Below are 144,179 nucleotides of genomic sequence, written 5' to 3'. Positions count from 1 at the left end.
AAGTGATAGAGGTGCCTGCGTTTGACTGAGAAATAACAGCTTTTTCTTGGTCAGAAAAGTCAACATCATCGGTTAAACTCAAAAATGGCCTGAAGAAAAGCCCAGATGTGTGCTAACATGCTGCCGTCCAGGTAACAATCTCAGTCTTTGAGTAAAAAGTGGTGAAGGAAGTAAAAAAGAGCAGGACGGTGTTTGAGAGCATCCCTCGGCAGCAACAACAGCCTGAATCTGACACCAGAAGAAGTTTTTACATTTCATCACCTCATACCTGTCCTCAGGTGTGTTTCCAGCCAACAATAAAAAGACGTGGCTGAAGTGCAGATTGTGAAACTGCCGGTTTGAATCTCTCCGAGATCCCCTGCAGTCATTCTGAACCACAACACAGGAATGCCAGCCAGCTCATTAGCATCGCCTGGGTCTATGTTTCACTGTAATATGCATTAAGCAGCTCTTCTGTAACAACAGACGTGCTGTGTCATGGTTTTGTTAGTCAGGAGAGGTGACTAAGTTCAAACTCATTGAGCAGCTCCCAATGTGACCCTTCAGATGTTTCATGTTTAAGGCTACACAGATTTAAAGGAACTGGCAGGTTAGCAGAGGCTAATGCAGCAGTTAAACGAGGCATTTAAGAGCACTTGGATATCTGTGTTCTCCTTGTGAGGAAGCCTTAACCTTACGTGACCTCTCGCCGATTCGGCTCTGAAGAGGCAGGATGTTCACCACTAACAGAAGCTTTTACCTCACCGCTCTCATTTAACTGTTTTGCTGCTCCATCAACAGCGGCTCGAAGCTTTTTTATTTTGGCGTGTGACTCATTTCCCATCTCTGCCCATTCATCAGCCATTAAACACACTAAATGGCTGCACAGCACATTTCCCCTGCCGCCGTAATGCGCTCGGCTTTGCGGGAGATGTGACATTGTCCCTCCTGACGGCCACATTGTCTCGCAACATTACACACAAACACATACAAGTAAATGAAACCGACTAAGAGACGGATCCTGTGATCGCTTCACTTCCTTGTGTGATAAACGCTCTCCTCCTCCTCTTCCTCGCTTTCCCGCTCTTTCATTTCCAAATCATTTGTTTCCAAAGGCACGGCGCGGCTGCAGGAGCAGCGGCGTCTGCGGGTAATTGGGTTCAAAAATGACATCTCGCTTTCAGGAGTGACAGACTCGGAGCAATTTGTTCTGCCTTTGGTGAGGGTGACATCATGGATGTGCGCTGGACAGATGAGGGAGCTGGAAACACAGCCGACGGAGGAGCCCCCATATGAACTAATGAGGAGAGCCATTAGTATATCACAGGAAATGTCAAGGAAGAAAGTTCACAGGGGACGGGAAGGAACAGTGGGAATAGAGGCTGTCTTTGTAGTTTCTGAGAACCGTTGAATATAAAGACATGCTTTACTCCTCGCTGTGTGAGAAAGAAAAACTATCAGCACTGTAAACATACAGAAACAACACAAGCTCTGAAAAACCATATTCATGGCAGTCACGGCCTTTAAGTGAACCGTTAGCAGGCTGGCTTGGCTGTGATGAAGCCACAAGTGTCAGATAAATCACGTGTAGATGGGCCATGCGACAGCTGCAGGACATTTTCTGTCCCACCCTTGGATTTGAAAATAATCCATGCACAGAATGCTAAAGGAGATATTTTTTGTGTAAATATCACAGACGCTGAGACAAAATGTAAAGCTGGCTGTTAAAAAAGTGCCTAAATATTATTTAAAGTACAGAATGACTCATGGGAACCCCACAAAAATGGCATTTTTCACTGCTTTATAACGACATCGCATGTTAAATGTAACAAGAAAGCTAAAATTAATAAAAAATAATCCAAAAACACAGATGCACTTTTGATGTGAGCATTAGCTTCAGATCCTTTAGCATGTTTAACGACTTTAGCCATTTCTTCATCCCCAGGAATCAAATACTGATATTTTGTCATTTTATATTCATGGTTATAGTGAAACTGATCGGTCACCCAAAGCTTCTCACAGATGGATGCTTGCGAAGGACCTGTTAGCATGATCTTTAAACCCACTGGATAGGCTTAATATTTTGCCATGCATGGTTAAAAATGTGATGGGATGTATTTTAACTTAACTTTAACCTCAAACTTTTCATGCATGTAAACACCTAGTTTTTGTGCATAAACCCCCCTTAAAATGAAAGAAAACACAATAAAACTATAATAACAAGAACAAAGCCCAGATAGGACATGAACATCCTGCTTCCCTGTCTGATAACCTTCTTCAACGTCCCCCTTTCAGCTCCTGAATCTAGACCTTAACTCGCTCTTTTAAAGAGGACTGCTATTATCAAATGTATGCAACACAAACCTAAAAGGTCTCGAAACTACTTTTAGTTTTTTAATCCTTCTGTATAACTGTTCTGAAATAAAACACAGAGTATAAAGAGGAAGAGGATTGTCCTCACACAATGCTGTTTCTCATCACTGAAGCCCCCCGCATGCAGCACTTTCTCTGTTCAGAGGGAACAAAGCTCGGTAGATTGCTTTATCTTCTGTGTGGGCTGTCCTTTCTATTCTTTGGTGCAGTTTTATTGTGACCAGAAACCAGTTATGACTCTTACTTTGAATGTGCTTTCAAACAAAGGGATTCCCCTTAGTGTGCAGTAACAAAAGTGTTTGATTCACCACAGTCACATCCATCCATTTTCTTTTTATCTGTATTATAATTTATATAAAATTCATATAAAGTCCTGGTCGTGCTGTTCCTATATTGTATTGCTCATTATAACATTTCCCTCACACAGTTCGGAGAAGACAGGACATGGAAAGAATGATATTAGTTTGGGAGCACAAATACAGCTTCCGCTTTCTATTTCTCCGCTGAAAGCTGTCCACTCACTGGGTAAAAAATCTTTATATGGGAGATCCAGTTCAGCTCCCAAATAGAGAACATTTCCTACATGTCATTTTCCTACTCTTTCTACTACAGACAATATATAAAGATGGCCATCTGAGATCTTTTGGGGTCACCATCTGAGTGTTTGGAAACCATACATCTGGATCTGACTATGGAACTGAAAACACTGCGTACCCTGGATAATCCTCCTTCCTGCCTGTAATAATGGCCATAATCTACAAATAATGTTTCATGGCTTCTTAAAAACCCAAAGACTTCTCGCAACCACAGGTAGGACAACTCCTCCCCTGCAGGCCGTTAATAAATGGATACTTCTGCATTGGACTGTCTTTTCAGACCCATCTTTTATACTCAGTGTTTTTGAATGAGACCTGGTTTGAAACATAATTTTTCTGTTATTTATGCCCATGAAAAGTTTTGGTATAACCAGTCCGCAGTCTTAGTAACATTAATGGCCAACACTCCTTTTTAAAGGAACAGTCCAATCAAAAATGGAGGTTTTGTAAACCATATATACCATACATAGTTCATGTCCTCTTTGGGAGCTGATGTACCTATTCATAAGATTGACCATGTATGTTGAAGCATGTCTGTAAAGGGAACACAGACTTGGTGGACAGTGATGTTTTATTGCGTCTCGAGCTAGTTTAATGTTGTCCGAGGATGAAAACGGCACCTGTGGAATGCTAGGACAATGGAAAGGGCCGAACACTTTCATTCTTCATCTCTGTTTTCATGGGTTTGATTGGGTAGTTCTGTGAATGTTGCACATGTTGAATGTGTGGGATGGTTTCTTTGACGTGTCTGTGTTCAGTGAAGATAGTGGTCGTCCAGGTAGAGAATCTAATAACGGTGACTTTAAACTTCTTTAGGATTTTTTTGCTAGTTCTCTGATCTCAGCGAAGGGGTTGGTGGTGCTTTAGTAGACTTTCGTCATGGTTTCTAGAGGACTTTGAAAACTTAAATAAAAGGGTTTTTTTTACAGTTTGGTTGAAAGATTCAGTCATGGTTGATGCAGATCAACAGTGATGTTAAGATATTAACATGCAACATCAATAGTTCCTGAACAAGCTGACAGTTTAGGACTTCCTGCCGCTGCCAGAGAAAGGCTTATACCTGCACTAAACCACATGTGGGCAAAATGCGCCTCAATAACCATCTCAATCCAGCCTTTAACAGAAAAACAGATCAACCCCACACATGGTGGAATATTTTCTGCATGTATCGTTGCACTGTAACCTCAGATTACACCGACTGATAAAGCCGCACCACCATTCCTCTTGTGAATGTGTGGCCCGGCTCTCACAGTGTTTTAGTTATGTCAGTTCCCTGCTCTAAACCATCATACTTTTCTCAAAGGGTGATCCAGCCGGTACATGCCACGATAAGTGCCGTGTCCCCCGAGGCATCTGACAATCCCAGTCTTTGTACATTTACATGAGAACTGAGTGTTTGTGAGGAGAGGAGGAAGAGGACGGTGAGAGAGAAGCCCTCTGATCAGAAGTCTTTGAAGAAGAAAGGCTCTTTTCTGTGTATTAGTCTCCAGCGCCTCGCATCACTCTCGCAAACACACTTCCAGCCCCGGAGCCATTCCTGTGATATCACACCAATCTAGCTCACCTGCCTGTCCTTGCTTCTCTCTCCCTGGAAGCGCTCTTTATGTGTCCTAGTTAAGATGTGCTTCACTCCTGTTCGACTCCAAAAACTGACACTCCACTACAAACCGATAAAACGCCGTCCCTGATGGGCTGAGAGCTCTCCTCTCTCCTTCCTCCGTCACAAGAGCTTGTGTGCAAATGTGTGATTTATGAAAAACAGATCTGCATTTAAAGGTGAAGATTAGCATCAATGCAGGTGGTATGGAAAGACATGCTTCATCAGATTGCTGTCACACAGGGGCTTACTGTCATTCCCAGACAGCTTAAGGTGAAGAAAGATGGAGTTTGTGGAACGACTTCATCGCTGAGCTCAGAATCAATACGTCTTCCTCGCTGCAGGGAGAGCACAGGCTGTGAAATAGACCCTATTCACACAACACTGCCAGCCGGGATTTGTCGATATCTCCATATTGCTTCCAATTGTCCAGATGAGCCTGTGTCACTGAAGTTGTCTTGGATTATTTCAGCAGAATCTGGTCGGGAAAATATTATTTAGATATTAAAGTACTTTAACCATACAGTCCTTAAAAGCAGGTGGATACAAAAAAAACAGAAAAAACTGATCAGCACTGAGCTGTGATGAGGCAGGACCTGCATTTAGTCTGGATTTGGCCCAAACGCTGACATCCAGCACACCCCAGAGTAGGGATGGGTATCGAAACCCGGTTCTTGTTGAGAACCGGTTCCGACTGTTTCAATTCCTTGGAATTGTTTGCAATTTTTGCAAACGATTCCCTTATCGATTCCAGTCGCCCCGAATGACGTCACCACGTTGCGGCGCGTCATTTACCTGGCAGGAAACATGGCGCCTAAGCGGCTCAAACGCTCAAAAGTTTGGTTATACTTTACGAGAACGGATAACAACAGGGCAACTTGCAATACTTGAAAAGTAGATATTTCATGTAAGGGAGGAAACACTACGAATATGCAAAAGCATTTGCTCACAAAACACACGATAACCTTAAATGAATGTCGTGTTTTTAATTCCGCTCCAGACTCGTGAATCTCAACCCAGCAGCAGCGGTGACGTTTGTGGCAGGTAAATAATCAACTAACAGTGCATATTATGTTAGCGCGATCTGCCTTATTACAAAACCTTCCATTACTGTGCGCTTAGGTGACCATGATGAGAGAGACAGACAGAGTCTGGCTGGCTCAGATGCTGCCAGTTCTCACTGCAGTCTACCGTTAGCGTCTCCTTTCAGGCCAGGATAGACGAGTTTGTGGTAAAAGGCTTGCACCCATTTGCCACAGCAGATGCCCCCGATTTTCGGTAAGTGAATGTGTTTAATTGTAGGCAGGGACATTACTGGATATTCTTGTGTAATTGCTACAGAATAATTTATGTTATACTTTGTTATTGCTACAGAAGAATATTTATTTTATTATTTGACATTTACAATTTTTTTCCCTGGGGACCCTGTGACACCCCATTAAAGAGCCGTAGGCTGTGGATCTCTTAAGCTCTCACTGCTGGGTTTGTAAGGCCATGTTACTCCTAAATTTCTATCTTGTTCAAAGAGAAGATATAAAACAAAGTTCTAAGCTAATCGACCTTAGTGTTCTCCTTTTTTAAAAAGAATCGATAAGAGAATCGATAAAGAATCGAATCGTTAAACAGAATCGAAAATGGAATCGGAATCGTGAAAATCTTATCAATACCCATCCCTACCCCAGAGACCTGCAGCAGTTATGAAGAAGAAGGGACCACACTGTAAATACAGATTCTTTGTCTTTACCAAGAGCAAACACAAGCATTTGATCAGTTTCAAAGTTAGAGTCCCTTAGTGTTTCAGCCCATAGAACTAAATCAACAGATAAAATACTTGCACACAAAACAAAAACTACAAAACTAACCTTATCATTTTAAATAAAATTAGTTACAATAATCTTTAATAAGATATTTAGTCGACTAAAACTAAAAGAATTTAGATTTCTAAGCTATGATTAAAACTACAATAAATCAAAATTTGCCTCAGAGTTCATCAGCTGGGACAACAGCCTCTCGTCCCAACAGTATTCCACGTACCTGCAGCTTATTTCCAAGTTTTTAAGTAAATCTGAATTTAGTTAAACTGTAAAACAGGGAATGCAAACTCAGTGAAAAATGTCCCAGCTGTGTCGTAGATCATATCTAATGATTCAGTCTTGCTGCGTTAATGTTCCCGGATGACATTTTGATTCATCTCTTTGCTGCAGGAGATGTTTCCAGACCGCAACCAGGATTTAAACAAGAGCAGGAGTTATGGACTCGGAGTGGGGACTAGATTTTTGCTCTCTCCGGAGCTGAATCATGTCACTTCAGGCATGTTACTTTGCGTCACGTTGCCCTCCAGATTATCTCAGCTACGGATCCACTCCCACGCCCTCTCTCTCGATGGCAGTAAATCATCTCTGAGTAATTATCTGCAGAAGAAATTATTCGAATGTTTTCTGCGATCGTCTGGAATTCCTGCGACGGGTTCTACGGTTTCCATCGGACCGCTCCCACGCTGTGAAAACTATCTTTTGAAGGCTGCAGACGGATAGATACACAAACAGGCGATGAGCAGAGCGGTGGGCTGACCACGAGAAAAGCTGCTCATCCGGCCTACATCAGCTGTGTATGTGTGTGTGTTTTTTTTCTACTTCCTCCTCGGTCCTCGTTGTTCCCCAGGGAAGATGAGTGACCTTTGACATACAGCGTGGGACTGCTGTGTTGGGTCTTCCTGCGAGCACGAGCAGTGTGCCGCCTGCAACGATGTGACTATATCTGTGTGTGAAGGGCAAGAGACGCCGAGGAAGGCAGCCCGTCACCTTTCACCTTTACGGTGGGCTTGCAGACGAAAATGCCACAGCTGATTGTGCAAATACGAGAAGCGAGGCTATGTTTTTCTGCATCACCGTCTCACTCTCTCTTTGTTCCTCAAGCTTTGTGACAAGCTTCATTTATTCTTTCTGACTGAACTGGATGAACAGCTGGCCCCAAATAGACAGATGTATATGCTGCAGGCCCAGGAGATGCAGCCCTGCCACCCCTGCCTTGCTCCGAGGGTCCGGCTGTGGGTTTAGGCCTGCTTCTGTGTAAAATACAAAATGTTTGCACAGAGTTTAGATGCTCAAGTATCTTAACTAAGAAACCGAGAGTAACTTCCACAGTTTCCTGTATTTCACAATTTCAAACACTAAAGTTGACTTTATTTTAAGTGAGTGTCCCAGCACTAAATTAGGCTAACGCTGGTTTATGTCAAAGAAAAGCAAAGGACAGGTAATGTAGCTTCAATTGTAGATAAAACATGACTGTAGCCATGTGGTGACATCAGTTATTGGATTCTGGACATTTTTGATCACCACCATTTTGGCTTTTTGGAGCTAGAAGATTTCCTGGTTGGAACATGGACACAGATATCTGGTAATCAGCTGAAGGATGGTAAAGATGGAGCTGCTACGGAGAAGCTTCATGGATGTAGTGACATGCAGAAAGATATAGGATGTGATGTAGGTAGATCCTCCAGTGTGGTGGCACCTAAAGAGCACAGAATTCTTGAACACCTGGATGCACAGCAGCCATGTTATCGGTCATATGATTGCACTAAAAATGATCAAAAAAAGCTCCAACAGTACAGACACGGTCTAGAGTTCCAGTTTAGGGATTCCAATTAGCTGTAATGACACCTGACAGACAGCTAACAGCTACAACCTGTCAGTCAAAAAGGCCACGCCCCTAATAATGCAATATTTAAGCCTTACACAATTTAAAGAGTGGAGTTATACATCAGTTTTCACCTGTACAGTTGTTATAAACAAAGAAATATAAATAGAGACCAGACCTGTTTGTTGTATCAGACTATAAATTTGGTAATTTTAACATGCGAGTCTGTGGGTACTGATTCACTGCTGGAGCTGAAAGTTGACATGCAGGGCTCGCTACTTAGATTTTGACTTCATTTCTTAATTTTAGCCTGTTTAGAGCACCAACTAGAAAATCTTTTAGCAGGTAAACCAATAAAAAAATAAGACTTGTTCTAGAAGATAACTTAGTAAGATTTTCCATGCAGTTCAAACAAGACCAAACCAAGGATCTGAGTCAAGAGAAGGAGGATGGACCTTTTATGATAAGTACATTTTCCTTTACATTCCTTGTGTTGTTTCTTATGTGATCTTTTATTCCTTTTCTTCCGTCCTGTTTTTAGATCCAGTAGACTGGAGGAAATTCAACAGTCTGCTTTCTGCAGAAAAAAGATATCAGTTTCAAGGAATTAAAGTATTAAAGAAGTAATAAATGACATTCTGACATTTAGAAAATTCCCCTTATATTGCCTTTCTTCCCTGGATAAATGATAAAATCCCCCTTCTCTCACTCCCAAACACTTCCTGAAGTTGTGGGACCTGTGGGATCTATTCAGAGTTAACTGCTTTTTTTTTAACGTGACCTCTGTGGACCAGCTAAGTTGGTCCAAACACGCAGAAAATAAAAAGTATTTGCAAACACAGAGTAACCTGGAGCTGAAATGTGACACCAGAAGGTGAAACAATGGCGTTATTAACGGAAAAAAAGGGAAAAAATGCTGTTCACACGTCCCGAGTCGTTCTGCGAGTTTCACACATTCCAACGGCCTCAGTGTGAGCTCATATCTGTGAAAACCATCAGCGTGTCCCATTATCCAACGACACAGGAGCCTCTCTGTGGGATTCAACTACAGACCTGTGTGTCAAAGAGCTGTCGCCACATTCCTGACATTTCTTTTAACCTGCTTAGGCGCACAAACCATTGCTCTACAACGCTGATCACACAACATCAGCTGTCAAATGGGTCACTCCATAAATCCCACTCCCACTTGACCCCTATGGAGAATTAGCTCATATCTTTAATGTAGAGTAAATCTGAATATATTCAGTGAAGCCATGCAAAGTTTTACCAAAACTGGGATAAATTATGGACCTATCAATGTAGATAAGATTGGGTCAACATTTGGTGCTTTTTAAGGATGTTTGAGCCCTCGTAACATTATCTTGGGATTCAATTCAGTTCAGTTTTAATTATACAGCAACAGATCACAACAACAGGCGCCTCATATTCTAAGGTACAGACCCTAAAAAAAATACAGACAAAGCACTTGGTGACAGTGGAAGGAAAAACTCCCTTTTAACAGGAAGTAACAGAACCAGGCTCAGGGACGGGCAGCCATCAGAAACCAGCACTGGTACCCTGGATGTTTGATCTGTTTTTTGATAATTCATCGGATAAGTTAATTGGTTAAGTAGTAAAACACAGCGAGCTGTGAGAGGTACTTTAAGTTGGTGAATTTACTTGAAGTTTAACCTCATAACTTTCTAAAACAAGGCTGTAAGTTCCTAGAATAAACTCCAAGCGGAGGCCTGAATATATAATTGATTAAAAGTGAAATGTGGTAACCAACGTAGCCACCTGTTAGATTCAGCTAAAAACGAAATATAAATAATTGCATAGCAGCTTTAAGATGATTTGATTATCGGCGCTGAAAACACAATGATTCAAAGTTTCCACGGAGTGGGAATGTAAAATCACTGTGGATCATTTGTACTCGGTCAGGATTTTTCACTCATGCTATCTCTAAATTTTTATATTGTTGGTAGTTTGTTCTTACTGAAGAAACTGTCAGGCTCATATCACGGTGTGACGTGGTATAGGTTGCTGCTCAGAACAAGTCAGCATATCAAATTTTACTTGCTGTCGGACACCAGACTCACTTTCAAGGGTCAAGGTAGTTTTTAATATAGTAAGATATTGGTAAATGGCCTGCATTTGTATAGCGCTTTACTCAGTCCCTAAGGACCCCAAAGCGCTTTACACTACATTCAGTCATTCACACACAGGCAAGCTACGTTGTAGCCACAGCTGCCCTGGGGCGCACTGACAGAGGCGAGGCTGCCGGACACTGGCGCCACCGGGCCCTCTGACCACCACCAGTAGGCAAACATGGGGTTAGTATCTTGCCCAAGGATATTTGGCATGCAGCCAGGAGGCAACCTGGGATCGAACCACCGATCTTCTGATTAGTGGCTGACCTGCTCTGCCACCTGAGCTACAGCCACCCTTAGAGTAGATATTCTACTCTAAGTTAAGAGGGCTCAAAAACAACAACCACTGTGCAACTCTGAAAATACTCACAAATATGAAGTTTTGTGAAATAAACTAAGGACATTGTAGAAGACAACCCATCTGACTGTGGGTGGTCAGGTTCATTGAATTCATCGAATGAGTGCATAATGAAGTACAGTAACTTGACGTATGGACCACCCTTCATCAGCTAAAATCAACACGCTGCAGCAGCAGGAACATTGATCTCTCTTCCTGATACTTTACTTGGACAGTCAATAACGATCGCTGGCATATAGAGACAAACATCCAAAGTCGACCAATGACACAACTCATCAGCACAGCCAGCAGTGGGAGGTGAACTAATGATCAATTCAGAACTCATTGAACCTTGTTTGTGTTCTGATTGGGACTTAATTGTTTGAGCAGAGCTGGCAGTAACACAAAGGTCAGATGGTTAGTTTAGCAGGAATTTATTTAAACCTGCAGGAATTTGCAGAGGTGGAGTTCAAGTTACAGAGCAGACATATATATAAGTTTTAAAACTGATATATTTTTATTTCATTTTACTGAAAAAGAATTAAAAAACTTTACAAGGAGTAACATTGTCTAAATTGCCTGAATAAATGTCATTTTACAAAGCTGTTAACCCTTGTTTTACCATTGGCCTGGTGGTGGAACCACTGTACAAGCGCTTTTTAAATGACCATAACTCCAATAGTGTTTGTCCTAGAGGCAACATTCTAACAATTTCGGGAAGAAGAGAAGACGAGCTTTGCTGAGATATTTGGTAATCAAAGGTAATTATGGTATTCACAAGGTACTGCTGTCTGAGCACGAAGATGAACTAGCTGGGCCTAGATTTAACCATGTGCACGTCGCATTATTGTAACATTATTGCTGGGCTTGAAAGAAATTTCAAACACTTCCTGAAAGACGAAAATTATTTTGGAATGTTACAGCCAATATTATAAAATAAGGCCAGGCAGTCTGTATGACACTTGGTGATAAAGAGTAAAATAGCAGAGAATCGCTGTGTGGAATTAACTTTATTTGTCAGCAATAAGAAGCACGTATGGAGGTATGTAAGTGCTGACTGTGGATGGTTAAAGCGCTGCTCTAACTGTGTGTAAGAGGTTATTATAGAGACTGAAATATGAGAAAGAATCAGTGTTAGGCTGTTTATGAACATGTTTGTGGTTTTAACAGCACGATAAAATTTCCATAAATGATTCCACTCAGTCATTTTATTCACCTAAAAACTCTTAATATGCCTTAGTATGCTAATGAATGGTTGAGCTGTTGCTTGTTTCTCAGTCTGTATTGCTGCAGCGGTTATATAGTGGGAGCTTAGAGTGCTTAACTAGACTAAATCTGTCACAAATATGTTTAAAACTAAAAGTTATATTGTTTTTCATTAGGTTTGAACTTCTCTGAGGAGTCAGAAATGTATCAAACAAAGCATTAAACCACTGAAAGCACTGTTTGTGTTCATGATTTGAAACATTTTTGCAAAACAGTACATTTGAAAATTCATGGTAGTAACAATTCGACTTTAGCAGTAGCAGATTTGTCATCATTGTAGGTGATTGTCAGATGATCCGGTCACATGACACGGTCATCAGGTAAACAGGAAGTGATAAAGGCCCTCCAGTTTTAGCAGGAAGCTTTTGGATCTTGCTGAAGGCTGTGTTGGATTCTCTGTGTCAGTCAGGAGGAGGAAACTCTTACAGCAGGTAACACCACAGTGGCTATGGCTACTCTTTGGTTTGTGCTGGCTGTGTATGGACGACATTTGCTGTGTTACGATTAACTTGGCTAAAATTTGATAAACAGTGAAGCTATTTTCAAGTAGGCAGAGACACAAAATAAAGGCCAATGCTTGTGTTTAGCTGTGTGATGGTACCAAATGTAAACAATAAGCTTCAACGTGGAAGCCTATGGGAGGCAGAGTCCTTCAGCCCGGCCCAGGTGGCTATGACCGCTCTGAGGTAATTGGTCCTGTGAGACGCACCGCTTTAGAGGCTCTTTTTTAAGAAAAGCAGGAAGTAACGTTTTCTCGTCTGCTGTGTAACACGCACTGATGCTAACACACCTGATGACAGACATGATGACAGACGTGCTGACAGACGCTTTGCAGCCAACATACAGCGTCTGACTCAGTGCGCTGATGTTACAGTCCACGTGATGAAGACATTTGTGTTTTGTCAATAATACACTCTGCTCACACACACACACACACACACACACACTGCCATTACTGCTGTCATACCTGTTGTCCATCATCTTCTTTCATTTAAAAATGAACATCAAACTCTTCTGTCTTCAATCTCTCTCTCACACACACACACAGCTCAGAGGTTAATGTCCCCCCGAGGGGCCACAGCAGCCTGACCCCTGACCTTTCCCAGGATTCTCCTCTGCTCCTGGCCTCTGGTCTACATTTTATACACCATAAACATGCGATCAGACATTTTAACGCTGCAGAGTCAGGTCTGAAAATGGATTCCCCAATGAGAGCTCAAAATCGTAGCGCGAGACTCTGTCACTCAGGCGGCAGTTGTTGTGCAGAAGAGCGGTGTGACGGCTGTGTACACGTGAGCGTGCTGCTGTTTCTCGTGCATGTGATGGACATTCGCGTGAACACATTTGACTCAAGTGGTTTTTATCTCAGTGGGGAGCTGCAGCAGAGGCACTAAAAGCACGTACCCATTGTTAAAGCACATAAAGATGGTACAGCAAGCTGCCAGCTCAAACTAATACAGCACGCTTTAGAAGAATAACATTGCTTACAGGTTTTTACTGGGTTGTATTTTAAGTAGTTTTTTTTTTTTTTGAAAAATTAAATTTTCCAGTGGCACTCAGAGCTCAATTTATCGTTTCTTTCTGTGATTTTTTTTATTTTTTTATTTTGTACTTTTTTGTAATTGTAACTCTAAAAATGAACTAAAACTCTTCCTTTTCTGCCTTTATGTTCATGACTAGTTAATGTAGTTAACTAGTTAACTGAAGTAGTTAACGTTTTCATGAACTGTTAACAACTATTCTGTACTTTGATTAATTGACTATAAATCCAGATATAATAGAAATCTGGTGTTAAAATTTAGTTAGCTTAGTTGCTAAGTTGCACCTAGCTGACTAACTGGCCTGATATTGAATGATGCAGTAAAAAGCAAATGTTAGTGACATATTTTTAGCTTTGTGTCCTTACACAATTTCCCGAGTAATAGAATTATTCCTGTTTGATATTATACACAAGTTAGTATTGTTGCTCCCATCAGCTGAACTTATTTTGTTAGCTGGCGAACTAGCATGCACACTTGTTTATTAGTTAGAAATACATTTACCAAGAAAGACACAGTTAGCTAGCTGTATATTAGCTACGCTGCATTAATCTGGTTATAGCAAATTTGTAGTTTTAGCAGATTTTACTTAAAAGAAAATGTTTCCTGCGTGGAGTTTGTATTAATCAGTCAGCCTTATCCATTCAATATAATATTTTTATTATAACAAATAAAAATAACAAATCTTGTTTGTTAGCAGGCACGTTAGCAGGCACGCTAGCACTAGCCAGCACTGGCCAAAAGATCAACAGCTCATGATTAGATTTAACTGCACAAACCAACCAATCTCCTCTTAAACTTAAGGCTTTTTAACCTTTTGTAGTTTTCTACTGATGGTCAAATTTTCATTTGGACAGATTCATTAACTTTTTTCTGACTAAGCTTATAGTAATTTAGCTGCTGATGCACAAATAATGTATTTATAATTGGTGTAAAGTATTCTTCCTAGCTAGTTAACTGGGGGTGGGAGACTTCATTTTGCATTATTTTGGAAATTGTGAGTTCTGGTAAATAGCAAAACATAGTAGCATGAAACTCATTATTGTCAAAGGATATCTTTTTAAATGTATATTATTGCTGATCAGTTGATTGCTAGCCTTTATTTCTGTCTGTATAACATTAACAGCCTCTTTCCAGGCGCTGGGCCCAGGCACTTAGGGTAATATTGTTCATTGTATCTGCTAGATAAACCAAGTCAAACAGTATATGAATAATGTGTGTTTCAGTACTGGCTGATCTGCCAGACCCTGGAGCTCTCTGTGATCCTCATTAAGGCCCTCAACAAACCTTAGCCTCTTGGCAGTCTTACCCATCATCATTATCGATAAACACAAACGACTGAGTTCCTTGCTATTTGGGCTTCTCGTGTGCCATCGTGTGCATGTTCCATGAAAATTGTCTGCCATTTTGGAAGTAATACAACCAAAATTGAATGTGTATGTGTATTCCCTGATTCGTTAGCGCATGCTTCCTGGAGGCTCGCAAAGGTTGCTAGGCCCAAAAACCTTCTTATGATTGCTTGGGTTGCTGCAGATTGCTACAGTTGCCCATTGTTTCCATGGAGGACATTGACTTCACTGCTAACTACTCACTACTAGTAGTGAAAACATTGCACCGCAAACCCAAAACAAAGGACATTTTCCTTCAAAGTAAATATCATGCCTCTCTGATGCCGCTAACATGTTACAAAACGTGCCTCAGCACTACTGAAAACGCAAAACAAAAAGCGCATCTTTTACTGTTATTTGAAGGCAAACTGTTGTATTTTTCACAGTTTTACTACTGTTTGGGGAGTGTTTGCAGACAAGTCAGCATCTTCCATGTAACTGCAGCAATCTGTTATGGACCAAAACAATCAAAAAATGTACCAATTTCACCTCCAGCAACCACTTACGGGTAGTTAGGTAGTGTTTGAGGAGTCTGGTGGTTGTTACAGTCTCCAACTGGTCTCCAGCCCTGTCACTTGACATTACAGTCACATGTCCAAAATGGCAGACAAGTTGACACATGACTGCAAAGCTGAATTCAAATAAATGTTAATGTGATGGTCTTAACATGTGTCTGACCATCTGTTGTCATCTGCAGCGTTTCATGATGTGTTGATATGATGATAAAGGGAGCAAAGCAGGTATTTCCAGTTCTGCTGACTCAAGATCAGAGGGGAGTATTTTTAATGGGTATAAAATGAGAAGATGTGTGTGCTGGTGTGTGTGTTCGCATCTATGCGTGGTATTGTGTGCCTTCCAGTGTCCCAGCCAAGCTGCTAATGATCCGCTAGTCATGAGGCCTTTAAGGCAAACCCAGGAGGCCCACCAGGCAGCCCACAGAGCAGAAAATATAACCACACAGCCCAATAAAAACATCACATCTCCATAAAGTTAACTATTGAAAAAGTACTTCTGCTTTTATAGATATGAAATTATACTTTTCCAATGGGATTCTTGGACCTTATTCTGGTCGTGTAAAGGTAAAGGACAGGTCAGGCTTTCAGCTGGGCTTTAATGTATTAACATAGCAGAATAACCGAAGCAACTGAGAGAGCGAGAGAGAGGAAAGCTGGACTGATGTGCAGTTCTTTCATCAAGGGAGCAGAATAATATAGAAATATTCCTACAGCAGATGTAAGCTGGCCGAAAGGGTTCTGCGTTAACATCAAACAGAATCATATTCCAGTGAATATCACAGTGAGGGCTCACAGACTAATCCTTTACATAGGAATGAAATTCGAAGGATTTTGTTAAATCACAATAATTTACATAATTAACTGTGTCTTCACATGATGTAGGATGTTTACAGATTTAGTCACAGCCGTCAGACTCTTCAGATTTATTCAAAAACTGTGGACAGTTTACAGAAAAAGCTCTGGGCTGTGGTCTGATTATTACGCTGTTTGCGTGTCTGAGTCACTTGCGCTCAGCTGCAGACACAATTAAGAGGCCACCACCCTACAGACACAGTCATTGCTGCAGAGGTGTAGCCGCTGCTCAGAAGGTTTTGGACAGATGACTTGATGGAGAGTGCAGATCTGCTTCGATGTTAGGTGCCAATAACATGCCACTTGCAGGAAGAGTTTAAAGACCTCTTTGTGAGAACGTGATAGTATGTGGATGGAGGTTATGTGATTGGTTCAGATAGGCCAGGCACCCTAAATAGAAAGTAAAGTAAATGGACTGATACTTTCTACTCAATTTTGAGATCTCAAATTACAATCTACTGTAAGTCTCACAGAGTAGACTGCCTTTAAGCACTGCTGTTATACCTATATTTAACATTAACACACTTAAATGCATCAGGGGTCAGTATCTTCACCAAGGATACTTTATACGTGGACTGCAGGAGCCGGAATCGATCCAACAACTGTTTATGAGTAGACGCTCTACCACCTGAGCAACAGTTCTGCTTCTTTTAAAGTTGATTGGTTGCTTGTAATATGTGCACTAAAAACATTTTGTGAAATGTCAAACGTAAACAATCAGCTGACCCCAGGAAGTCAACGGTCACCTACTTCCTGTCTGACCAGTTCTGACATCACTCTCTGTTGCCAGCTTCTGAAAAGTCTCTCGATTCACCTTCCTTCACCTCCCACGGATCATTATCTACTATTTGTCTCATTCCCACATGGGGATGTGATGTGGGTTGTTTATGTCTAATTCCTGGAAAGAGTACCTTCTGACTGGAAACTCATTGATGTTTCCATCAAGAAGACACTTAATTCTGAAAAGTGACCTTCTCCGGAGAAGAACAGAAAGGATGTACCTTCACTAATAGTGAAGCTTTTCTACACTGCGGCTCAGTTTACTGACTCATTTCACTTGTGATGGATGGATCCTCGTATTATGACTATAGAGCCCATCACCATGTGGCGTCAAATGCTTTTACATTAGAGGTTCCTGCTTGCTTCCCTTGCGGCAGAAGCTATTGAGCTCCCGGTGAAGTGTAGCAAAGGAGTCGTTTAAAGAAAAGGAAAATAAGGTAGAGAAAAGAAATTCATAAAGTGGAGACAAAAAAAGGGAGGCAGGCAGATAGGACGAGATGTCAAGAAACACTAAGCACATGTAGAGAAAAGAGAGTGTAAGGGACGGTAAAAAAGAAAAAAAATCCTTTCTCGCCGACCAATTTTCGTCTGCTCTGAGTGGCTGTCCACACCATACACCTCCTCTGGCTAACTACCTGACAAAACAAAGTACCACAGAGCCAAGACGGCCTGTTAGCGGCGAGACATCAAAAAGCCGACCCGGTGAATCACTGTTCTCCTCTGAGTCACGGCACCGGGCCTGTCAAGTGGCACCGCCGAAGAGAAACCTTGAAAACGAGAAGAGAGTTCAGGAGGGAAGACATGGGAAACAAATGGCGGAGGCGGCTTGTGTGGGTGTGTGTGTGAAGAATTACAGTATGAGTGGACTTCAGCAGGGAGACAGTGAAAGCCTTCAGAGGGACTAAAGTCTGCTAACAAATACAAAAGTGAAGTACACACTGACGTGGACGTTGTTCTCAGAAAACACTGAATATTTAAAGCTGGTTCTTTGCTTTCAGTGACTGACTTGTAGTTTGTACCTGCTGCATTTTACATTTCTATAACAAACCCTGCCACCATGAGACCACACGTTCAGCTTGGCATACAGCCACCATGATGCTACCATCTCTTTTGAAGACATTATTTTATCTCCATCGTTGCTGCCAACATAGAACAGACTTCCTGGATGATCTACAATTAACCACAAAGCAGCCAAATTATTGATCAGATAATTGCATTAGAAATTCTCCCAAAGGCAACAACTGCACAAATATGGTCAGGAGGTCCAGTTCAGTGACTCGAGTTAGCTGAGGTGAACCTTTCAGTCAAGAGGACACGGTCCTAATAATGCAAACTTTAAGCCTTGATAAAAACTTAAACAGATGAGTTATAAAATGATTCTCCTGCCCTAAACTTGTTATGAAGAGGAAGCTAGCTATAGAGACCAAACAGGTTTTTGTATCAGACTGTAAACATGTTTATTTCTGCTGTAAAGTTGGACCTTGGGAGTCTATAGGTATGTCCCAAAACCTAGGCCGTATCCTTAGGAGGCCGCATTTGAAGGCCAGTTACGTCACAGCCAGGCGACGAAGGCTGTCCCAATTCGAAGGCTGCTCTAAATTCAGCCGACAAATGCGTCCTTCATTTCCCCGGATTTGAAGGATGGGTCGGCTGTATCCTTCGTGGGCCACCATATCCTAGAATTCATAGCGTGGCCAATTCCAGTTTCCAAAAATGGCGGCAGCTGCTTAGTTTTAATAGTACTGTTTCTGGATCACAAAATAAACTTTGAAGATATTTTCGGGCGAGAATGTAGCTGTGTAAACTTCAAATATCTGCTCGGGTTATCAAGACATCATATTTGCAAAAGTGCTCCAACATTTTCAGAGACATCTGTTACCCACCAGCTCGATAGCTAGCTGGGGTTCAAGGCTCACTAGAGCCGGCGAGAACAGCAAACACCCAGCACATCGTTTTCAGACCTCCTGTGGTCTTTCGCTACTCAGGTTAAAAATGATATGTAAGTCATTTAGATAACTTAAAAATGTAATTGTTTGGCTTTTTTCAGTGTTTTATTTGTTCCTGAGTAAATCAGTTTGGCTGAGATTACAGCTGAATAAATGTCAAACAGAAAGCTGATTAAACAGAAGTGTGAGATGGTAGAGAATTTACTTCAACGTCCCGTTTTATTTTAGCGAGCAAGGAGCTGACGGCTGAGTTTATTAAACTCCACCGAGACAGCTGGTGACGCAAATCTGAAGGCTAGACCGTCCCATTTCACAGCCTTGCACTTCCGGCCTTCTTGGTCTTCGAAGGACCCGGCCCACATAGACAGCGAAGGCTGGGTCCTCCGAAGGACGTGGTCTAGCTTTTAGGCCACAGCTTATGAGTACTGACTCGCTGCTGAAACCTCTAGTGGGGGTTAGAGGAACTGCAGTTGTTGTTACTTTAACCCTGGAGGTCGCTTGATGATGCAAAAACAGCTAGCTGTAAGCAAAAAAAAAAAAGTTAAATTCATTTTTTAAAAAACCTCCTGACATTGGTCTCCATGATCTGCAAAACTAATGCACCAAAGATTTAAAAGTCTAGACATGCCAATCAGCTGACTGATATTTGCCTGCAGCATGTTAAATACTTGCAGCCAACTGTCGAACTGCACTCCAAGCTGAATCCGCACCCCCTGCTAGCAAAGCCACATGCTGAATGCTTGAACAAATCTGACCTCCTCATTAACCAGTTTGCTTAAGCATGCAGCCTGTTTTTCTTTGTCTTCTTCGTGGTTTTCCTTTGCTCTCATGTCCTGTCCTCTTTCACACGATTGTTTTCTTTTGCAAGTTTAAACCAGACACTTTGAAATGTCTGACTTGATACAGAAACACAACTTATAAATGGATGCCTCGTTGTCCTCATTGTTCTCAGAGAGAGGTTTGTATTAGATCACGAGAGGCTGCAAACCACAGTCGCTCCTCAGCTTTTTGTCTGCTGTGGTTGACAGCAGAGGAATATTACAGTCGCATTGATTTCATTAAGCCGCGATGCTGAGGATGCTGGAAAGGAAAGACTAGATTGCCGATGTCTGTTTCCCTCGGTGTGGTGGTATGTTGTGTTGGAAAGGATAGTGAAGGAATATGGATGGTGCTGATCATGAGGGAAATGCGTTTGTAAGAGCTGCTTTCAACTCGTGCCTGTCAAAGTGCAGCTTTGTGCGATCGTTACCACTGTCAGCACACGCAGCTTCACACCGAGCCTGCATCTATCTGTTTGGAAATCTGTTAGACAACCGTCGGCCTGTTTGTGAGAGCTGTACATGTTCAGATCAGAGTGAACCCTGCCTCTGTCAGCTCAGAGGAAATGTGATGCTTCAGATGGTATAAAAAAAAGACAGTTACATGTTAAACCATGTTAGGTAAGTTGTTTGGGGCTAACAAGGTCAGGCCTCTCAGTGAATAGGGAGGGAGCAACGGGCTGACTTTAAATATTTGACGGAACATAAAAAACAAAAGTGTAAAATCAAAATCTGATTCAAAACTTTAAAAATATTTGGTGACCAGAATAAACCTTCGAAAGCTTGTTTTTTTTTTTCCAGCATATATTTTTTTGTTTCACGGTTCTGCGGTTATAAACCAGATGATGGAGGATTTCTGGGAATAGGCGGAGGACATGAATCCTGCCTGTCATGGTTTTTGTAATGATCTTTGATGCTTATTTTACTCCTCCTTCTGTGTTTTTGATGGGTTTTCCCTTTCATCTGTCTAGTTTATTCTTGCTTTGCTTTTCTTTTAACACCTTTTCCACCATTTCTTCTTCACTCACCTCTTTATGCACCACCTTGCATTTAATCATTATCTTTGGGTCTCTCCTACAGTGTGTTTTATGTCCTCTGTTCCTCCCCAAACCCCAAACCAGTTACAGCAGATGCCTGCCCCTCCATGAGCCTGGTTCTGTTGGAGGTTTCTTCCTTCCCACTGTTGCCAAATGCTTGCTCAAAGGGAGTCATGTGACTGTTGGGATGTCTTTCTAATATGCAGGGTCTTTCCCTTACAATACAAAATGCCTTGAGGAGACTGTTGTGACTTGGCATTACATAAATTGAGCACATGTGGTCTTAAATGATTTTCCCACTGTGACTTTTTTCTGTTGTTAAGAGTCTAAAGTAATAATTTATTGAAAAACAAATGTGACATTGTTTATCCTAAAAATTCCTACATTTACAGATGAATAGCGTAGAAATTCGATACTCTTAAGCTCTCTAACTCAATTTCATGATTTGTGAAGAGGCAGGCAAATATTTCAGACCACAGTCGAGTTCCATCTTTGGGAATTGGCAGCAGTGCGCAGGCCTCTCCCTCTCCAGCCCATCATGTGCAAATTCTCCAACAAGAGGTTTGGTCAGCGAGCAAGCGAGGAATCAAAGGAGCGCTGTGACAAAGCTGCAGAGCTGTGGCTGGATTTTTGATCTGGACTCAATGGCAGAGCGACCAGATGGAAGCCATTGCAGATTTTAAAAAAAGAAAAAGAGAGAGACACATGGCAATACGTCTCTGCTCTGCAAGAAAAGGCGTGTGAAAGGCTTGGTGGTCTGATTAAACAAGATGCTTGAAGCAAAGTGCAAAGAGACACTTTGGGTTGAAACGCCAACAGCAGGAAGTTAAATGCGTCCAAGCTACAAACTTCAGCCTTTTAATTTTCTATAAGCTGTTAGATGTTAGCCTGCTGAAGCGACAGTAAGTTTCAAGGCTTTACAAAGGCAGAAAATGAATTTAGTGATGGGACGGAGACCCAAAGCTTTCAATGAAATCGTTATTGGCAGAGTTTTAGAACAGAAGTGCTTGTGTGGTCCAGCCAAAGCTCAGACTGAGGGCTGTTGTGTGTAATGACTTGGGGAAAAAACTGGCCACAAATATTGGATCAGCGAGATTGCCGAGGAGGTTATGTGATTGGTTCAGTTTATTTGCTTGTTAGAAGGATTACTCGGAAAGTTATGGATGGATCTGCATGAAAAATTTTCTTGGACATAATTAACTTTTGAAGTCGATCTGGAGTGATTTCCAGAAATCTTTGTGAGGATTTTTAACCACTATGAGATGGAGTGGTGCCATCTTTTCACAAACACACCCCTTTTTATTTCAGTTTGAGATCCCAAACTAATCCTGATCCAGATATTTGCCTTTTAGGATCTAGTATGACATTTTTTCAGTATTTTTAACAAATCTGTTAATGTAACATTATGATTCAAACTGAAGTTAAACCATCTGTTCTCGCAGACACGAAGTATTTACTGCAGATAACAAACAGAATGAGTGTTGCAAGCTAAAAACTGCTGCTGTCACTTTCAGTTTAGTCATCTGCTCGACACAAAACGCATCGTGCAGAATCTACGGTGGCCCAGAGGTCCAAAACGTAACAAGAACAAAAACCAAAAACCTGACAACATTTCAGAAAACTTCACCTGATGACAGGTTGGAGTCGTGTTCCTCAATTATTCAACAGTTTATCAAAACAATGATCCTACAGGTCGGCTTTATGCCAGTCAGTGAGATCATTACATAATAACTTAAACAAAAACATTAGTGTGATTTCTGAGTTTAGTACTGCGTTAAAGACAAATGTAATGTGATTACAGTAACACATCACACTGGAGGCTGGCATCATTTCCAGTTTCCAGTCACTCAGTGTGTGAATTTTAATGTGTTTTGAACTTGAGGGCCACCGTAGAGACCTGATCTGGCCTTGCGTCACCTTAACAGTGTCAGTGACATTTGGCGCTCTTATTTTAATCATCGCGGCAGTTCTCATGAAACCCCATCAGCTCAGTCTCACATCAACGTCAGTTTATGGTGACGCTGAAACGCTTGTGTTGGGGTCATGTGACCTGGTGGAAATCAATAATAGAGGAGGTTTTTGGCAGCTCCGTGTTCCCCGTGTGTGTGTGTGCTGTATTTTTAATAGTCTAGTAAGAAGGCTAATTCTTCTCCTCCAGAGGATTAACCACACTGTCAGCCAGGGCAAGAACAGGAGAGGATGATGGGAACTGTGTGTTCGTTCCCCCTCATCTGAACCTTTCTCTGCTACGATGGTCAGACGAGCTGAAATTAAAGAGAAATGCTCAGACACATCTCTGATATTAGAATTAAATTACTGTGTTCAGAACTGCAGTGACACAATGGTGACAGGAGGGCGTGCACAACTATTTTTGCAGTAGTTTTGTTGCTACATGAATCCTAAAAACTAATTTACTGACGTTTGTGGCAAAAATGAGGCGTGTTAATTTACCTGGAATGACCTGGGCAGATGTAACTGGCAGTCAGATGGCTCAAAGTTGTGACCATGATCTCAAAACTTGGGTTCTGTCCTGTAGTTGTTCCCTCAGATGTTATGTCCCATATACGTCTTATCCTCAGTATTGATGTTTGGGGTTTGAGTTTTCTTGACGTACTGATCTTTGTGCAGAAAAATGATTAATAACATGGAGCACTGTAGAGCATGCATAGCCATGTGCACACACAGAGCTCTGCAACATCATAAATCCACGTGTCTCATCTACTGCAGAACATATTTAAACGTGTGTCAGTTGTGTGTAACATTCAGATCTGCCCATGCCCTTTAGGCGGCACTGAACGTAGAGCTTCGGGGCTTTGCAGCAATGGTTTGTTGCCCACAGGTGGCTCTGAGTCAGATTCTTTCCTTTGACTTTTATAAATACCTGCATGCAGCTGTTAGACACAGATTTCGGGTTCATGCAAAAGACTGATGCTAACAAAAGTTAGCATCAGCTGCCTCTCCTTGATCTCAGCTGCCATGAGAAATACTGGTGCAAAGACTGGTTAGTAGATTATCAGTTGAGCTTTTACTGTCTATATTTTAACTACATATAAAGCCTCCTCAGAACCAGAATGATCACGTTTTGAAATTTTCTATTCTTAAAATTCAGTCCACCACAATTTTAAGTATAAACAGCAGTGTCTTCCTCTCCCTCCACCCTTACTGAAGTCTTCCTCGCTCTAGCACACGCTCAGTCTCACTCCCGCCGTTATCCGTCACTCTCTCTTGCTCCTTCACTGTAACTGTCAAATCCCTGGGTCTCATCCTTTTTTCAGCTCAGTTCACTGATCACTCTTTCACACATCCCTTTCTCTGCCTCACATTTCTAATTCATCAATCCACCCACCGACTCGCAGGACTTCCTCTTCATTTTCTTCCAATCATCTGACCCTGCACCCCACTAAGCCCGCTGTCCTCCCTCTAATGCTCTCCTCCTGAGCCCTTGCGTCCCCTATCACCAGGGGAGAGCAGAGCAGATTTGGGTTTAGCTGCTCAGTCGCTGGTGTTCACTGCAGTCTGTAGAAGTGACTGTGGTACCCCACAGTGAGCGTGGGCATTGAAATAGTCCTCTATGTGTGTGTTTGCTTTTCAGATGGGTCGCATTTGGCGGTCCAGAGCATCTTTCCTGTGTGAAGCCAGAGTAGAAGTGGGCCATGTTTCCAGGGTAGAAGTAGCAGTGCTGTAAATACTGGGATTCAGGGTCGAGCTGAACATCTGTACACGCTGATTCCCAGGCTTATGAACCCTAAATACAACAGCAGCAACAACCTAGAAACCTCCTTTAGACCTTTTCACAACATGCCAAGAAGAAGTTTCATATTCTGGGAAATGCATGCATATTTTATGCCACCGGGCCCGCTGCAAACCAGCCGGGCCATCTCCAGATGACAGAACGCTTTTCTTCCAAGCTTAAAGCTAAAATAGTATTCCTCATAGACCACAAGTCACACACAGGATGTCAAATCTTCCACTGGACTGAATAACCTGTATACTGAAGCTCAAACAACAAGCATCTGAAAAAGTTTAGGGGCAATTTTTGAACTTTTATGCTTCTAGCTGAATGATCCCGGGTTCAGATTTCAGTTAAACTGATGTTTGCAGCTAATCAATCGGAAACACGGGAAAGATGTGATACTGCAGAACCAGTTGAGTCTGTACACAGACTGTCAGAGCTGTGAAAATGAGAGAAAAACAGCATTCATCAGGTGGGGACAGAATGTGAGCTAAATACTCAAATTCAAGAATTCAGAGTTGAGGCCCAGTTTCTGAAGTGTTTCGGTCCTTTTGAACCTAGCTTACAATTTGCCTGTGCAAACATTTGTGAAAGAATGGGTCATTCTAGGACACAACTGCTGCAATGAAGCAGTTTGTGAAATTTCTTCCCTCGTACATATTCTGCAATTAACTATAAGAGGTTTATTGGAAAGTGGAAGCGTTCAGGAATCACAGCAACTCAACCATGAGTCAGACCACAAAAAGCTACAGAGTGGGGTCACCAAGTGTGTAAAAGTCACCAAAACTCTGCTGGATCAGTAACCACAGAGCTCCAAACCTCTGCATTAACATCAGGGCAGAAACTGTGCACCAGAAACTTCATGGCCAAGCAGCTTCTGTAGGTGTAATGTGGAGGTGAGCCTGGACTTTGCCCATGTGGTGTATTTAGAGTTAGATAACATTACAGCCTAGTGCTAGTTTAAACCTCATGTTACTACCAAACAAACTGGTCACAGCTGTTCAAGTACACATGTATGTGGCAGGAAGGTCTGATGTAGGCAATAAACTGAAGCCGTGTCTCAATATGCGCACTTATGTGTACTTGCGGTCTCGTGGACTTGTGATACGTCATTCAGAGACGAAGTACTGTTCCAATTCAAAGTACATATCAAGCCGAGAACGTGAAAAAAGTTAACTGTATGAGGCTTATTGGACATTATGAAACAGATGATATGTAAGCGCTGTGTCGCGAATTTTGCCAAAGTGCTTTAGATGCCCTTTTTTTTTAATTGTCTTTTTTTCTTAAAAAATCTACTACATCATGTGTAATATTTTTTCATGTCATGTGTAATTTCCATTGTAAATATTAATCACCCTTAAATTAAGAGGGGACGGCAGTAAAACTCAGGAGCTGTGATGTCATCAAGTACGCTGGTGTTCCAATTGTACATAAATCACGCTGCGTTCTCGGCAAGTCCGGACTCCCGTGCGAACTTACAAAATCCGGACTTGCCAAAGTTCGAGTACAGACTTGCCTACTTGAGACTTGAAAACAAAACAAAACATCACCATAAACAAAGGTAGCTGTTTAACAACCCTAGCTTGGTAACTAGCAATCCGGTTACTGAGGATTTATGCTTCAGTGGGAAATCTGCGCCCTAGCTGCAATGTAACCACAAACTCCTGAAATCCAGTGATGTAACCTTTGGTGCAACCTGATGTGCACCTCCCTGAAAATGTTGACACACCAAGAAATCTTGTGATTGACCTGTTCAGCACCGTTAATTCCTCCTGTGTATTTCTGGCTACTTTTTCACCGCATTTTTTAATTTAACTGTAAGAGAACAACAACTGTTGGCTCGGTATAAAGGACTCACAAATGTCAGCAAATTCCTGGAGGGAGTTTGAAGAAACTATCAGGATGGATGTGAGGCAATGTATAAAGAAATGGAGAAATCTGAGAGACAAATATGTTTACCTTTGAAAAAGAAAGTGACTACAGCAAAGTGTGGAGACTCCGGAGGGGAAAAACTCCCAGCACTTGATTTATTTCTATCGGTTGGTACTGCATATAATGGAGTCGTTTGATTGTTGGGGTCTTTACCTTACAGTATAAACCCTCTGCATGTCCTCCTTCACTACATCCATGAATCTTCGATGTGGTCTTCCTCTTTTCCTCCTACCTCGATAAAGGATGAAGTGCATTAAAATGAAACGGGAGTGTGGGATGGAAAGTTTTTTCTTTTAATTAAAATTAAATGCCTAAAAAGACTATGCAGAATTCCTGCAGGATTCCCAGGGATCTTGCTGAAGCATTAACATTTTAGAGAATTTCCTCCCTCCCAAAAATACCATAACAGAGGCAAGTTTCCCTCGAGCTGCAGCTAAAGACACAGCAACGGCACACAGGGATCTGTTCTTGTCTAAATATCACAGCAGAGGCATTCACACAACACTCATTCATATTTAAAAAGCTCATTGCCTCACGATTCGCTCGCATTCGCTGTGGAACTTCTGCATGTGAAGTTTTTTCTTTAAGTTCAGTAAAAGTACAAAAGTATCTGCAGCGGGTTTGCTCTTAATACTGAGGGCGATATGATGAGTTTATCTAAACACTGCTGAGAAATCATGAAGTATGCCGGAGTGTGTGTGGGATCTATGCATGCTGGCACACTCTCAAAGCATCTTCATGACCCCTCTGCTTCATACATCAAACAGATTATAGCTCTGTCTTTGGAGAAAACACAGCAGCTCCATTTATATTTTAAATCTGACAAACTTGGCCGTTCCAGGCCGTTAGCAGACACAATGCTTTTTAGGGTCGCCTCGAGTGTCGTACAACTTTAAAAGCTTTGTATAATTAAGAGCCACTCCGTGATTCACACGATTGCTCGCTCGACTGCCACTAATTGTGAGCATCTCCAGGTCCTGTGCGTGATGTTTGGAAAAGGGTGAGAGATGGCGTGAAATTTACGTATTGGACGAGAGATGCCGAGAGCAGCGGAAAGCGCCTGAACAAAATCAGACCAGTCACAGATGAGTACGTGGAGAATAGAAGTAATGGAGGGGTTTTTTTTACTGCAAAGCACCTCTCATGAAATCCGCCTAATGCGAGCGTGAGATTATTTGCAGAGAGGTCGGTGGACTCCTTTTGCAAAATGTTTTGGTCACGCTGCACATTAAGCAGGGCTCTGAGTGCTCGGGAGATACTGAGTATCTCCCGGGAGTTAAGTAAGTGCCGTGCGGTTTGCATGAAAAGCGCTGACTTGTGCCATCGGATTAACGTGAGGATGAGTTGAGGAGGAGGAGGAGGAGGATATTAGCGCTTAGAAGAAAAACAATGTTGAGCTTTGGAATGTGGTCAAGTACGAGGTTTAATGCTGTGACTACAGTACTGAGTACAGTACAGGAACCACATTTTAACTGCTTTAACCTCATAACAGCCGCCATGTCACCAGCAAAGCACTCAGGGTTAGGGTAGAAATTCTATTTATCTTTGAAATCAACTTCAGTCTGAGTACGGCCAGTAAGTGAAAGTTCCTCTAAAGGGCTACATCTGATCCTAAAACTAACCTCAGCATAATGGCCCAGAAATTAACTTAAGAAATGTATTACCAACTTTGATTTACCAACTACTGTTTTTTACCTAGATAACATAAAATCTGTATTATTTTCGAATGCACTGGAACTGAACTGTCATTATTCAAACCAGCTCACAGATTGGGGAAGTTTGTGGGAGGATCGAGAGAAAGTAGCATGATGGTGGTTGGGACTCTTTCGCCGCAGGATCCATGTTCACATGTTCTCCACGTGTTTCTCCTGCTGTCAAAAAAACCTGCTAGGCTCACACTCTCCATGTTGCACAAGGAAACTATCCGGTCTTTAAGTGATGATGCAATGAACCCTGCTTCCGGGCCCAAACTACTCTGCGTTTAATAAGGCTGTTGTGTTTTAATCCTTTGTATCTTGTTCTATTTAATCTCAAAAAGCCCCTAAAAACAGTCAGTGATCACTGTCGGCTTCTCTCGGTTTTTATTAACGCTATTCATGTTAAAGCTCAGTTTTTAAACCCGTACTATGTAACTACATGCAGCAGTATATTAATGACTAACCTCGTATTGTGGATTGATTATCTCGGTTGTTCTCCTGACTGAAGTTTGGTCCGTTTACATCATCCTGCCATGCGACTGCATTTGTTCCCTAACCATCGGGAACCCTCACATTAACTTTCATCGAGTGGAAAAAAGTTAGCGTTTATCCTCCAGCTTCACTGTTTATGTTATGCTAACATAGCTGTGTCGCTAGCAACCACGTAGCACATCATTATATACCAGCTAGCCCAACTTCAGTAACCCTACAAACATCACTGCTGTTTAGTTTCCTGTCTTCATTTATGTCGGCAGTGATAGCAGAGCTGTACGTTTTATTTTTTTCAGAAATCTCTCAGTCAGAACATGCTATATCATGTTTAGGTGGAAACTAGCGAGCTAACTTCCTGCTAACTTCTAACTCTGTTAAATTTAATAAATCCTGTTTTCATGGATGCCTGGGTGTTAAACTTGGACCCAGACACTGCTAATGACGTCAGACTTAAAGACCGGATAGATTCATCATGTTAAATGTTTAATTTCAGGTTTAAATGAAGGTAAAATAACAATATATATGATGAAGCTAACCTTCACCAATGACCATTGGTGACGTATCTGGCCTAAAATCCTCCTTCTGATGTAAAAGTCCTGAATGATCAGGCCTCACAGCGGTCTAACATACACACTCACATCTTAAAGACCTCATAGTACCATTAGGGAGTTCTTCTTTCCCACCATCACCAAGTCTTTGGACAGGGGATACTTGTTAAATTATTATCAAGAATAATGACATAACTTGATAACAGATTTAACCACAATAAAGAGACATTTAGATTCTACCTGACTGCATGTGCTGTATTTATTATCTTACAAAACGGATAAATAATTTTTGTGACTTTTGCACCATTACCACGGTGCAGACTACTATTTACTCACACAGTCAGGAGTACAGAGATTACACACTAGTAACGCCTGGAGACATCTGGGTTGAAGGTGAGAGATGGGCAGTTGGGTTTCAAGCTGTTTCAAGTCCTTCTTGAATTAATTCACACTTTTTCTTCTTTTCTTTTCTTTTCTTTTTTTTTTGCTGACTTGCAGATAATTATCCAATTTACCCAAGATGTAAGATGTATGGACTCACTTGGTTTAAATGTGGTGTAAACCAGCTGGCTTGTTTGTTATATCTTTTCTATCACCACTTTTCCACTGATGCTGTATTAGATTACGCATCGATCTGGGGGCCGGGGGCTAATTTAATACCAGTTCCACACATTTCCACCGAAAAATGACTGGTACTGGGGCCAAAGCTGGCAACACACCACCACTGATGTCAGGTTCAAGAAAGGAGACTCTCACAGCCACTGAAAATCATATACTGGTGTTTGTTTATGTCAGAGTGAATGTACAACACCTACTGAAGCTTTTTCCATTTATTCCCCTTCATTTGAATAGATTTATAATTTCATTATAACTCATTTAGCAGCTGCCATTACTTCCACAGGCTGTTTAATCACAAAGGAGCAACAGAGTTTACACATAAGTCAGTGATTAATACTTCTGGACATCTGAAAGTGAGATATGGGCAGCTCTGTTTGAAGCTGTTTCAAGTGCTTCTTGAATTAATTCCCTCTTGGCTCTTTTGATTGCAGATAGTGATCTAATTTGTCCAAGATGTCCAACTCATTTTAATAGCTGTGTGAACCTCCTGGTTTCTTTAAATAACCTCTGATCCACTCATGTGCTGGTTTCAGTGCTATTGTGTGACCTATACCAGATTCAGTAATTTCCACAGCCGCTGGCGTCTGCAAATTGGGTCTGCAGATGACTGTCCTCCCACGGTATTACCTGCAAACATCAAGGCAGAACAGAGTCTGCACTGGTACCAGCAAGCAGTGGATAGAAAAGTAATACAAGGAAAAAACTTTTGAGATTTTTAATGAAGTTTCAGGCCTGCAGAGGCTTGTTGGGTTGGTATAATACAAGAGGGCCCCCATCGAGTGCTTCACTATCCTGAACATCCACCTTTTTTGCCTATTTGGGATACCTAGCTAACCTAACTCTAGACTGGTTACTGATGACCTGGGGAAAGTTGAGACGGTTGGTCTGCATCAGCAGACTGGCCGGGTTTTACACTTAAGTTGCGAAAAGGAAGATGGGAAATTGTCATCATCCCTCTGGGCAGGCAGCCAAGTTTATGAATGTGATAACACGAAAACGAGGTGATTTTCACACAGGTGCATCTACAGGTGAATCCCAAAGACTTTGACCTGAAGGTCAGAGGTCAAGTTTTCTGAAAATCACACAGGATTGGCTAATTTTCTAACATAATGTATTTACAAGGCGGATGAGGCTGGAAGGCGTAGGTATAACAAAATAAGTCGTGATCTTTGTTCAGACTTTTTTTTTATCACAACACAAATCAAACATTGTTGTCATCATTAAACATTTTCTATGTGTGTGTAACAATCCCTGCAGTCTCAGGAGTCATGCTTAATCACATCATTGTAAAAAGAATTATGCCAGCATAATGACACATGCTTGTTTTTCAGAAAATGAGTGGAAATTGGCACAAAGTAAAATTCAGAGATGTGATCTCCCTTTGAACTGGACTCTTAATTCTCATGTTGCATATCGCACATGTGCTGCAGCTCTCTTTGTGGTGGTCTAGTCTGAATAAAAAGCTCCAAAGATCATTAAAACCCACCCATGTCTGCATCACGATGAAGCTGGAACTGCAGTGACTGGATGCTGTAATATTACGTAACCTTAGACGGTCTTACTCAGACCACGAAAACAGCCCAAAGCCAAAGTGCTCACAATGGGTCTCTACATACTCCTCTTGATACAGTCTACTGTGTCATTATAATTAATACATACAGCCTTATCAATAAGGAACTCTTAGTCTTGGCTAATACCATTATCTCATTTGAAGCTGTTAAATAAAATCATTATTCCACAGCTGAGTCTTGCCACATCGAGCAGAACAATCGCAGGCCTTGATTGAAGCAACAGAATAATTAGGCCCTCCTCGGGTGGATTAAAGACGCCGTGCTGTAACCGCCGCCTTCCTCCAGATCAATTACAATGGAATCTCCCCGAACATCAAAGCCCGCGGAGCTGATGGAGCTGGCCTCAGCTGCTTCCCCTGCTCCCTCCCCTCCCCGTTCATCCTATATGCCATATGAATATAGATTACTGAGTGAGAGAAGCAAGGCAGGATGGGTGGAGTCCCCTGTGCTGCATGCAGGGTAATGATTCTGCAGGAGCATTGGTATGGATGCACAGTGGCAGAGCTGCTAAGCAGAGTGGAGCGGGACGGCAAGCGGGACGGCGAGCGGGCCAACGTGGCGTCCGGACTGTGGTCAAGCATGTGATCTCAGTCAGTCAGAGCGCACATGAAACATGCATGACCTGACGAAGCGGTCGAGGGCTGGCACATGCAGAAATGCACACAGAGGTGTAGAGATGCATTTAGATGCACTTTATTAGGCTGGTCTTCAGTTTGATCTCGAGGCGGTGCAGGTACTCAGTTCACTTTTGTATCCATGGCTGAGCACCCAATCCAGGGTTTAAGATTTGGAATAGATTACAACCATTTGATCTTACAGCTCCAATTCCACATAGAAAATTCCTAGTGTCCTGACATTTTGGAAATGTGATGTGGTGCACATTGATGTCAGTCTTAGTGACATTACCTCATGTCTAAGTATCCCAAAAACTGGATAATCATACACAAGTCTGGATCTAAGGATCCTGACATTTTTTTTGTTTAGAAAAACTGTCATGTGCACCAAAAATCCTGGTTTGGACATGAGTCAGCTCGTTGTACATTTGTTTGGTTGTTCAGTGCGTGGCACTTTACTTCCCTTTTCTCACACATGATTTAGACATCTGCTGGGAATCTTTGTAGAGCCTTCAATATAACTTACGTAAGTGGCCGACATGATTGCTGACATTTATTCTTGTCCTGGTGGATTATGTGTTGTAGATTTCCAGCTGAAGCCTAAATCCACAGTTAGTTTGAATCTGTGAGTAAAGCAACCACACATTAAACAAACTGAGGCCATGAACAGGTGCAGGTCTGCACCGACTCTGGTACATCCATCCACAGTGTTCACCAACATGCTGGTTCCCCTGAGGACCTGCATCCTAGACCTGGATGTAAATGTCAACCAAAGCTTCCAATCGCCACTGCACTGCTGTCAGCTGCGTGCATTGGATTGTAGCATTGGATCACTGTGGTGTCATTACAGCAATTACAGCAGAATAAGATAAGTATGCCTTCCTTCACCCCAACCGGTTGCAGCCTCCCTGAGCCTGGTTCTGCTGGAGGTTTCTTCCTGTTAAAAGGCAAGCCAAAGTGCTTGCTCATAGGGGCTCATATGATTGTTTGTTGATCCAGTTTTCTCTGTATGTATCATTTTAGGGTCTACCTTACAATATAAAGTGTAGTTGTGATTTGGCGGTAGTTAATTAAAATTAAAATTGAATTATGTAGAGATTATAATCTGAGTTAGACAGAAACTTAAACTGAGGGGATGACGTACCTTTATCTGGAAGGCAGAAACTTCCCACACAGACAGTGATACGGGCATCAACAGAGACAACAATGCAGCCAAGGGTCAAAGGTCACTAAAAAATGTATTCGCGATGAGGTCATGTCGATGACAGGCAGTCAGCTGTCTTCCTGAATACCTCCCTATGACGACCCGCCTTTGTGTGACCTCAGGGTGACATGCCAGCAGGGTCACGTGACTGTGGGAACGGCAGCATTTGGGAATCAGTTCCACGGTGCTGCACTGTGTCTCGGACGTGAAGACAAAGAAGGAGTTTGCAGGAATACTCACATTAACTTGAAAGTCTCGTAGCCGCCTGGAAATCATCACATGTACGTGACAAGCACGATCACACTGACTCTCCACAGAAACTTAGCTTCTGATTGGACGCTGGCTTAAGTTACGCTGGAAAATATTACCACAGGGTCACCTCTCTGACCCTGAAACTATCATCAAATTGGTAATTAGATCACACCTTTGCTTTGACAGTCAGGAATTTTCTTCACCTCCCAAATTGCAGCAATTAAACCTGTTTTGATTGTGCGGTCTGCACTTTTGCACACTTTTATCTGAGAAGTGAGGCATGTGAAACATCACCAAGGTGGCGCTCGGTCAGAGGATCTGCTGCTCGCACATCTGTATAGTTATTAAAATTTTTGTGGTTTGAAACTGAAGAAAAACTGAGGCGTGAGGGTGTTTCTTACCTCTAGCGTAAACAGTTAAATAAGGGAAGCGTATGAACTGCACAGAGGTGAGTCACTGCTGCTGTTTATGACACCTTATGGAAATATGACATGAATGTGGAGTGAACTTCCCGAATAGATTAAAGTGTTGCTTTTCCCAAAAACTTTTCCCTGACGCAAAACACGCCAGTGGAGTAATTATGGTGTAATTATAAATTTCAACTGAAGAAATCCTGAATTTAAACTTAACTTCTGCTGTATTATAAGAGTACATTAATCTGTTTTTTTTCTAAGTACATTAATTTATCCTCAATATTCTGTCTTGTGTTTTGCCCTTTTCTCTTACAGTAACAAGCAATCCAATTAAAGATGGTATAAAAGGTTAAAAGTTATTTTAAGATGCCAAAATTGATTTTGGCCTCTGGTAACAGACATTTCAATCAGAGAGTAGACAGGATTTTACTGCTGGTCAGCCGAAGAAAACAGCTGCTCTGATGGCCTTCTGAGCCTGAGGTATGTTTCCATCCTGGGGTAAAATGGCAAAGACGGTTTTATCCCGATGACACTGCATTTTCAGTCTGACAGCAGGTCGTGAAAGTCACGTGTACGTGATATTAATATTTTCTACTTTTAAAGGGCAACAAAAGTCAATATTTTGACGTTTTGAGACCCATTTAGGGAGCACACTTCTATTCCTGCACATTACAGATTTTCACTCGTCATCTTTATTAATTTTTATACATAATCAAAATTTTAAAAAATGTTAGGACTGATGATATGGACATATCTCACCTTCCCAAGGAACACTGATGAGATGTGAAGGTGGCTGTAAAATACGCTGCTCTGACAGTTTGAAGATTTGTTTCTGCTGAAGGGTCTGTAAACCAGACGTTAGACATCTGACAGAAATCCTCGTCCAATCAGAGCTGTCGTCCATCACCTCAGAACCCTTCATGCAGCTTTTTTCCTCACTTCCTGTCCTCGCGGTCTCTCAGTAATTTTGATTCTCGGTGAACTCGTGTTCGAGTCGATGCGCTCGGCAAGACAAATGCAGCCTGCTCTGAAGCTGATTTAACCAACTTTAATTCTGCAGCTTGCTGAAATTGGAAGTCCATATCGTCATACTCCTGTGGTCACAGCGCGCCTGTTTGCCATTACTAAGCGCAGCCACATGCAAAAGCATCCCTCAACGTGATAAATGGACTGAAAAGATTTTAGAGCCTGCCAGATGAAATATTTCCAACAAAACCTCCCTTCATGCACATTCAGACATTACTATGAATTAGAAAATTATCATAAGGAGCTCAGACTGGCACTGGTCCTGTTCAGGCTTACGTCACACAGCAGAGCCATAATCCCAAAGACTTTCATTACAAGACATTAAACGTATTTAATGCATCAGGATTTTTGTGGAATCAATTAATACGCGCTCATTATCACAGCATAAATATCTGCTGTATGTTTTATTAATTTCAGAATTTTATCTTCAGTTTAACACCTGCAGCATTAAACTAAATAATCAAGTAAACTGTTTTTTTTTCTATTTCACTGAATTTAGGTTTATATAAAACACCATCATCTGCATATTATCATCTTTCCAACACTGTTATAACCCGCTCTCCTGTCTTCTTTGCAGTTTGCAAAAACATTCAGAACAAAAAATGTTTTTTTAAATACTAAATTTAACAAATTTATTTAAATTAAAATAGACTTAACACAGCGTGGATATTAGAAAAAAATCTAATAAGATTGGATTAATGAATTTGATACCAAACCCAAATAACTGCCTGAAATTCATTGAGTGGAAAAATCACAGCTGCTGGGCATGTGACTGGGCAACTTTTTCATAATAAATCTACTCAATAAGTTACAATGTACCAAAAACCCACCTCAACTCCAACCGGTAACAGCAGATGGCTGCCCCTCCCTGAGCCTTGTTCTGCCTGAGGTTTCTTCCTGTTAAAAGGGAATTTTTTCCTTCCCGCTGTCACCAAAGCCTTTGCTCATAGGGAGGCATCTGATTTGGTTTTTTTTCTGTATTGTTGTATTTTTTCTGCCTTACAATATAAAGCACACTGAGGCAACTATTGTTGTGATCTGGTGCGATATAACTAAAATTGAGTTGAATTGAAGCGTGATGTCAATGATTGAAAAACAAAATTCTTCGTTTCATCAAGATGCTGCTCCTCCACATGGAAAGAAACCAAGGAAGCCTCCCATGTGAGGTGTGTCAGCGTGTCTAACCAATGGCTGGATGATCTGATTCTTTATTTCTTATTGTGCTGTTAGACAATGGTGTTAAGCTTTCACAGTCTTTTATATCTGCTGTTCTATATTTCTAATTTTGTTCTTTTTTAGTATCCTTAAGTAAAAACAAGTTCTTGAGTTCTTTTTCATGTTATCTATGAATTTATCTTTTTGTGGTCTTTTTTTCCTCGTGCCTGGGTGCTTTTATTTAAAGTCTGAGATTGATGGTGAAGCAAATCCAGCAGAGTAACATGCTGTCTTCAGCCTGCACGGTGTTTATGATGTCTAACTTGTGTTTATGCCACTGGTAATGGATTAAAGTGTGTCTTTTTGTGGCCACACTTCACCCAGCCCGACCACACTTTGCCCCTCGGGGCTCAATAAAGGTTTGAGCTCTGACTTGCACTCTGAAGCTGAGTGTAACAGGCTTATTGAGGCCACAACTCCTGAAGGTTACTATTAGATTCAGTGGCTAAATGCTCTTTTAGTGAAACCGGGATAGATATCGACACCCTGGCCGTCTGCGGGAACAGAAACCCTCAGTCCTGTGTGTGTCATTCAGGGAAAAGGAGAGTGAGGTTCAGGTTGCAGCAGAGCCCAACCGACTGGTAACTGTAGCCGGGTCTTCCTCGCAGAACGACAGGTTCCCACACCCTCCCGTCAGCTCGCCCTGGTTCTCACACACTCCCCGTCCTCGCTCTGACACCGAGTCCGCTCACTTACAGCGGTGCGGACGCTTGTGTCGAAACATGGGCGTCGTTTCACCGAGACGACCTATAACCTGTTAACCTCAGGCAACATCATTGTGTGTTTGTTTGTAGAGTTATTCAGTTTAACTTTCTATTTTTTCTTCCTAATTGAAGAAAAACACTGCTTTGATGGACACTTTTGTTACGACTTTTAGAAGTCTGCGTGGTTGTGGCTGTGCTTTACAAAATGCTGCTCGTCATACTGCACTTTAATCTTTTAATTAAAATTAATTAATAATAATCTCACAATAAAACCATAAAGAAACAAAGAAATAAGAATACATTTATTAAATAAATACACTGAATAATTTTATTTATTTACATAAAAATCTGAATAAATAAAATAAATACATTTAACATCCTAAAACCCAAAGTCTTTCTTGGCATGCATTTTTAATTGCAACCTCATGATTGTAAAAACAACGAATTACCTGATTTGTTTGTTTGTTTGTTTGTTTGTTTTTTACCAGATTTTTGTTTCTGAAAAAAATGAGATCCACATACGAGGACATACGTTTTAAATTTCAGTAAAACAGTAGCAGTATAATCGATATCAGCCCCTTTTAGAACAAAATGTTGTATTGTGGTCTAGACAACCCAAAATGTGATGTCCACATACGTGGACGCCAGGTCCTGGGAGGTTAAATTTAGCTTTAAATATCTTCCCCTGGCCGTACTTTCCATTTTTCTGTAACTGGAGCTACTAAAAACTAAACTGGAAATGAATGAATACTCAAACTGAAACTAAAAACTAATCAGAAAATGTGAAAAGAACTCTGATGCACTTTTTGGAGGCAGTCACATCCTTAGTGTCAACAAACATCTCCTTAATAAAAAGGATCCCTCTTCTAGCTGCTGTGTTGTTAAATTTAATAATGACGACTTAAATGAAGACTCTTCCTCAGTGGGTATCTGTGAAATTTTTTTTCTTCCTTTAAACAGCTTCAAATCCCACTGCAAGCATTTCAGAAATGAAGCGTTGAATCCGAAGCACGGTCATATGATGGATATGGAATCAGCCGTTTTCACCATGTTGGCGTTTTGATGTGACGATCTGAAACTATGCACCGTTGATCACAAGTATTGGATAATTGTAAGCAGTAAAATGTTCATTGTCTTTTATTAACCATGAAAGGAGCGAATGAGACCTTGAACTCATCAGGAGATTGATTGAAAAGGTCGTGATGGAGGCTATTTTTGCAGCCACAGAAATCGCCCCCTGCAGGCTTTTAAAATAAAATGCAGGTTTAACACACCTAAATGTTGGCTTCACTTTTCACACCTAGAGTTCAAACTTGATCTTTTATTTTGAAAGTTGATGGGATTCTCTGCAGTTGCTGTTTGTGACTTCCTGCCTTCACCTGCTCTGGGCAGTGTGGTGTGTTTTCTATAGAAATCAAACCCAGCACTGTTTTAAACGACACGCAGGAGGGTTAGGGTTCGGTTAACATTTTCACGTCTTTCAACAGAAAAAAACTGCAGTGGTAAAATGAATGGATGACACTTAATTTGAAAGGTAACATCTTCTGGGCTGCTGGAGACGTGGTGGATGTTTGGAAGTTAAAGTGCAGCTAAAATTAATAGCATCACATTCACACAAACAAACACCCCGTTTATTCTTCCTGCCCTGTCCCAGTTTGCCGTTACTCTTAAGTTACAGGACTCGTTTGCTCCAAAGAATAGCGAGCAACTTGATTACTGCCTGTCCTTGCCAGTGGAGAAAAACGCACACGAACACAATCCTTATTGTTCCCTCGCCGTCACCAAACACCTGGAGCCTGGAGAGAGGAGGAAAAATAGGCCTCCTCACGAAGACAAGCACCTGACAAAACACAGAATAAAACACGCATGTTTGCGACATGTTACACACTGAAACGATCTAACTGTGCAGCATTGTGATATCTGACAGGCATGCAGCCACAGCGGAGGTTTGCGCTCTTTGTTATTGCTCAGCTCATTTGTTAGAGGCGAGGCGTTATGTCAAGAGAAACTGGTAGGCAGACAGAGAGTCGGAGCGCCTGAAGACTATGTCAGCGATCGAGCCCAGATGTGCTGCAATGATTTGGTGTTGAAGCTTTTGGTTCTGTGAGCTGAGAGAGTGTGAAAATCTGCAACTTCGTGTGCGTGAGTGTCAGAAAGAGGGGTTCTGAAATGCAGCCTCTGCAGAAAGCTCCAGGCGGTAATGAAATGGCAGCTTTGGCCCATACTCACATGACTGAGTGGTTTTATTTCATACGTGCAGTCCTGTCCTACCAGCTCAGACTCAAACGTGTCCATTCAGTCCTGTCCTGTTAATACCCCACAAAGACGGGGCTTTTCCCCTCAGGGTTTTCCCTCTGAGATGTGATTACCCTGGCCTGTTCATGCTTACAGTGATCACACCATTCTGTAGATTTCATATATATAGCTGTAAGGATGCCTTGATCCATTGCAAGTATGGCAAGGAGAGTGTTTTTGCTGCCAATTACAGTGACAGCAAAAAAAGTATTATACTTCCTGCCAAGAATAAATAGCTCAACCATCTGGACATAGTAATTCTTCCTTCTTAATGGAACTGCCATCCAAAACACTCTGTGTTCAGGAACAAGGCCGCCTATTCAATCTGCAGGGAAATTTAATGGCGTTATACAGAAAGACGCGGCGGCGCTGCCAGGCCGCCACAACCTGTTGGAAACGGATAGGCATTCCTTCCCGAATCCTGAACTGCTCGGAAAGCTTGACATTTGTTCCTCCTGCTGCGTTTCCTCCTCCGAGGGAATAGTCCACAACCCACGTTCATTCATATTCAAATTCTTATATGCAAAAAGCTGACATTTACCTTTTTTACGCCAAGATGTGAGCATTTCTTCACCCGCTCCTTAAAATAAAGCTCACATTGAAGCCAGCTCTCTAGGAATACACAGGAAGCATTGTAACATGATGATGGTCACGCAGTTGACCTTTTCCCTTTATGGCTGGTGATGGTGGTTGGAGTCACTGAAGAAGCTTCAGGTCAAGCTTCTGAAGTTGGCGTCGCTTTAGGGATCAAATCTCAGGTAAAGAAACGTTTCTGTCTGCTTGTTAAAGTCTCAGCTGCTACTCCACAGGCTCAAATTATACCTGCTGCTTGGACCTGATCCCCTAATCACAAGCTGTGCCGCACACAACTACACCTGGGATTTAGCTGGCCGGCTTACGCCCAGACAACCCGTTGATAAAGCAGCAAGATGATGTATAGCCATAATGATAGCAGGCTAATACTCTATGAATCCTTAATCAAGGCCTTGGATGGACTATTCCACCGAGACGTGGTGGATTAACATGCAAAAGGCTTCGTCCAGCCAAGCTTGATCCCATCTCCTCTTACCTCTTTACACCGCTTCACCCCTGACCACGGCGATGAGCCTGGAACATGCAGATAAGAGATGAAGACGGCAAAATTATCAAGCCAGGCAGCAACCGTGGAGGAGAACATAGCACTTCATTCATTCTTTATCTGATACCAACCTGTTTGGTAGATCTAATCTCTTCAGACCCATCAGGGTCAGAGGTTAGTTAACATCCACCTCTGTTAAAGTTTTTTTTTAAATTGTATAATTGGAACATTTTGATGCACTGGAGATTTTACTCAGAACTCACTGGAGGCCTGTTAATTCAGCTCAGTTCAAATTTTATGGCACTACATTACAACAGCAGTCACCTCAAGACACTTTATATTGCAAGGTAAAGACCCTAAAATAATATGATCCCCTTGAGCAAGGACTTGGCAACAGTGGGAACGAAAAACTACCTTTTAACAAGGAGACCGTCCAGCAAAACCAGCCTCAGGGAGGGGCAGCTATCTGCCATGACCAGTTGGGGGGGGATGATAGCATCTTGGGATCCCTCAGGAGGAACTGGAAAACACTGCTGGTTGGATGTTCATCTGAAGTGCCCCCGCAGGTGTAGTCGGTACCAAAGATGGACCACCTTGGAGTCACAATCTCAACATTAGTACTTTGGCTATCACTGTCCAGCAGCACCAGAATACAACTAGCTGTCCACCAGGTGAGTTGAGCTCCCTTTTACAGAGAGATGTGGCAATCTCCCTTAGACCAACACCAATGACTTCTTGGACGCTCTTTTAGTATAAGTAACTGCACAGCAGCCATATTACAGGTCAGATCATTGTTAGGCTTCACCTCAGCTAACTGGAGTCCTTGAACTGGCGCTGTGTAACTGTAAGGTTACACTGAAGCTAGCGCAGGCTGTCACTCACCGGCGCTTACAGTGGAGCTTAAAAGAAAAAGAATCTGTGGATCTGTCATGCTCTGTGGCTTCATGTTGTAAATATTCCTCAGAAAAGATAAGAAGAAGTGAATTGCAGATGAAGTGCCATGTCTCCCTCTTCCTCCCCTTCTGTCCTTCCCTGCCCCTCCTCTCATCTTTGCTGTATTCGCTGTAGGGGCTAAGGTCCTGTCTGGACTCGCCGAGCAGCTCCGCAACACACACGCACACATTTCATCAGCAGAATCACACATACACATCAAAGAAGAGAGATAAGTACAGACAGCCTGACTGAAAGTGTGAGACACAGGGTAGGAGAGGCCGGGAGGCAGAGCCATTTCTCTGCACTTATTTTTCATGGAAGCGATAGATGGAGATAGGACTGTGTGTGTGTCAGTCTGAGAGGGCGTGGGCATTTTTGTGTCTCCAAAATGACACTTAAGACTTTATGTGTTTACCATATAGTGGGAATGAAGCATGATGGGACTGCTGCAATTAAAGGGTTAAGTGGCATTAACAAATATCAGCATGAACCCTCAATAATAAGGTACAAACAGTAACCTGCTGGCACAGTTTTAGCTTTTAAAAATACCTTAAAAGTCATAATAATAATAATAATACTAACTTTATTCATACAACAGCTGTAAAAACAGAGTTTACAAAGTGCTCTGACAGACGAGTGAAAAGGAATCAAACAGGAGGCCGAGAAAAGAAAGCAGGATTACATTCAGTTTAACAGAGAGCAAAGAAAACATGGCATGAAATAGAAAAAACAAACACAAAGCACTCATTTACGCAGCACATTTCTCTCCAGGTGAAGTACAAGGAGCTGAGCTCCACAAACTATAAAGATAACTGAATACATAAATCATTAGGAACAACAACTGCCAACAAAAATAACCCAAAAAGCAGCGATTGGACTGTGGAGCTTTAAGTTTTATGCATGAAAGAAGTAGAAATCCAGTAAGATCATTAAAAACAACAATGACATGATAAAAATGACAAAAAGATAACAATAGAAGGAGCAGAAATAAAAAGAAATGTTTTAAAATCAGCAGCAGTGTAGAGAAAATGATAAAACGCACAAATTAAAATCGATAAAACAAGCTAAAGATTAAATAAAACAATGATTCAGACGCTGAAAGGCTAAACGGTAGGGGTGCAACGATACACAAAATTCACGGTTCGGTTCGGTTCGATACTTTGGTGTCACGGTTCGATATTTTTTCGATACAAAAAAAAATGTTCATGCCTTCTTAATTTGTCATTTATTAAAATTATAAATATATATTTTAACTCAAAAGTACAGTTTTTAAATTTAACCCTAACCCTTGTGCGTGTTTTTTATTTTGACAGCGAATGCGCACCACTTATGTGCAGCCCTGGTTATATAGCTCATCATATCGCAGCCACAGAAATTATTTTGTCCATGAAACCATAAAGCTGCACTTTCTTTTTGCCTTATAGTGTGATTTGTCATAACTTTTCCGTTTTGTGGTAAGCTTTTCTTTGGCTGTCACTTCTTCACCCTGACCTGTCTTATTTGGCTCAGCAGAACTAAAATATATATCCTGCTGCTTTTACACACGCACTCACATAACGCTCAGCGATTCTCTGCGCGATCAACCTCTCACATGTTTAAGCTGCGGGAGATTTCACTTGTCATGTTTGCGTAGTAAGCTAACGATTGATAAGACGATGTCAGAGGAATTGGTGCGCAAATTATCATCACTCACCAATCAGTGCTGTCGCTCTCTATACACAGTTCGCGCGATTGCAAAGTGAAAGCAAAAAACAAGCGCAAATTCAAACGCGATTTCAATATGTCACATATTGACAGTGGCTCACCGATGCCAATGACATAATTACCCAGCTACATTTCCAAAAGAATGCAAAAGCATTGACATATATTTTTCCTTCCTACGATAGCCCGACGGGCAGGGCAGAGATAGATTTTGGTAGCCCGACTGGAAAAATCGCTAGCCCCAGGACGTCGGGCTAGCAATATTGCGAGCCCTGTATCTGATTGAGGAATCACTCATCTTTGGAAAAAAGAGTTTATTACAGAGAAATGGCTCTTTCCAAAATAAAAGCTATACTATACGCTTCTTCTGGGCTATATTCTCAGCAGCATATTAAACATATCAGGTCCCCATAAGGAGAATCATGTGCTAACGGCTGTCTAAATGACTCGGGTAAAGTTTGTAGCATGCATGCTTGTTGTTTTTGTCTGCTTCCACTTGTCTTTGCACTAGGATGATGTAAATGTGCAGTCATATTCGTTGTGTTCCCACTAGTGCTTTCAGATTAATCTCATTAAAATGACCTTAACGCCACAACACGGCAAATCTCCGTTAACGAGCTACCCCTGATCGCCCCGTGCATGGGGCTAGACGGCCAACACGTTAACGAGCTAACTGCGCTAACACACTAGTTCCCACCCATGTAATTAAGCATTGCGTGGCACATCCAACATACTGTTTTACTTTAGTCCATGACGCGCTTACCTTCAGGGTCATACGTCACATGAAAACTAAAATAATTCCAAACGCCAGATCTGAATGAGGGTGGGGGAGGTTCAATTTGCCATGTTGCAAGGAGAGCTTAACTTCTGTCTCGCTAGCTTGCCCTGCGCTCTTCCTTCTGATGATGCTGTCTGTGTTGAGCGCTCAGTGGATCTGCGCTCGACAGTGCAGCCTAGGCGGAGTAGTCGAACGTAGATTCACTGAGCGCTCAACACAGACAGCATCGTCAGAAGGAAAGTTGATAAAATAAATTACAAATTTTGTATTGTTCGATACATATGCGTACCGAACCGAAAGCACTGTATCGAACGGTTCAATATCGATACGAATATCGTTGCACCCCTACTAAACGGGAATATTTTTTTTAAATGTTGGAGCACCTGATACGATCTGATAGGTTGTTGGAGCATAAAATGTGGAAGCAGCTTCACGGGAACATCCATGTGGACTGTTCCAGATCACTCGAGGGGTCGAGCTGGTTCACGGCTTACGAGAGATCTGCAGCTCACAGACCCTGCAGGGCCCTAAAAGCAAGAATTCAAATGCTGAAATCAACTCTACAACTAACTGGAAGCCAAATGATGCCCACAGTACAGCTGTTATACATTCCTATCTTTTAGCTAAAACTCGCAGCTGGAGTCGCTGAAGCGGACAAAATAAAAGCATGGACGAGTTCCTTACCATCCTCCTGGGATAAAGAAGCTTCTAAGCTTTATAATAAAAATGTAATTTATAATAAAAACTTGTTTTAAGTGTATGATCTTGAATATGTGGGTTTTTACGTGTTTTTGAGACTTCTACGTCATCTAATTTTTGCACGACTGCCAAAAGTAGAAAATATGAAACAAATTAAAACTCATATCTGCAGGCTGATATTTGATTTCTTCTAATTATTTCATGTTTTATGCTTTAGAGGGTTAACTAAGCTGTTGATGTGGCTCTTGAACAAAACTAAAGCCCCAAAATAGGAGCTCAGTATCAAACTCAACGTCTGCTAGCTTCAACTGCAGACTGAGACAGTCTCCCTCTTTCTGCTGGACGTAATTGCTCATGAACCAGGTCTTCACCTGCTGCAGGTTCTCACTCTCCAGCTCACAAAGGAGCTCCACACAGGTGGAGTCTCTCCGAGTGCGAGGCGAGTCTCCAGGGACAACATGCAAATACGAGTCAGGAAGGACCTGGGCTAATCGTTTAGCAGCAAGTGAGGTTTCAAAATAAGAGCATGGTAGCTTGTCCAATGTAAAATTGATTGTGCTGTTGTCTCCGATGGATGGAAAAATGAAGACAAATCACAAAATTGACCCGCAAAAGTATATTCAGGGATGCATGGGCTTGTCTACTAATTGGAAAGTTGATGGTTTGATCCCCTTCTCTTACATGTTAAAGTATCCCTGGACAACATCCTGAGCTGTACTTGAAGAGAAAAGCACTTGTTGGGATGGGAGACTGAGGCTTGTAGTAAGAAAGCTCTTCAAATGCTCTTCAAATGCTCATATTTGGTAGAAAAGCACTATATAAGTAGTGTCCACTTAGATTTGGACTGAGCTTTTCTTCATTCAGGTCTGAACAGTCTTGAATTAAACAGGTAAAAACAGTCAGGTTGTCTTTTCATGAATACAGAGAGTATAGCAGAAAGTTCTTTTTTGTTTTAGGTTTCATTTTAAAATGACCTGTCGTACCTAATTACATTCTTGGGGTTTAACATAGTTCAGCACTTTGTGTTGGTTCAGTCGTTGGATACAGGAAAGAAAGGCCCACACAGTGGAGTAAGCCTGAGATGGTATGTTGCACACCGCTGGTCTATGACAACACCAGCGCTCCTATGACCTCATGAATACTGCTTACAGAACACAAGCACCAAAGTAGTTAAGACAGGAAAAACAAAAGGATGTCCCAATGGGGTAAAACATCCTGTTTCTTCTGTCATTAGCAGCTTCAATTAGAATAAAACACAGAGCAACAATATGATGGTGTGAAATCCCACTGCAGCCCTTCAGCATGTTTATTGCTTTGTTCAGTGTTCATTAGTTTTAGGAACATTGTTTGATACGTCGTCACTGTTAGGTCTTTGAAATGCGGTGAGTGAATCAAAGAAGAAAGCTGATTTAAAATGACTTTGTAAGCAAAGCTTCAGAGCTCAGCTTCACTTCGGGCAGCAGGAAATAGGGACCACATCAAGGGCCACACAGAGACTGCAATATCTTGGATATCGTGGATTTTTCACATTTAAAAGTCTTAAAAAGCAACAAAAATTGGGGAAGATGTACAAAATTTGACAGCAAAAACTGATGGAAGGGTTGGATTTAAATTTAGGAAGGGGCATTCTCATCTGTTGGGATATACAATAATATATACAATAATATTTACCATCAGATCCTTTCTGGTAAGCGTTTTAATAAAGCTACTGTTACTGTGCCACGTGCATAAATATTTTTATTGCTCTCATTTTCCTGCACTTGGACTCGCAGCCATCTGTGGGTGACAAACAGAGTCTCCAAAGTCCCAGATTACATTCAGTGGCATCTGAACAGCATTCTGTGACATTCAGTCCTGTTTGTATTAATCATTTAAATACTCGCTGCCCAAACTTTTCACTTTGAAAGGGAGACTCGTGGAGCTCCTGCTGCGCCTCTTTAGTAAGTCACAACTTTTTGTCACTTTTCAGGCCCTTAGTCTTTATTCTAAGCTAATCTACTCAGCAGCTAGCTTAACTTATTAAAATCATCTTATCAAACTCTCTGCGAGGGAACAAATACCTGCATTTTTCAATTTAAAGTATTTTTTATAGTTAATGACAAATGAAAAACGTTTAGCTTTGTAATCGGATCTGCTTTGACTTTCACTTAGCTGACAGCTTGGATCAGTGATTCCCACTGTTTACTAAAAGGCAAATACTCAGTTTAATTTGAATAAGCTGACTACTTCTTTTGTTCCTGACTATGCAAATGTGAATGTGCGTGAATGATTTTGCATTGCCTGAGGAGCTGTTCACTCCCGTTTCAGCGCTGAATCAGTAGGATTGTTTTCTCTCCTGTCCAATATGAGACCTTCAGCTGTGGATTTATTATTTACATTCATCTTTCCAACTACATTATTGGATCCATTGCACAATTCTACTTTATGGCTTTAGTTAAAGCAGAAAAAAGCAGTGTTTAGTGATCTGTATGAAGTATTTTACAAATTGATCATTTTTATACAATCACACTAACATGTTTTCTCCTGATTTCCTTGTGATTTGGATATATAACCACATCCTGCTCCTTTAATAACAACATATCCGTATCCACAATTTGGAAATCTTTGGAAGATGTTTGAGATGGTGTCGGCATTCGCATTCATTACCGTACGTGAATGTGTGTATTTGAATAAGCCGGTATGAATATAAGAGTTCATGCCAATCAGTTAACATGGCTTTCATTCAGAGTGTATGAAAAAACGATGGAGCCTCCGGGTCTGAAAAGTGACTCACCCCTATTTATTTGCAGGGCCTTTTAGCTTCGTTAAATATACTAAAGTTATGGTATGAAAAGAATCAGCTGATTCTGAGGAGGTCAGGTGGGACCTTTTTTCAGGTTTGGTGGTTTATATGGAAATCCCTGAATGCACCTCCAGTCTGGATTATCTGTAGGCCCCCTCTCTCTTTGTTCAAGAGGTGAATTTCTCTCAATTCGAGGTAGACCCCCAGCAGGGAAGGAGGGGCTGGTACCCCGACCCTCCACAGACCAAGGCCGGTCCCATAGGCAGCTCTATTATCCCAGACTGAGTGAATGTGGAGCACCACTGGGCCTCGTTTTTCTGCTTGTCCACACGGCCCCTGTAAGCCGCCGACCTGGGCCTTTGTGCCTTCCTGACCCCCGGTGACCCACCTGATAATAACTCTGGTAGAGAATCAGGGGGGTATAGCTGTGCAAAAAGAGGCTGCTGGGGCAGAAAAAAGGATAAAGGAAGCAGGTACAGATTACAGTGTTACATTTGCACTATGCCGCTCTTTCATTCATTTATTGGAGGCTTTTTATGGCCAGAGTCCGGACAGATGAGCCCTTCTTTGGCTCTTAATTTCCTCAAACAGCCTGTGGACTGTTCATAGCTGAAAGTCATTGATGCTCCTCCTGAGTGCTAAAAAGACACCATTCCCTGCTTCACCAGTGGGTACCGCCAGCTAACTTTGTTTTAAGCCTCATACACACAGGCCTAGATCCCCATTGTAACCCCCAGGCAACCCTTGGTTACTTTGGAAAAACTCCCTGATTGGTTGGCAAGCAGTTGGTTGCAGTTGTAAAGACGGTGCTACAACCAAAAACCTTCATAAGATCACTTTGGTTACTTGTAGCACATCCAATAAAGGAGGAAGAGTAATGTCTCCTGACAGCAAAAACCTGAACAGCACTTTTGTTCTTGTATTAATGGTGTGAACCTGAGTCATTCTCTTGATATCTGATGGTGTACTTTAAAGTAAAAACACACTGAAGTGTAACAGTGACCGCATCAGTACATATGAAACCGGACAAATGAGAAATCACCTTCAAGGATGTGAAAATAAGGGTGGGAAATGTCCAATAGGTTAAAAAGGTCACTTCAGGATCTGAAGCTCATTCACTTCATGACTGCGTCTTCAAATGTTATATAAAAGATTCAAGCTGTCAGATTTGGCTTATTTCAGCGCTTATATTCAAGCAATTAACGCATTCTGGCATTTGATTTGGAAAACAGCAAAATCCATTAGAGGTCTATGGGGGCTGTAAAAAAAAGGAAAAACTAGCAGAGCGAGCACGAAGTCGCCGGCAGGGCCCGGAGGGAGACCGAGGAAATGCAGAAATGACAGGAAATATGGACGATTGGCAGCTACTGCTGAGATAAGAGGGGTGGCGAGGTAAAAAAGCAGGAATACGGAAAGGAAATGGCTGGAGATTGAGCGGTGGGTTTCCATGGTGACTGAGTTGCCTTAATATTTTTCTTGGCAATATCGAATGTGTGTGTGTGTTGGCTGTGTGCATTTACATATTTGTAGTTTTTCATTTTTTTTGTCTTTAAGGTGCAAAAAAATCCATCTTTCTGTGTGTGTGTGTGTGTGTGTGTGTGTGTGTGTGTGTGTGTGTGTGGGCTGCATAATGTGGAGTGTTTGTGTGTTTTTGGTGTGTTTGCTGTCATCTTTCATCCCCCCTCTTCCCTGAGTAAAGATGGTCTCTGTGTGTGTGGGCGTGGTGCCAATCAGACGCCGGCGCCTTTCACGCTGGCAGGCTTGCCCAGGTCAGGCGTATCCCAAAGACCCCATACGCAATATCACCGCCTCCAAACACCAGCCGTGGGCAACCTGCACCCTCACACACACTCTCATGCACACACACAGTGAATAATTAACTCTCCATCTTAGCACAGAGTCAGACCGTGCAGTAGAAAAAATAAAACCCAGCCCGGCCGCCCCTCCGCGGGTGGTTTTGTGAGGATCCAGCAGACGCTCAGAAACCAGCAGGGTCAGACTGAACAGCATTTGGATCTGGCTGCTGTTCAAAGAGGACGGAGGCTGATGCAATTGTTTGATTTCCAATGAACAAGCAAAATGCAAAACTGAGAGAGGAGAGGCTGATGGGTAATTGGTGTCTCCCTCTCTCTCGCCGCACTTCTCGATGAAACCGGAGATGATGGTGTGTCTTTTTGCTCTTCTATGAGAGTTTAATCTGTCACCTCATGTTTGAAATGAGGTCACGCAGGTAAACGTAGGAGACAAAGGGGTGATGCATGCCAGCGTCAAAGTTCAAGAAGAGTTGCCTCAGTCGCACTGGTGGGACTTCCCGGTGACGGTGCCTGTGGCGATGGTGGTGTTTGGAGTTGATCCTTTATCACAGTTATGAAAATAAGTCACCCGCAGTGCCCTCATATTACAGCAGCTTAGTGACTGCTGTAGCTCAGACTCAAAGAGCTCTTTGACTGAGGTTGGCAAGTGTTAAAAGGTCCTCCTGTAAACACTGATAAGCATCAGAGGTTTTCTTTATGCAGTCCAGTAGTGAGTGCACCTGATTTCTTTTTAAACGGCTGTGGTGAAGATAAGGACGCACTTTAAAGAGGACCTGTTCTGTAGTTTTAAATGGGTCGCAGTTCAAAATAATCGACGTTTAGCTAATACTGGGCCCTCTTTCTGAAACCAGCACCTCCCCCTTTATGATAACTCTTCTGATTGGCTGCAGCAGGAGGTGGAGCTTCTATGACCATTTAAGGGAATACCCCTCTCTTTTAAATCATACGGATCCAAGAGTGGAACAACTGAGAAACTCTGCAATGTTTTTATAGCTCACATGTTTAAATTGTATTAAGACTTAAATTTTGTGTTATTAGGGTTGTGTCTTCTTTCACTGACAGGTGGATGGTGACACAGGTGGCTGTGGCTGCTAGCTGTCTAATTAGAGATTATTAGCAGTATCTGTGGCGATGTGATGTATCTATACATACAATTTTTAAAAAAAAGAACAAAACAACAGCTGTGAAGCTGAAGCTGAGGCTTCATAAGTGAAGGAACTAACTAATTGGTGGCTGCATCTATTTTTTCTATCTGCCGATAATTGAGACATTAGCTCATTCGTAAAACAGCTTAGAACCAATATAGCAGCTAGCTGGCTAACCTTAGCTTCCTTTCTTACTAACTTTCTCACCAACAGAATTCTTTCTGGAGCCACGTTAGTGTTTGTTTTGGTCATTTAGTGATTTTTACTGATTGTCGGACACCATTTCTTTAAGTTAACACTAGCTAGTGTTGCACACTGTTGATACAGCAGCTAGCAAAGTCACTGTGCCCCCTTAGCTGAATTGTAACTGCAAGTTAAACTAATTTTCTGCGATATGGGTGTAATGAAGTGTTTCATTACCAAATTGCATAAAGTTATTGCACTGCAAGTGCTTCTACGGGAATCGTGGTAAGCAGCAACACTTAGGAGGACACTGAGCGTATGGGCATGTAAAGGTCAGACTCTGGGAAGTACCCCTCATGTCTCTTTGGCACTAAAAAGAGGTCATGCATCCGCTGTGCAGCTAGTTTTAAAGCATGACCCTACTGAAAAATTCAAAACAAATGAAAATGTGTTCAGATTTTTTTTTTAGTCTGCTGTCCTGATGTGTGGCGACTTCTTTCATCCAATTCCGTACCCAGAGATAATGTCCCTCCTAATCTGTGTGAGTCCAAACAGTTAGGTGCCATTTCAGTTCATACACCGTGTCACCGACCGTGGATTTTTATGGAAATTTTGACCTGTGTAAAAATTACCCGGCAAGGTGATCAGAAATTTTTAGGACTTGTTTAAAGATAGTCATAGAAAGATGCAAATGTGAGTTAATTTTTTACTTATAAAACATGAGTACGTAGCCTGTCATAACATTTGAAGTGAATCAGAGTAGTAACTGGCAGAACGAATCCAAACACCTACACAGAGGAAGCGTTTAGAGTCAGAGGTCGGCTGACTAAAGACATCGTGGAGAGCGACTGTGAGAGCTCAGCATGTGTGTACAGTGGAGAACTCTGCGAAGGAGACAGGAGCGAAAATGAGCTCTGTGGTGGGACTTCCTCAGAAATGAGAACAAACAAATTACAGCCTTGTTCTCACCGTGTTAAAGAATATCAGAGGAAGCAAGTAATCTAAATGCAATTTGTGCTGGCTGCAGGCAGATTACTGCGAGGAGCCGCTCGGGCCTACGTACAAACATCTCTGTGCGAAATCATCGTGAATGCTAATCGGTTCATTTTCTGCCGCAGTCCGACCTCTGCAGACAGCGAGGACGAATCATGTGGGGTCAACTGGATGCGGCAATGTCAACTGCGGTGATGCGAGTATCTGTGAGCTGTCGGTAAACACAAACAGGTGCTGAGCGTCTGCTCGCGGTGACTCAGTCACAGAGCCGTGTTTACGCTAATTTGGGGTTGAACACATTGCAGCACAAGTCTTCGTCTGGAGACGACTCTGTTGTATTTGGGGGGTGGCGAGGCATCGGGAGCTCTGCGGCAAGCTGTTTGAGGCAAAATAAGAAAGGAAAAGCCACTGTATCTCCCCTTGCTGTTACCATCGATTGAATTAACAGGCGGCGAGCAGCCCATCGATCGAGCGAGGAGCACGCGGGCAGCCACTCCAGCCTCCATTAATATCACCCTCTGCACAGCGCCGCTGTAATCGTAGTGTTCATTTAACAACAGACATTCATCCTAATGCACCCATAATGCACTGATGCACCACAGCGGGGAGTGGGGGGCGTCCATTTGTGCAGCCGTGGGAAGGAGAGGAGGAAGAGGAGGGACGGGGATGTGAAAATAAACCGAAAAAGAAAAGATGGTGAAAGAGAAGATGTATGGCGGGAGTGTGGACGGATGGAAGATAAAGAAGAGGACATGATGGAGTAATGGATGCTAAGAAAATATTTGCATCCACACACACAGTATCCATATGGAGGAGAGCTGGAGAGTTTATTTTATTTTTTATTAGCATTTTTATTCTTTATTGAGTTTAGGGAGAGGAAGGCGGATGTAAAGATCCGATCTCACTCCAGCAGCGGCACAAATGTGATTCATGAAATCCATCCAGGATCTTTAAAGTTTGAAATTGATTTTGCTTTTTTTTGTGTGGTTTGGAAAAGTTTCAGTGGTGGAACATCTCATGGAGGTGATAAGCAGTCTCTGGCCGGAGTTTTTCCTGCAGGGCTTTGAAAATGAATTTTAAATTTACATATTTGCACCTCTGCTGGCTTCACAGCGGACTGTCAGCGAGCGCGCTGAAGGGAGGTGGGCGGTGATGGAGGAAATATGGTTTGTCACGGGTGTGGGCTGGGTGTTAAAAGGGCTGCTGATGGAGGGTTAAACAGGGTTTGAGGGGGAGGCCCGGGGTCACCGGAGGGGTCTCCGAGGCGATGGTTTACTTTTCGCACATCCAGGGGATTAAGGGCTTCGCATGCTAATGCACACAGAGGCTAATTATTCAACGTCTCTGTGAGGATTGATGACACGTCGAGATCACACGCATCACCACCACCACCACCTCTGGAGAGGGAAAACAAGCTGAAGCGGAGGAGTGAAGCCCACCGAGGTGACTGCGAGGCTGAGAGGAAGATGAAGATGAATAATCAGGAGTGAGTGGATTTGAGACACTGAAAAAACAGAGGAGCAGCTGAGGAGAGAGAGAGAGAGGTGGAGGAGAGGCTGGAGTTTGATTGTGTAAACCACAGCCAGGTGTGGAGAGTGTGGAGAGGTTACCACCTTTACATTAAAGGTACACAAACACACACTGAAGTGTTTTGATGGCAAATAAAAGCAATTCATTCACTGACAGCTTCAACAATAAAACCTCCATGCTGGGCTGGGTTGGAGGGTTGGGCCTCCTGATTAATTAATGCTACCGTGGTTGTGTCCGTTCATGGAGGTATTTACCTACAACCACCGCAATGTGGTCCTGTTCAGCCCTCCAAAGTCTGAACTGCACGTTGCTTGATGTGGATGATCTCTCTGAATAACGAATGCTGATTGGTTTACAAGTGAGCTGGAACAGGGAAGGGAGTGAAGTTCCCAATTTTCATACGGAATGCCATTTCAATTTAGACTTCCCACTTGGAAAGTCGAAGACGCCCCACCAACCCCGAGTTAACAATCCAGGATGGCATCAGTGAACATAAACAGCAGTAAAAATGTAAAAGTCTTCATCTGTAATCTGACACAGTGGGTTTGTGACTCACTAAATAGGCTAAACACAGAGCACTGATGAGGCTCTGTCCATGAACCTGCTGCAGCGGTGTTTTTAAGCACAAAAAAGAAGTATGATTGTGTATTGTATGCATGAATGGCTCAACTTTGCTTAGAACTAAAGGAAATCCTGTTTTTCGTGCTTTTCCGACCTCATGACTGGAACACACCCCGGCATCTGAGTTCCGAGGTAATTGGAACGTAGCAGCATAACTTGGCTCTTCTCCACGGCTGATGAACAAACAACAGCATAAATAGGCGTGGCCCACAGAACGGTATGGGCGATCGTGGCTCAAGAGTTGGCAGTTCGTCTTGTAATTGGAAGGTTGCCGGTTCGAGCCCCGGCTCTGACAGTCTCGGTCGTTGTGTCCTTGGGCAAGACACTTCACCCGCTGCCTACTGGTGGTGGTCAGAAGGCCCGGTGGCGCCAGTGTCTGGCAGCTTCACCTCTGTCAGTGCGCCCCAGGGCAGCTGTGGCTACAATGTAGCTTGCCATCACCAGTGTGTGAATGTGTGTGTGAATGGGTGGATGACTGAATGTAGTGTAAAGCGCTTTGGGGTCCTTAAGGACTAAGTAAAGTGCTATACAAATACAGGCCCATTTACATTCCAGACCGGTGGAAACACAAGTTTTTACCACTGCCTCCATCTGTTAGCAGACACTCTGTACAGGTAGATGGGCTGCGATGATCCCTGGATGATCTGATATCCTCGTGTCAGTGTTGTTCCCACATCATCATAATAAATGTTGTTCCAGGTTCAACATTGCAAGTGACCAATCACATTGTTGTGACGTCATACTTTTGCAAGCCAAGCGATTCATTCCTTTATGAAATTCCAATGTTGCAAGGACAATATGTATAATGCTTACCGTTTATTAAAGAACAGTATCCTGAAATGCAACGAATTAAAATTGCTGGATTGGCGGTCAGAGGTGGTTTCTTGCAAGTTAAGTAGATTTTTTTTTTTTTAAGACGTTTTTTTCCTTCCTGTTTTGTTTTGATAGGTACTTGTCTCTAGCGTGTTATTTACATGCGCTAAATCACAACAACAGTCACCTCAAGTAGCTTTGTATTGCAAGGTAAAGACCCTATGGTAATAAAGGGGACAATCATGATGACCCCATATTTGTGATAAACTCCTGTTTATCAGAAAGAGACCTCCAGCTGAGCTCAGGGAGGGGCAGCCATCTGCCGTAACTTTGTTTTTACTCTGGACTTCTCATCAGCCTTAATAAAGGTTTGCCTCTGTCTGCGTTTGAGTCTGCCTTTTGGTTTCACATTTTGCATTTCATGACACGCACTACCACCACTGAATCATAAATTCCCCATCACGTGCTCAGATTAGGATCTAGGGACGGTCCTGTTTTAAAGAGCATCAAAGTCTCTATTAGATGGTTGTATCCTGGCTTTGTGTTTTGAATATTGCTTTGTCTGGTTTTATTATGGTTGAGCCTCTGAGGGGGTTAAAGTGGGATCTGGGAGGTGAAAAGAATCACTGAGTTGGATAATAGTTGGTACTGTGAGCTGCTGTGAGGCAGACTGTGATCAGCTGGTTCTGAGGTTTTCTGACTGTTTATAACCAGATGTTACACGAGCTGCTTCCAACTCATAGACAGTGTAATGCTAGTTTAAAGTCATCGGCTTCAGTTCAAATTAATGACTCTGAACAAAGTCCATCTAGAAGTAAATCTAGCCATATTGAAATTGCTCAGGTATTAGTTTTGGAACCTTGACTTGAATCATTACATTTCTGCCAGATCAAACATTTGAGACGACCCGCTGTGGCGCCTTCTTTTTAAAAAAGATCATAAATTCAGCAACACATCATGTACAGATCATCAGATTAATAAAATGTAACAGGAACTAGCACATTACGTGTAAGACTTAAACTTCCAGTTCATCAAATGTTGCTATCTTTGCATATAATCTTTTATCTCAGCTCTCCTGTCCTTCATCTCTTCCATCTCTGAGAGGGACGTTATCTCACATCAGTGTTTGTGTTTTCACCTCCAGTGGAGCACCTGCTGCTGTAGCTCACTGATGTTTGCCGATCTGTTTGAAACTTTGCGACCACTTCAAGAACAGAGAGTACCTCCAAGTATGCTCGCAGCACTGCAGCAGCATTACATAGATGCTCAAGTAGCTCAACCCTATGGAAATCTGCATGCATGAATGACAGTGATGCAGTGCAAAACAAAGGAAGTACAGGACTGTGCAGCTGGTCTTTACTTTCTTGAATCATGAGTCGACCCCGTGCTCGTCACATCCGGTACCAATGTGGCGTTAACATCAGTGAAGCAGCGTTCAGCTGACACACAAAATGTTTTGATGCGTTTATTAAATCGTCCACGGTGTGTTCAAAAAGCATCTGCAAACAGACAAATGCACCGCCGCCTCCTCCACCACATGCTGATCTGGTCAATATGCACCCACAGTCTTAGTATATAGCAGTTAAGCTGCACACACACACACTCACACTCCTCTCTGCTTTAATCTGTCCACACACACACTCTTATATATCAGCTCACACAAAGATCCAGCAGGAGTGAAGAAGCAGAATGAAAAGAAGAAAAAAGGAAGACACCAATGAAATAATAAGAAAAGACTGTGAGAAAAGCAGGGCTGTAATTGCAATTCATTTCCAGCTCGGGCCCCTGGGGTGCTCTGAGTGCGTTTGATCCCAACGGCGAGCGAGCGAGTGTGGAAATGGAGAGACGCAGTCATATGTATGCAGCGGGGGGGAGCGGGAAGCAGAAAGCCTTTTAATATTCCAGGCCACGGGTTGGGATGAGAGACTGCTCTCATACCTTCAGGTTCATGAGCATAATGAGATTTTTATTTTGCTGAGTGCAGCCCGGGAGCGCGCCCGCACAAAATGCTGTCTGATCCGGGGCACGTGCACGTGAGCGGACTATAGCTGAGCACGCACGCTCGTTCAGACTTCACAATTAGGAAGTGGGGGGGTCATTACTCCGACGTCTCCCTGGGTTCGGATGAGATTCATCGACTTAAATCTCACAATAAATACTCATAACATTAGCACACTTCCTCTCCTCCTTATTATCCACATCAATGGGTGCTTTCCCCAAACATCTCCTACGTTTCCCTGGCTCCTTAGGGCTGAAAAGGAACGCACACCGCAGTCCCCACCCTGCTGAGGTCTTTGTCAAGAGGGATAAAACCCACGACGGGAGTTATGTTTCCCTGAGGTGAAACTCCTGACGCACAATTACCCAAACTATGTGTTACAGTAAGGGGAGGATAATTATGCACCGCGGAACAACCAAAATGGACACTACAGAGACAAAAGGTGCATTGTGGGTGTTGTGAGATCCACTTTTTTGGAATTAGACCTTTCAAGGGCACTGCTGTTGTCATTTCTCAAAGCAAAGCTCTTGTTTGAGGTCCCTAAATGTATGCAAGATTAATCTTATAGATGAGTCGGTAAAAAAGGATCCAGAATGGTAATAAATCCAAACAGAGAGGATGATCTGCTGTTTCTGAATGCACTGGAAAGGCTGTAAATAGGTGTGTGTACAATTACTCTCAGCCAGCACCCATTAGCAGGAATTACAGCCATAAATCAGTGGCAGGGAAGCATCAGATCTGCTAAACAGCAGTTTTATGGCACTTTTCACAGGCGGAGATCCTCTCATTCCTGCACGCTGAAGGTGAAATTGGTTTATTATGGATGTGTGGTGCACAAACTGACCCTCCTGAGTAATTCTCTATGTCAGACCCGACTGGAGAGTGATCAGAGGGACGGACAGATACTTCACCTCTGCCTCGAGCTGAATGGGACAGCGGGGTGGGGTGCAGACCAAGAAAGAGTGTGTGTGTGTGTGTGTGTGTGTGTGTGTGTGTGTGTGTGTGTTTCCATGCATATTGATCCCAAATAAGGACAGTCAGGCTTTCTGATCTCAGCCAGACTCAAGGCCCCCCCATGGAGCAATCTGCAGCCTGACTGATCCCCATGGTAACTGTGTGTGTGTGTGTGTGTGTGTGTGTGTGACTTGACATTGTCCTCCTCGGCCTTCCTCCCCTGCCTTTTCCCTCCTCTGTCCTTCACAGACCTTGTTTCTCCTCGTCTGTCTTTGTGAGGACACATTCACAGAGTGAGGACGTTAGTGAAGATATTTTTGCACAGAGACCCAGAAAACATAAGCGAGGGTCATATATGACCACGTGGGCACCTTCAGTCAGTCCTCTGTCTCTGAGTTAAAGTCAGACTTCACAGCTTTTTACTTTTGATCTATCTGAGAAATAAAAACATGGAACCAAACAACCTGAAGCACTGAGAGCTGCAGTTCCTTTAATGTCCACTAGGGACTTCAGCAGTGAGTCAGTCCCCATAAACTCCCATGTTAAAATGTTCAAAGTTACAGCAGAAATTAGCAGGTTTACAGCAGCTTTGCATCCTTCTTGATGTGATACCTGGCCTCGCTGCAGTCTCTTCAACAAGTTGTTTTGACTCGTCCCCCTTTGTGATAATTTTCTCCCAATTGGCTGCTCCTTATAAATAAATGTTAAAGAGCAGGTGACCATCCAAATATCTATTGCAACTACCAATATCAACAAAAAAAGCTGCAAAATTAAAAAGAAAAGAACTTCACTGTAAGCTGCACTAAAATGTTTAAGGTCACCTCTATGGCGTTATTTTTGTGCCACTATTCTGAGCGCACGTAAAAACAAAAACTGAGTGCACGTAAAAAAAAATTGCAGGTGCAAGTGTTGCATTTTGAGGAGAAATTTATTTTGAGCGAAGAAAAGCTAAATTTGAGTGAACAAAATTCATTGCTGCGTGCAAAAAATGTATTTCAGTGTTTGCTATTATCCACACACACACACAATAGCAGCCCCTCTCGCTCAGTTTTTGCACTTGCTCTTGCTCGCAATGTGTTGCTTGCGCTCTCAATATTTCTGTACACCGTTATATTTGTGCCACAAAACCAGCCAATCACAGACTTGGATGCAAAAAAATCTGGAGACGAAAACAGCCAATCAATCAGCTCGAAATGACGAAATGCAATATCCCAGAATCCATTTCGTCCAAAACTCAAACGAGGCAGTGGCAGAGGAACACAGAGTGGCGGAGTTTGAAATATTACTCTGTCTGGGTCACAAAATAAACTTTTAAGATATTTTCATGCGAGAATGGTGCTGTGTGAACTTCAAATATCTGCTCGATTTATCAAGACATCACATATTTGCATAAGTGCTCTAACGTTTCCGGAGATGCCTGTTACCCACTAGCTCAGCGGTCCCCAACCTTTTTTGCGCCACGGACCGGTTTGTGCCCGACAATATTTTCACGGACCGGCCTTTAAGGTGTCGTGGATAAATACAACAAAATAAAACTAGTACCGGTACGGGAAAAAAAAAAAGATTTATTCATAACACACGTGAAAAGACCCAGGAAAACAGAGTTAACGAAAAAAACAATAACAAAATAACGCTAAAAACCCTGAAAACCATACATTTCACACCCGAGTCTCAACTCTCGCGGCCCGATACCAACACGCAGGATCTGAGCTGAAATTTCTCCTCAAAATGCAACACTTGCACCTGCAATTTTTTTTACGTGCGCTCTTTTTTTTTTAACGTGCGCTCAGAATAATGGCACAAAAATAACGCCATACACCTCTGAGGTCACCTGAAGGGGAAAAAAAAGGCTGCATCTTCAGTGTTTACCAATCAGCTGGGTGTCTGACGTCCTGAGGAGCAAATATTTGGATGTCACGCAAGAACATTTGGATTTAAAAGTCTGGTTTAATAAGCTGGACCTAAGCCTTTTAAAAGAGAGGCCGATAAAAGGACCTGAACATCAATTCTAAAAGCAACAGGGAGCCCACGTAATAAAGCTGGAAGCAGCGTGAGCCAGACGCTCTCCTCTTTTTCAGGAACAGCAGTCTTAAATCACATGCAGGCCCGCTATGTGACGCTGGAGGAAGACCCAATGAAAAGATACTACAGTGGTCGACGAGCCACAGAAGCCTGGAGAAGCTTTTCTGCATCATACTGAGGGGAAAAATTGCTTAACACATCATAAAATGCATTTTTATTATTTAAGGGTATAAACAACAGCAGCTTAGATTCCGGAGGAGTTGACCCCTGCTGGACGTTAGCACAGGTTTAACGAACTTTGAAGAACTACAATCACATGAAATTAACATTTAAAGACATAAAAAGAATTTGCTGCTTATTCCTCTGAGGTCTGGTTCATCACGGGTGATAATCCCAATCTAACCCTTTTCAGAAAGGCTAAAACAAGTTTTTTTGAGAACATGTAAACAGTTTTTGACGTCTGTTCGTCCAAGACATGGAACAACATCCATCCATTTCCGTACATTTATCCGCGTGAGGCTTTAACCTATCCCAGCTATCCTTTGGGCTAGAGCCACGGTACGCAGATAGACAACCATTCACTCCTACACCAAGTCTGGAATCACCAGTTCATTTAACATGCATGTCTTTAGACTGTGGGAGGAAGCCAGAGTACACGGAGGGCCAGAAAAACCCCAGCTGGTCAATGGCTACAAACCCAGGACCTTACGGTGTGTTCACACCGAACGTGATAGACGCGACCAAAAAAGCGCCAGACGCCCCTAGCTGGTCACGTGCACCATTGCACCTCGACGCGAATTGGTCGTGCTTCAAAATATGCAATTTTCACACGCGTGAAGCGGAAATGTGGGAGGAAGTAGTGCCAGACGGTATGTTTGCGAGATGGCAGCTGTTGACCTAGCGTTTGAAGAGACAGTCTCCAGAGCAGAGCAGAGCAGCGGCGTACTGTGCAGAGCAGCGCTACTTGCTCGCACGACTGACGCGTTTTCACGACGCAAACACCTGAACATGTTACCTGGTTCATAGTTTAACAGTAATCAACAAGGAGTTAAATCATCCAGAGGCAGGAATCTTAGACTCCCAGACCTCCGCCTTGTCAGCCATCTCCTCCAGCTCTTCTCAGAGGACACTGAGGTGTTCCCACCAAAGAGGGCGTCCTTCTAACTCAGAAGCACAGATTTCGCACCCAGACACCCCTTGGAGCATGCTCATTTCTACTGCTCGTATCCATAATCATCATATTCAAATAATAAGAAGGATATGAGGGGGTAAGGCTTTAACGACGCAGCCGACACTTGTTAGTGGATCCATCCATTGTTGGTTTGCGTCTTTATTTGGGATTTGTTGACAGTCAGACAAATACAGAAAATCATCCGACTCAACCTGAGTGGATTAGAGGATTCGATGCCTGCTAGATCAAAGATAAGAGGCAGCGCAGGTCCTCAGAAGTGCTGTTTTCATGTTTGCCTGGGAGGAAATATGAGGAAATAGCTCTTTTCTGTAGTGCAGCTCTGCACGGTCCCATGAGGAGTCCTGGAAGGATGCATGAAACGCTGGGAAAGCATTAAAGGAGTCTGATGCACTTTTATTTTCACAGAGCTCCTAGACAGCGAATGACAAAAACCAGATGTTTGTGGACAGCTGAGGTTCAGGTGAAACAATAGGGTGTGATGGAAGCATAAAGGTTTGTTTCCTGCACTGTTACAGAGGAAAACGGGGGGAAAACAAGGAGGAAGACGGGAGTTCAGGGACTGATCGACCTTGTTCAATACGCACTGAGAGACGAACACAAGGCAGAGGTAGTGCCCATGTAAATTAGGTTAGGTTAGATTAAATTAGATTACATTTAACTGATCTGAAAGATAAAATAACAAATGAGTGGCGCACAGGTTGAAACCCCTAATGCAGCCTTCAAGGACAAACAGACAAAGACAAGCAGGAAACCTCTTCACGCTGCGGCGCTTCTCTGCAGGAGGGAAGTGTCTGCGTTTCCTCTGAATACCACCAGCGTGACAGGAGAGGATGCGTCTGTTATGACAACCCCAAACACACAGATAAAACCCAAAAACTTTAAAAACACAACCACACTGAACCCCCCCCCCCCCCCCCCCCCCCCGCCCACAGAGGTCTGAGTAGCCGTGCTTTACGCGCTTGTCAGCATCTCAAAAATACGTAAAAACACACTACTTTGCTGAAAGATACAGCAAACTCCCATTAGCTCGCGGCCCCTGAGGCACACGAGGCTCACCGGCTTCCTTTCAGAGGATAAAAGATGAAGAACACGCAGGATCGGAGTTGAAATTGTGATGCAAACAGGCGAGAAATCTGGGTGCATGTCATGCTTTTCAAAGAGTAGAAAAAGAAAGTTTTGGGATCAGGCGGTCTGACCTCATTATGGAGTTATCGGTCCTCTCTGTTACGTTTAGAGAAGTTTCATCATTCATGTATTAATGATGTGAAGACGAGCAGTGGATGTAGAGGTGAAGGTGGTGGTGACAGTCATAATCAGCTATTCTTTTTAAGGAAGTACCAGAGTTTTAGCGTAACAATGAGGAAAATGTTCTATCCTCCCATTTTTGAATCCTTCTCCTTGATTTCTTGGGTTTGTTTAATCTAAAAAAAACTGGAGAAAAACTGACACTGATGAAATGAGGGTCGTTTCAAAGTCACGGACCATCGGTTTGGACCCAGGATCCAGATCCTGAATCAGATTATGATCTGAAGATTTTACCCTCCACAATTCCAAAATATTAATTTGATGAACTCTGAGCTGTTTGCTTATCCTTGTTGTCTTGTGACCAAATGCACAGATAGTCTCCAAATTGCTCCTGGAGAAGGAAGCAACCTCTTGACTACTGCTCACAGTGTGTTTTTTGCCCTACTGCCCAAATTCAGAAGGTCATTTTTTGCATCTCCGTCCTTTTTTCCCCTTCTTGGTTCATGAAAATCTGTCAAAATGATATAAAAATATGCATTACTGTGACATTTTTGCATCCAGTCCCATGATACTGTGAAAGCAACTGCAAACATGTCTCCCTCACGACTAGCGTATGCCAGAGGATCCTGTGTGACCATCGTCTTATTCACTCGACCCTCCACTGTTACCATGACTGTCACATGACTGCAAACCCAGAGCTGTTTGTTAAAGAAGAAGATTCTCAGCCTGTACGCCGTGTTTAGTGCTCAGATAGAAGACGCCGAGTACACTGTCTGAACTCGGACACCTTCCTTTCTGCTGCCATACAGAAACCAGGAAGTGTTACAAAGCATTGGGAGTGTGGAGGCGGTGGCGGTAGAGGGGCTGTCTCTCAAAGATATCCCACACCGGTTCCAACCCAGCGCTCGTGCCGTCCCGCTCTGCAGACGCCAGCCTTTCATCTCTTTTACTTCACCCCGAGACGTCAGCCCCGCTCTTCCTCCTTTCTCCTCCTCCTCTCCCGCTGTTCCCTTCTTTTTGACCAACACCCAAAGACCCAGACTCACCACCCGCCTGTCTACACTTGTCGGACTCCTTCGGTGTGTTTTCAGGGGTCACTTTGTGAAGCTAGCCATAGTAATTTGAGACGACTGACTGTGTAAAGTCAGAGCTTCAGCCTCCTGAGTGCTTCGTGTTTGAACGTAAATTACCTTCAATCCTGAAGTAAAAATATGTTTTTGGAGATGGAGGCCTGGCTTGTGTTTGCTGTTTGGTGCTGAGTGGGTAGCAGTAGAAACACTCCTTTAGCCTTTAACACGGTTATATCAGTCCTAAGGGGGTCAGAGCGGGAGGAGCTGATGGATTTGTCATTTTTATTTTAAGTCCTGTAGTTTGAGTAAAAACAGCCTGAACCCATCCCTCACCTCTTTTTAAAGAGCATAAGCACGTCTGAAGTGGCTTTCGTGGGTTTAAAGAGTTTCCAAAAACTGCGAGAGCGGCGTGAGCGAGCCGAGGCGAGGCAGGCGGTTAAATAATGAGCCGAGTCGCTGCAGAGCTGCTGATCCAGGTGATAATTCTCTGCAGGTTAATTACAGTGAGCTCCCCTCTCACACTGTTTCCTCACTGCCATTAGATGTATTGTTATAAAAATCACCATTAGCGGCACTTTAAAGCTGCTGCAGCACAAATAAAAGGACAAATTGTGCGTCGAGGGTTAAATACGTCCAATTATGTGCAATTACCGGCATCATCTTTGACTGATTTCAACACTCGCACTTCTCTGTCTACATCTGCTGCCTCAAAGCTCAGAAATGGCTGTTCATCTCAATCTATACACACGTTTTCTTAAATAACTCACATCTGGCTGACAGCCCACACACACAAACACACACACACATGCAAACACACACACAGGATGCCTGAAAGGCCTTTGAAAAGCTGTGAGATAACATCCGTCCCTCCTCCTGCTCCTCACCTTCGCCTTTGTCTCACTTTCTCTTTGTGTCTCTTTCACAGCGAAGTGGCTGTGCTGTGTTTAAAGCAAAGTTTAAAGCAGTATCGGGCGGTGGGCGAACCCAAAGCACTACAACAGCTTCTCCACAGCCAGCACGCTCCATTTACCGTACACACACACACACACTTTGAACTCGCCATCTCACATGGAATCGCATCGCTGTGTTTGCAAGCTTAAATAAAGGCTCAAACAGGTGATTCTGATTGGTTTGGAAGTTGTATAGATCAGATTGTCCAGAGGTCCAGTTCAGGAACTACAGTTAGCTGAGGTGAAAACTAGCAGACAGCTAGCAGCTTTTTTTTTTTTTATTTATTTATTTTTGGGGGTTTTCAGCCTTTATTTTGATAGGACAATGGAGAGAAGACAGGAAACAGGGATAAAGATGTGCAGTAAATGGCCTCAGGGTGGATTCAGACTCAGCCTGCTGCATTAGCCTTACAGCTCTGACCTTTGACCTAAACTGAAGAAACCTCATCAATTGGGTCAAAGTCACACAAAATATGAAAATCAGTAAAAAGCTTATATTACGCACTATTTTTTATGGATTGTATTCAAATTTCACAACAATGTACTATAACCTTGTGGGACGTGCGTACCTGGTTTTGACCTTTGACCTTGACCTTGACCTTCATCGTTAGGACCAAAGGTCAAAGCTGACTTTCATAAAAACCATACTGAGTAATATATCATATGAAAGAGCATGGAGACACACATTTTTTTTAAAACAAAGCCACTACGACGTCACTATGATGCCATAAAGTTTCACAAAATCACAAATTGCTTCAAATTGACAAATATTCAGAAACTAGTCATATTAACACTCTTTCATGAACTTTGGCATAACACCCCCCCGAAACGTAACCTCAGATATCACATCATGTCCTTCTTGGACCAGCAAAATGTAAAATCCAAGCTCAAAGTCAAAGGTCATTCACACAAAAGGATCAGTTATGAAAATGGTTAATGAGATGTCTTGAACCCTAAATGAACCTCTGCTGAACTGAAAACTTGATTTCATGAGCAGTGATGACTCTCATGCTCACGCTACTCCAGGTTTATTTGCGTAGGATGGATATACTGAGAGATGGGCTTCTGCTTTGTCTACTGAGATCGCGTAGCAGGCAGAATGCATTTTAGATGTGTGTGGTCAGCTGATCCTGGAAAACCAGGAACTATCCAGCCGATGGTAGAAGGACTGAACGGATAACAGCGAGGAATGCAGGAGGAGTTTTCGCTGACGAGACTAACTTGGTAAACTCAGGAGTGGCACGTGTCGTTAGACTTTAGGAGGAAGCTGGAAAACACAGAGGACCAGAAAAACCCTTACACTTTCAAAATAAAACAGGAAGTGAGAAAACAGAAAAGGTTGATGTCTTTCTTACTAGCTTCACCTTCTGCTTTATTTCAGCCTTTGTCTCCCGTACAGTTTGAGTTTGCTGTAAAACTTCTGTAACCTCACATTACGCTGCTGGTTTGCTTGGTAAAACCTCCAGAAATAGCTCAGCCTGTGGGCGATTTGTTCCACCTCGTTGACTGATGGTAACTGGGGCCTTTTTTCCTTTTTCGTTCCCTCCTCTTAACTTCTAAACTGTGATTAACACAAGCAATCCATCGCGCATCTATAATTTGACCTGCAGGGCTCAGGATTACACATTAACCTTCCCTCGGTCGCCCCCGGCTGAGCTCGCTTCTGATTAACAAGTAAAACTTTTTACTTCCAAGGCTTTCAAACTGACCTGTGTTCAGATCAATGGTGCAGAGAAGATGGAAAATTATAGATGACCTGTGCTCCGAAACAGGTAAAAGAAAGTTCTAACAGAGAGAAACTCATCATGGAAGTACAAGTATAACATGCAGGCTATTAAAAACTCAACTTTACTCTGACAGGAGGACTAATTGTAGTCTTACGCCCACATTAAATCTGATTCAGACCTCAGACCAGTGAATCTAAACGACCTTTAGCTCTTCAGAAAAGCCCCACTGTGCCTACAACCCCTCACCCTCAACAATTGTTTAAATTTAGCCTTATGCGGGCTTTAAAGTCTGACACATTAACTTTTACAAGGAGGAAAATTCCGTAGGGAAAGCTGAGCTGAACTTTAAACATGCAGAGATGCTCACATCACGCAAACATGTTCAGGTTGGCAGGAGAGAATGCTGGCATTTGCTAATTAGCGCTAAAGACACACCTGAAGCTGATTAAAGGAATAATTTCTCATATTTTTTTGGACTAATCTGGATCTAATATGGATGTGATCAGCCAAATTATAATGCAGCATCTGGAAACCGTAAACATGCAGCAGAAGGTGAATAATAGCAGGGGGCGGAGCTGCATCCAGCAGGGCCCTGGGCAGAAACTTCCTGTTGGGCCCCCCAGTAACCACCCCATTATACATGAAACCATAAACAGCCTTAGAGCAAAAAAAAAACAAGAAAAAAACTACAACAAAATAAAACAGTTTATTTGTGTGAGAGGAAATTAAATATTTTGATGACCGAGTAGCCGAGTATTTTTCTTAAAGAAATTAAAAATCCAGATACTTTTATTTTTTCTCAAGTATTTTCTAGTTTCCGAAAATTCTTATGGATTGTTGAATAATATCAGTAACAGACCTGGCTGGATTTATTTCCTAGAGGGCTGTGCGGCAAAAATGTATTACCAATCCCACATGATGCCAACCATAACAGCACTTAAAACCAAAATAATCAATCAGTAAGTTGTTTTGGAGAAAGGTATTTACTCTGATAATGAATAGTAGTTTGACTTGTTGTTTGTTAGGGGAAAAATATGAAAAAAACATCACTGGTATCAGGTTTTTAAAGAGGAAAGTGTGCTAGTTGTCATTGCTTGGATGTTGCGCAGCAAAATGGGGCAATTTGTTGCATCAAAGCTTAACAACAAATTAATATAAAAATAACAAATGAAATTATAAAGGTCCAAAAAACAGATTTCTACATGACCACATCCAAAAGATGGAGGTGAAGATAAGGTCATCATAAGAGTACTATGTCACGGCTGCAAACAGAGCATGATGGATCACTATGGTAACCTGACTTCATGGTGTGATGATGGGAACTTTTCCAGATTTTTTTGATGTTTTGTGCACAGAACAATCACTTACTGTGAAGAAAACCAGATGTTAACTGCTAACTGCTGCCCTGAAGGTTTTTCGTGATGCCACCATCCAGCGTTTGCTGATGTTTTGGCAGAGGACGACCCTTCGTGGTTGGAAGCAGGGGAAACCTGAGGAGTTTGTCAACATTTCAGGAGAATGTTTGTTAATTCATCCAGCTTAGATCAGCCTTTAGATCACTGGTTCCTCAAACTCTGTAAATCCAGCTGTGTGATTTCTGTGACAACCAAAAAGTTTTCTAAACCCTTAAAAACCTGCCAAACGGAGGTTGGTGCAGTTGCCGGGTGGTGGGATTTTTTACTAAGTAGGGAACGTGGGTCATGGTAGGAGGACCTCCCAGCCCAGGCGTGCCCCCCCACTCCCCACTGTACACATGTGGCTCCTGGCTCTCGTTAGCAGGTCTGGACCCACTTTGTTTCGCTCGGTTTGGGTCTCCTTGTGTTGCTGGTGGATGTATGTGGGGTGGAGATCATCTTGCAGTTGCTCGGAGCGATCCAGGCTAACAAAGGGCACCTTTGTCTTAGCGGACCCTTATCTGTCCACCAGCATCAACTCTCTCCTACTGCTCAGAGGCACTCAAGTAAACCCACACTTTACACTCCAAACACACACATTGAAACATGGGAAGCAGCATGGTGCACGAGCTCAGTGGTGCACATACGTGTGTAAATCCCTGTATGTTTGCAGATGTGTGGGCACATACTAGAACATTAGTTATTAGCAAAGATGTTTAAATGAGCTGCTGTGGAAGTACCAAAGCATATGGTCACGCCGAGCAAACAATAAATCCTGTGTGAGGTTCATCTGCCTGCACACATTTACATACACCCACACACTCTTACCTCTTCAGATCCATGCATATCATCCCCGAGCAATTAACATCTATACTGATGCCTCTGCATCTGCATTGTCTGCCGCCTTGTTTTTATTCCTTTGTTTGCTTTGCACCAACAGATCTTCTTTATTTTCCTAACTTTATTTCTTATTGATAAGGCTGTGCAGTGAATCTGAATCTGCTGCTACCTTTGCAGGATGCAGTCGGTTCCTGTCCTCTCCAGGGAAAACCCGCACTGAAAACGAGGTGTTTTCTCTCTCTCACTGCGCCGTAAACAAGCTTAAGGCTCATTATTTTCTTTTTCTCCAAGAACCTATAACACAGAAATCTTTGTAAAAGTTGTGTACTTATTGTTTTTTGCTCTCATTTTTGCAGGAAATCTTTTTTTCTCTCTTGCTTTCAAAGATTTTCACGGTATTCCAGACCCTGTTTGGCAGCTGTTGGTTTGGTTATTGCCCGATCTTAAATATGCCAGACGTCCTCAGACTTCTCCTGAGTTGATGGAGAAACTCTGAGTGGAAACTATTTGCCGCCCCTCTCTGCCGTGTTTTGGTGCAAACAGATGGGAGGTCGATTCAGATGAGCTGCTGGTGTTCTGGTGGTAAAGGTGTCTTAAATTTGGCGCAGAGGATTCAGGTTAAACTGCAGGAACTGATGCAGCTTTTATATAATGAATGCAATTAGTTACAGACGCATTAATTAATTGAATTTACTAGCAGTGACGTGTATAGGTGTGAATTCTTGGTGGCAGGTCTTTATTATTGACAGAAGGTGTCTGGGACGTATTCACTGGAGGTTTTAAGAACCTGCAAAACAAAAATATGAGATTTTTAGAAACGCTGGAGATTCTGGGGATTTGCAGAATTGATTTTTAGCTGAAAACAAACTAAAATTATGATTCAGTGGGGTATTGATTTATCAGCGTTCTGCTTGACCTCCACGTAGCTGAGCAGAACTGTTCAGCCACACAATGATAAAAAAACAGAAATATTTATCTGTTTAAGTAAAAACCTTTGTTCTCACGCTGAGCTCGACTGCTGATGTTCCTCCTGCAGACACATCAGCCCTTTTTGAAGCCAGCGCTAACCGTCTGTATCCGAATCGCTTCTCCTCGGCGTGAGTCACCGCGCGGATCCGTCCGACTATCTGAGCTCTGTCGTCTTTGACGCCGGCAGACAAAGAAATCTGTTTATCCCCGTCAAAATGTGAGCAGTCTGCAAAACCAATTAAACGCCCATTTGCTCAATTGCTCCCATAATGTGCGCCCGCACACATCGCGTGCACGGACCGAACAATTTGCTGGAATTCTCCACGGCAGATGACGGCCATTTCCTCCCCACAGTCACACTGGGAGAGAATTTAATAATCTCTGCTTACAACGGGGAATCCCATCCCGTCTCATCTGCTCCCATTCACTCCCAGAGAGCCTGGACTCATTTATCCGCTGCCACTTTGACCAAAGTTTGAATGCAGCACCAATAAATGACCAACTGGTAGTTAAATGGATGTCAAAAGGAAATGTTAATAACTAAAATTTACTAAATGATTATTAAATATTAACATTACTGCTTATTTATCCTCCTAAAAACCAGCCTGTTCATTTATGTCCTCTGTAATAGACATTTGTTTTTGGTTTATGTCTATTTAAGCTACCCTACTGAGTCCTGATGTACTAAATAGAGGACATCCTGGCCATTCCATTGATATCTCATGTGTTTGGGTGGCCTCTTTTAGCTCCAAAGAGGCAGGAAATCACAAAAAAAGTTAAATGGGAAGATTGTTTTTTCCTCGGTTCTCGGGAAGATATAATAAAATATCAATATACTGGTGTTTTGCTGTCAATTTACTTTTATTTTAATTATAGCTGTGTGTTTATTTCCAGAGAGTTGACATTTTCTGCATCAGTCTTCAACCTAAACGTCTCTAAACGTCTGATTATTTAAAGAAAAGCTCAAACCTCAGGCACTCAGTCAGCCGTCTGCTTCTTTCTGCCTCGACATTACCCAGGATCCCTTTTGGCCCCGGCGCTGAGCCCCTGATATACGGTGTGTATTCGTACCTGGCTGCAGGGGGGCTCAGAGGGACAATAAAGAGGAGAATAATCCTTGTAATTAACTTTAAGCTCAGAGAAACTCCATCAGGTTTTTTTACACTCACATGTGCTAGCAGCGAGGCATGGAGTCAGGGTCTGGTGCCAGTGTATGCAGTATGTTTGCCTTTAGTTTCTCGAGGTGTTTAATGGTCTAAATGCACTCAGTCTTTTGTAAGGAGCTGAATTTTTCTCTCCTTATTCAGAAAGAGATGAAGCTTATGTTAAAACAAACCGTGTCACAACAGTCTGTACATATCTGAACAAGTTTTAATAATCGTGGCGGGGGATTAGAGGGAAGCTCGTTTCTTCAGCCAGATTCTGTTGGAGGAAGTCATTTTCTTGGCCTTGTTATACACGCAGCAGAGTTTCCACTTGGCTCTTTACATGTACACAAGTCTAAAGACGGGAACCGGCTGGGACGGCAGAGTGCGGTGATGAAAAAGCAAAAAGAAAGTTAAGTCTTTTTAGATCCATACGAGCTGTTTGGCTACATTGTCGTGATCAGATACCCAGATCAGGGTGTCACTGAAGAGGCAGGGCTTCTAGGATATCTCTGTTCGCTTCAGATGTCAGATCAGGACGAAGGTAGGAGTGTTCGCAGTGTGTGACTGTATGTAGGTGTTGCTGCTTGTTTGGATGCCGCACCTTTAATTCTTCTTCTTCTTTCAGCTGCTCCTTTCAGAGGCCTCCACAGAATATCTTCTACTTCCATCTCACCATCTTTCCTCTGCATGTCCTCCTTCACTACATCCGTGAACCTCCTCTGAGGTCTTCCTCTTTTCCTCCTCCTTCCACTATCTCCTCTATCCCTCAGGGTTTCAAAATTATTTTTTACTTTCTTTATTACAAGCTAACAAGAGGCAGCTCCAGTGTCCACAGCGGCGATGAAGATCTCGTGGACTCTAGAGCCAAACAGCTGAGCTCACATTCAAATAAAATGATAATTGATGAGGTCTGCATGTCATCACCATCATGTGGAAAGCGCTGAGAATCTGGACTCCCTCTGTCTCATCTCCCTCTGCTCTGAGCTCCTCTCTCTCTTTCTGCTTGGCCGTGCTTCTGAGAGTCGGGGGAGACAGACGGGGTCTTTGACTCGAGCTGCGATGCTATCGCCCCTTCTGCACAGGCCCGTCTTTGTCTGCTCCCCTCTGCTTTGGCTCGACAGGTTTCCCGTTGCTTGTGGAATTTCAGAAACACGGAATAATGAGAGGTGTAAATCAGGACAGAAAAAATGTGAAATTCACCGGGGAAGTCAGAGGATGTGGAGATTTGCAAAGAGCCGAGCTTCCCTCGCCTCGTTACTCATGGAAAGTTATGGAGATGTCAAGGAAACATATATCAGAGGCACAGCGGGGACCCTCACGTGGACTTTTGCGCCCTATTGTCACTTCAAACAAACTGTACCCCACAGGAGGTTTTCTATCAGATGTTTGAAGCCACTCAGGTTTAAATATTAGCATCTAACTGGCTAAACAAACTGAGCAGACGCTCCAGAGAAATACTTCCACCCTGCAGCGGTGGGAGATGATTCGGGCTCTCTGGACACACACATGAAAACATGAAGAATCACTACTGTTTAGTCATACAGAGAATACACTGCTGTCTTTCAAAAATGCTCATGTCTTCCTGAGTGGATACAGAAATGGTTCTCTAAGTGCTGCTGACACAGGCTGAGAGTTTAGACCCAGGAGCGAGCACGAGGCTTCAACAGTGCTCCTCTTTTAAACCACATGACATTAACTTGTCCACCATTTGAACAGCTCCATTCACACAGCTCTAGAGACCAATCACTGACTGCCTAATAACCAACGGTCAATGAGGTAAATGGTTAGGGAAAAATTCCCTAACTATTTGGCAAAAGGTCGCAGCAGGTTGCCGACTGTCGTTGAGTGAACTTGGTCACAAAGCAGTATTGAGTGAAACCTCTTCCTGATTGCTTGTAGCTTTCCTAAAAGACAAACATGGCTCCCTTTTACAGAGACTGCTCACCAGTACAAGTTGTACCTTTTTGAGGTTTCTTCCTGTTAAAAGGGAGTTTTTCCTTCCTACAGTCGCCAAGCGCTTGCTCTTCGGTGTCAGCTTAGTGTCTGGTTTTTTTCTGTATTATTGTAGAGTCTCTGCCTTACAATTTCAAGGTGACTGTTGTGATTTGGTGCTATATAAATAAAACTGGACTGACTTCCTAATTGAAGTGAAACGTGTTGGTAGGCACAACTTAAACGTTGAAAGCAACTATTCTCTGTTAATTACCGCTCACTTGGTGGCAGATAGTTGGCTGTTTGCAGATAAGTCATCGTCTTCCACTGCAACAGTCGGATAGAAACCAAAGCAATCACAAGAAGGTTTGTGGTGCAGCGCCCTCTTTGCAAATGATTTCAGTGCTGCGAATCACACTGCATTTTCAACCTGCTGCAACCATTTGCAAATCTAGCGTCTAGCGGTTAGCATTGGGGTTCCAACCAGTGTGACTGAGGCTTTAGTGTGACCACACCTTTAGAGGTATACAGCATCATATCCTCACGCAGGGACATCTAATAGTTTTTTGATGCCTCGAACAGGATTCGAACCTGCGTCGTCACACTGTTGTTGCTTGGAGTCAGCATTTATCCCCACTGCATCATCTTCAGCACTGAGAGTCATTTTGTTTGTGTTGGAGCAGGTGAGGAATCGCTGGTTCTCTTGAAACTTGTGATCCTGAGTCAGCTCCTGTTGACCTGCTGTGAGTCCAAACTCAGAAAGCAAAGCCGCAGTCGCAGGTCAAAGGTTCGACTCCCACTGCTGATTATGCAGTTTGGTTGGTTCAGTTCAGGGATTCTAGTTAACCGAGGTGAAGCCTAGCAGACAACTAGCAGCTATAGCCACCTGGGTCAATTCAATTCAGTTTTATTTATACAGCACCAAATCACAACAACAGTCACATCAAGGCGTTTTATATTGTAAGTTAGACCCTACAATAACACAACAGAGAAAACCCTAACAAGCACTTTGGCGACGGCGGCCTCTTTGACTCATCCACCTGTAAGTCAAAGAGGCCACGCCCCTAACAGTGTAAATTTTAAGCTTTAATACAATTTAAAGAGATGAATTACAAATAAATGATCCCCCTGTTCAGCCAGTATGAAGTTGGGGTGGGGAACTGCAGTTTTTGCTGTCACAGTCCAGCTCTTTGAGGTTGGTGTGTGGTTAAAACAAAACAAACACAACCCTTCAGGCCTGTTTTCGCATTTGCTTACTCGTGACTATCTAATTGACTATGGCGTGTAAAATCAGCGGTGTGTCCCTTTAACAGCGGTGCTGCGAGTGAGCGCGACATAAATCAGTCGAGGGATTATTCTGCACGGTTCCCTTCACATCCTGCATGCATTAACATCAAGCAGAAGCTCTGGTCTATAAGTAGCTATTGTAATTTGAATTATGAGCCTCGAAACATTGAGACACCCCACGGCCCACCCGCCTCCTCTTTGATGCATATTATCTGTATGTATGAGTGTACACTCTCGGCTCATGCTGCACCTCCCAGAGAGACTCACTCATGTTTAAACTGAGCCGTACTCGGCTAATATCTGCAAAACCTGTCACCATGAGAAATGATCTTATTCACATCTATTTAAAAAAAAAAGCAAAAAACAGGAACACGTTTGTTTCTGGGATTTCTTCGTGTTCAGCGGCTTGTTATTCTCATGAGTGTGTATATATGTTGAAATTAGCTCAGGAATGTTCTCATTGTGCAGATGTTAATCCTGGACTGCGTTACAGCCCGTGGGATGATCGATAGTGCCTTCGCTGGAACCAGATCTGAATGGGAATTAAAAAATCTGAGAGCTTTAAAGCCAAGATCAGCAAAAGGATCAGAGCAAGCTTTTAAATCTCCTTTTAAAACACAAGTTTCAGGCATAACCTGATGTAATATAAACTGTTTAACCTGCTTTCATCTCATTTCATGGCCTTGATTTATATATTCTGCTGCTCTGGCTTCAATTCATCTCTTTAAGTGAAGACTCGTTGACTCAGCTGAGGGTAGGAGAAGAACAACAACAAATGTGAGAATTCAGGTGACGAATGTAAACACGAGACGTCGTGTGTTTAATCAGGAAAAGTTTGATCTTCGGCAGCAGAAACATGGCTGTTGAAGTATGTGTTCAAGTGTGTGTGTGTGTGTGTGTGTGTGTGTGTGTGTGTGTGTGTGTGTGTGTGTGTGTGTGTGTGTGTGGACTTCCCCACCTGCTGACGCACCGATCCATCCGTCGAGTGTCTGACAGTCGGCGGTCACAGCTGACTGAGCTCCTCCATTGATCCCCTCTCTGCTCCTGACCAGTCCTGGCACATCCTAATCTATCCTCCACACACACACACACACACACACACACACACACACACACACACACACACTCCTTCCAACTTAGGCCGCACACCGGGACGGGCGAATAATTGATGCGTGTGAGCCAACCTCTCGCCGTCTGTCTGGACTCTCTGACAGCCTCAGCACGATTACACGACCTCCTCACCTCTAATGCCTTCGCTTTGAGTTCTCCCTCATGCAATTGGCTCAGACACCTGCCAATCATCCTGCAGAGGAGCCGCTCGTTCTGGCGTCAGCCTCGCCCTGAGAGGCCACCAGCAAGAGCAAAGGTCTGAAAGCACTGACTTTGCCTCTCACGGGCATCACTTGAAGGCAGCTCGTCTTGGTCCATGTCCACCATGATGCACCAAAAGATTTGTGTTTTTCTGTCTATTTCGACATTCTGTGTCACTTTTTCAACTCAGGGCTCAGCAGTTAATGAAATTATAGTTCAAATATAAGCTTACAACACTATTAAAACAAGCTAATCGAAATGATAATCCTCCCTCTGATTGCTTTGGTTGCTAACATGTTGCTTCTGTCATAGTTTACGTGGAAGTGATGGACTTCCACCAGTCCAGTCCAGCTGCTGAAGTGAAACTGAAACACAAACTAAATTCAAAGTGAAAGTTGTGTTGCACTTTGTAAAGTTTTACTACCACTCAGCTAGTACTTTGTGAGTGTTTGTAGACAAACATGAAAAACTACAGGCAACTGTGGCAATCTTCCGGCAATCAAAGCAATTTTAGCGGAGGAAATTCTTTGTAGCTGATTTCATCGAGTGAGAGCCAGAATCCAACAGGTTTCCATAGCAACTGTTGGTTGTATCACAACTAATATGATGGAGAAACTCCAAGAAATGTACTCATGACGCCACGTGGAACACTGATGTAGCCTGGGAAATGGTTAGCCACACAGGACACAATTACTGGGGTTCTTAATGTGCAGTTTTATTGTCAATGACGACTGAATAAACCAAAAAAAATGTCCTTTGACCTTTACTTTTGTCAAACAGCGGCCATATGGACTTGTACTGAACATCGACAGCACGAGAGGTAACGTGGCAAAGTAACAGAATAACCGATTAAACAAAGATGCGCCAATACAACACGAGGAATAAAATAAATGAAATGAAATACAAAACACAAAAATACGGCAGTGGCCTCTGTATTCCACAGAAATCTCAGCTCACTTGCAATACTGGAGCACACAGACGATCTCGCAGCTTATCCCTTGCATGGAGAAAATGGCCGCTCCACGCTGCACATACAGGTCAATTTAACTCCTTCACAACATTCCCGTTCTACATCCACAACAAAAAGAAAAGTAAACAGGAAGTCCCAAGATGCATTTCTTGTTAAGTTTTTTTTGGAAAACTGCAGTTAACCCTTAAGCACTGCCCCCCTCCAGTGACCACAATATGCAACTACACAAACCTATAAAATTAACAGCTTCAAGTGCACACAACATGCAGCTAACCCAAGAAATAGCACAAGCAATAACATTAAATTACCCAATAACATTCTTGTCTTACCATACATGGAAACAAAGAAACAACATTTTAAGACCCCTTTTTGAACCTTAAATGGATATTTGGTTAACTGAAATGGAAAATATTATTATTAATTTACCACTCAGCTACACTGAAATAAACCAAACTTTAGCCATGACAACATCTGAGATGATCCATCCACAGATTGAGGTTAGTCGATAAATGTTGCTGCGTGGATTGCTCGCTGTGGAAAAGTCCTGATCCTGACCTGTGAGGTTGTGGACTGTAGCTACTCTGAGACATTTTAAAAACGTTACAATTTTAAAGATGTGCTGCACATGGACGGGGATAATAAAAAAGACTGAAGTGTTTTAGTGATTTCCAAGTCTCTGTGTTTGGGGAGTACAAAGCTGTCATAAATGTTAGAAGTTACAGGATAAAGTCACCGTTTCTGACAGAATAAATCTTCAGACCTGTGTTCTCTGTCAATGAGAGGTTTGGTGGTTTCTGTGATATTTATTTTATGACAATCTGTTCAGTCTTTAATCTAAAGGCATCTTAAGTTGAGCTGTACAACTTTATTTTTCTCTTTTCCAAAGATGATTCAGATTCAGGCGCACGGGGTGACTTCTGGTAACCCGACCTCCCTCCATCATCACCCACTGGGTCTCAGTTTTCTGGCAGTGTTTCCCGCTCGTTGGCCGGGATAAAAACTCTGACAGTCTTCCTGGAAATCGACTGAAACCCCACGTTAGCTGCCGTCTGGGCGCGGCTGTTTTGGAGGAGCTCTGGAGTTTGAACAAAGCCCAACATCTTTGGCGTAAACTCGCCCTAACTCTCCCGTCTGTCTCCTGACGACTCTCCGAGGAGCAGCTCCACTTTTCATCTGGCGGGTGACATCACAGATGAACTCCGGGTCCATGGACTGCATCTTGAGTGAGCGAGAGAAAAAGAGTTGTTTATGCACTTAATAAACCAGAGTGATGTCTGCAGAGTAATGTATGCGCGTTTTAGCCTGGATTATTCTCACTTTAATGCAGCACAGTCAGAGGGAAGTGAATTTCCTTGCACAGGCTTTAAGACACATTAGGCATATTACAATAAAGGATTACGCTCACTGAGATTTATAGCAAGCTACACGAATATAAGAATATATAATTTCATGCCTGCATCTTTTATAACTCTTATTTAAGACAGTGCAGCCTTCAGCTATGTGGACTGAGCCTTGTGTAAACTAAGCTTAGAGGGGAAGGCATGAATGCCCTTCTTTGTCTTCCATTTTTCTTGTAATGTGTCCATTTGTTGTTACGCTTGTTGGCTCTCTCTATCCGGGCTGTATTAACAAATCCCCAAAATAAAGTCACAGTTTCACTCAACAGAAACTGCTTATGCATCATTTGATTTATTGGAAATTTGTCACAGCTCAGCATCAACAGGGATGGGTCCCAGATTATCCAGTTGTTTTGTTTTATGGAAACTCATGAGTCATTCTTAATTGTGTTTAAGCGGTTGCTCACTTCAGATGATACATTTCACGGGGTTGGTTGTTAGATTACACCCACTAGATGTGATGTAATGACTCGTCAAAAACGGCAGTTTCTCTAATGTCCACTTGAGGCTATCTCCAAAAGTGAGTCACTCCCCACAGACTTCAGCGGCACTGTAGCTCACCTGGTTGAGCAGGCACTGACCACTTCCTGTGTGTTACACCCTTCAGTCCCAGCCAGAAGAATACTGTTTTGGTCTCTATAAATAATTGACCTTACTTTATGTAACTCACCTGTTTAAATTGTAATAAACCTCAAAGCCTGCATTATTAGGGGTGTGGCTTCTTTCACTGACAGGCAGACAGGCGGCTGTAGCTGCTAGCTTGCTGCTAGACTTCACCTCAGCTAATTGTGAGTCCCTGATCTGGACCTGTGGACCATGTTTGTCCTGTTGGATCACAAACACACAAAACAAGAAGTACAAAAAAGAACAAGATGCCGAAATCCACTCCAAACTATGTCCAGGACAGAAACATCTGGATGTTATATATTAGCAACGCAACATAAGGTCGAGTGATGTTAAAGCAGAGTGTATGCAGACCTCAGCCCAGCATCCAGAGCCTGACTCGCATCACTGTAGTCTCCGTTCCTGCCTGTTTCTGCAGGAGACTCACTGTGGTGTTCATTTTGAAGTCTCTTTGCGTTCATCTATAAACACTAAAAGAAAAAAATACTGACAGCTGCCAGTGCTACTACCCCTCAGCCTCCTAGTAGATGCACCAAAGAGTTCTTTCTGCTCGTCTCCATATAAGGGTTGGTGGTTTGGGGTCATTATTAATTGTCAATCCCAGAGGGTTGTGTAAAGTGGCCTTCCATACATCCATTAATTATTCCATTTATATGTGTTGTGCCTTTTTTCTTGCTTTAAATAGTTGCTGGAAATGTAGTGTCCTCTTTTTTTTATTATTGGCCTGCATGCTGGAAAACCATCTCCATAATGCTGAGATTTTCATCTAATATTCAGTTTTTAGGGTGACTTTGTACCATCTGTCCACATGAAAAATGGCCTGTGTGCTATCTTTGGAACATTTACAGCAATGTTTATTAATGTGTCCCTTTAAATAAACCAATAAATAAAATACAGAAAACTGTCCTCCATCTTCTCAGATCTACCTACTCCCCATTATTGCTTGTCCGCCGCGTGTCCTCTCATTATTCCACCATAATATCCGATCGTCTGTCACCCTGCTTGCGATTAGCGCCGCGTCCCAGCACCTCATCATCAGCCAATCATACGGATCAGTGCCGATGATCCTGCTGGAACGTGAGAAAAGAAAAGCAAGCTATTGTTTCTGGACTCGCTTCCTCCTTCCTCTGTCTCCACTGCAGAGGACAGACCTGTCAGTGAGGCTTTCCCTCTTTCAGCTAATTCATCCATTTATATGTATATATGCAAAACCTCCTCCACCTCACGATTAAAACAATGCAAATCAAACTGAGTTGCTCTGTTAACTTCTCAGTTTTCTGCTTTTCTTCACTAAAGCTATTAAGATAGATGCCGATCTGAATCTCTATGCTGGTGTCACACGGTTGGCAATAACAACCAGTTTAAGGCAGATGAGGTGAACATCAGAGATCTGAAGATGAAGGCTAAATGAGGAACAGGTGGCCTGAGAGAAAAGGTGAGCCTGACCGCTAAAAGGATCCCGAACAACAGATCTGAGACTCAAAGAGGTCTGTTAAATTATCATTCAGGTGCTTTTCGAATTGATACATAATTAATATGGGGGGATTGATTATCGATTTATAGATTAAAATCGATTCTGGCTTGGATAACGTGATATCGATTCATTAAAATCCTGAATCGATTTTTAGATATAAATTTATTTTGCCCGAAACGCCAGAATCTCAGGTTAAACCTCACAAAATTTCTACAACCACCAAACAGCTAAAACAGTAAATGAAAGCAGGTAGGCCCTACACGATTCTGCACAAAGACGTAAACACATAACACGGAACCAGCCATCCGAATCAGTGAGATGTCGCTTTTCTCACCTGACGGCACGTATGCGGACACGGTCACGCCGTCGGGGCTGAAAGCCGACAGCTCACTGATTTTGAAGCGGTGGTATGCACAATAATATCACACTTCATGTAGAGCTCTCTCTCTAAATCGATAATCAAAACCCACCCCTACTTATTACCCACCAGTCTACGGTGTCAGCCGCTGTTTTTTGTTTTTTTGTTTTTTTACTTACTTCCAACAAGAAAGCCTCCTTTCTGCTGTTCAATACTGAACAAATTTAAACTTTTTAAAATTATGCAAAATTGCAAAATGCTTAGCTGTGTCTCTAATCAAACCTCTGTAACTTTGCTCTGCTTCGCTTCGTTTTTGATCTACTGCACAATATTTTTAAGGTCATCTGCTATAAAAACCCAGACCAGGAAAATCTCCGTCATGTTTTTCTGTGTTTTATCCTCAGTTACTTTGACACAAAGGGATCTGCTGTGATGCTTACACCTTTGATAAAGTCTCACAAGTGTCAGCTTTCTTTTTATAGATATAAAAATATAGATATGTACTGATAAGTGATCAGAATTATAATATTTCTGACTGTCTGAGGCAAAACTTCCCCGATTCGAATCGAATCGGGATCAAATCGATTCTAGAAATCAGTAATGATACCCAGCCCTAATAATTAATATTTGCCTAAGAATTAATGGATAGGGAGACAGTTTTGCCTCTCTATTGGGTTTGTTCTGCCTCTTTGGCTCTTTGTATGTTTCATACCTGATTATTGTCTCATTTTACTTTGAAGATGTTTCCACATGATGTTATTTCCTTCTGTTTTTTTTTTTCATTCATTGTCACCCCTTCTCTTATTAGTTTTACCCACATTTAATTTTTTACACCTCTGTATGTAGACTTCATCACTCTTAAAAAGTGGGAAATAGTAATTTCATGTGCATGGACCTGAAGGGATAGATTAAAAAAAACTGTGTTCAAGGACACAAGAGCAAAAAAACAGTAACTAATCTATTGCCATGATTTCAAAAACTTGTGTCTTGGTATAAACCAGGCAACGATCTTCATCCTGACTGGTGTAGGTTGGCGCCTTTCTTAGAAAACTGTCCTGCATTCAACAGGATGGATCCCTCTGGAACACTGGAAACTTCACAGCCCATAATTGAACTCTGTTTTTTACAACAATGTATTTCTAGATGGATTATTTTTTTAATGGAAGACCAGTATGCTGAACAAATGTCCACATTTCAAAGTAAAACCTCCCAGATACATGCAGGAATTTTACAAGATGCTTTAAAGTGTGACTTGAAGAGCCCCCCTAATGGATACTCAGAAACTCTGATTTTTCAAAAATAAAAGAGTTCTTGTAGCTAATGGAATTCACCAGTATTGTATAAGGCTTTCAGTTTCTCTCTCTTCAGCTGTTTTAGACACATTGTTTAATTTTATATTCATAATATATAAATAACTGGTTACTAATCTTAAAAGGCGTGAAGTGAATGCTGTCTTTGGACAGACTCAGTCATGATTACAGGAACTGTAGTATTGATGGATATTGAGCCTCTAAGGTTTCCTGCTTGGTGAAACTGTGGCATGAAGACCCTTAAATACCCTTGTTCTTTCAGTGTACAGAAGGTCAGGCCTGCTAGGTTGGATTAAATTAACCTTTCTGAAAACTCCTCTGATGACGAGATCCACTTCCAACTTAGGAAGGAGTTTAAACAACAATGAAAGTCAAACGATGTGAAGTGTTTGTTTGCTACATCTTCCACACTTTAAAATTCAGCTTCCTGAAAATGAAGAACATGATCATCCGACAGCATCACAGCGAGTTTCACAGGGAGTAAAAGCAATCTGCCACCCTCCACTGACGCTTTCAGAGGAGGCTGATGAGAAAAGGATTGGTAGTAGAAGAATGGAGGAGTGGGCAGGCGGGGGTCTCTATTGCCACCATCGCATTAGAGACCCAGGAAGAAGAAGACGTAGGAGAAGGGATGTGATTATGTGGGAAAAGGGTAATACGAGGTACTTTACAAAGAGATGGGGGAATGGGAGAAGGGGTGACTGGAGTAAGAAGGTCAATCTCCTTTTGGAAATGAGGCCGAGGGAAGCGGGGCAGCAAAAGCTAGAACGGCATCCGTTCCTTGTCCCCGCTGTGAGATGATCCCCTTCGAGGTGATGTAGATTAATTTAAGAATGGTGATTCAGTTACTTTACATTCAGCAGCCCGAGCGACGGCTCACAGAAAGTCTTAAACAACAACGTCACCCATGCACCGCCACCACGCTTCAGTCTTTTAGTACTGCAGAGGTTTTCCTACCGTTCGAGTTGGTGCTCTCAATTATTAATTTGTTAAAGTGGATTTTATTTTCCTCCATATTAGAGCAGCTTTGCATGATTCAAAGTTCAAAATAGTCTTCCATTTGCTCTTTTTAACTCTGTGTTAGGCTATTACGTAAGTCCTCGGCTATATTTTTAAGACATTATAGTGACTCTCTGCAATCTGTAGTGTTTCTATGTTAAAAAATGTTCTAATGTAAAAGTAATTAGGGTCTTCAGTCGGTTTTATCCAAAATGGAGAAACGAAAGACATTTATGTAGACAATCCTCTGTTGTTTCTCACAAAACAGTCGTTTTAAAAATGAAACAGACATGTATTTCCCCATTTTCCCCGTCCATCAGCCTTACAACACCCACAGATCGATTCATGTTACAAAAAAAAAACTGTAGGAGAAGCTGGCTGAGAAATTCATGGTTGGAAAAGACATTACACTTAAAAATATCTCAGAGAAATGGAGGCAGAGGTCTGCTGAATAAGAAGGTAGAAAATCAGTCTTTGGAAATTTTATCAGGTTACAAAAGTTGTTATGAAATGTTTATGTTGGTAATGGATGACATTTAATTATTTGCTGCCTACTTTCTAACATTTTACATTTTCTTCTGTCATATTTGAGTATCTCCTGTTTCTAAAATGTCATTTAGAGGAAAGACTCTCTTTGTGCAGCAGAACAGGACAAAAACACGAGCATGACCCCGCCATTAAACCAGCAACCGCAGTGTGAGTGTGTTTCTGAGTGTTTGGGGACGCCAGCAGATCACGGTGAACTTCAAAACACTCCGCCACCTCCTCGGGGGTCCATTATGGCGAGAGCTCTAATGATGCTGGTATGTAGGTAGCTGAGCGGTTCAAGGGAAGGGTTGTCCCGTGATGGCGGGATGACTGACAGCTCCCGGGCCGCCGCGGACAGCGGGAGGGACTGACGCCTGCACCGATGCACCCCGTGATCCGATGTCGGCGAATTTTGATTGACAGGTGATGGTGACACGGCCTCAGCGCTGCTCGCTTTGAGGTCCAAGAATCAGTTGGGAGATCAAAATAAGGTGTTTGTTATTGTCTGTTAAAGGGCAGTTTCACCAAAATTAGACACTTTATGTGGCGTAATTTGTTTGCTTTTTGTATTTCAGGCACTAAAATTGTTGCATAGAAAACGTAAACATGGGATTTTAAACATGCAGCACCATGGATGACTTATCTGAATGTCCTTACACTAAAAGAGAAAGAAACATTTTTCTCTCATTTCGTGGCAGTTTTACCAAGTAGAAACATCTGTGGATAAGAAATGAAGTGAATGAATGAGTTAAATTTTAATGCAATTATCTGACCAATAATATGGCTAATGTGCGGTTAATTGTACTGGCAACCTGTCTCCAAACAGTTGCAGCCCAACTCAGATTCACTGCAATCACTCTCAGTCTGAAAAATTAAGGTTTGAAAATAACTGCAAATCTGTACGTTCAGAGATATTGTTAACACTGCAATCAATCTGACAAACTCTGCACTGATGAGCACATCTGCAGTGCGCCATTCTGCAACGGGAGCCTCGACTCAGCTGGTTGCCAACTTGTTGTATTCGACTCAGTTGAACCATTTTATAGTTAAATCTCTATCCTGTAGCAACTATGTCGCTATCAAAGGAGGAACTTCTGATTTGTTTCACATCTCTTTTCACAGTTAATTGTTGTTAATCACAAACAGATTGTATGCAATTGCTAACTTGACTCCATTCGATCATCGACTGACTCCATTTGTGGCAGGGGCGTGGTCTTTGGCCTGCTGCAGAGGAGGGGTGACGCAGTGAGCTCACAGGGCGGCACCATTGTATTCCCGTTTTCTCCTTTTCTTGATGCACCAAAGTTGCGTTGAAGATGGCAACTATGAGCAATCCCAGACCTGTTCCCCATCTTTGAAGCAACCATTTAAAAGACAACGAGATTGTGAATTCACTACACATCATTACGATAATGTAGGTAATGCTGTGACTGTAGCATAAGTTAGTGCACCACTGTCTCGTCCAAATACAGTCGTTTCAGGCTTCACAAAAACAACAAGACAACAATGAGTAGTCAAAACCAGTTTATATCCAGTCTTGGTTTAACTGCTGTGGCTCAGCCGGGATTGGATTCAGTTGGGTTTGGTTCGACTGTTCAAATCACCTTTGACAAGCTGCCACAGTCTTCTGTGGATTTTAAAGCTATTTCAGTATCTGACATCTATCTGACATTAGTATCTGATGCCTCCATGATGACGCTGCGTGATGGATTACTATAATGTGAAGATCTGAGGTCTTGGTTTTGTGTTTATTTACACCAAGTGTACGGTTACAGCACGTGTTTACACCAACCGCAACATCTTGATGTTTCCAGGCTTAAATAAGGGTTTTGAATGCATGATGGCACTTTCACTAAAAACAGGTTACTCTGATCCTGCTGTTTCAGGCTTTCAGACCTTATTGTCCAAACCCTAAAGTCCAGATTTGCATCTACTGGTTCTGAATTTACCTTTACCAACAAGCAATGTCTTTGTTTCATTCTGTTGATGACTTATGAAAAAGTGAATCTCAAAGCATTATACATCACAGGTTTGTAGGGGATACTCTAGACACATTCCTTAAGTCAAAGTTGAAAGGATTCTTGAACAGGTGTTCCAGGTTCTTGTGATCACCTGTTGATGATTTGGTGATGTCGATGAATCCATGGTTACCAAACAAAGAGTTTCAGTTTCTGTTTGAGCAGTCGGACAACAACAAACCGTGCAGGTATTACTCATGAACTTTTGGGTGTTCACGTTGTTGGTACAGCGACAGAAACACAGCCAACACCTACGGCTAATCGTCCTGACTGTACACACACACAGCTGATAAAAATGTGTGCCTGCTCCCTGCCAGCCGAGCCTCTCTCACCTGTTGCTCTGCTCAGGCATTGTAAGGACGTCCAGCTCCACCCCTCACCTTTGTGTGCATGAATGGAAGGTGTTAGTGTCTGCAGCTTCCATCGCAGAGAGGGGAACAAAAGCAGGAGCTTTAAAACCACTTAATCCCTTCACCGGGCCTCCTCTGGCTTTGACTCTTCCCAGCCTGCATTTTTTTGGATTTTGTCAATTTAATAACACACCTTGGCCCCCAAATCCTCATCCCTGCTTCATGCTTCTGCTTTTACTCATGACGACGACGTCACCGTAACACAGGACTTCAGGGAGTGCTTCTTGCTATAGTTTCACTCAGTGATTCACGTGATTATGATGAGCTTTCAGTTGGATCGTTAAAGACTAAAATGACTTTCTAATGATGTCTCAACAGGTGTGATTAAGCAGTAAAACATCATAACACCTCTGTAGTAAAGTCCAGGCTTTAATTGTGTTTTTGTCACATTTAATGTGTATTTCACTTTTCAGTTTCACATATTAAAGGTCTAATATTATTTCTACATCAGTTTTACCTCAGACTCTAAGAACACGTCAGTGAAAATACTCCAAATCTAACCTACAAATACTCCAACATGTTCTCCTGACTGTTGGGCATTAACTTCTGTATTGTGTTTTAATAATCTCCAATAATTCTGATCTTATATACATAATTATCTGTTCCTGATATCAGACAAGAAAAGTAGCATGAAATTTTGACTTTAACAGCTGACAGTTTATGGTAAAATAACCCATATTATCTGTCAGATATTGAGTGTGGCGAGTTATAAAACTACTTTTAAAGGTGGAAAATTAGATACTGCAACCTTTTTCATATCAGGCTGTAAACACGTTTATTTCTGCTGTAAAGTTTAACAAACCACTGTATAGTAAAGTAAATAAAATGTTACTCTTTTTTTCTGCTTTTATAAAAGATCAAGCGTAGATCCCTGGCTCGGATTAAATTAACAAAGCCGGTCTTTCTGCAGGAGTATTTTAACTTTTCAGAGGCTAGGCTAGGCTACAAATTCTTGCTTTTTCTATTGTAAACGCAACATCGTTTACAGTCTGAATCCCTTATAAATTTTGTCTTTTAGAGGTTAAAATCATGTGAGTTAAGACAGCGTCACAGCAGGTTTGATATTCCAAAAACAGCATGACAAAAAGCCAGTACATGGGGAAAAAAATGTTGGACATTGTAACATCGGATCTGATTCACTGCTGGAGCCTCAAGTGGACATTAGAGGAACTGCAACTTTTGGACTGAGGCTGCTGATTGGTCTTCACCTTACCAGGAAGGATATAGTTCATTTCAAAGCTGCACTTAAATAAATAAATCTGTTAATCTAGGCTTATCTCGTGTGACCAACAGAGAACCGTTTACTCTGAGCTACACAGCAGAACAGTGGTTTAACTCGGCAGTGACCATTGTGTGTATGTAGAGGCAAAATGTCTACATGTGTTTGAAAAGCTCTTCTGCAAAGCTACAGCAGTGTGCAACAATGGATTGATTTTTGCGTAGGACCACAAACAGTCTGCTTCTTCGCGTTCGGCGCTCATTGACATGATGAATATCTCCCACGTGTGCTCACCCACGACTGGAATCCGTATTCCTGGATGAGTCACACGACAGGAATCAAGAGTTTCTGTGTGGATTATCTTCTTATTGTGCGACGGAGATGCACCCTGATGACTTACTTACTTGTTTACACACGACACAGCCACATACATGACTGAGCAATTATCTCACTCAGCTGCAGCCGAGTCCGGTTTGTGTCTACCCACGAACGTTGCAAAGGAGAACGCTGAAAATCAAACGCATCTCGGATCATACAGGAGTTTCCCTCCGAGCGCAGCATTTTGAAGTTACTGTGTTTGGTATGCAAAGAGAGCGCTCGAAAAAACAAGAAATGTACAGCAAGCCAACGCAAGCACAGGTCTGCGTTCTCAGTGGCCTCCAGAGAGATTTCATCCCACTCAGGCTCAAACTTTCATTTCCCACCGAGCTCGTAATCAGCGCTGACACTGGAGCCTCCTGGGCTTTAAGACTGTGGCCCTCTGTTCTCAACAATGTTCAATTACAGACATGTGGAGGGAGGTTAGCGCCTAAAAATCTGACTACTCCCTGATGATAAACTCTTCAGACTCCTCAAAACGAAAAACCCATTAAACACCCGCAACGCCTCGTCGCCTCTCTGCAGCGCTCGGCAGTCCAAGCCATGAAGGCGAGGGAGATAAAAAGGAAAAGTTAAATAGGAAAAACATCAGAACGCACCCCTCTTCCTCATCAAAGCACGAGATGCTAGGAGATGACAGACCGCCATGATTTGAGGCTCACAATTTGTTTTCTCTTTTTGTTTCCTCTTTTTTCTTCTTCTCCTTCTTTTTCTCCCGATAAACAGGAGTTGAGCTCTGCAGCCGTCATGAAGGTATTTTCATTTTCAGCTGCCGCCTCATAAACAGAGGGCTGTGAAGACAATGTGGTTAGAAATGATGAATATGTAGCCTGTGGCTTTAATATCTTTAATGCTCGCCGCCGATGTGGCAGAGCATGGAGGGGTGTATTGGATAATGATGAAAAAGAAGAAAAAAGATGGCGAGTCCATCAGCTCAGAGCTTTGTGCTCCTCAGGGACTTTTCTTGTAGCCTGTAATGCTTCACCCCGAAATAACAAGGTGGCTTTTTACCATTATCAGGCTTAATACAGGGTGAAGCCAAAATAACAGGAACACCTGGAATAAAGGTATTCAATAATTTTTCAGAAATTTAAATTTTCAAACTTTCAAATTAAGTGTGAATTATTCATTGTCTTAATAATCCTTCTTGTGGTTTTTAGTTAACCCCCTGCACCCCATAATGGCCGTGATGGGCCAACATGCATGTACTACTGTTTGTGTACAAAAACGTTATTGTATATTTGTGGCATTTTTTAATAACATTAACATTTAGCAGTAAATCATGACAAAAAGGGTAACAATTAAATATTTCTTGATATTTTATGTTAACTCAAACCTTGTGGTCACCATTTTTCTCGTGAGTGCAGGTCGTCAGATCAATATTTACCTCTTTTTTTCTTTTTTACCTATACTCAGTTGTTTAGATTGTTCAGATTTCCACTTTCTTCTGAGAATTCTCAGGAATCTGGACTCAGACAGCAACATGATATGATGAATTAATGATGATTTTTAATCCGAATCATCATTATGGTAAAGATTGAAATCTCAGTGCTAAAGAAATGTTGGATAAGTGTAAGTGTAAGATTAATTACATTGGAATAACACCGATTTAACATACTTTGAGTTATTGGTTGCTATCTGGGAAACTAGTACAGGTCTAGAATTAGTTCCATTCAGGTTTCCCGAACACGTGAGAATTCTACAAAATGAGGTGGATGTTAATCAAACTCAAGTCCCACAAGTCATTGCACAGAAATCATGAACTGGTCATGACTTTTCATGCTTCCTTTCATCTGACTATCTACTTAAATGTGTTCATGTATACAGAAATTAATATCTTTCACTTTTAAATAGTGAAATCATGATATGTCTATGGCACTAGTCCATTGAACTCACTTTCAGACTTAAACTTTTGAAATTCCTTTATTAGCGACGATCAGAAAAATATTTTAGAAATCTGTCACAAACTTGTCTAAAACCAAAACTTACTGAATTCATGTTTTTGTACCCAAATTTAAGGCGGCACATTGGGCTCCTCTGAGAATTCAGAAATAATTCAAGCGTAACACCAACAACTAAAACATTTTTTTTCTGTTTAGGAACAAAAGTAGTGTAATTTGGTATCTTATTTAAATAATAATATGCTTTACTACATATTTCTGCTTTTTTGTAAAACAGTAAATTTGAAAATTAGCATTAAAAATATTGTTTTGATTAAAAAGCTTGGGAATACTGGTATATTGGTTAATTTATTTAGGTAATTACTAACACTGTTAATTTAAGGAAGCTGTGACATAAACCTTGGGTGGAGTTGTAATAGAGTTGTTAAGCATTCTACTTCCAACTGAAACCATATTTTTTAAGTCCTTGGAAAATTTGTATCAAACAAATGACTTTTCCTGACTAGTGAACTTTCTACTATGAGACGAGGGTGAACTTAAAACAGACCTCAGTGTTAGAAACTTGAACTGTGCTCTGGGTGGTGGTTCTGGTTCTGGTACAGCACTGGGCGCGGTTGAACAGGCCGATACAGGAGTGACAGGATGTATTCATGACTTGCTGTGGAGCGTAACGTAGCAGAAACTTCCTGTGTAGTCACCATTTGCACTCTGGGGTTGTTTTGCACAGGTGTTATGTGTTGGAGGTCTATTGTGTGGTTTATATTACACAGTCGGATGTTTGTTATTTTGTTGGTTCCTGAAATCGTGGAAATTGTAATGGTCTTCTTATCCTAATCATCCAGTGGCTGATTACAGCCACATGAGCAGAGACCAGAACAAAAGGTATGGCTTCAGGGCTGCATTTAGAACTTTATGCTTGATGCTTCCAACCCTGTAACAAGGTTTTAATCTGAAATTCTGTGCTTCATCATTTATCAGAAAGCAAACAGAGACTCTGTGACTTAGTGTTGATACAAGAGTAAAGCCAAGAATCTGACCGCCCTAATCTAGATTTGGCCATAAATGCTGGCCTGCTGGATGCCTGGCTGTCACAGCAATAATCTTGCCTGTTGCTTGATACCCCTCCTTGCAAGCTTTGGCGGAACAGAGAGTTATGGTGGCGAGTTGACGGCTGATTTGGTGAGCAGTTTCCAGCCAGCTATAGTGGAAGTGATGCCTGGCTTTCTGCGGCTGTGTTCTGGCAGGTCCTTGTCCTGACTCACTGGCAGCGCGGCTGGTTATACGGGCTAGATGCCTGGATATCTTGGACGACAAAACAAGACTGACTCACCGGCTTAGCGACAATTTGGCCCTGTGCTGGTGCTGTTTCACAGAGTAACATCATCCCGCTGATAGAAAACAGGATTCCTTAATCACTGTGTCCACATTACATCAACAGAGTGGGCCAACCTACCCAGCCGACACACCCTCACCTTCATACAGACTGCTTTGTTGTGCAGTATACTGTGAGTCTTAACAGTGCATTAACCTGCAACCAAAACCATTCCACCGTCATATCTCTTATGTTACAGAGCTGAAAGGAAATAAGATGGTGCAGGAAATACAAGAGAAAGATATAGATCCTGTTTCAAGTCCATTGGTTGTCATATGTCTGAATAAATACAAGTTGCAGCTTGGTGAAACTCAGTATGGGGAAGCTGCCAGATTATGGGCGACTGATCTGGGGTTTGGGTTTGTTTAATGTCTTCTGGGGCATCTTTGTGCCTTAAGCTGAAAAGCTGGTTTCACTACAGCCTTGAACTTTTCAGATGGTGGTTTCATGTGAGAATATAAATGTCATGTTCAGTGGAATCAGATGTCTTCATGGTGGTCTTTAACTTCTCACAATTCACCAGGTCTTCATCAACCCATCTTGGATTAAGGGTAAGGTTGGGGTTTGTTTTCGCCACATGCTAAATGGGCAGGTTTTCAGAAAGTAGAAGTACTTTTCATATTAAGCCTTTCACAGTGACTTTGGCATTTTTGCTAAAAACCTTTTCCATTTGGATTCACATTCGGACAGTGATGTTGAGAATCTACTACCTTCTTAGTACAGACTCCTCTGATGTCCAGTTGTGTCTATGTGAGAGTACAGCAGGTGATTATCTGGGACCTTCCTCCTGGACGTGGCATCACCAAAAACAATGATAATCCCATTGTTGCAGACATCTCTTTGTTTGTCCATTGTTATATCCACTTGGTAAACAGAGAACCACTTGACCAGGTTTTATACTTTCCGTGTCTGTGTGTCTGCTTGGGTCCCAACGACATAAATTTCATCATCAAGGCTTTGCACAAATGTCCGTGTAGCTGCCTGTTTTTTGTGACCGCGCAGACTGTTCTACAGAGAATGTATATTACAATAGACTAGCTACGGATGTGCCCAGGCAACAAATTTCAAACAAGTATAACAGCAATGACTACTCGGCCACCGGGTCCCCAGCTGTCAATGTTTGCAACAAGAGTATAATCCAAGATTTAGGCTTAAGGAGGCATTTCAGCTACATGCTAATGAAGTCTAGTTTCAGAAAATACAATATATTGCTTGACATATCAACTATACCAACATGAAATTTGTCTTTAACCTCCTAGGACCTGGCGTCCACATATGTGGACATCACATTTTGGGTTGTCTAGACCAAAATACAGCATTTTGCTCTACAAGGGCCTGATATCCACTCACGAGGACATTATACTGCCACTGTTCTATCAAAATTTAAAACAAATGTCCTCATATGTGGATCTCATTTTCTCAGAAACAAAAATCAGGTAAAAAACAAAACAAAATCGGGAAATCTTTGTGTTTACATTCATCAGGTCCCAATCAGCCCAAATAGCAAAGGGAAATTAAAAATGCATGCCATGGAAGAGTTCAGGTCTTAGGAGGTTACATTTTTAAGAGTTCAATTTGTGTATGCCAAATTGTTGAACATGCTGGTTGGTAACGCATTGAAATCCTGAGTCATGCTATTAAATGAAAACCCTGAAGTTCACACAACATGTCAAATCTTTGTGTTGCTTTGTTTTGTTTGTCAAACCATTAACTACACCTGCCAACTCTTTGAGCCAGTGAGGCAAACCAACAACCCACAGGTCTGACACAGAGACCAGCCACCATTCATGCTAGTAAAATCTTTGAAAAACATGCATCTTTCTGGAGATAAACCAAAGTCATGCAGTTCCGGTGTTGAAAAAAAGCCATCAGGTCTCAATTTCACTATTTTATTCAGGCCATGTTAACAAATATGCTCATGTTTTGGTGCAGTGGTCATGTTGAAACTTAGATTTGTCAGCTGTTTTCACACCGTTTCATATTCAGCATTGGAAGCATTCATGATGTTCACAGGTATTTCAGATGAGCCAGTCAGCCTTTTAGCTCCAGGTCTTTGGACTGTGGGAGGACAACTGATCACCTGGAGGAAACCCAGCTGGCAGGTTCCAACCCAGAAAGGCGACTAAGTACTGCACCACCCTGCTCTGTTTCATTTATAACAGATTAACCCTGCTCCACACTATGTGTCGCAACAAAACAACCAAAACCCAACCTGGGCCCATTCACAGAGGAGACGTGTAAGAACTGCTTATACTCATATCACAAATGGCGCCAGGATGTAGTTACATAAATGAAACAGGATGCTGCTGAAGATTTGCTAATCTGTCATGTGCTGATACATGGGTTTCTTTCCATTACTGACGTAGGACCATGCAGCTGTACCCCCGTGAACATCACCTTTAGGTCAGGTAGTGGAATATAAATCCTACAACTGCAACATTAATTGTACTCTCGTTATGAAAACAAGATCTAGTCAACTTTGACCTTAACATTTCTTAGTTATAGCTGCTAACTTAAAATTTAAGCCATTTGCCCACTATTTTTAGTGACTGGCTCCAACTTTTTTGAAAAAAATTATTTTGCCTTGAGCTACCCCTCGTTTCTTTGGATTTTGCTTCCAAAGAGCCAGACTTAGTAGTCTTAAGTAATGGTTCTCCAGGCTTTCTGAAGGTCTTTCTTTCAAAACTGACTACTTTTTCACTCATATTCAAGCCATATCTAGTATCTGATAAGTAGGGCAAGTAAGTACTTGCCCTAAAAAAATAAGTTCCAAATTACACAAGAACTAACTGACAATCAGTGACAACAGGTCTGATGGAGCGAGTCGTCATGTATGGAGCACGGTGGAGGCTCTGTCACGGTTTGGCACTGAGTTTCAGCCAGTGTTGAGGATCTTATAAAAACCAATGAAAAATTAAAAACTACTGTCATATTTTGATCCACCATGCAATACCAGCTTGCTAGAACAGAATAGCCTTCATATACTGTGTTTCCATGCACGTTTCAGTAAATCACCGCATGTATTTCCTATTTTTCTTGCAAAATATAAAAGGAATGAGGGGTGACTCAAGACTTTTGAACAGCACTGTAGATAATATTTTAATTTGACCTTGAGTAGCCTACACAATACTCCTAACTTCAAACCCATGCAGGACTGCTTTAATAAACTGGAACACACACTCTGAGTAAGACCTTATCTAAACACCCGGACGTAACTAATGCTCCTGTGGCAGAATGGGAGCATATCCCTGCAGGAATCCAACATCTTTTAAGCGTTTATCTGCAGTCACTTCCCACCAATATTTGGCAGGAAACTATACTGTATAAATAAAAATGTAAACGACAGAACGAACAAAGAGCGATGAAGATTGTCCTCTAGAGCAACTCCGCAGTGATAAACATCTAAAAGAAGCCAGTGAAACTGTAATAAAGTCGCCACGTGAAACAGTGAAAAACAGACATTATTTATTCATGCAGTAAGAAACACAAAGCAGGCAGCAGCGCATCCATAGGAAAAACATTTTATTGAAAAACATTTTCAGTTTGTAACAGACTGGTGGAATGTGTGTCATTTATCCTCACGTTGAACTTGTTTTAAAGTTTTGAATGTTAAAACCATTTTTCACAGCCTGGCCATCTCATACTGCGAGGAAAAGGGGAGAACCATGACATGACTAAAGAAAACCAGGGGGGACGAACAAACAATGCAAATATAATACTGTGTTACTGACAAACCGGATTGAACTCAAATTATCAACAGAACAGAAGAAAAAGAAGAAAGAAACAAAAAGAAACTAATTCAATAAATATTTATGGTACACACTTATGGCACAAATATGCAGCAGTCAGTTTGGCAACTTTTCTCTCTTTTCTTATTTTTTTTAAACCAAATTACAATGGAAACAGTGCAAAAGGGGAGGGAGTGGGGAGGACACGGGCTTTCCATCGAGCGCTAGCTAAAATACATAGCAAAAAATTCAAATTTTATACAAAACATCTTACTTTAAGAGTTTATAAAAATGATTTTATTGGGTTCTGGTCAATATTTACATAAGCTATTTACCAAAAAAGTAGTATGCTCTGTTTTACTGAAGTGAATTCCATTTTTCTGTACTTTTCGCTTCCATTTACGTTCCTAAAAAGGTGAATAAGGCTATTGTAACAACCCAGGATCCATATACAATACAAACATTAATGTATTTACAGTTTCTTACCTACAGAAGTACGGTGCAAAATTACTGAGTCAAGTGACCAAGGGCTGACCATACGAGCAAGGCATTTTACAGTAGCCTGAGGTGCTTCTCTTAGCTTGCGTGCTGAGACTCTCACGGCGTCGCTACGATATTTCCAAGCAGGTCGGAGCACACCTGTTGACGCTGGGAAAGCGTTAGCAAAGCTAAGAAAAGGACGCCAGATTCAAAGAAACTAATAAGATTGTCATATTCTGCCGCAGACAGACAGCAACTAAACAGCCATTTCTCTTTTCTTAAATACCTGTTTGGGTGTGATACATATGCTTTTTAATTGTTTCATTTTTCACAGTTTACCTTTGTACTATGGCACACGGTCAGAACAGAAGAGGTTCAAATAATACTAGAAACGATGCAGGAACTCAAAGCTAACAGCAGGCTTGTGTTTTGTGGTGTTGGTTTGTTGTTACATCTTTCAGTGGTTAAGAACACTTTCCATAGGTGTTTTTTTTTTTTTTTCCTCAGAATCGATTTAAAAAAATAAATAAGAATTGCATATTTGCAGATTTTGTAGCCTCTCAGAGGCACAAACCTCAGATCATACAAGGCTTGGCTTTTCGGTGAAATTTGATCATGTACGAATGAGGATGATATATGCTCGGGGGCAGGCCTACGCCAAAGATATTCATGAATGTGAAGTCACTGAAATGCACACGCACACACTCGCACAATCACACGGAGAACATGAGGGGTGTGTATGAGGAGATTCGGGCGCACTGGGTGTTCATGGGAGTTATCCTTTGGGAGATGCTACACTGAGTGAGCGTGGGAGACACAGCTACTCTGCCCTTGTGTACACCAATGTGAGCTATTTAGGGTCAGGTTAACTCTCCTCCCCTGGTCCTCCTTCCCAGGACCGAGCCAGAAAGAATACGGGACTCAGATTAAAACCGCTTACTCTTGGTATTCCTTTAACTATCACCAAAAATATACGCATATAACGGCCGACAACCGTAAACTGAGCCGGAAAAATATGGGACTTAGCGGCTGATTCCTGTATTCTTTCCATTCTTTCCATCTTCGCAGTCAACTCGCTAATAATCTGTTAATTCGTAGCTGACTGAGTTGAAAAACTATGGTGGTTTGTGGCAGACAACAGATTTTTTTTTTATCAAGTGGGTAAAAATCTGAGACTTGGTAGCCAGTTCAAGGGCCAGTGGCCAGCTCCTGGTTTATTTTACGTGGGGAAAAAAAATCCAGGATTTTGTGGTAAAAATAAAATATGGGATCCGGTAGCCAACTCCTGGGAAAGAGACACCTCTATTCTGGAAAAAATACTATACTTTTAACCGGGTTAGAAAAATAAAAATAACGGACTCAACAGCTAACTTGTGGAAAGAATACAGGACTTAGCGGCTGACTTGCGGGAAACAACACAGGACTCCCGTATTCTTTTCCGGACCTCAGCAGGATTCCGCGATATTAGATAATCAAAAACCTAGATTGCATATTGTGCACTTATACCATTAATATATTAACATTACTTCTTCTCCTTACCGCCTGACCACACCTGTGCTCTGTATGTGTTTATCATAAATAAATTCTGCTTTTTATTTTTTTGTAATTTTTCATCTTTTAATGTTATTTTTTTTTAATGTACATCTATTTAATAAAAAAAAGGAAGTAAATCGAAAACTCACAATATGGAAATGCTAATGAAGGAACAGTAACGATGTAAGTAGATGTCCCTGTGCTTTTTTTTTTTTTTTTACATGTTTTTTTTTTTTTAAAGGAGAGCACCGTTCACACTGATTTGGGGCCATTTATTTTAAGGGGGCCCTTTTATTCATCACTGGACCCCTTGGGGTAAACGTTACAGTACCTAGAGCTGTTTCAGCCAGCTAACCTCTGCAAGATCTCGGGCCTCTTGGACTTTTAATTCCATCACTTCTCCGTGTCAAGGCCCAGATCAGAGGTGACTAAATCTGCTGGGATACAGCTGCTCTCCCATCTCCATCCGTCACTGCGAACCTCTCTGTGGACTGTGAAGAGTGGAGAGGCCAAAGAAATAAAAAATAGGGGGTTAAAAGTGCTGCACTATAATATGAAAGTCCTCCACTCTTCCCAGAAGCCACCTGGGTTTATTTCTTTTTTGGACACTCTTGCCACTCCGAGTCACCTGAACTATACCAGGATATGAAAAACAGTAAACCATAAAAGGAAAGAGTGTGGGCGGGGTCTATTTTTCTCTTAAAACCTTCAAGTAAGAGAAGTGACAAAATGTGGGAATGAGGCGATCCACACTAACACCCAAACAGTTCACATCGAGAGGTGAGACAGTGTGTCTGTGCCCGAGGGTGGATGTGTGTGCGTGATGGTGGGTGGCAGGATTAATGGGGTGATGTCCGTGAGTCACTCAGGAAAAAGTCCCAGAGAGGATTGATGGGTGCGAGAAGCTCCACAGAGTCTTTTTCCGGCCAGTGAGTGTCAAGGGGCGAGGAGGCTGCTGTTTGGTGAGTCCACCTCCTCATTTTATTCCATCTCTTCTCCTTCTCGCTTTCCAAGCAGAAGTCTCTCTTTACGCGAGGAGAAAATAATTCCTTATCTCATCCTCCTCAGGAAACCTTCACACCTGTCTGTCCATCTCCAAAAAGAAAAAAAACCTTCCCGATCCCACAAACACTCCCACAGGAATGCCGGCTGCCGCAGTGCACAACACAAGACAACACTAGGGAAAGAAGAGAACGTCTTCTCTGCTTCCCGGAGAGCAGCAGCAGTGGCGGTGGCGGCAGCAACAGCAGCAGCAGCGGTGGGCTTCACTACAGGGCCGCCACGCATTCCCGTCCATGCCAAATCAGAGCGACAAGGTGTCAGCAAAACTCCCAGAAAGAAAAATAAAGTAGTGACAAAACATCAGAGGAGAGGAGGAGTTGACAGAGTGAGAGAGAAAAAGAGTGTTCATTAGCAGGGTTTGCCGGCGGCGCCTGCCGAAGCCAAAAAACCCGCTCTGCTTCGTGAATTGTTCCAGTTCCTGCTTCCGCCTCAGACTTTGTAGTAGATGTTAGCCGGACTCTGAGGCGGCATCTCCTGAACTATGTAGACCGGGTGTCCGTAGTCACCGCTGACCTTCTCGTAGTGCGGGCAGAAGACGCTGTCAGCAGTCCTGAGCGGGATGATGATGTCGCTGGGCTCCGAGCCGTTATTGTTCCCGCCGCCTCCGCTCCGCTTCGGAGTTGCCAGGGTGCTTAGAGACAGCGTCGCTGCGTGTTGTGGTGAGTGCTTGCGGTGCCGCCGCCGGTACTTTAGTAGCAGCAGGACCAGCACGACGATGATGATGATTAAGATGACGCTGCCAGAGGCAATGGCCACAAAGATGGCCACCTCGGAAGGCATGACGTTTGAGGACTTGCCGTCGCTCCCGTTGTTTTCGTTGCTTTCTCTGGATGCTGGACCTGAAAGAAGAGAGAGAGGAAGGAATGATTAAGATGATGTCAGATTATTTGTCGTACACACTTTTTTCCCTCAAAAACACAGAAGCGGTAAAACAGCACATTAAGATCATTTTCATTAGCCCTCCCAAAACCGTAACTATGACTACAAATTTTTTAAAACATATTATAGTCTGCCAGATCCCAGGCAAAGAAGAGAAATAGTCAAATAAAGCATTATTAGTAATACTTCTTATAACCTAATGACAAAAATCCAAAAGCTATTACAATGCATCCCACTTTAACATGACACATTTCTGATTGGCTGGCCCTTATAAACAGTAGGTTTCAACAGCAGGTGGGTGGGACTTCCGTGCCTATGACATCATACAGATCCAAGAATAGAAAAAAACTGCAGTCTCTAAACTGAGAGCTTTTTGGCCGTCAGTAATAAGAATTCCCATCACGCATATGAGGGAAAATAAGGAAAAGCAGAATAGCTCAATGTTAAAATCGAAGCTGATAAGGTGTTTCTCTTCACCATGCTGCTGCCATGAGCAGCTGAGAGTGAAGCCTATACACTGAAGGCGTTTCTGTAAAGGTCACATTCGATTGGTGGCCATTCAGATTCAGCAAGTGAAAGCAGCAACCTTGGAAGTAGGGCAAACGCAGCCCGATGGGACAAACAACGGTTGGGGAGACGCAGGCAAAAACGGCACTTAGACAAATAGAATTTAGAAAGAAAAAAACAACAACTTAATTTTCCAGACTAATTGCCCTCGAAGGAAGAAAATCGTAAAGAAATATTTGAGGTTATCATCATGGCACATCAGTTATGAAAGCCAAGCTGCTCTTACTCCTAGGGAATAAAACTCTAAGGTGAGCGTGCTCCCAAGAGCTCCTGTTCTCAAGATGGGAGTTTGTTCGTGGACAGGGCAGAATAATCGTGTCCCCTCGTCTGTGGCTACTTCCCATAGGGCCTCAAAGTGCTGTGGTAACAAGAGGGAGGTGGATATGGGATGGCAGGCAGCCCAAAGCAAGGACCCTTCGGTTGTTTTACAAGAGGATTATGCTGCCTCAGCCTGTAGCACCCTGACGCCCATATGCTCCGATAGGATGGAAGGATTTGATATTAAAAAAAGAAAATGAGAAACGAGAGCGAGATGCTGACGTCCATAGAGAGCAGAAGCTGAGCAAGGCCACGCCCTCACTGAACCACGACTGCTTATGTAGGTCAGCTTGTATTTGTTCTTAGCTGCTTCCTGTTTTTTTTTTTTTTTTTTTTTTTTTTTGTTACTTCACTGCGGAAATTGCCTGATTGCCCAGTCCTGATTTTTTTTAATGTATTATTTTTTTATTTTTTACATGGGGAGATTGTACTGTAATAGAGATAAGAGCTGTAGAAACTTGCAAGAACCGAGTCAGAATGGGTCATTAAGACACGGCAGACAGCAATCAGATCATTTTCCCGAAAAATGTCTCTTAATGTCCCGGGTTGGTGCTGGAGCGGGGCCAGTCTGGAGATACTGTGCAAGTCCTTGAAGGGGCCGGAGATGCCTATCAGTTTTATGGGCAACATTCAATTACTAGCTGACCTTTCATTCCTTCACACAAACACACACACACGAACTCAGCACTATCTGCTCTGAGATGGGCGAACAATCATGCGCCCCAAATGCCAAATTGTTTCGATAAATCCTCCCCTCGATTACCTCCCTGTCTCTGTATTTAGAGTAATTCTTACTTGATTTCTCCAGCACGTCGTTGGGGTTGTAGGGCTCCTTGTTATCTGGGTGCTTGGGGGAGGAGGGTACTCTGGTAGGGTCTTTGGGTGAGACGGGGTCAGAAGGATCTGAAAAATACAGATAAGAAGCACAAGGATTAAACCAGGGCTGTTATAATCCAAATCTCATGAGAAAACATGAATTTTAACTCAAATCCTAATATTTTTCTAAATCTAACAGGATAGTTTTTACTGTCTAAATGTATCAATACTTAAACCTAACCAAAAAAATTTTATTAACAGTATGTATATTTTTTCCCGTACTGCATGGTTTTTATTACCTAAATAGTGCCATTTATAATACTTTTCGTAATACTTTTAATGGAGAAATGCAAGATTCATTGCACTGCTCTCTGGTGTGAGAAGCAAGATGTTCCTTAAAAGTAAACATGTAAAAGTGCATTCATATAAATTAGCAGATTTGAGACTGGAACACAAAAGACATCAAAAAGTTCAACTTTTGAAAGCTGAGATTATTTCACGAACATTCGTGAGACTGTGTTGGTTTAAACAAGGTGGTACAACTAACAGAAGGAGTAATGCTAGGCTATAAAGAGTTTTTTTATTTCTCATGGTGGTACAGCCAAATCTTTTCCACTGATTCCACATAAAGGCAAGCTGTTTTCCCTTCATGACTCTGATATGACTGTAATCAACCATAAAGAGCTGCTAATGGTTGAGTTTTAGCTTCCACAATGAACCCATATGGTTTTAAATGCTGATAAAGTGTCTGTCAGCGTACATGTTTTCTGGTTTAAATGCCGAACACACACTAAATGACGGAGTCATTCGCCGAGCATCTGCTGTTATAATCTCCGGGCTGAACTCTGTGCCGGAACCGCTCTCTGTCGAACATCGCTTTCAATAAATGCAGTGATTTATGCGGAGCTCGCATCAACATTTATAAGAAAACCATTTTTACCGTCTGTTCTGTCTTTCCTTCGATTAATTCCTCCTGACCCTCAATAGAGAGGGTCGACCCCGGGAAATTACCTCTCTGGTGACAGACTGGTGAATAATTATTGGTCCAATATGTCTGAGGTGTTGCATGCAGAGGCTCACAGATCAGAAAACTGGAAAGCCTTCGACCAGAGCGTATAGGAGCAGATGCTACCAGTGCATGGAAGCATACGGGATTACGTGTGTCTGTTTGGTTGAATTAACTTCTGCTAGATTACATTTCCTGGCCCATCACAGCCCCAGGTGTCATGGAGACGATGCTGCCACTATTTAACACACGAGCCTGCAATCCAACTATGAAATACTTACTTTGTCCCACTTTCATGACGATCTTCATGGACTTGGTCTTGCACACGCCACCCTCCTGGTTGTCAATGCCCTCCATGGTGCCGTTAGATGTTGCTGCAGAAAGAGAAAGGTCTGAATTAGCCACCAGCGCCAGGGAAAAATCTGTAGCCACGAACGCCTTAAAGCTATCTCGCAAAAACAGCCAAAGACAACAGCAGCAGCTCGGCGGGAAGACACGACTCACACCCCCGTTAATAAAAATCACAATTTGCCGTTCATCACCTCCTACAAACTGTATTAGCTCAAGTAAATGCGACAGTAATGTCTCTAACTGTGCTGACACGGAGGCAGTTAGAAGAGGTCTGGGATGAGAGGGCCCATGCTGAAAATTCGGAGGCAGGAATATTGGAGTAAGCCGTAAGCCCTTTATTAAAGACGAACACGGTTTTTAGATAGTGAAAGACATTAAATGCTTCAATATATGATAAAATACTGAACTAAATTAAAGACAATTAAATAATTTGTTCACAAGTACAATTAAATATTTATATTTTAAAAAACAAAAACTGAAATTATAAAACAAAGTCCCAGTCCCAGAAGTAAAGCTCGGCTTTTCCTACATATAAAAATATTTCGGCACCCACCAAATAGGTTCTGACCTTCTTCCAAAGGAACATCACCAGGACTGTGGGGTGGGTTTTAATTTACTCCAGGTTGAAATACAATGCTGTTTATTAAATACCAAGAAATAAGAAGAACAGGCTTCTATTACACAAGCTAACAGGCGTAACTATACGTGGACCGGTCGTCCGTGAGAGCAACACCTGGTGAGGGTGGGGATTCAGAACTCCCTTTTAACCATAAAAGGGAGTTCAGGTAACCTCCAGAAAAATTATATTAATTAAGGCATGAAGTAGTTTTTCAGTGCAACTCCAAGTGGCTACACCCCTAAGGCAAGCCTACCTACAGATTTGCTAAAAGGTATATTCTGGCCAAAAATGATTTCCGGCTCCCTCACAGTAAGACTGACCTTCAGAGCGAGTACCTCCTGATTTTTATATAGCTAATGGCAGTAAATATTTGGATGGCTCTCAAATGAAATGAATTACGAGTTCTTAAAAAAATGTTTAAATACAAGGAAACAGGAACTCTGGAACGGCAGACATGCACAAATATGGCCCACTGCTTCACCTTTCCGCTGCCTCTGGAGGACGCTGGTGGAGTTGCCGCTGAATCACAACAGAGAACAGGCAAACACAGAGAGGAGGAGGATGAAGAGGAGGGGTTAGTGGAGCTTGTGGTCTATCAGGTCAGTAACACAGAGAGCTAACGAGCTGCCGGGGCTTAGCAGCTTGGCTTTCGGCCAGCGCTCAGTGGCCCGCATTCAGCGCCACTTACTCCTTGAAAAACATCATCACATCCCGATCGAAACAGGTCTGAAATTTTAACTGTGCCTCCTCCTCGTCCTTCCTCTCTTTTCTTTTCCTCCCTTGCCCAGGCACCAATCATTTTGTCCAAATCCACTGGATTCAATAAGACGGTGATGAGAGCGGACACAAAGAGCATGTTAACAAGGACTCCCTCCTCCTCCTCCTCTCTGGCTGACCTATGGCTTTCCAGGAGAGTCCAAAAAGCACATTACAGACAAAGCTCCTTATAGGCTCCTCGTGAGAGTGTGAGCGCTGATTTTATAAACCTGTTAGTTCAACACGCTTGAGTTTTAGCATCTTTAACCACTGTGAGGCGTTAACTACTGTCACCTCCTCTTCTTCTTCTCCCCTTTTTGCCCCATATCACCATTTAACCCATCGGTAGCTGAAACACCTCTCCTTTTTAAAATAAACCCCTTTGTAATCTAATCCCTCTCAAACACGGCTGCACCAAATAAAAACACACTTCAATCTGGAGTCATTTTAAACTTTTAAATTCTTCTTCTTCCCCTTTAAATGTGAAAACACACACTCTCCGTGTGCCAAGGCTGCAGTCCAGGCGAGCCTGACTTGGATTTAAACAGAATGTGATTGTTGAATCGGCTCAGGCTGGCTGAATGACCAGGCCCTCCTCGGCCAGCCCGGCAATTGGCCACTTTTTCCCACTATCTGGCTAGCATTAACCAGCTAATCCATCCTGCTGGGGGTTTGCTTGGTGGAAAGAAGGAAGGGGAGGTGGGGTGGATGGGACAGACCCCTCAGAAAATGAATTTAGTCACCAACTACCACTAGAAAGAGGAGGCGCGTGACCTTCGGGAAGCACGGGGAGAGAAAAAAGGAGCGGAAAAGGTCAGATTTTCCTTCAGAATTGGCAAAAGAGCAAATAAAGAAAGGCCAGACTGTGACAGCTCGTAAAGTCACACACCTTCACAACAAATGGGAGTCGAAAAGAGTCCTCACTCAGTGAAATCAGCCTCAAGCAAATCCCCCATCCTCACCCTCCTAACTTCATTTTCTCCTGTTTATCAAATCAAGAGGGTGGAAAATCACCCCGTGTTTAACGAGACAGTCAATTGTGAGCTGAGCTGCAATCCAGATAAAGACTGTGAGAGCAGCTCTCAGCTGGTTTTAATTTCTTTTCTCCTAAACAGCGAACGGCAGGAACAAAAATAAGGAAACCTTGAGGGCTCCAGATTTCTCAGCTGACTCTATGATAAGCATGTGATGCTTTAGAGAGACCACGAAGAACAAACTACAGCAGAGGAGGGACAGAAGATAACTACCTGGATTCTGCTGGTTCAGAGCCGCTGTGGTTTGACTAATATGAACACATTAGCACAGGGAAGGATGGCGAAAGAGGGTAAAATAGTTCATGTTCGCCTCTTCCCAGTGGGTTGAGACAAACGTGTGACATGGCAGGAAGAAGATGCTGAAACCAGACCTAACTTCAGAAAAGAGAACGTCTAAGATGATCCATCTACAACATGATCATAATCTCAGTCTGCCCGAGTGAGATTCTTCTCTGAAATGACACCGTGAGTTTCTAAAGATGTGCTGCACAATGAATGGCCTCATTTAAAAAATAAATAAATAAATAAATAAATAAATAAATTAAAAAAAAAGCTGTCCGAGAATGACTCCTGGAAAAACGATGAAGAGACCCTCAGATCCGGAAACACGGTCGATATGTCATCACTCAAAATGCAGACTGGGATAATGTGGCACTATGAGGTCTTGAAGATCATTCAAAACAAAAATGTTCCTCTAATTCCGGATTTACCACTCTTTTGACATTTCCGAGTCCCAATTTGAGCCTTTCCCCTGATCTGATTTTACGTAACTCTCAGCAAAAAGATTAATTATTTGTATTTCAGCTTTGTAAAACTGTCCCGCTCATGCTGCCAGATTCCCTGGGTATAATTAATACACAATGCACTGCCGAAAGACAAAGCTGGGCCGCCCATAAATAGTGGAACAGAGACATGGCGGCAGACGGAGAGGAAAATAAGGAAAAAACGATGGATGGATGGGTGGATAGAAGATGGGATTACCAGCCGTCGTGCAGGTCACGGGCTGGTTGGCGCCCGTCACAGCAGCGTGTCCTAATGGATCGTGACAGGAAGGGTCGGCAGTGACCCTCGAAAAGAGGTTGCGGCAGAGCCGGGTCATCGTGAATATCAACGCTCGCTCACAAATACGATTTTAAAAGCAGAGTAACACGAAAAAGAAACAAAATCCACGTTTTGACGCACGCATTCAAATTCTTTCAATCAGACATTTAACGAGGAAAGTCTTTCTCACGAGAAAGAGGAGGAGAAGGGTGACGGTGGAGTTTTGGCTCCTCCTGCCCTCTTTAGCTCATCTTTCCCTTACTCTGTCTGCTGCTATCCTCCCTTTCTCCCTCGTTAGCTCCCTTTCTGCCCCCTTTCCCTCCACATTCATCTCTCTCTCCCTTTCTTCTTCCTCTTCGGCTCATGTAATCATCTCGCTCGCAAGCTTCTCGGCTGCAGGCCACGCTGCCGCAAACAATCACATCAAACTCATCTGCTCCCAACTGCAGCAGTATTGTGTGCGGCTGCTTCAAAGAGGCACGCAGGCCGATACAGGACACACAGCTGCATCTTTAAACGTATCCGACCAGAAAGCCCCAAACGTAAAGAGCGGCGAGCAGGGAGGTCGAACGTGCCTGTCTAATTTTGGCCGAGCCTTGGCACAATACTCAACGCGAGGCAGTGCTAGCTAATCCAATTGGTTGAGACTCCAAATCTGTGGCATTGGTGCGGGGGCCTCGGCAATTGTGAGAAGAAATGGAGGATTAAACAGCGCTTAATTAATTACGTATCAAGCGCTGCTTTCCAAAACACTAATGAAATGCTCGGCGTGAACTTTCCTGAAGCTGTGTCACACTTCGATGGAAGTCTGTATATCAGTTGACAAACACACACACAGGAACCGAGCTTTCAGTTTAAACATGCCAGACTGCAGGGCTACTTTAGGCCCAGCTATGGCACTTGTCAGGCATGACTTCAAGAAAACTGCAAGTATGGGCCACATTTGGCCCTAACATTCAGTCCATTTGGACCAATGTGAGTCCAAAGTTGGTCCAGAGGTGGAGTAAACGACCTATAGCGTTCCTAAAAGTAGAAGAAGGATGTTTGGAAGTATTATCCTAGATTCACCCCAAACGTGGACCTACACAGGCTAAATGTGGACCTGAATGGGTTATATCAAGATTACCCAGATGCAGACCTACTCAGCCCAATCTGGGCTACCTTCAGTTCAAGCGGGGGTTAAGAGGGTTTACAGGAAGTGTTTTGTGGGCCACACCACACCTGACATTTGATCCATGTAAGATGGATCTGGGCCAAACATTAATTTGTATGTGGAATGGTGTTGATTAGGGTTAAGTGTCAACCCCACATGGTGGCTAATGTGCGCTAAAATGCTCCCAAAAGTCAAGGCTGACATGTGGGCCAAATGTGGAACCACACAGCTTATTGTGGACCTACATGGGCTAAATCATGCTACATATCAAATAACGAACACAGATGTCACACCACACCTGACATCTGGCTCATATGAGGCGGATCTGTGGCTCAGGTGCGGCTGCCAAACGTGCCCTGAGTCAGCGCCGTCATTTAAGGCCAAATGCGGGAAAAGCACTTAGCACTGTCTCAGGTGCTGGCTCGCTTTAGCGCTGCAAGGTAATGGCAACTGCACGCATCTTTTTTCTTTTCTTTTTTTGTTGTTGTTGATGTTTACTCGTGCAAAACGCCACCGTGCAGCTGTTAAAGCTGCAGAAGTGGGACCAGAGCTAACAGAGGAGAAAAGTGAGGCAATTAAAAGTAAAACTCTCCCTCTCCCCTCTTCGGGCTATGTATTAGCATTTTGAGGGGAGCTGTGAAGGGAGGAGCGAGGATGAATCTGCAAGAACTGCAAAATTGGATTTTCCGACCATCTTTTTTAAGAATTGAACTTTCCCACCGCCCCTTTCTCTTCCAACTTGTCGACTCGGCAGGACGCTGAGTTTTTTTAGCGTGAAACTGAAGGATTTACAGAGCGAGAAGGACGCACAGCGGACGCAACCTCGGGCTCCGCGCTGTGTAAACACCAGCTCATCAATAATTAACATCAGTGTCTGAGGTGGAGGGAGCCGAGGAGGAGACATCGCGTCAGTCAGAAGCCTTTGTAGTCCATGTGCACCTCCTCTAACACCAAAGTGAGCATACAGAAGCTAAAAGAAACATCTAACCTGCTATATTTACCTGAATACAAGCCTCACCTGCAACACAGTTCAAGTACCTGACAGACATGCCCCACCATGCAAATAACCTGCAGCTATGACCTGTTTGAGCAGCTACTCTTACATGTTTGCTTGACGTTAAGAGGAGGGTGTTGTACCTGCAAACCTGTTACCTGCACATTTGTTTTGCAAACATTCGGCCTCCTGGATAAAAAGCAGTATTTCCTGCTCTCCTTTCATCCCCTCTTCTCCCTGCTTTCTTCCCCTTCCTTCACTCAGAAATATGGCCTTCCCCTTCTGTGACAGCTCACAGATGGCAGTGGCAGAGACTCGCAGATGGTCCCCCACCCTCCACCCTCCGTCCTCCGTCAGCGCCACACAGATGGTTCAGTCCACCTCCCGTGTTTCAAACCAGGGGGCCCTCGCTAAGCCCCATACCAGCTTCCTCCCAGGATGGTGTTAATGCTGCACATCGCCAGCAGTCAGCAGCCACACCTGCACCCACAGGACTACAACCACCAAGATAATCGAAGATGATTTTACAGTCACAGGAAACAACACCCAACTTTAAATTTAAACGGATCCAATATGTTTATTTAATAGTTGGATTTTTCTTGGAACTTTGGATTTTCCCTAACTTCTCCTGGAAGCATTTCTGTTTCGATGGCCATATTGGCAACACCTCAGGGCAGTTATTTTAAAACTCCAATTAAAATGAATGAAGATAAAGCCACAGGTTTAACTCTATGGTAACCCAGACTTAAAAAGTTTGCTGACTGTGTATAAAAACGAACAACATCATCACTGACTGGATTCAAGCTTAAACATTAACATTTTGGCAACTAGCATGTTGTTGATTTTGAGCCAAAGGTGATTATCTAACAAGTAACATGGAAATGAAAAACTGCCACACCTTTAAGCCTTGATACAATTTCATGAACCTGTACTGTGCAACAACACGATTGGCTATTTGGGGCCAATCAGCCAGTCTTCTTCACCGTCTTTGTGCTGAATTTGAAGAATCTACAGAGATCAAACTAGACTCTGAAATTTAAGGTATATATCTGTTTAAGGTTAATTCCCCCTTTAATTTATGTAAGCTACTCTGTGGATCAATGGATACTTACAGATGATGTAGTAGTCCCTTCCCCTGAAGAACTCCAGTCCCCACAGGTTGGGGCTGAACTCCTGAAACTTCAGAGTAAACTTGACGTCCTGGTCGGGCTTGACGCAGTTGAGCAGCGGCGTGTCGGCCTTGGTGATGGTGCAGCTCTCCAGCTGCTCCCTGGGCACCATGTACACCTTGTAGTACTCCACACCCTCGCCAACCCCGCCGTCCACACGTGGGCACACAATGTCCAACTTATCCCCAATCTGGGGGTATAATACCACGCCTTGGCCTGGCACGAATCTGAAAGGAGAGAGGGATGTTAGTGAGGCACCGAAGAACTGATGAGGAGTCATTCATTATGCACTGTGGATTGGAGTGTTTGCCATTGAGCCTCTCCATACTCACAAAAAAAAAAAGAAAAGTCGGTTTAATAATTGATGTGGTAATTACTGATTGTGTCCATTAATTTTGGATGATGAAGGATAATGGAGGAATGGGAGCTGTGTGTGAGTGTGTGTGTGTGTGTGGTACAAAGTGACCCCAGTATCTGCAGATAAAAATCACTGAGCTTTTCTGGAAAGAGCGAATAATTAACTGGATAAATGAGGAGAAGGCGGTACGGTTGAGAAAATGGTGGAACATCGCTGGAATACAAAACAGGAAATTAAAAAAAAAAAAACTGTAAAAGCTCATCTCGGAGTTTCAGCAAATCCACAACAATACTGCCACAGAGAGGCAGAGCGCCTGGAGGGTTGTAGCTGAATTTCCCTAAATTTCTTCCCAAAGTAAAATAATGTTGTCATTTAGGTTCTGAGTGATGAGAGCCCCTGCAGCATTCCAGTGACTACACACACACAGACACACACTCAGAGGTGAAGCCTCGTATTTATCTGCTAAACAAATTTTCCCCCACGCTCGAACACAATTTGGAGCATTAACCACGGACACCCCGGAGGCTTTTTACGGCGTGCTGCGAATACCAGTGCACGTAAACACACACGAAGGCAAAGCAAATAATGAAATGTACGCTGGGTTTACGACCAGGAAAATGGGTCTTTACCCCAAAGAAATGGAGCTGAACAGAGAGTCTTACTTGACATGACTCATTACATGTATTCTCTGCTTGTCATGTATATAATGTGTCTCTCTAATGTATTTTGTATAATTTGCCTAAGGGTGTAAGTGCAGCAAGTTTCCTTCTTAAATTATTTTATTTTTGACCATTAATATGCACAGTTCCTATCAAAAAAATAAGTAAATGATACAAAAGCTACTTGATCATTTACTGCATCTTTCTTTTGCTTTTGTTGAAGATGGAATAAAATAATTTAAGGCACACATGGTATAAAATAGCAATAAAGAAAATGTGGAATGAATTATTGATATAGAAAAAGTGGCATGAAACAGCAAAACGGTAGAGTTGGGATGGTGATAATGGTATATAGCAATAAAGTAAAGGTAGGATAAAAAAAAATTATTGGGTTTGGATAAAGTACCAATACTGTAATGGACACGGTAATATTTTAATAATTCTTAACCCTAAACTATCAATAAATTATTAACAAAAAAATTTTAAAAACAATATTTATTTGAGAAATTTCTTTGTTAACGTTCATCCTCATCATGTTTTTCCCCTCACAAACCTGCATCCCTTCATACATATTTACAGTAAACATAGCATCTCTGAGTGAACTCTGACCTCTGCCTGAAGGGTCGGCTCATATCTGAAGCACTGAGATGGAAAACAGTCCTCTGAGCTCCAGGATTTCACAGTTTTTTGTTTTTTTTTCTTTAAAACTGACTACAAAGACAGGCACCGCAGGGCAGCTGCAGAACCTTTACACAGGAGACCTGATTCATAATTAACATATTTTACACAGGAATACGTGTTTTAATGGCTCTGTTTCTTTTCTCATAACTATACTGTTTCCTTTCTCTATTGCAAATATTATTAAATTTCTAATGCGCATAAATATGACTTTCAATCTTGTAATGCAAAAAGGAGCATCATCAAAACGAATCGTTATAGTCGAGCTGTTTTTTCCATCCTCCGCGACTTCTACGCTTTATTGTACGCTTTAATGCTGCAACTTTGGTCTGTTAGCCATCACGTTTAAGTGGGGAAAAAAACAATGTTAAAAAACATAAATGTACTTCCACACAACTTTCCATGATTTTTGCCACAGCAATGATCAGTTCTCGTAAAGTCCTGTAGTCACGAAAACGTAATCGATTTTCCCTGTTTTTCATGCTAAAACAACATCCAGGACTAAAAACATGGTCTCAGGTGTGAGCCACGTCCTCTCTATCTCTGAATGTGGACTTCTTTTGCCTTTTAAACAGGGAAAATATTAATTTAATGTACACAAACACCAATCAGGAACATTTTAGACTAGAAAGAACAATAACTGTGATCAGCAACATGAAAAACCCGTATTATCTGTGTCCAGAAATGTTATTCAGTAGTTTAGAGTTCATGACTATTTCACGAATTTCCATGAGACTGCTGGTAATAAAACATCTTCAGCCTGGGTGACGTGTGGAGAATGACATCTTTTCTCTTAGGCTTAAAAAAATATAGAAATTTGCAAATCTGTCAAGGCTTGAAAGATATCTGCTGTTAAAAAGAGCACTATATTAAATAATCATGACATACATACAGTATGTCATATCATATCATGTCATATCATGGCTGCTTCTCTTCTTCTGCCTGTCTCTATCGCTCTCTTTGCCTTTGAAACGTCCACATGCACACACAGGTACATTATTCCTCTGCATCATCTTCCCCGCTTCCAGTACAAGCACACACACATGCAGTGGATAACTAGGCCGAGTGAATATTTTTTATGCCCCCCGCCCCCCTCCAGAGACACACTGTGAAGATACAGTACGACCAGTGATGGACAGACAGTGAGGAAGAGGAGAGGGAGAGAGGAAGGGTATGCAGCACCATCTGGCATCATCATCTCGTGTGTGGATGTGAGGGAGGATGTGGAGGGAGGGAAGGTCCTCTGAAGAGCCTCGGGGCTTCACTCGAACACAAATACTGTAGAGCTGTGCGCTTTAAAAACATGGACGTGTATATGTGTGTGTGACTGTAAGTGTTCATTCATGCGTGCAAGTGGGCATGTGTGTTTATACAGGGGTAAAAGCAGGCAGGCATGCATGTGCTCATTTTAAACGTCTATAGGGCAGATTTACTAACAGGCCTGCACCCGTGGAAAACCGACTTTAGGATTTATTAAAGAGCTGCAGTGACGTTAGCAGCTGAAAGGCACGGACACGGTTGTTTTGTGTATGTATCTGAGAGCACAAAAGCTCCCCGTTAACAGGGCATTATTTAAGGCAGATAATGATGGCCAGAAGATCAAAATCAAGGCTTCAAAAACAACAATTAAACCTCCTTTATGCTAAATCAGACTAAACCCACCCTGATTCTAGCTACAAACCTGAAACGCGACTTTAAATTCACATAAAATATTTTAAAAACGTGTGTTTTGCCACACACAGGCACACGCCTCCTGAACACACATACACAGATGAAGCGAGTTAATAATTTCCGATGTTTTTCTGATAGCAAATTTGATCAAAACCTCTCTAACAATATTATCAAGCAGGGTGTAGGAACTCCTGCTCTGCTGCCATCAGTGCTATCTCTACAGGAAGCTAGCTACTAGCAAGAACTCAAGCATGACTCAGATATTTAAGAGCCACATGAATACACTGCAACGCCAACATTAAGCAGTTATTAGACCTCGCCGGCTCTTCCCTTTATGCCTCAAACACCCACTTTAGTATGACTTCAGCCCCATAATTTAAACAAATAGCAACACCCAGGGCTACTGTACAGTTTTAAAAATCACAAGCAATCCTGTTAAAGACAACAAAATAAAAACAGAACCCAGCAATTGTCAAAAGAGCATATTACAGTCCATGTAACAGACATTATCTGATGCTTTTATTTGCCACAGTAAAGTGACAGTAAAGTGAATCTTTTTAGGAGATTTTGGACAAATACAAGATCTAAAATGACCTTTGACATCAGGAAGGTTTCATATTTTTAATGTTTTACAAAAGCCTAGTTTGAATTTTGGAGGTGGCATTGCTGTTACATTGCTTTTATTTCCCTTAATCTGTAAAAAATAAAAAATAAATAAAAACTACAGTTACATGCATGTACTCACAGTAAAACAACTATGTCCCAAAATAAAATAATAATTAAGGGACAAAAAACTCAAATAATTAATCTTACTTTCTCTCTTAAACACGCCATCAATAAATGTAATGCCTACAGTGAGTTAACGAGAAACTTGAGTCATTTTCAGTCCAGCGGGATCCTTGTCACCACTTTATGCGTTAGCCGGAGGTAAAAACACAACCATCCATCATATTTCAGCTGAAGTGCTCATAAAGAGAGAGTTCAGCAAAAAAGAAAAGCAGTAGCTGCTTAAAAGGGGCTGAAAAAGAAACACAAAAGGACAACAACACGGTGTTACCGGATACCTGGCCCCCCCCAGGTAAGGCCGAATACAGAGAGGCTGATGACGCTGCCAAATGGGGACACACAAATACAAGCCTGCCCCTCCACCTCATGATTGTAAATGCATTTGACCCCCACCGTGCTATAAGGCCCCTCACCCCGTCTTTTAGTGACACCCCCCCCCCCGGGCATCATAAATATTCCTGAACCAAAAGAGCCCCAAGTATTCTGGCACGCATTCTTCAGAATAAAAGAAAAGAACTTCCACAACATGTTTACCAGCTTATAGGGTGCTGATTTCCTCATTAAAAAGCTGACCTTTGACCTTTAATGGACTGCTGTTTTTTCTGCAGTAAAAAGTCACATGATGTTAAACGAGTCCGTTTCTTTTTGATCAGGGTGGTTAAACAGGACCTTTACATCACGTTATTATAGTTTATGTCATTTGATCAATTGGAAATTTGTTATGTAAAGTGTGTTTTAATCTACTGCCTCCATTTTAGTCACTGACATGGAGTAAAAACAGAAATGCCTTTTCTATGACGGGAGGGAGAAGCTAAGTACTGTTAACGCAGAGTGAAAGCCCTGAATTCAACATGTTACGTAAGTAAAAGCAGTTAACTATTATCCAGAATAACACATTAAAGTATTAAAAGATACACGAAGCTATGACTAGATTATTATCTCACATTAACCCATAAAAACCTCTGACATCAAAAGCACATTAAAGTAATCAATTTACTGTAAAATCACTAATCCAAATGTCATTTACGCCCTTCAGTCTGTGTGCAAAAATCTTATTTTTCAAATATGTCTAACTAGCATTTTGAGTTTGAGACTGTAATAAACTTGCCTCAAAACACCCGCATTCAACATGTTACGGCAGTAAAAACATGTAGGTATAATCTCAAAAACATCTGTTAAAGTACTAAAAGACAGATGATGACATGACTGCATTTTTCCCACTTACGTATTCGTTTTAAAAACAGGATTTGAAACTGCAACTAATGACGACTTCGATTATGATTTATTGAATCAACGAATTTTAGTTACGATTCATTAAAATGTTTGAAACTGTGAAAAACGCTGTGGTAAGAGCCCTTAACGTGCCAATTTTCTGTCAGATCACTAATCCCCTCATTGTTATATGCTATACTCAATGATCTTCACATGTTTGTGTGTGAAAATCTCTCAGAAAAACGTACTGTAGTAAAAATGCAGTATTTTCCTGTGTTGGGGGTGTACTGGAGCACAACAAACTGCAGCACTTCAGTCATGAAGCAGTGGAGAAAACATGTTAAAGTATCAGGCAACAGCCAAAATTAAAAGATGAACTAAAAGAACCTGAAAATCCTTACACGTACCTGCTGAACCCATGAACAGGAACTGAACAATAACTGTGCCTTCTCAGGAATCACTCTAAACGCACTTTACACGAGTTTGACAAGAAAAACTGAAACTGATCAAAAGAAAAATGTCCCTGTGACTCAAATGACTGATTTTTCAGATCGGATTCATAATAAAACAGGAGTTCCCAGTTTTGCACCACTGGAGCACATTTTGAATTTTACATAGATTTTATTGTTAACAAATGAGCTGATTAGATCCTCTATTAACTGACTTGTCTGTAAACAAGTGAATGCTGGGATGTTCATAGTGAAATTATTTAAGAAAACAACGTCTTCATGTTTTTTTTGTGGAAATCTGAATTTTCATAGTAAGCTGAAGCTGTCAGAGGAGTTACGTGAATTTAAAAGTGCAAAGAACAAAAGTAAAGGTGTGAAAAGAAAAGTTCTTAAAGGGCATGTAATGGAGTTCATAACACTACTAACTTGGCCCCGTCTCTGTCTGTTAATCTTACTGCGACTTCCTGGTAAAATGAAAATAAAAATCTAAAAATAAACATCCCAACACTGCCTGCGCCACTGAAACACAACGTCTCAGCCTTTAACCCTCCAGAAAACTGTGGTAAAACTTCTATATTTACATTTATTTGTTTGATTATTCAGCAAAAAGCAGCTAGATTTCTGTCAGTAATTTCAAAGTTTACAGAAAAGCTTTGTGTCACCCTCACACAAACAATTTAAACCTGTTAAAGTCAAATACTTGCTGTGTGTAAAAGGACCGACGGTGTTAGGAAGCTGTTAAACGACAGTAAAAGTTTACTACGGGGCAACAAAACCTGCCCGGAGAAACCGGTTTAAATAAAATAATCAAAAATTCTAATCCATACAGCAATAATCATTACTATCACATATACAGCTTTACAAATTCATATTCAGAAGAAAAAAAAAGATCAAAGTCAAAGAGCCAACTTTTCTTTTGTTCCTGTTATAACTGGCTACACAGTCAGATTGGAGTAAAGCGCAGGTAAAAACAAATAACACAAAACAATAAACCACAAACACGTAGGTGGACAAGGTGGGTTTTTAAAACAGCGGGAAGAAAAATAACACTTGCATATTTTATATTTAGTTCAACAAAATCACACTGAAGACATTGAAAGCTACAGCTGAAAAGGATTTCTTTCATTTATGTGTCAGAGTTTTTGCAGTTTCTATTGTTTGAGGCACTTAAATGTTAAAATTCATTAAATCTATGTAAATCAGTACAAAATCAGAATGGAGTTAGTTTAAAAATATGCACATAAGGCATAAATTAATGACTTTCACTCCTCCCCGACACACTTTTAGTTTACTTTACACTTCTGTTGCGACAAACTGCCAACTTTTTTACTACTTCACACACTTAATTGTTAAAATATTTAACTATTAAAAGTTTTTCCCCAATAACTGTTAGTGAACAGGCAGAAAATCACAGGGAGAGGAGCTGGATGGAGACCCCGGGCCTCACGGGGCCTCCTATGTGACGGCGCAGAGAGGAGGCGAGGACAGACGGGGTTCATCTCTACAGCAGCAAAAAGGAGTTCAAGATTTTTAAAGGTTTAACTTTGCTGTGATGAAAGTGACATAAATCAGGCTCACAGGTAGGCGACACCTGAGTGAGTCTTCAAAGGCTTACATCTGTTTTCTCGTTTATCTTCTAAGTGTTTTTAGTGTTTGTGGAGGGCAGGGTGACAAAAGGAGCCCAATGGTAGAAGAAGAAAAACAAACAGAAAGAGGAGCATCCTGTTTGTCCCTCCACTCTCTCTATTTTCAGACTTTCTGGTGGATTTGTGTGACCAAATGGAGCCGCTGACCTCTTCCTGCGGCCCTTAAGTCATGAGCAAACGGCGACGGGAGCTGGATGGTTAGCGGCAGCGAGGGTTATTCGCCCTCTGTCGGACGAGACGTAGTGGCCTCGTATCTTTCATCTGACCCGAGGCAGCTAAACATAACCATCGTAATCACCCAGAGAGATTTTCGTCTTCTTCTTCTCTCCCTGTTCTTTCATTATATAGAGGCAATCACGAACTGCTTCTCCAACTTTTCATCTGAATCATCTTTATGCCTGAGACTGAAATGCTAAATAAACATTGGGTTGGCGGTATGCTGACACTGACACTAGAATAACATTGATTTATAGCTGCCGTAATTGTGATTGGTTGAGCATCTGTTTCTCTGACAAATAACGTTGAGGCAACACATAAACCTCCTCTGTAAATATGTCAGGCCAGTATTTATTTATTTTCTAATGTCTTAAAAACTGAATATTCATCAAACACATGCATTTTATTTTTACTTACACTGTATATGTAATCATTCGTGGTTTTATTAAACACCTCTAACACTTAACCAACTAACATAACTAATGACAAATAAAACATGAATTATTTTACACCACTGCCCTCAAGGAAGTAACACTAACTTTAGTCATCTCAATTAGCTTACCAGTCAGACAGTATCAGTTAGCCTGGACTGGTTAAGTTACCTAGGATCAGCTAGGTTTGGCTCACTCAGTTAAGTTTGCTACTATTTCAGTTATCTAGGATCTGTTAAGTTAGCCAAGATCACTTAATTAAAACTGGCTATCTTAGCTGGTATCAGTTAGCTAAGACAGATTAAGTTAGCTAGGATAAGCTAGGTTTAGGATAATGAAAGTTAGCTACAATTACTTAAGTTAGCTAAAATAGGTTAAGTTAGCTAGAAGAGGTTAAGTTGACTGGTATCAGCTGGCTTGGACCAGCTAAGTTAGCCAGGATCAGTTAACTAGGATCAGCAAGGTTTGCTAATCTTTGAATTATCATGGTTCAGTTTACCAAAAAGCAGTTGTTATTTAGGATCAGTTAAGGATAAAATAAGTTAGCAAAAATACTACTACTAACAATTTTTTTTAATTATTTTCTACTGTAGTATAGTTATATTTCAGTTGCTCTAACAAAAGACTTGAAAAATGTTTTCCTTAAACTTGTTAGCGAGGATCAGTTAGCTATGAAGAGCTGAATTTGCTAAGATTATTTAAAAGGGATCAGGCAATGCGCAAAGGGAGTCTATTTTAAGGTAAAAAGTCAAAAAATCTGAAGAATAAGACAATGTGCTGCTTTCGTATGTTTTCATGTGCTGTTTTGGCTTTTTGTAAATGTTTTACTTTTGCGTTTTCTGGTCTGACTCAGCAGAGTGACTCGGTTACAGCAGCAGGACAAGAGCAAACTCTTTAAAAATGACAGAAATAGAAATTATTTTTGATTTAATGGACACAATACGTGTTAGAGCCTATTTTAAAGTTAGGTTAAATGTATTTATTCACCATAAACTGAACATAAACCCTAGCTGCACATGAAGCAGGGCGAGCTGGGTTTAATGTGCCACGCCATCACCGCCTCACAGACTCAAAAACACTAGAATCGGACTCCTCGTCACTCATTCAGGAGGTTTCTGCATCTCTGCGCCCCCTCCCTCCGTCCCTCCCTGCATCCCTCCACATTCACAAAAGGACCCCAAGAGGTGCCCCTGTCGCTGCCCGGTCACAAAGGGCCTTCGGGGGCTGCTGTGTAATCTCTTAATGAAGTGCAGAGGAGGAGAGGGAGCGCTTCTTTTACATAAAACCATGTAAAGCAGGCCTCGCTTTTGTTTCTCCCTCCCAACTACAAAATGGATTACCACACGAAGGAGGAGGAGGTGGTGAGGAGGAGGGGGTCATTCTCTTGTTTTTTGGGGGGGGTTTTGGTGTTGTTTTTTGAGGGCAGTAAAGTAGTAAAGCTACAACAATGAGGCTTAATCCTTTAGATTTCCAACATCCATCCTCAGTTGAATAGTCAAAGAGGAGGAAGAGGAGGCAGGGGGAGCTCCGACCAGCTGATGAAGACACTAAGGACTTTCAGGGTGTTATTCAACACAAGCAAAAGACGGAGAGTTTAAAAACTACCAAAAAAAGAAAGAAAAAGAAAAATCAGCCAATGAGATCATTGTGTGACCTCTGACCTCTCCACTCAGACACAGGAATACTTTTGCTTTCTCCCCCCCTCCTGTTTGTCTGCTTATCAGCAGGATTATTCTTAAAGGTCTGCATAAAAATCTGAAGAACTGAGTTTAACTTAGACGTGATGATCTTCCAGAGCTAATCTAGATCCAAATCAGGGAGTTTTTAGAAGGAAACTTTTGACATTTTCAGTCAAATGTCATAAAAACTGACTTTTTAAAAATAATAAGAAAAAATAAATAAAACAAACTAATTCAGTTCCTGCAGGTGAGGGTGCTCCTACGTCTTTTTAAAATAACTACATAAATAAAACTGAACTGAATGTATTTTTACTAAACACTGTCTCAGGTGTGCAAACTTCAAATACTTAAAGATTTAATTTAAAGATTAATCACAGCAATCTCTGAAATAACCTGAAGATAAATAAAAAGAAACTAAATTATTTATAGTGCGCACACACATAAGATAATATTTTTGATCAAGATTAGCCTCTAAAGGTCCAGACTGAACCAGCATCTAAACTGCGCCCTGCACCAACACTCGCCTTAATAATTTTTTAAAAAGTGCATTTTTTGCGCGTCTTTTCTGAAATTGCGCTGATTTTCTGCGTCACAAAGGAACACAGCGCCAGTCAGGTTAAAGGCGCACATTTCCATGACTTACACCTGTTCTAGTGCGACCACCAACCAGAAAACGTTCCCGCTCTGGAGCCTTTTGGCTGCAGGAGTTCGCCCGTGACCAAACGGCCACAAAGACGGGCGCCCCCCGCCGGGCTTCACGCAGGAGTACCACCTCCTCTCTCTCCTCTTTTATTTTTATTTTTTAATTTCCATTAAAAGAGTTTAACCGCCTCTCTGAATATTCACCAGAGCAGAGTTCAACCCCTCTGATGCCTTTTCTGTCCGTCTGGCAGCAGCGAGGAGCGGCTGGAAGCGTTTGAGGAGCCGCCGGTTCTCTCCAACTTCCAGAAAAACTTTTCACGTCCTAAACACATTTACCCCACAAACTAAAAATCCACCTCATTGCTCAGGGGGTTGAATTCACTGTTTTATATTTACCCCCCACACGCACTCTCCCACACACACACAACCCGCAGCAGAGCATCTGAGGCCCGGCGGAGCGTCCCGGCTGCCCCCGCGGAGACTCCCCGCTTCTCGGTAAAACGAAACATTAACATTTCAGCCACTGAAACAGCTCCTGTCCTCTCCCCTGTCACCACAAACACGCGTGGCAGCAAATTATTATCACAGCAAAGCGTGAAAATTTCACTTCAGCCGCAGAAATCTGCCCCAAACACGCCGCCGTGACGCACGGCCGAGCGGGCCCGAGCCGAACGCTGCGCGTAAAGACGCCCAGACGAGCCGCAAATCTGACACGGATCAGAGTTTAACCTCTGAGAAACTGCGCCGGAGGAGTGCGAGAGCACACAAGCGGGCTATTTTCTAACCAACCATTAACGTGAAGCTCGAAGGCGAGCTGACACGAAGGGTTAACTCCGAAAAAAACCCAGCTTTTCTCGCACGAGACAGAAACCCAGTAAAAATGACCCTGAGAATACCAGCCCAGGATTAAAATCCGAGGCTCTTTGTTCCGCTCCTCTGCGCGCTCATGGGATGGATTTAAGTCTAGTTATTACTATTATAATTTTTATTTAATTATTATCATTATTATTATTATTATTATTATTACTACTACTACTGTGTCTGGGGGGGGGGGGTTCCGAGCGGCACTTACTTGGTGTTTGTTGTGTTCCAGTAGATGGACTCCAGGATGAGCGCCCGGCACAGGTCCACTTTCAAGGCAATAAACAAAACTCCAAAATAATATCTCCACATCGAGTCCCCCATGGTGAGCCTGTGCGCCTTCAAACCAGCCAAACGTCCACACTGGGAGGAGAATGGGGAAAATAAACAACAACAACAACAACAAAAAAGGCTCCAGAGAGACAGAGAGGGCTGAGGAAAGTGTTTTCAGCTTATATCCCGATCCAGAGGGGATGCGCACGGACCACAAACCCCGATCAGAGCATCTCCAGATGCACCAAAAACCAAACGGCAGCAGTTCATTCGGCGCACAGTGCGTTTGTATTCTCCCCGCTCAGCGCGTAAAGGCTGGAATACATCCCATCAGAGAGCAAATCAATACCAATATAAATCCCTCTGCGTTATAGTCCAGCAAAATCCAGCAGCAGCACAGAAAAGGAGAGATGGCTGGTGGTGGTGGTTGGTGGTGGTGGCTGTTGTTGTTGTTGGTGGTGAGATATTCCCTCTTTCTTTCAGCTGGTGAGCAACAAACTGTGGGTGACAGCAGCAGAGAAATGAGGAGGGCGAAACAATGAGGTCGGGTGGTCAAAATGAAGAAAATGATCACATGTGAGAATGAAAGAAATAAAAGGAGCTGGGATGGAACTTCTCATACTATACACCCCTCCAAAAAACGCACACATTCACGGATATAAACACACACATACACACACACCAAAGTGTTGCTGCTGCTGCGGCGCAATCCTGCAGATCCGTCCTCCCGCAAAATAAACCAAAGCGCGCAGGGAGGATGAAGCCTCAGCGGCTGCTCCGAAACCTGGATGGAAAGTAACTGCAAGGGACGGCTACTGGGAATATTTGCTGAGCATAGGCCCCGCCCCCAGCGGCCGCTGATTGGTCCTCGTTTGGCTGGGGAAGTCAATTGGAGCCGGGCTGTCACTCAAAGAGGGCAACTGGTTCAGTTCAGAGGGGCGACTGTGCGCAGAAATGGGAGCCGAAAACCCACCGACTCACAGTCCAGCCAGGGTCCGTGCAAATTCACCCACATTTTAGCATCAGGAATAAACCGAAAAACGAGGGAGTGCGAGCGTAAAGCTCCTCATCTCACCTTTTTAAAGGTTTACGCAGCGCACCGGAGTCCATGTAAATAAAGTGCGTTTTTACTCCACAGCGCGTTCATTGCATAAGAAGCATCATGAAAACATTTGCTCCCATCAGGCTCGTACACGGGACTGTGTGTGTGTTTGCTGCAGGAGCTCACACACATACACACTCACACACACTCGAACTCAGCAGGTCGAGTTTTTCCGCAAGCCAAGAGCGCCCACTAGCGGAAAATCTACACCAGAGACAGCCGAAGAAAAAGATTTAGGTTTATCTTACTTCTAAATTAAAGTTTAAAAAGAAAAAAAAGGATAAAATATATAGTTTTAATTAAGAAGGAGTGACTCGGGACAGAGTTTAATGGATTTAAAGGAGGAATTTAAACACTCTTAAAGGTTAAAAGGGAGTTTTTCTATGTGCAGTTTTTTGCCCTTTAATAAACGTTTTCCACTTTTCTAGAAACTCAGACTGATTAACATGAGTCATGACCTGCATGTTCACTCTTAGCTGTCATTAAACACGTTCACACCTTTAAAACGTTATTTAAAGGCTCAGAATGACGTTTCAGGACTCGGTCCCTCCAATGAAGACATTTTCAGACTGTTAACATGCCCACACTTTGCCTAATTCACTTTTTATATTTTATCTCATACCTGTATATTGACATGAAACACATTCGCACTTTTATGAAAAAAAGGGTTTTACAGGATTAAAGTTTTTCCCCTTTAAAAATAAAAATTCCAGCCTTCTAACACGGTTGAAATATTAAAAACAAGACTTTTTACCCGTTTATTCCCCTGTTATTGAAATTACAAACATTTAACCCTTTTGAAGCGTCTTTAGAGGCCCCCAAACCAGTTTATTTCTCTGTTTCAGGACTTACCCCTTTAATAAAAATATTTAATATGCTCAGACTTTGCTTAATTACTTCTAAAAACATTATTTCCCGCCTGTGTGTTGCCCAGTAAATTAAATTTACACACATTCACACTTTTAAATAAACATTTTCAGGGGATAAAAATTAGTTCTGCTGTGTCCTAGGACTCCTTTCCTGTAATAAATAATATTTTCCAGCCGTCAAACATGCTCAGCTTTCGTTCAATTAACTCTACAAACATTATTATTACTGTTTTATCTGTTTATTGAAATGAAACAGTCACACCTGCTGACTTTTGGTAAACAGCTTCTAATTTAATGAGCACTCCTCTCTGTGAAGTTTTCACACTCTCTCACACTTCACGCTATCTGCGGTTTTAAAGTGGATTGCGGGTGTTTGTTTTGCGGATCTTCACCCGGGAGATAATTGAGGAGTCCCCCCGTCCTCCCCTCTCCTCTGCCGGCCCGGAATCAACACACAGAGCTGCACTCGAAGCTGGATGTTTATTGTCAGAGCTTCACTTTAATTGAATTTAGATGCCGGATGGGCACAGCTCTAAATATGCTTTACTGTATTATTGCTGCTGCACCTCTAGTCTGTGACAAACCTACAGGAAAAAAAATATATATCATCCTTTTCTCACCTGAAAGTCCTCACGAGCAGCCTTTAATCCCCACTATTTGTTTTTATTGATGTTTCTAATTATTTGAATCAGGACAGAGGAAGCTTCTGCCAGTCTTAAAAGCTCTTCCTGAAGCCGTCGGGCCACGAAAGCGTCTGTGCGCAAAGATCAGCCAAAACAAGCGTAAAACACACACACGCACTTACCTGTGACTGTCTGACACCTAGAAACAGGAGGTCAGTCTGCACAGGATTTAAACTCGCTGTTTTTTTTTTCAGCAGCGTTAAAAGATGTAGGGAGTTGCGTGGAAACTTAATTTCATTCAAGTTTGTGGAAATAAAAGTGGTTTTAAGTTTCGTGTAAGTTCGGTTTAAGAGAAATTCAAATTAACTTCATTTACAAAAAACCCCACATTTTTTTCTTGCACACCTTTACTTTCTTGCAGACAGGTGAGGAGGAAGAGGAACTAAGTTCATTCCAGGTAAAAGGAAACAGTGCGGGACGTGTCTCTTATCCAAAAACTATGAAAACACACTGTCGTTTAAAAACTCTCGCGTTTCACTGTGTTTTAAGGAACTCTGCTAAGGCTCAGTTGTGTTTTTACTCCCTAAACTTGCTCCAGCAGGTCCGGACTCCGGTCAGCTGCAGCGGGACACGCAGCAGCGCTCAGCCCGCAGAGGAGCGCACCGCCGCGGGCTGTGGGTCCGCCGGGCACCCGGGTCGGGCGGTGGATGTTCCCGCAGCTTCTGTGACAGTCTCACCGACGTGTGGCTCCAGACTCAGAGGGACCGCCTGACTCCGGCAGGAAGTCACAGTACGAATAAATGAACCGATATTTTATTTAGCTCCGGTTCTGTGCACCGCTTGGAGAGCATTAACAAAAATAACAAAGTAAGTTGTAACCTGCACCTGCAGGCTTGGTTTCGGTTTGAATCATATGAGCTATTCTCACCGCTCTGTAAATATTATTACATTTAAACTCAAGGCTTAAATTAAGCTTTCATCCATTCATGTTTTAATAATTTTATTTAGTGCCTCTATAAAAGCCGCGGAGCCCTAATGGCGCTGTTTTGTTCTGTCTGCAGACACTTGGGTGAGGTCTGAAGGTGGTTTACAAGTTTAAACACGGCAGTTATTTACCTCTGACATTTACACTCACAGCACCTTTTCTAGTTTCAGATTTACTTTGAGAAATGAACAGCTTATTGTCAAAATATATGTAATGTGCATTGACCATGCTAAAATAATTCAAACTGCATAACATGTGTAAATAAACAGCAAGCCAATGTAATTGTCCATAACCTCAAAATTTAAAAAAACAAAAAAATACTAATTTAAAACTAAACCTACATATTTAATTCTCAGGCTGACTTGTGATTTGAGCTTTATTAGTTTGAAAGGAGGTAAACTGAAACAGATGAACTCCCAACTTAAAGTTTAAATAATAATTTAGCTAATCTAGGCCATCTTAAGCTACTGGTGCTAATTTCTTTAAAACGTTTATTTTTATTCTTTTTGGGGGGAAAAAAGAAAAGAAATGCACAGAAGCAGGACTTTTAAAGTGCGGGAAAAAAACAACTAGGCTATAGCTACAGCTATTAGTAGCTAACCTAGCCAAGTTATTTAGAAAATAGCAACCAATGCCGACATTTGTTTCCAGTATCCTCGGCCATATAAACCAAATTAAAATGAACATAAATATAACAGCCCATGTACTCATTAAAAACCCCACAAACACAAGGACAGGCACAAAGGAAATAATAAATAAATTATTTACGTAAAATCAGGTAAAACTCCTTATAGAGGCAACTAGGTTACTGTTCACTAAGCTAATTTAGCAATTTTTCGTTCTTTGTTTAGTACCATTTATGCGATATAGAACTGAATTACAAAGTTGTTTCAGCAATAAAATTAATCTTTTTTTCTTTTTTCTTTTTTTTTTTTTAAAAGGAGGGAAAATGGTCATTTTAGCTAAGCTACAGTGAACACTATCAAAAGCTAACTATCATCTGACATTTCACTTAGAAAAAAAAAAAAAATCAAACCACCATCTTTTTCTAAGTATTTAGCTTTAGTGCCCAAACCCAACCAGACAATTAAAATTAATTAAATAATATAAAAATAATTTACTAACAAACATTTTTTCCAGATTGTGTTAGCTTGCAAGACTAAGCTTAAACACGGAAAAAGTTTATTCTATCCTGTGAAATCTCAGTGCTTCTTGTTAAAAATATTAAACATTTAAGTAGGTTCACCAGGATAAGCAGTTGGAATCTGCTCCGGGTTATTTGCCATCTACCCCCATGCTTTTGGTCTCCCAGCTTTCCTGTGCCATAATAATTAAAGATAAATAAATAAAAGCTATTTTAGTATTATATTAAAGCTTTAAACTGACATTCATCATAAAAAAAGTAGTTTTATTAATTTATTATTTTTTATTTTTATTATTTGCATGTTATATTGTTCAGGCGTTTTTCTGGTTTTATGATACTAAGTGAAATCCAAACATTTCCAAATATATTAAACATTTCTAGAGTAAAATAAAGAAAAATGTGGTCTTAACTGTAGTTCTTGTATATACTGTCAAGTTTTGGGTTATATTTTTCCTTCAGCTGTGGTTTTTTTTTTTTTTTAAATTTAATTTAAATAAAGCTTCGCTCTTTGGTTTTATGCTTATATTGCTGGTCCATCTCCATTCAGTAGAAAGTACTTTGGGTTTACCCGTTTTAAAATGGACCGCAGCATTTTGGGTTGTTCCTCCGATTAGCAGAGCTCAGCCTGGTGACCCGAGTTTAGTAACTCGTCACATTAATATCACCATCCATCACCGCTTCACTTACACCCTCAAACGCAGGTTGACAGTTTCGATTGGATTCATTAGAGTTGGGTTTGAGCTGCATTGAAATGCGGGTTTGCCGAGGTCATTTGTCATCCTCTGTAATCTAGCGAACAGTCGGCTTGCAGCGACCTCACTTGCCGTTACGAGCTGGAAACAAACCAGCAGCTGCAGAAAAATCTCAAATTGCAGCTGCCAACTAATTAGGCAATGTTGTTACAGGGATTTGGTTAACCTGACAGTGATGTATTGACTCGGGAGGAGAAAATGGATCGCTGAGAAAAAAATAAATAAATTTCCAAAGTGGTGCCAACAGCGCCATTAAAATTTGTCACTGATCGGGCTACCTGATTACAGATGAAACTGTGAAGGGCTGAATTAAATAAGATAGAAGCTCAGGAAAGCATCACACGGGTCAGTGTAGGCATTCAATGGATTTATTGATCTGTTCAGTCCCTTGACAATTGGGGGGAAATTACATGACAAATTCAAAATGCCACAACATAACAAAAAGTCTTTATATACCCACCTGAGGTCAGCCACACGCACACACTCACACATTCACACACACTTAAAACACATCCACGCTCGTGCTGACCTCAATCCTCGTCTTACCTGAACTTGTGCGAATCAGTCCTCTACGAATCAACACTTACCTCGCCCGTTAATTTACTAGCACATGACTGAGGGACAGAACACAGACTGTGGCTTTTTGTCTCCTACACATTTTTATCTTTAACTCGGAGTGAGGAGGGAGAGGCGGCACATGATATTACATCAGACAGGAAAACGCCATCTCTCCTCAGTTTCCTGCAGGAAGTTCCGGCAGTTCGATCATGGGCAGTCTGGGAGTCGAGCGGCGGGTTCACCTCATTTCTATTTCTTTTTTTTTTAAATTGTTCCTCTCAGGACAACATTTAAAAGCCAAAATGCACGCGGCAGGCGGAGCTGAAGCAGAGCCACAGAAGAAGAGGAGCAGGATTTTTAAAATGGAGGGCGAGCTGGACGGGAAGTTTGCTGTGCTTTTTTAAAGTCTGTGATTTGGTAACCACAGAGTCTGCAAACAGGAAACCCACAGGCCGACTCCCATGCTGCACATGAGCCGAGCCGAGCTAGACAGAGTCAGATGCCTATCAGGTCTGCCTTTCAGGCCGTAAGAAGAGCACGAGAGTTAAGACTTAACCGGGTGGCAGGGCGAGGGACACGTTAGAGCATCTACATCAAAAAAAGTTCAAGTTTTCTAAAAAAAAAAAAAAAAACAAAACAAACAAACAAACAAAAAAAACCCAGAAGCACAAGAGTCATCTGTGCAGCAGGGTGAGGATGAGGAGGAGGGGGCGATGGTCCTAGGGTGAAGAGCTGCCTCCTCTTCAAAGCTGGGAGGGAGCGAGTTAACACGCTGGTTGCGCCCCCCCTTCTTTCAGCACTTCCAAAACGAAGCGAGCGTTCCACAGAGGAGGAGGAGTGGGGCTGAATGATGAGGAGGAGGAGGAGGAGGAGGAGAAAGGAGCTGGATGGGGGTGGGGGATGACCTGCGGACGAAGGGGGAGCAGTCTTATTCTGTGGCCTTCAGGGTGAAGGAGAGCTTGGGCCTGGACTTGCCCTTGCCGAGGATGATTTTCTGCTCCTCCTTCTGCTGCTTCTGCCGGTCCTGCTCCAGCTTCATGCGCTCCTCGTGGATCTTTCTCTGCTCTTCCACAATACGCAACTGATCCTCAGCCTGCGGGACAGACACAAAAAAGGAATCAGGGGCGGGGTCACGCAAGGCCATGATTACACATACCGGCTTATCCAAAAAACAAAACATTGGACATAAAAATCAAGTAAATCCAAGTAAATGAAGCTCCTTAAATGTGCCGTGTTTCCCAGAATATTGCTGCTGAAGGAACTACAACAGGTGTTTGTATTTTTTTTTCCCCATACTAACAAATAGTACTAGTAAGTAGCAGTAAAATTACTTCATTAAATTTAGGCAATAAAAGTTATTCTGTTAGATTTAGCTGATTATTTATTTATTTTTCTATTACACTTAAACAATAAAATAAATTCTGTATCAATTTTATTAAACAATAAACATGTACTCGTTAGATTGAGTTGTTAAAATCCATTCCATTCAATATAAATAGTAAATACGACTGAGATTTAGACAACACGTGATTTTACTTTTAGACTATGTAATTAGATTTCTTTCTCGTCACCATCATAGAAGCATTATTGTACTGTGTAACTTGTTCTACGGCTCCCTTGTAAAAGCAAAATAAAAAAAACAAACAAAAAACCACAATACACAATTTTGATTGGTCCTATTTTTTTTTTCTTCTTAAACATTCATTTTGTTTTTTGAAGTATTACAGGAATGCTGGTTTTCTATAGTTTGACCCTGATTCAGATAAACAAAACTCTGCAGAATTTATTTTTTCCCTGTCCCACTTATTTGCAGATCCGTTTCCATGGCTGATAACCATCAACTCAAAGCCACTGCGTAGACACTGTTTCCTGCCAGCGGAGTGTTGCCATACCCAGTAATGTCACAGCAAAAAAACCTTAAGGTCTTAATCCGTCCTGATTTTTGGATTAAAGATGTAGTCACGACATTAAAAGCTGATGAATGTCAGTTTCTCAAATCAATCCAATTTTTCAATCCAACTTCAGTCTTTGAATTAACCACTAGACCTCTTTCTGACCTGGGGTCCCTTCATCAAAACCAAATAATGTTTAAACTATGTTCTTGCATGTAAATATGCAACGAATCAACAGTGCAAGGATTTCTAGAACATACACTTTTCTGGGGGGGTTTTGAACATTACTTTGATTTGAAATTTCACAATTTATTTTATCAATACCCGTTTATACAGCCCAGTATCGTGGCCAAAGAAAGCCCATTTTCTTGTTAGCATAATTATAACGTTAAACGTTTTTCCAAATTGCATAATTTGCATGTTGGCGACAAATTGGAAATTTTTGTATTTTAACTCAGAGATCTTTCTCTGAATAAGAGTAGATTCATCACGATAATCAAACAGTTTTCATTGTCTAGTGCGAGCTGAATATTTTATTCACAAACCCTAAATGAGTAATCTAAATAGTAAACTAAATAGTTTTGCCTTATTTTTAAGTTGCGTTAACTTTTATGTGTTGATAATGTAAAATTACTGCTGATGGTGAGAACACACTGCTCAGTGGATGCTAACGACAGAAAGTTGTGTGTCCGTTTGGCGTACCAGTTTGGCCTGAGCCTCTGCGATCTTGCGGTTATTCTCCTCCAGGATTTTTTCCAGCTCCTCCCGCTTCGATTTTTCTTCTTCCTAAACAAGCAACACGTTGATATGTTAGCGCACGAACAGGCCACAAAAGGCACGCACGCACGCGCTCACTCACACACTCACGACAAGTTTGTTCAGCCTCTCACACATTTTTAAAAATCCCTCTAATGCTGCCTAGAGAAAAATTAAAGACTAACACACACCTAGTGCTGCATGATTACACTCATCAATAGAAGACAGATATATAAAAAAGACAGACAATCAAAGCTGCTGCTGCTTTTTAACATGTTTATAAGCAAGAGAAAAATAAAGGAGGGAATAGTTTTGGCTCACCAATGCACGTATACCATTTTCCTGTGTACCTACACAACTGGTGAAAGCGTTAAACGGTTGAATATTTACTGTCTCGTCCGGACTGTGTGGCCCCTGCAGAGACAGGAGCGCTCCTGGTGTGGGTAGGTAGATATGGGGGTTTCTGCCATACGGCGCCATTCCTCTTTATTACTGATCAGTTTACGGCTTAGCCTGCAGCCGCGGTGAAGGAGTGCAGTACAAAGATGTTTGTCTGTGTTTGTGTGCAGGTGTGTGTTTGTGCAAGTATGTAAGTGTGTGTGTGTGTGTGTGTGTGAGAGAGAGTGTGTGTTCGAAGTGGACCCGCCCACGGTACACTTACAGTACAGGACGCGGGTCACGGCTGAGCTGAAAGGTTGCAGGTCAATGCTAGTTAGGAAGGTGGTGTTTCCAAAAAATTAACAAAAAAACAGCACAAACACATTTCCAAACTGAGCCTACAGGAGAAGCAAGTTGTCAGCACAAAAATAAATCAACACATTTTGTTCGAAAAGCTCCACAAAAATTATCAACAGGTGACACAGGTGAGAGGGGATTAACCTGTCAGGACAGGAAACAGGAAATGAAGCGTCCCTGTAATGTTCCCCTCCCCCAAAGAGTTAAAGAGCAGGTGAGGTGGATTAAAACAGACGTGATGAACATTTCTACACATCGCTGACCTTTCTTCCTAGCAGTCCTGAGGGTAAACAAAGAGTTGGGGGGTACATTTCTTAGCCTATTAGTCCCGAGTCAATGGCCACTGCACTTTAGCTGGACCGCTCATTCACAATACTGTGATGTAAACAAACGCCATTTTTCTTAATAGTGCCCAGGGAGGGAAGCCAGGGTTGTTTGTTCTTAGTTTAAAAAGGAACCTTTAGGGCGACTAAGCATCTGAACAGAAATCAGTTTGAATAAAGTTAAAGGCAAGACCCCAGAAGACCTTACTTAGCAGATATCCTAGCATCTTTCCTGTGTGAACTCTCACTTTTTGCTGGAAAACAAATTAAATTACAATGTTTTTGTCCATCTGACCTTCATCAGGTATACAGGCTATTACCAACTGAAGACTAACGACATTAATCCGATTATTACCTTCCAAAATTCAACAAATTCACAGCACAAATCAGGTTTTAAAGCAAAACATTTTGATAGTTAAAACATGAGCAGGAATACCAAATGAACCAAACAATGTCACACAAGTACCAAACTAAAGCAATCAAAACAATTAGTATGTTTATATAGTAACAACCATGTAGTGGTTCAGATACCTGAAATGATTCATTTAGCCTAAGTCAAGATAAGCTCCAACTAATAAGCTGAAACTATCTAAACTCATCTTATGCTAAGTTAAGAATTAAAGCTAATTTAACTAATCTGAACTTAAGTTCAAGTAGTTTCACACAAATTATTATCAAGTATAATGAGTAAAAGTAAGTTACTGTGCAGTAAGTTGCAATAAGCTCAGCTCAGCTATGCTCTAGAAGTTACGCTTTGGATACGTTAACTTGAGGTAAGTTCAGATAAGTTAAGACAAGTTAAGTTCAGGTAATTTAAAATAAGTCCGTATGTATTAAAATAATACACTTAATCCCAAGAGTTGGAAAAATCCAGCTTTATCAGCTAAATGAAGTTAAACACAGCCTAGCCTAATAGCCTAAAGTGCAATACAATGACAAACACCTCAACAAGGTAAAATTTGGAATAAAAATACTCACACTTAAATTAGCAAAAACATCTGTAGAGCTAAAGATTACATAATATAAATAAATAAAAACTGCACTGTGAAATACTGAATTCAAAAGACTAATTACCTGTATTCAAACAAATTAGCTATTCATTATTCAATTAGAAACCTGTTGGCTTTTTTTTTAAATGAATAACTAAATCAGGCTACGTCCACACGTACACGGGTATTTTTGAAAACGGAGATTTTCCGTTTTCGTTTTAAAAAAAATAATCCTGTCCACACGTAAAGGCAGAAATGAAGGAAAACGCTGCTAGGAACATGCCAAAGCAACAGGTGGCGATATATTCCTAACCGTGCAGAAATGTTGGCCAATCAGAAGTCTAGAAGCCTCGGTGGGAAAAAGTAAACAAAGCTGGGGCATAGAAGCAGAACCGAGTCGTATGTGTGGAGGGACAGTAACTGTGTGTGCATATGTAAGCATTTAAACACTGCAGAGAGTACAATTAACAGTAATAGTATTGTAGAAATTCATTTCACCGAAACAATAACGTGGCGCACAGTGTGACGTCAAAAAATGCGCACACCTTTGACGCTGCGTTTTCTCCGTTTTTCTCGTCCACACCTAAATGCAAAAACGGAGTTTTCAAAAATATCCACCCTGGCCGGAGTTTTTAAAAATATCCGTTTTCAGTGACCAAAAACGCCGTTTACGTGTGGACGAAAGGTGCAAACGCATAGAAAAATCTGCGTTTTCAAAAATACCCGGGTACGTGTGGACGTAGCCTCAGTTCAGATCCCTGGCTGATTAAGTGAATAATCCAGAAGTCTCTCTTCCACTTATTAAAAAGTCATGGTCTATACCTTGACTATGCACAGAAACAAGTTAAATAACACATTTCACACCACTGCAGATTTCCCTGATAATAATTGAACGCAAGATTCGCAGATAGGACGTCTGTAAATCTTACGTTCACTTATTCTGATAAAAGTCGGAAGAAAAAAACCTTTCAATTTAATAAATATTCCAGCAGTGAGACAGGACTTATGTAACTGCCTCTGTAAGTTTTGTTTTCACCTTGAATATTTTATATCACGGTTTTGATTGTTAGATTCAGAAAAAATTGTTTTGAAGCCCGGGAAAGAAAAAGAAAATCCACCCTAATAATGGCAGTTACAATGTCAGACTTGTAATAATTGCATAGTATATTTTTTATGTTTTTAAAAAGCCTTAAAAAACAAAAGAAACCCTAAAATAACCACTGACAGGCAGCAATCTAGTTGGTAAAGTTTAATCTTTAAATTTAAAAGAAAATATATATATATATATATATATATATATACCTTAAATACAAAACTAAGAAATTTGAGTAAACCAGAAAAGAAATTAATATTGTTTTGAAACCCGCCATGGCAAAAGTTAGAAATGCACTGCTATCCTCTAATCTCTTTTAAATTATAATTTTTTTTTTAAACAGAAATAAAATGTCAACTTTTAACCTTTTAACTGTAGCACGTTACATCCTACCAAACTCAGGGTAGACACAAGATAAACACATAAACAATATAATTTTTCAAATACTCGAATGTGTAAAAACATATCACCTTACCCATGATTTCAGGAATAAGTGAAATTTTTTTGATAAACAGCTGGAGAGTTGAGGTAACATGGTAGTTTGTTTCGATTTAAAACCCATTGGATGGTTTTTCACTGTGAGAGGTCCACTCACTGACTAATGAAAAGAGAAACTAAGCTAACAGCCTGAAAGACTCCCACACTGAGCTGAAATGCAACTACTGCAAAAAAAAGTGAATGACAGGAATTTCGTTATTATTCTCGTCACTGCTGCTATTATTACTTCAGTAATTTAGACCAATGAAGAACATTCATTATACCCTTGGATATATTGATTTGCTTTAGTACCTGAAGCCAAGGTACTCCCTTTTCCTTTTATTCTGAAAGCTGCCACTTCCCTTCAGCACGGCTGCATCCAACTGTGTGAAACTTGTGCCATGGCTGGGTTACACTTTAAACAGTTAAAATAAAAGACCAAAGACCCAGTCAGAGTGGGAAACTGAGAGGTGAAGGGAGCTGAAGGGGTTCGGGTACGGGGTGGTGTAGGGGTAAGGGAGGGGCTGCGTTCCAAACGACCGAGCGTTACCTCTCTGGCCTTCTGTGCCGCCAGCTCGGCTTGCCGCTGCCGCTCCAGCTCCTCCAGCAGCTGCCGCTCCATGATGCGCTTCGCCTCCTCGACGCGTCGCAGCACTTCCCGCTCAATCTCGTCTTTCCGCTTCTCGAGCTCCTCCTCCACACGTTTGGCCACAAGCTCCTCAACTCGCCGCGCCGTCTCCTCCTCGATCAGCTTCTCCTCAATCTCCTGCTGCCGGCTAAAGGAAAGAACAAAAGGTTAGCATGTCGCTAATTTGTTTCGGTTTTAAAACGGAGGACTATTTAATTGCTAATCAAATAAACCACACCGAACCGCGTTGAAATATCTCAAAATAACAGCTTAGTCTGTATTTACCCAAAGCTTACCAACCAGTTTTTAATTCATCATACCTGACAGAGTGGTTTTTACAAGCCATACCAAACCCAATATTACAACACAGCTGATCAGGTAAAAAAAAATTAACAGAAAGGCTATTGTGTAAATGGATATTTAAGAATTTACTAAAGTGCTTTAAACAGCTCTTAAATATACATAATTCAACAATGAAGACATTTTTAATTTCAAATGTGAGATTGGGTGCAATTTAGACTGTTTTTCTGAGTGTTTTGTGGAATTTAGATGGAGGTCACCTGCCCTCCTGTTTATCTTTTCTTTAAACTGTTCTTTTTGTGTGAACAGGAACTTATTAGTAGCGATGTAAACACACACAGGCACACACACTCTCCACCCTCTCAGGGATCTGGTTTCACTCTGTCAGGCTGTGGAAACCAGAAACTGGACCCAGCCCTGCCCAGCATCCTTTATATTTACATTTGTATGCCTGGTTAATGGGCCCTGTGGCTGTTAGGCAGCAGGAGAAAGGAGACGGGACAGACAGACAGGAAGCCAGGTGTGGGCTGTGCGTTATATTACCTGGAGGCTCTCACACACACAGACACACACCTGAAAAGCTGCAGTCAACATGGATGTATTTACGGTCACAGCTGCTTCATTAAAATCTGAAATTGGATTATTTCAGTAATGAGGATTAAGTTAACACAATTACTCTATTTTTTTTTTTAAGTTGTGTGTTTAAGTCAGTTTGTGATGTTTAGCTGTTGCAGCAGGTTTTGTGGTTGTTCAATGCGTCCTGATCCTCTCTGCATCCTGTTTAAACCAAATAAGTTTTAAATATCAATAGAATTTGACTTTAAAATAGGCCTTCCTGTTAAAGCCAAGTATCCACTTTTCACTCACATTTGTGTTTGTTAAATTCAGCAAGTTGTATTACTTGCTTTTGCGGGAGTACTGCATTAATCGAGCAGACTAATGACATGAAGAAGAGCTGTTTTTTCACTAATGAAAATTTTGATTTTTCCTCTCAGTGGACCATTGTGTTCACATGTGGACTACAAGGTGAGACATTTACTGAGTTTGGTTTCAGTTGATGCTTTTTAGCTTTTTATTTCACTTCTACTGCAACTGTGAACTACTGATTATAGCAGTATTTGTACTGAGTGTTTGACCAAAGAAAAGATGGCCAGCTGCTTCAATAGAGATGTAGCAGCTGTATGAGAGTTTGAAGAACAGCAGGAATCAGCACCTGCATACCTGCTAACACCATGAGCCAAACTGTAAATCGAAGGTTTCTGGTTTGAGTCCCTGTGCAGATGCCTGTATATAATCCCTCACAAAAAAATAAATAAATAAAAATCAGCACAACAGAAACCCGCCTTAACTAATAATAAACAATCCAGATGGTTTTAACTGCAGGCATCAACATCTGTGCATTTATTCTCTATAAGAGAAACACATTCTCTCCAAATGCTCAGAGCTACAGCTGTTTGTGTCTACAAAAACACTCTTCAGCTACAGCTGAAGTGAGATAAAATAATCAATGAGTAAAGTTAATATTCAATAAATCAAGAGGTTTTCACTGAATGTCTCGCTCTCCAGTTTATATGTTAATATAGTTAGTTGTCTCTCCAGAGGAGAAATCAAAGTGCTCATTGGAGGAAAAACACTCATTCAACATAGAAATCATGCAAGAGCATCATCAAGAACAATTCAACCCCAAAATACACCTGTGAGGGGAACGTTAAAAGCCCCACTGCTGGAACTTTATTACTGTATGAACAGTATTTTTAAAATCTCTGGTTTAATATTGGGCTCAATATTATTAGATCACTCTAACTGTGCCAGATTTATCCTCATTCTAAATGCAGGATTTTCAAGAATCTATGCACTGAAATTCAACCCCTGATGTCTGTGGAGAACCTGGAGCTAAACCCACACAGATTGCTTTCTCTTCACTCAGCATGGAAACACTAGGCATGTCGGTAACTGAGCATCAGCACCTCCTGAAGCATCAACATCACTACTGATCTGACCTTCAGTGCAGGTCAGAGAGTCAAATCTCTGCCTGCTGCAGGAAGTTCACGACTGCAAGATTAACTGACAGACCTGCACACCAATAGCCACTCATTTGACATATTTAAATCTTAAAAGAGAATCCAACATGCATTACTTCGTTAGTTCAACTTTACCAGCACGATGTGGGTTTTTTTTAGTTTTTTTTTTCCAAAGTGAAAACTGCAGGTCAGTGAGAACAACCTCACAAATCTATCACGATGCTTAAAATACGAGTTTATAGTTATGTTTATCTGAATTAATGACGGTAGAACTAGAGGTGTGATCCACCTGAACAGGTAAAGCTTTCCTCTGACAGGCACTGCGGCCTGTGCAGCCTGTTAGCGTTAGCCAACTAGCTCAGAGAGCTAACGATCGCCATGCAAATGACCGCAGCTAGCCTAGCATTTAGCTTAGCTTGTAGCCGAGCACGGGCTGGGGTTCAGTATCGTTATGTAACAGTTTACGTGCCAGTTTCTGTATTAAATATACCCACATCTTCCTCTGCCGCTCCATCTCCGCCTTCCTCTCCTCCTCCTCCTTCCTTTGCTTCTCATCAAGCGCGTTCCTCTTGCTCAGTGTCCGGCCGAAGATGTCGATGCGCTCAGGCGGTGAGGCTGCTCTCTCTCTGCGGGACGACGCTGTGTTGGACCGGGATCGGGACCGGGATTCTCTGCGCCGGTTCCTCTTCGACTCTCGGGACTTGGAGCGTTTCTTGGAGCGCTCCCTGTCTCGAGATCGCGACCGGGACCGGCTCCGTTTCTTACTGTGCTTGCTGCTTTTGGAGTGCTTGGACCGGGACGAGCTGCGGCTCCGAGAGCGGCCCATGGTGCCCTGCGGACTGCTGGATTCTACGGCTGATATGTGTACCGAATCAGGCCCTCCACTCCGCCCGCTCCTCTTTAAGCTTCTTATTCACACGAACAGCTGATGTTGCGCTGCTCCAGCGGGTTAATTTTGGAGAAATAACCCTTCAAATTAGCTGTTGTTTTGCCCTACTAACTCGCTTTAAGGAAAGATGGCGGTTTGATGAGTTTTCCCAGCAGGCACCGCGGGCTTCGGGATTTTCCGTCGCTCTTCGGCATTTCCCGCTCAAAGCAAACTAATAGACTGAAAAGGCCAGAAACCAGCCAAAACATTTCAACAAATTTAAGTCCTTTATGAATGGGAATATATGATTTGTATATAATTTATACATTTAAAAAAAGGTGTAAAATGCATTTTATATATAATATATAACTGGGATACATAAACTTATCTTTCCACAAGTGAAGTAATCACATATTGAAGGCTTAAGAAAAGTTCTGGCATTCCATTTTGAACTTTGGATTTTAGAAGACTTTTAAAAATGTTTTCTAAACTAACGCATGATTTAAATTTTTCTCTTAATGAAAACATGTATACTTGTATTTGTTTGTTATTCGCTAATGAAATTTGACGTGGTTAATTCTGGGAGTCTAGAACCAAGTGGGTGATGTTAAGGCAGTTAAATCTATATTTGTATTCAGTCTGTGGTTTTAACATCACACCAAAGATAAAGATGACATTTCAACACACAGCTGTGTTGACTTTCATCCATCCTCTTATCAGTCGCTTTCTTCCTGCCCCTGTTTCAGCTCCAGTGATCTCTTGATTAGGGCAGGTGTATTGATAGGTTGCTAGACACCAAGTTAGCTTTAGTTTGCTCCTCCTAACAAATAAGTTGTGAAAAGTAAAAAGTGGTGTAATTTCTGACATGTTACTGGACATTGACTGGATTGCATCCATATTACTCTGTGAAGGAATTTGTTATTTCTGTTGATTGAATACAGTCTGAATCAACATGCTGCTTGGTTTCCTCAGTCTGACAGAGAGGTAATCCAAAATACATAGGCTATAATGAATTGATAAAAATCTATGGCTCTCTTCCACAGCATGTCTCTTGTTTTGCCTACCTCCCCTCAAACCCAACCGGTCACAGCAGATGGCCGCCCCTCCCTGATCCTTTCTTCCTGTTAACAGGGAGTTTTTCTTTCCCACTGTCACTCATGTGCTTGCTAATAGGGGTCATCTGATTGTTTTGGTCTCTCTGTATTTTAGGGGGTTTACCTTACAATATTGAGTGCCATGAGCTGACTGTTGTTGTGATTTGGCTCTATGTAAATACAACTGAACTGAAGCAATGGAACCAGACCATCTTCTGCACCATTTTCTGGACATGCAGCTGAACTCTTTCTCTATAGCTCAAAACATATTTTCAAATTTTCATCACCTCATACACAATACTTAGATTTATTTGAAGCTCATTGTCATGTCATATTTGCCTCTAATTTTCTGAGTTCTTCACTTTTTTGTATTTTCTGTTTACTTGAGCTCCTTTAGCTTTTTGAACTATTTAGTTCTGTGATATTGTGTTTATTTTAATAAGCTAGGTGGTTATTTCCAAGTGTTGATTTTCAGTCATTTTAAATTTTTGAGATAAACTAATTTTCATTCTTTTTTATAATTAAACAGTGCTTTGGGGCCTTTAAAGACCCAGTCCAGCTGAACTCCCAACACAGGCACTTTTCACTCATTTCTCCTCAGTTTATTTTCTTCATGTGGTTATGTGAGGTTTTTTCCATAAATGTTACCACCTCACTGTCATTCAGGGCCTTTAATCGCTACTAGGTTAGTAAATTTAAATGTCATTCAATACCTTTTGTGAAGCTACTGTTATAATATGGGGTTGACACAAAATCCCAAACCACATCATATGGGACCAACTTGGCAGGTGATCTCATTTTTGGCAAAAATTAAGTTTAAACAGTAAAAGTTATAAAGAGTTGACTGGACGTGTTGCTCTGCTGCAGGAGCTCGACAGCGATTTGAAGTTTTGTCCCTGTTTGACCTATCTTTAACGTCGCCGTGTCCATTTTTAAAAGCTGTTTTCATGCACTATCAGAGCTGAAAATGACGCTTTTATCCAAGCTTGTAAATATAGAGACACGAACATCAGATAACAGACAGAACGAGGGAGGAAAAAGAGAAACCCAACTTGACAATGACACAATCCTGCACGCAACGTTTGCCATCACGCTCTGGCAAAATGAGGCCATTGTGATAACTCTCCCCGGAGTGCTGCGCTCAAAATAAACTGCCATTACTATATTTAAAAACACATAACTCACCAGCCCAGCTTCAAAAAGGTCACACCGCTCAAGCTCAAAATGAAAGTGTTCTTACTTCAGAGGGTTTTCTCTGATTTAGTTTTTTCTAATTACCTGCAGCGGCATCTAATTTTAGTAGAAAGAAATAATTTGTTCACAGGGAGTCACACTGCGTGCTGCCTCGATTGCACATCAAAAGCACTTTTACTTGTTGTGAACTGAGTTGTCAGATGACTCACTTTTATACCCACACAGATGGAAAAGGGCCTTTTTGTTGAGCTGCTGTGCATTCATCCGTGAGCCTGTGGTGTCACATTGAGTGTGAGCACTTCCTCAGAAATACAAATTTCCTCTGAATTAAAGCAAAGTCAGAAATGAGGTGATTTTACTGCCACAAATTGAGGGCAAGTCGCAGTTGATCCGTCCAGGAACAGCTTCTCCTCCCTCCCTCTCTGCTCCTCGTGCCTCTGCTTGAAGCCAAATAATCGATTTTCTTTAACTTTTATTTTAATGATCCACGGCGTTCTGTCCCGCAGATGAGAGGAATCGGCATTAAAGCACCAGAGATGTCTTGTTTTTCATTTGGAAAAGGCAGAAGTGCTTAAAGCCCCCTTTTGATGAATAATAGAAAATGCTTCATGGAGGTGGAGAGGAAAGGAGTTCCAGTGTGACTCCGGTCGGGAAGAGAGGAGGAGTCAGATTGGAGAAGCAGAGGATGTGTAAATGAAAGACTTTGCCTCAGTTTGTCTGCTTTGCTTCTGGGTGGTTTGAGGTGAAAGTAGAAGAAGAAGCAATAGAGTTGGTTTAATGTTTCTCTAATCCTCTTTTGAAAGAGTTCAGAGGTAATCTCAGGAGAAGCAGTTTGGATAAGTCACAGATAATAACGTCAGTCAAGGCTTAAAGGTGTATGTGATACAGGAACGTCACCAACTCCTTTGAAGCGCAAAATATCCACTGAAGTGGCCAACTAAAATCTCAACAATGGACTTCAGTCTTAGTCCATGTATGAGTGTCCATCACACCGCGATGGGAAGAAAATGATACGTAAAAAAATGGGTTTCACACCTGAAAGCACCATTGACTCACCTGCTTTCTTGTCCTGTGGCGTCCCTCAGGGCTCTATTCTTAACCCTCTTTTTTTGTGCCTGCTTCCGTTATAATATGTATTTAGATAGATCCATCTTCATTTATATAGATGATGTCCAGTTTTAATAACCCAAACTCAAACTACCAGCAAAAGACAACAATACAGCAGGAAATAACATGACAGGCCAGTTAATCTTGTTAGATTTTGGACTGCTGATCAGACAAAACTGAGGATGTGAAGATGTCACCGGTTACTTCATACTGAGAAAAGTCTTTGATAAATTAAAAGCTGATAATTGAATGTTATTCAAAGGTTATGTGAGAATTGTAAATCAGTGCAGACTAAACTGGGTGGTTTGTAATACGTAAATGGTACCATGTACAAGCTATGTTGTTATCATCACCATCATCATCATCATTATTATATAAGGTCAACTGTCATCACTTTGAATTTTAACCAGTGATGCTCTTTCCACATTTATAGAGGTTAGAAAGCAGCTGTGATGAATCACATGACATCTGCTTATACTGTAAACTTTCAATGTAGTTGGATGAATCCACAGAGAACAACAGCACAGGTAAGCTGATCACAGCCCGTCCACAAAGAAAACAACTGAAATTATCTGACTTATTTCTAAGTTTATTCATTTCCCCCACGCTGTACTGCAAATCCCACGTTAACTCCTGATTACAACTCTTCCTGTTTACATGCATGAGTGGAAACAGTGCTTTCAAAGACGGCGCATGCTGTTGCTTCAGGGGGGAAACCTCTGCTGATCCCATTGATATTCATGTGTTGAGATGAACCTCAGCAACACTGATGCTCAAAGCTGAGTATAGAAAAAAATATGCTGAACAAAAATTATATTGTGACTTTTGGAGTGGATATAAAACTGTTTTGGTTTCAGTTTTAGCAGAGTTTAAACGTCTTTTTGAGCCCAGAAAGTTTAATGTGGATGTCTCCTGAATTCATAGGGCTGTAAGTCATGACATCTTCATATATGTTGGCAAAGTTACTTTAAAAAATATGAGCTCATTTAGACCGTGTCTCTGAAATGGTGGGAAGATTCCTCTAATTTGGCGGATTTTACATGAAATGTCCTTCAAATAATTTCCAGTGTGAGCCGTTCTGTGTCAGACCTGTTTAATGTACAGATTGAAGAGTTTCTTTAAAATAAATTCAGCATTGATCCGGGAAATCAGAAAACCTCCCCGGCCTGCTCGGCTCAAGTTAATCAAAAAGTCCGTCCTTTCACATCATGTGATCAAAGTTCACCCTCTGCTTTCACAGCTCCCCTCTCCTGCCCCGTGGTGGCTCTTCAGGGGCAGAAACACTTAACAAACACAGGATCTCTTTTAAAAAGCCCCGCCACATTGTCACATTGTCATGTTGATGGCCCAGGGGTCCCAGCATAAAGAGCTATTGAGGAGGAGGAGGAGGAGGGGAGCCTGAAAGGCCTGAATGAGAGCAGCTCTTTCTCCTCGGGCTGGGTATGGGAGAGGTGAGGAGCAGAAGGAGACAAAAGGGGAGGATGGTGGAGGTGGAGGTTGTAGGAAAGGGAAGGAACTGAGGAGGGAGGACTGAGCAGTGATACCAGGAAACAATCGTTACTCACTCATTAGAGCCGTTTTCTTTTGGGTTAAATGTTGGCGGTGTTGTATTGTAAGTCCTCTCTGGTCCACCTGATTCCCACTGACTGGATTTTTCTTTTTATATGCCCACCTTTGACTGGCTTTAGGCAACAAACACGCTACAAATTTACCTTCAGCTTCATTTCCTGCCATTCTAACACAGTCTCACAGCAGTGAGTAAAACCATCATTTCCCAGACTTACGTTTAGATTTTTCATTCTCAGACTGTAAAAACGTCCACGTTAGGAGGCGTGACTCACACCAGATTAAACTATAACGAGAAGCCTGAAAGAGGAAGACAGCAAATAAACAACAGCACCGACGTGATGATCACTTAATAAAGAACAGCAGGGAGTTTTTTTTTATCTGAACCGTGCAGTTTGTGATTTGGTTCACAGTTTTAGTCATTACTTTTTTATTTTCTCTTGGAAAAAAAATGGTTTTTTTAGGATTTAAGTTGGGTGGAACAATCATATTATTAATAGTTTTTCATGTTATTTGTGCAAAAATACGATATCCGAGAAAACACCTGGTCTACTTTTGTAACAACAAAATACAACAGTGGAAAATGTCATGTGGGCAGGATGTGGCCTAAATATCACAGCACACCTGACATTTAACTCATATAAGGTGAACACTGTCAATCCAGGTCAAATGTGACCAAAATTAATCTGCAAAATCTACACCAAACATTCAAGCAATCCACAATGAAGTACATTAAAGGTGAACCAATGCAGACCAAAGCAGACTCTTTCTGGCTGAGTATTGATCCCTCTTTGTGTCATCTCACTGTGGCGGATAGGGTCTAAAATGTGGAAGCCGTTGATCTTAATAAGGTGAACCCACATGTGCCAGGCTGATTGTGGGTCTACACAGGCCAGATGCACTAAATGGACCAAAAACAAGCTAAATAAAGTGAGTCCACTGAGCTAAAACAGGATTTCCAGAGAGCAGCTACATTAGGCCAGATCGGGGCTACTTTGGCACTTATGGCTCAATTACAGTGCTAACAGATGTTGTGTGGGCCAGGTGTAAAGGGAACCCTGTAAGCCAAGGCCCAATGGAGACCAAGGAAAATATCAGATGTGGGCTATTTTTGGGCCAAAGGTGAAAATTAGAAATCTTCTCTTATGATATTCATGAAACTACCAACTTATAAGAGCTTCAGGTTTCCAGTATTACAGATTTGTTTGGTTAAACTTAGCCATTTACGCCTATTTTTTCTATAATTTTTGCCTATTTAAACAAGCTTGAAACAGCCTTTACTGATAATCCACCCATCCATACATCCAAAAGGCAAGTTTCATAAAAAGAGAATCAGGCCCAACTCTGACCCTAGATGGGTCTCCGGTGACCTGCTGGACGGTGTAGAGGTGAAGACTGCAGATAAATGTTGCAAAGAGTACTTTATAACGTCCAAGTCACCCTGAAAGCCTCCATATAGCCACTGACCAGATGTCCGTGGTCTGACTGACCATTTCTCACAAACGTTCGGCTCCATTCAGACTCAGAAGCCCTGAAAAGAGCTCTCCATTCCCTTCGACTGCCATATGCCCGATGTCCTCCCTCTGACGGTTTGCTTGTCTCCTTCCTCTAAGGAGATATAATTAAGTGTTAGAGGAGCTTCAGAGATGACCCCTCCTGTCACCGCCGCGTATAGATGGCAGCGGCGGCTGTACTGGCGGTGGACAGCGCCTGGGATCATCTTTCTTAAGGAGGGACAGGTGACTGTGACTCTGAGGTCAGGGGTCAGGTTCTTCATCTGAGACGAGTGTCTGCTTCACTTCCTGAAGGTTGGGGGCAATTATCAGGTGAAATTAAAAACTGCGAGCGAATGCAGAGAGGTAGGGCCGTGTTTGCTCAACTGACGAGGGCGAGAAGATTGACAGGAACATGAGCTGCAGCGTGCGAGGGAAAAAGGACTGGACTTAAAAGACTTCCCAGGCCTCCCGAGTGTGTGTTTGGTGTCCGAGGGGATGAGATTTACTCCTGCGCCTCTTTCATCTCCCTCCTCTCTTTCAGAAAGCACGGCTGCAGAGTGTGTGCTCGCAGCATGGGAAGAAAGTGCGCTCCTGAGAAACTACATACAGGAAGAGACACACATCCATCACAGCCAAACGCACACTCACGCTCGCCGCTGTAACAATGGCCGCTTCCTGCAGGCTCGGGTCACAGTTACGCTGCGAGTCGCCGGTTTTTGAGCGCTCGAGAAGGAGCCAAGGTCTTACTCAACACCCAATCGTCACTCAGAGGACTTTTTCCTGAGAACTGCTTTCATATTTCTGCATCCGTTTCCTCCTTGTCATCTTTTAGGAGCGGCTGCAGCTCGCCGCTTTGCTGCTTCTCAATGCAAAACGTCTCGGTTCAATCAGATCTCAGATCTGTATCTGCTCGCAGAGCCGGAACAGCTTAAAACTCTCAAAAGTGGATTTTCTGGCTGCTGTTCAGGAATCACCTCATCGGGACTGACTCACAGGAGCCCGTTTTGATTAGTCTGATGCCTTTAATGCAGCGGCGAGCTGTCGTGTCGCTCTCAGGCCTTCTTGGCCTCTTTGTCGAGTTTGCTTTGAGTGAAAAGGCGCTGCTCTGTCACCCTCACAAAGCTCACAATGGCTCACATGAATAGATGAGTTTAACCCCTCGTTCCATACGCTCCATACAGGTCATCCCCTCTGACAACAGCTCCCTCGACCCTCTCAGAACAGTAACTTTATTTATGCAAAATTTTACCTTCACGCTATCATTTTTGAGCCCTCAGAGCTTCTTGAGCACACCAGAGAGAAACGTTAGAGCTAAACTGTAACCTTTTGAGCAATTTTACTGCACTTATCTGACAAATACCCTAGGTTGCTGTGCAGTACAGCTCATGCATGGCTTCTTGTTCTGCAGAGAGCATCAGATTTTATAGGAAGCTTCACAAAAACAGCGACATGCCTGATCATCTACTTCAGTGCTCCCCAAAAGGCGACTGAAGAAATGTTCAGTTCGCTCTTGTTGGCTCTGCAGCTGCTGCGACGGGCTGATGACTCTACATGAAAACATGGACCCCGAGCTGCGGCCCACGATGCTGTAAAACACGCCGCAGAGGCAGCGAGTCATTGTCAGCTGAAAAGCCAGCTGTTGATCTCAGCTAATGAGCAGTTTCCTCCTTTCCGGTGTGGAGATGATGATGGCCACACATCAGTTGACCTCCACAGGAAAGCAGAGGAGCTGTCAGGTCGATCATCAAACAGCTGCGTTTGCTGCGTATTTATTTATTCATTCATTCGTTTATTTGAACATCAGCATGTTCTGCTGTTGAATTTTGAGTTTACTTCTTATTAAATATTGAAGTGGCTCAGTGATGGTTTGTGAAGGGAGGATTTAATCCTTCAGTCCTTTGTGTTGTTTCTGCAAAGGTCACACTGACAGCAGCAATAAATAATAAACCTAATTTCAATTAATTATACTTCTCAAATTATTATTTTAGCTTTTCGTCAAGTACAAACTGTATGATTTGTTTGTTTTTTCATTTAAAAAAAGTATGCATTTATTGATGAACCTGTCCTTTTAACATATTTCAGGGTAATCCACCACAGGTTACACAAACATGTCATTTTAGAATTACATTTTTTTTCATATTTCTTATTTGATTGAATTTATTTTATTTTAATATATTTTATGTTTTTATTATGTGTATTATTTTAATATAGTTTATATTTAGTGTATTTATATTGTGTAGCATATTTTGTAGTATTTTACTTGATTGATTGATATACAACATTTTATTTCCTTCAACTTTTAATTTGTTGAAATACATTTTTACTATTTTATGTATATTTTCACTTTTATTGAGTTTTATTTAAATTCTAAATTAATGAGCTCCTTACTCCATACAGCTTTTTAAACAATGTATTTAGATTCTGAATTACTTTAGTTCACTTGCTTTTTGTGTACTTGTTTACATTATTTAAAGTCATTCAGTATCTTATTTAATGAGGTATATATTATTCTATTTAATCAGCCATTATACTTTAGAAGATAACTGAGATAAAGTTATCTCATCTTATCTAAGATGGATTGTTGCTGTTTGAGACAACGACTCTGAATTTGTGTTAATAAAAAAAGAAATCCCCGTGTGGCAGCATTCAGTGCTTCGATCTGTGATTTCCTGATCCAGACTGTTCTTAAAAAGTCAGATTTAAAGTATCCCCTGCTGTCATCTCTGCACTCAGATTGATAGTTTTCAAACTCTGACTATGTTTTGTGTTATCAGTTTTGAGTTTGTTCTCTTTAAATATTTTTATTGTGAAGCACAAATAACAATCACAAATTGTCCCATAGACTGACATTGCTTCCTTTTTACAGTTTTGGCATCAAAAAAAAAGGGAAAAACAAAGCGAACAACAACAACAGCAACAAAAAAACAAAACAAACTCAAACAACAGAAACAAGAAAAAACAAAACGTACCGAAAAGGGCGGTCAAAAAAAAAAAAAAAAAAACCCCTCCTCCCTACACCCTTCCCTTATCCCAAAGTGCTATCAGCTTATTTTAAGCAATGGTGAAGTCCACATAATAACTCTCATTTGTTCATAATTTCCAGGTGCTCAATGAGCGGCCTCCAAATCTGATCGAAGTCCTCCAGTTTGTCATTTATAATGTAGCGGATCCTTTCCAGATGAAGAGTATCTGTCAATACTGAAATCCAGGCTTTCAAGGAGGGCAATTCTTTTCCCTTCCATAGGAGGAGAATCAGTCTCTTTGCACACATCAGGCCATAGGACAGGAGGGGGATCTGCGTGCTCTTAAGTTTTTTAGATTGTCCCGATAGTCCAATAAGAATCAAAATGGGGTCAGGGTCTAACTGCACA

General features: G+C 41.9%; 2 protein-coding genes across 2 annotated transcripts; both read right to left on the bottom strand.

The window, feature by feature from the left end:
• Window positions 1-92,674: 92,674 nt before the first annotated feature.
• Window positions 92,675-119,054, bottom strand: efnb2a (ephrin-B2a). Its single transcript, XM_084907654.1, has 6 exons — window positions 118,919-119,054; window positions 118,175-118,734; window positions 106,619-106,902; window positions 99,840-99,932; window positions 98,532-98,639; window positions 92,675-96,811 (listed from the first exon to the last, which is right to left on the bottom strand). Exons 2-6 carry the CDS (start codon window positions 118,285-118,287, stop codon window positions 96,402-96,404), a joined length of 1,008 nt encoding a protein of 335 aa, XP_084763780.1. The 5' UTR covers window positions 118,288-118,734; window positions 118,919-119,054; the 3' UTR covers window positions 92,675-96,401.
• Window positions 119,055-124,063: 5,009 nt separating this feature from the next.
• Window positions 124,064-134,527, bottom strand: LOC146370375 (arginine and glutamate-rich protein 1-A-like). Its single transcript, XM_084908086.1, has 4 exons — window positions 133,978-134,527; window positions 131,085-131,310; window positions 126,864-126,947; window positions 124,064-125,362 (listed from the first exon to the last, which is right to left on the bottom strand). Exons 1-4 carry the CDS (start codon window positions 134,307-134,309, stop codon window positions 125,198-125,200), a joined length of 807 nt encoding a protein of 268 aa, XP_084764212.1. The 5' UTR covers window positions 134,310-134,527; the 3' UTR covers window positions 124,064-125,197.
• Between the last annotated feature and the right edge of the window lie 9,652 nt (window positions 134,528-144,179).

This window comes from Perissodus microlepis, chromosome 16 (assembly GCF_051167445.1).
Source record: "Perissodus microlepis isolate ML-2025 ecotype Zambia chromosome 16, ASM5116744v1, whole genome shotgun sequence".
NCBI lineage: Eukaryota > Metazoa > Chordata > Actinopteri > Cichliformes > Cichlidae > Perissodus > Perissodus microlepis.
This window is presented reverse-complemented; position numbering and strand designations above follow the sequence as displayed.

Bases quoted from the DNA above. Each gene is read 5' to 3' on its own strand.
- efnb2a (XM_084907654.1), bottom strand. From the start codon at position 118,287: ATGGGGGACTCGATGTGGAGATATTATTTTGGAGTTTTGTTTATTGCC. The intron at 106,903-118,174 runs GTAAGTGCCGCT...CTCTCCTTTCAG, and splicing joins TGGAACACAACAAACACCAA to ATTCGTGCCAGGCCAAGGCG. The intron at 98,640-99,839 runs GTAAGTATTTCA...TGTATTTTTCAG, and splicing joins CGTCATGAAAGTGGGACAAA to ATCCTTCTGACCCCGTCTCA.
- LOC146370375 (XM_084908086.1), bottom strand. From the start codon at position 134,309: ATGGGCCGCTCTCGGAGCCGCAGCTCGTCCCGGTCCAAGCACTCCAAA. The intron at 131,311-133,977 runs GTGGGTATATTT...TCTTTCCTTTAG, and splicing joins ATGGAGCGGCAGAGGAAGAT to CCGGCAGCAGGAGATTGAGG. The intron at 126,948-131,084 runs GTAACGCTCGGT...TTGCTTGTTTAG, and splicing joins CGGCACAGAAGGCCAGAGAG to GAAGAAGAAAAATCGAAGCG.